Raw genomic sequence first — 122,388 nt, forward strand, 5'->3', positions numbered from 1 at the left:
TCTCACATGCCCCCTACTGGGGACCTGGCCTGCAACCCAGGCATGTGCCCTGACTGGGAATCAAACCAGCGACCCTTTGGCTCACAGGTGGGCACTTAATCCACTGAGCCACACCAACCATAGCTAAGGAGAGAATCTTAAAAGCAGCAAGAGAAAAGGAAACAGTTACCTAAAAAGGAGTTCCCAGAAGACTATCAGGTGATTCTCAAAAGAAACCTTGTAGGCAAGAAGGGGCTGGAAAGAAGTATTCAAAGTCATAAAAAGCAAGTCCCTACAACCTAGGTTACTCTATCCAGCAAAGCTATCATTTAGAATGGAAGGGCAGATAAAGTGCTTCCCAGATAAGGTCAAGTTAAAGGAGTACATCATCATCAAGCCCTTATTATATGAAATGTTAAAGGGACCTATCTAAGAAAAAGATAATTTAACATATGAATAGTGAAATGACAACAAACTCACAACTATCAACAACTGAACCTAAAAAACAAAAACAAACTAAGCAAACAACTAGAACAGGAACAGAATCACAGAAATGGAGATCACATAGAGGGTTATCAGCAGAGAGGGTGTGAGGGGAGAATAGGGAAAAAGATACAGGGAATAAGGGGTATAATTGGTAGGTACAAAATAGCCAGGGGTAGGTTAAGAATAGTATAGGAAATGGAGAAGCCAAAGAATTTATGTGATGACCCATGGACATGAACGAAGCGGGGAGGGAAGGCTGGAGGGAGTGAGGGTACAGGTTAGAGGGGGATAAAGGGGAGAAAAAAGTTGGACAACTTTAATAGCATAATCAATAAAATATACTTTAAAAGTTATCCTCCCACTATAAATAAATAAATAATAAATATTGTATAATTTCACTTATATGTGAAATCAAAAGAACGAAATAACAAAGTGGAGCCAGACTCATGGATACAGAGAACAGACTGACAGCTGTCAGAGGGGAGGGGGTTAGGGGCTGGGTGAGAAGGGTGAAGAGATGAAGCAAAGAAAAAAAGATTAAGACTCATGGACACAGACCACAGACAGCAGTATGGCGATAACCAGAGTAAAGGGGAATGGGGGGAGAAGGTAGAAGAAAGTAAAGAGGGATAAATTGTGATGGAAGAAGACTTGACTTGGGGTGGTGAATACACAATACAGTATACAGATGATGTATTGTAGAATTGTATACATCTATTAACTGATATCACCCCAATAAATTAAATTAAAATTAAATGAAACAAAATAAATAATAAGTGAAAAACAGGCATAAGTATGGGAAAGAAAGTCCAACATGGCCAGGAATAAGCTTAGAATTGAAATGCATCCATGAAAATCTTATGCATGTTTAGAAGTGAGTGAAAGTTTGAGACTGTGCTCTCTAGCAGCCCGTGTGGAGGAGATACTCTGTTACATGATGTACAATCAGGGCCACCAGGTGAAAGCACAGAGCAGTTTCTCAGGAGGAGCAAAGACCAGGGAATTCCTCTCTGGGAGCTTCAGACAGATCATAAGTATAATACAGAAAGTGACCTTTCTGAAAAACAGCCTCCTGGTAAGTTTTGGAAAGAGTTTTATAGGGCCCAATATCACAATAGAGTGGGGGAGAGGCTCCGTGCAGAGCCCCCGTGACATGGTCCAGGCAGACAGACACCACAGCTTTTAGTCTGGCACGTACGGGCCAAACACATCTTGTTCATCTTCGAGACACTGCGTGTGCCGCCTGTCTTAACTAGAGTCTGGGTAATTGTTAACAGGAATGAGTTTAAATTCTATTCCCAGGTCTTTGAAGTTTATCTATACTGTGTTACCAGTTAAGTATAGTCATAAAATTTAATAATCAATCTAGTATAAAAAAGAAAACATATTCACAATAGGAACAAAAATTATAAAATACCTAAAAGTAGATTTGACAAAAATCTACACATTTAAAAAAAACAAAATTTTTATAACTTTTTAAATGAAATATATTTCATAATACATCCCAGCCCTAACTCCCTTAGTTGATGCTCTTTAGGTCATCATTTGTTATTACATGGAAGTGAAACAGTAAAAAGTAGTTATAAAATATATCTGCGTCTTTTAAAAAAATTTATTTATTTATTTTTATTCAGTTACAATTATCTGCATTTTCTCCCCATCCCTCCACCCCACCCCAGCCAGTCCCACCTCCCTCCCCCACCTCTACCCTCCCCCTTGATTTTGTCCTTGTGTCCTTTTAATGAGATCCGAATAAATGAAGATTCCATTTTCTTCATCAAAATATATTTAGTATATTTAGTATAATTTCATATAGAATCCTAACACATTTTCTTTCCTGGAACTTGACAAATTGTAAAACTCATCTGGAAGAATGAATGTTTATGAGTGCCAATAATATTTTGAAATAGAAAAACAAAGAGGAGCTGGCTCCATCATATATAAGAATGTATATTAAAAAGCAATAATAAATACATTAATGTGGAACAGGCATAGACATAGAAAATTACTAAGTCCAGGCATAGCTTCTTTTACCCTCTGGGGAAGTGATAGCCTATTCGGTAAATGATAATTGGAAAATTGTAATCTTGGCAAGTGGAGCTCCTTTCTATTTATGATTTAAAAAAAAAACAAACTAGAAGTCATAGAACATAGTTGACAACTTTGGCTACATAAAACTTTTAAATTCCTGTTCAGAAAATACAGGATAAGCAAAATTATGTCTGTTCAGCAAAAGAAAATGTGAGCAAGATTATAAGCAGGGAGAAAAATTGGCAGCATATGTAACAAACAAAATGTTCAAATCCTTAATAAAGAAAGAGTTTCTACAAACCAATGCGTTGATCCAAGGGGTTCATCTTCTCCAAGACGGATCAGGATGGAGAAGATGATTCTCTTGGAGAAGAGGCAAAGACAGTTGTATTTGAATAGAACATCTATACAGTGGTAATAGTCCTTGAACCTCAGTAGCTCAGCACAGACGTCTTTTATCACCTTACATGTCAAACACAGGCCCGTAGAGAGCGTTCGGCTCCACACAGCCACTCAAGGACCCAGGCTGACAGCAGCCCCTCGATCTGTGCTGCCCCATCTGAAACGCACGGCCTCCATCGCCGCAGTGGGAGGAGAAAGTGCTAAGGATCTCCTTGTGGAATAACATGCTATTTGGTCAGCACTAGATCCAGGAAATGTGGGGCAACGTCTAGAGCTATGGAGAGCTGAGTTAGAGTCCTGTCGCTTAAAAACTGCGGACACTGAAAACTGTTGTGGTTGTGAGATTTCAAAACAATTTATACAAAAGCTACTTGTGAGTTTGTCAGAATCAAAAGCTACAGTTTCTCTTCTGGAGATTAAATCATTTCATTAAAATTAATATCTAATTTTCAAAAATTGCTATTATTTAAATGGAGAAATAAACAATTCTTTTCAAAGCCTCCAGCCTTTGAGCAGGTGTCCTAAGTGAGGATTCCAGTTTGCACTGTGCTTTTAGTGGGTATATTTCAGATTTCCAAAGTATTATTTCCTTGTCAAAGAAAGAGCATTGTCATCTATGAAAAATACTTCTCTAGAAGCTCAAAACCTTATGTTAAATCAAATGGTACTGCCTCTTTTTATTGACATAGAATTCTTTAAGTGGTAACTTTTTTCTTTAACAAGATATTACTAGAGTATTCCTCTGCCAAGGGGAGAGGAATACTAGAGTAATACTATAGTAATCTAGAGGTAAGATGCAGGCATTTCAGGTGATGGTGCCTTTTCCCCTAGAGCTATTCACAAGAAGGCTGTAGTCCACACACTGATGGGACTTATTTGCTTTAACCGGCTGAATACTAAGGGTAGGATAAACTGACTCTAGGAAAACTAAACGGAAAACTTCACTTTGCTATATTCTTAGAGGAATACAATAGCATCAAATCCTTTACCTGGAGCTTAGTATTTAAAAGTATTATTCTTTATTTAAAATTACTTGAATATTATTATATAGATTACTAACAAAAGCTTTGCTTTTAAAGCTATGAATATAGTTATTTTAATAATAAAAGTGGTTGTGACTTCAAAGAACAGCTATCAAAGCATTAGGTGTGAATGTATTAAATAGTGAATTCAATTAAGGCTCTTTCAGAACTCACCCAGCATGGAGACCCGTAGGATCTGCCAATAACAACCACGAATCATAATTTAAAAAATAAAAAGAATTTTTGGAAAAAGTGAAAAAACTTTACTGTGGTGATTTTACTTACAAGTTCAATAAGCCTATATTATTGAGAAGCAATATCACAACAGTGGTGAAAAGCCCAGGTGTGGAGTTAGAGCTGAGATTAAGTTCTGCATCGACCTTTCTCTACTGTGTGACCTTGACAAAATCACTACACCTCTCTGTTCCTCAGTCTGCTCTTCTGGAGAGGAGTGGGGGTAAAGAGTAACAACTATTTACCTGTTGCTCACTGTGTGTCAGAGGCTAGTCTACGCCTTCATTTAATCCTTCCAGGACCCTGTGAAATATAAGGTAGCATTACTCATGCTTAGCAAGTGAAGCACAGAGAAGTTAAGTAATAACTTACCCCCAAATCACTCAGCTAGGACGTGGCAACACTTGAAATTTGAACCAGTCAATATGCCTAATAAAGCCGCTGTGAGGATGAATAAGACTATGCATGTAAATGACCGATGTGTGTGTGCAAGGGGGTGGGGAAGGTACCCGTGCACGTTAGTGTGTGCATGTGTGTGTGTGTTTATAGCTTTCTGTTTGATTCTCACATAATGTTCTGTTCACACCACTGCCTTTAGTGTGCTTTGGGGGAATATTTTATTCTTCATGTATCTGTCTCTTTTTCTAGATCTGAAGTCAGCAAATATTTTCCTTAAAGGGCCAGATAGTCAGTATTTTAGGCTTTGCTGGCTGTACCATCTCTATTGCATCCACTCAACTCTGCTATTGTAGCACAAAAGCAGCCATAGATACTGAACTTTGTTTAGTATCACAGAGGTGAGCCAGATTTGGCTCATGGGCCACCTTGTCAACCCTCGCTTTGGATGCTGAGCACTTTGAGGGTATGGACATGGAAAGGGCTGCCCTTGACTTAACCTGGTCCCTGGACACCCTGTCTGAGCATTCAGGGGAGACTCCCACACAGGCATTTTATCTTCCTTGGCTTCTCTGAGCTCTAAGGTGGATCTACTTGATATCCATCCAATGGATGCCAAAGCAGATGCCTTATTTTTCAGTAAGGAGGAGGACAGAATCGACCTACCTAGAAAATAAATAAATTTTCCTGTCTGTGAAGTGTGAAGGGTCTGAGGTTTTACCCTACTCGTAATTAGCTGCCACAGTTTCACGGCTGCTGCCAGAGACATGAGACTCCTGGGTCAGAGACAAAGGACTTTATTATTCGGGGCACAGCAAGCAGCAAGTGACCGCTCATTGTGTCAGTTCTCCTCGCCCCCAAGTCCCATGGGGCAATGGGAGCAGGCCAAGATAGATGCCTACAAGTGCAGCGGGTTGTGATACAGAGGAGGGACCCTGATTGGTTTAGAGAACCCAGTCTTTTATGGTAGAGAGTAAGCCTGCCTGCCCTTTCCACCAGAGGGGAGACATTACATCCTCTGAGGCTGTTTGCTAACAAACTTGAAGACAGTCCAGAAAAGGAGCCGCTAGGAAGCCTGCGTTTGTAAGACATGCAGAAACAAGTAGACCCATGCAGAATTCTCTCCCAATACCTTCATCAAGTCTTACAGTATGCAAGGCTTTATGAAGTTTATCCTCTATAATGGAGATGACTGACACATGGTTATGTGAACTTGCCTTAACCAGTGCTCCTATAAATGTATATACATGTATATACTTAAAATATATATTTATAGAAACTTCAATAAAATTTTGTATACACATAAAAATTATATAATTATATAAGAATGGTCACAGTAAATCAGCTTAATGACTCATAAGCCAATTTTCTTTATTTCTCTGACAGCACCACGGCAGCACTTGTGAGAAGGGATGGTAGGTATCCTCAACATCGTCCTACTAATCTTTTGTCTGCGAGTTCCAATCTGAATTTAAATCAAGCCTCATCTCTCTAAGCTTCTCCAGGTGCCTTTTGCTCTTTTGATGACCTTCTGTAACAGTGTCTTTGTCACTCATTTTGGCATTTTCCCATAGGCTTACTGCCTGACATTGCCGTGTTCCTAACGCACATGTATGGCATAGCATGTAGTGGTTAAGAGCATGTGTGATCTTTGGATCAGTCCTGCTTCTGTTGTTCTTAACTGTGGGACGTCAAAAAAATGCCTTGGTTTCCTTGTCCCTAAAATGGGGTGATAGTAATAGTGGCCACCTCATAAGGTTGCTCTGAGGAATCAGAAAGATAGTGCGTATGATGTGCTCAGTACAGGGCTAAACAGAGTAAGTAGTTGACAATCACTAGCTGTTCTGTCCTGATCTCCTCCAACGGGACAGAACGCTATTTCAGCTCTGGTACAGGATAACTCGAGCAGTATTTGCTGACTGTCTTTATGCCTTAAATTACTGACCTTAAAGGCGACAATGCGATTTTTCTTAGTTTTCATTTTTATTTGGATACTTTTGAAAGTAGTTTTGTGGTAAAGAAAATCACTTTCATCCACTGCACAGCTACTTTTGAACTTGTACAACAGGAAGTAAAAATGCAGAAATGTGCACTATCTTTGGAGCTTATGTCTGAAATCATCCCCCATATGCATTTGTTCATTTCCCCGTCACCAACACCTTGTCGACCCACAGAGTGTAACCTGTGGTAGCTGCTTCATGTGAAAGGACATATCGTTACTCCCATGGTTTGGTGATTTTGTACTGCTGCTTGGCCCAACTTGTCTGTGATCTGAATGACTCATCTTGCATTTTTACCTTATAAAGTACTATTAGTGTGTGTGGTTAAGACTACTTAGGTTCTTGTTAACTTGCTAACAATGTATAAGGCAGGCTCCACATTGGCTAAGGTATTTCCACCAACCAAAACCTGCAAAGGAGCAGGCTCTTGTTTTCACAAGTCCCAGTAATCATCATCTACTTTAGATGACTTCACTGTACTAGTCAGTGGGGGCAGTAGATGCTGTTGAGTGAGCATGTGTACTGTGTGGCTGTGGCATTCAAAATGACTGAACAAGTAGAGCAACAAATCTGCATCAAATTTTGCATTAAGCTTGAACATTCCTCCATGGAAACTATTCAGATGATTCCGAAGGCCACAGCTATGAGCAACAGGTAACTGGCAGCTTCATCACAACAATATGCTTGCTCACGTATCACGTCTAGTGCAGAGTTGTTGGCAAAACATCAAATCACCCAGGTGACTCACTCCCCCCTACAGCCCAGAATTACTGCCCTGCGATTTCTGGCTTTTCCCAAAACTAAAATCACCTTTAAAAAGGAAGAGATTTCAGACCATTGATGAGATTCAGGAAAATATGACGGGGCAACTGAGGGCAATTGGGAGAACTGTGTGAGGTCACAAGGTGCCTACTTGGAAGGGGACTGAAGCATCATTGTCCTGTGTACAATGTTTCTTGTATCTTCTTCAGTAAATGTGTCTATATTTCATATTACATGGCTGGATACCTTCTGGATGGACTTCGGCATAGTTGACCCTTGGACAACACAGGGATTCGGGACATCAACCTCTTGTGCAGTTGAAAATCTTCACATAACTTTTGACTCTTTAAAAACTTAATATTAACAGCCTACTGTTGACTGGGAGTCTTATAGAAACATAAGCATAAACATAAACAGTCAACACACATTTTGTGTGGTATATGTATTATATAATGTGTTCTCAAAATAAAGTTAGCTAGAGAAAAGAAAATGTTAAGAAAATCATAAGGAAGAGAAAATACATTTACAATATTTATTGAAAAACATTCACATAAAAATGAACCCATGCAGTTCAGACCCATGTTGTTCAAGGCCTACTGTATTTCAGTCACAAGTGTGGTCTGGTCTCAGACCAATGAGCTCAAAGCCATCAAAATCTTTTCCCAGCTCAGAGGTATCAGCCCCCACATCCTGCACACAGTCCAACTCCAATTGTCTCGAGACAGTCCCCATTTGTTTTACCCCCAAACAGCTGGCATACAAATGGAATCAAGCACTTTTAAGTAGTCATTAATCATACTGATGAGAATAGCTCAAACAAACAGTGTTCTAAGTACTTACATATCTGACATACAAATCAAGTGATAGTCCAATTAGTTTATTTATAGTTTCCTTTCTCTGAAAAATCTGTGAGTGTCTATCTTTTCATTCCATAGTCTTTACTGTTAGAGAAACTTTGAAAAGTCCAGATGAATGCATTCCTGTCCCTATTATCAAGTCATTTATCTGCAAAATCATTGATAGTCATTGTCCTGTATATACAATTTTCTAGCTGTGTGATTTCATTTATTTAGCTTTACAGAAAAAAAAATTTTAATCTCATTTTATTAATACAAATAGAGAGACAGACAGACAGATAAATATGCTGGCTCCTTAGACTCTTACAAAATAGAAAGCTTGATTTGTATCTTTTGTCTGCAATTATTTACTCCTTTGAGAATTACGATGATAGGGAAAAATTCACTGCTGAATGAGATGAGGAGATTTCCCTTATGCAGTTATTATATTCCCTTGCTAATAAGACAATAAAGATAAAAATAAAAAGCCAGCTAAGAATGGTCAGAAATGAACTTCAGATCTCCACTCAGAGATCATGACATGGAAGCCATCCTGGCTGGCTTTAAGGAGTCGCACAAAATTTAGCAACAGGAAAGCCCTCTCCATGCGCAGAGCCATGCTTGCTAGCCACATAAATGTTACTGTGAGTTAAAAACATTGACAGAATGACTCCAAAGCTCTCCCTCGCCATGTTCTTTACAAAACGAGCACTGTGAGAACCAGGACTGCTGTGTCTGCCAGGGCTACACCATTGCAATCAGAAACTATGGCCACAAATACGAAAATTCCGCAGAAAGGAAATGAAGAAATGAGGAAGGCCTTGGTCAATCTCTTAATAGCAACCATCTGATTCCTTTCAGGCTTAATTTTAAGGTCACCATCACATTACTGGCACAGTCCCGAAGGCCTGGGCTAGGCAAGGGAGGAGGATGGCATCTGCCTGGGAACCTGGCCCAGAAGCTTAATGTGAATCACTCTAGGAGAGAAGCCCGGCCTCGACTTCATCCTGTCCGTAGACAAGCTCCAGAGCCCTCCCAGGCAGCGGTCTCCAGGAGGACATCAGGAGAGTGGCTCCCCTCAGGACACATTCTGTTACCATTTTTCACATGCAGTTGTCATCCCTGTCAAAGATGCTATGGAGAAAAAATGAAAAACCCACAGAGTTCAGCTGTGAGTTAGACATTTTCAGAGAGAGGGTCAGAGTGGATTTCTGGCAAGTGCTGGGAAGTGTTCCCTCAGCTCAGGTTTCCATGTCCACGGTGAAGGGCCGATATTAAGGCACTGATCCATGTAAGGGTTCGTTCTTTGAAGTTCAAAAAAATTGGAACCAGACTTTTTAAAACGAGTGCATTCGTTTCTATAAAAAGACAAAAATTACACGAGATAGGCTGTCCAGGAAAGTGGAGACCCGTGTCGTACCGAACATCTTGGCTGTAAGACGCCAGCACTTTGCAGTGTTGTTGTTTGCGATGAGGGGTTGAAAACGTGACCTCCCAAATGTGGCCACTTGGCATATTGGCTACTTTAGCTGAAGGAACTGGAGGAATGGCAGATACAGAAAGGTCTCCCTTACCCCCTCCATCTCCCCTGAAGCAGATCATGGGATCCTCCTGTGGGAGGTGGCCTCCTTACACCCAGAGAAAAGGAGCATCCTCGTCTCTCAAGACTGAGGGACCGGGCAGAGGGATCTGAGCGCACGGCCTTGCTGGCTTCCCCAGCTCACTACAGTTAGCGCATACCCTTTTGTCCTATCATCTTTTTCTACAACTTCCCACTCTTCATCAAACCTAGTGTAAAAACCCTCAGGTTTCAACTTTCTTGGGGTCTGCATTTTCTTATGATGGGTCCGATGTCACATAATGCTCATATTAAATAAATTTGTATGATTTTCTCTTGTTAATCTGAATTTTGCCAGTCCAATTTTCAGGGGCCCAGCCAGAGAACCTAAGAGGGTAGAAGGAAAGACTTCTTTCTCTTCTTCACTGAAGGTTGAGGGGCAGACTTGAGTTGTTTTGCCCACCTTCTTGTCTTATAATTCATGCCATGGGGACATGTAATTACTAGAATCCTTGGGTCTTGAAAACATGTAGACGATGCGCTTCCACTGGGCACCGGTGCCTGTTGGTATGCTGTTTTTACTCTTGGAACGTGAGTGTGTGGTTTCCTCAAAGACAAATATTGGTACTCTCGCTTTTCAAGCAACAGAAACACTCATCCCCAGTTTTCTAATTACAGCCGGGAACTGTGTAGCACATTATAATTAGCATAATGCCTGAAAAGGTATTTCATTATCATTACTTTGTAAAACTTCCATGCATAGACGTAAGCAAAATTTAAAATAACCACCTGCAAACAGACAACCTGTGTCGTGTCTTCAGGTGAAGGCAGACTCCATACCCTGTCTTTGCTCCTCCCTGGGGGGTCTTAGGCAAGTGACTCTCTGGCCCTCCGTTTCTTTGTCCAGAAAATGGCAATGACGACAGCTCCCCTCTCACAGGGTTGTGAGCTTTAAACGGATGCATTAACATAAAGCAGTTAAAATACCGCCTGGCACAGAGAAAGCCCCCAATGAGTGTGAGCTCTCCGCAAGCCACTCATGCCACGCTCCTGCCCCGTGTCCCAGGTTTTCAGACATAATCAGCATAAAGGGGAATCTGCGGGTAGAAACCATTCACAGCCCCTTCCCTGCCATGGGGGCCTCCCTGGGCAGAACAGAACAGTCCTCAGACCCGCTTCCGACCCCGGACCACACAGGAAACCTCCCCTCTCTCTCCTCTCCTCGGTTGGGGGGTGGTGGGACTGGGTGAGGCCAGGTATGTCCTCCCACTTTTGCTGGTAAAAACAAGATGAGGAAAACCTGCCCAAATGGTTCCTGACAGACCTAGGAGCATGATAAAGTCTTTTTTCTTAAAAGAAAAATCACTGTGGATCGCTCAGAGTCAGCAGCTGGGACTTACTGTGGTGAAACCCCCAGATACTCAGGTTTCCTCTTCTCCCCCCACAGAGCGATGGCCTCTGGACAGAGCCCTTGAAACAGAAGGGCGAGGGAAGGGCCTGGAAAGGTCAGTGGTTCCTGATCCCCAGAGCTCAGAGCCATGTCGGGCTTTCCAGGCACTCAGCACTGTGAGGTGGGGAGGGTCCTCCGTCTCCACTGAGACTCGCAGTGTGCAGAGCCACCAGGAACACCCCTGGCAAACCTCATGGTGGGTGAAGCTGGTTTCCCAGCCCACTTGCCACCCTTTCTTTCAGCCCTGCCCCACCCATGTGTCACACACCCTCAGGCTCATCAGAGCCGATCTCTGGGATCCCATCAACTCTAAAACCTCCTTTCTAGAAGATGATCTTCTCACCTGGAGGCTGTAAAAGACACCTTCCAAAAGATTCTGCATTTTTAAAGCATGAAAAACTGGAAGCTGAACAAATGACTCTAATTGTGAAATTTTAAGTATCAGTAAACACAGACATGTATTATTTTTTAAAAACATATGTGTTTATTAGAGACAATTTGAAAAATATAGTAAAGAAGAAAGAAGTTTTCTATCAGGCACTGAGAATTTATGTTTTCATATATTTCTTTCCAGTCTATTAATTTGGACATTAAAAAAAAACTTAATGACTCACTGAATATGTAAATTTTTTGTTCCTACCTCCAACACATTTACTGTATTTTGCTGTGCATAATGCACACTTTTTTTGCCAAAGTTTTGAGAGAAAAATAAGGATGCACCCTATATGTGGGCAGCACCTGAAACACCTTGTATCTGTTCTTGTGTTTTGTAATTATTTGTTACATAAAATTTCTTGTACCATAATATGTTAAAAATAAGTGTTATTAGAAAATTCTTTTATAATACAAAAACCAAGTATCTAAATATAAATAAATAAAAATGGAATTAAAAAATTAAAATGAAAGATTTATTTTCCTGAAAGTTTAAGTCAAAAATGTGGGTGCCCTACTTATGGTACTTAGGAAGAGTGTCGGGGGCTAGGGCAGGGGGGCCTTCCTGGCTTCCAGAAGCCCTGCTGCAGCTCCCTGCCTTGGACACAGGGCTTGTCCTTCCCCTTGTTCATGGGAAGGCCCAGCAGTAAGAAGAAAATTAGGAGAAAAGAACTTGGAGACATTACATTTCTTACACTCTTCTTCTGTGTTTTGAGTCACTGGCTCTTTCTCAAAAGCCTTGGCTTTGTGGAATAGCAGCCACAATCCGTGACAAGCTGGGTGATAAATAGGATATTGATGGGCAATTACTTGGCACCAAATAGCTCCATAAATCAACATGCTACAGTCAAGGGCAGCGCTAAGGGAATGCAGGCCCCACAGTCTTGAGAGGTGAGGATGGGAAGCAGAGGTGGCCTTCTGAGCACCTTGCAGAGAATGGTAGATTTCCCTCATGGGGCGCAGACACTCCACCCTGGTCATGATGCAGCTGGTGCCCTCACCCCCTAACAACAGGAAGGCCTCCTGCTGACATTAGGGTTTGAGGAGCCTTGGGTGGGGTTCCAGACCAAATGGGGCTGTGCTCCTGCCTCAGTAGTGCCTTCTGGTGATTACCAGCCCCATGATGCTTCCCGATCTCGTCCATTAGGATTCTACAAGTAATGCAGCCTCATTGTAGAGCATTTTTAAAATGTAGACAAATATATAAAGAAGGAACTAGTCCCATGACAGAGATGACTAACCACTGTTAACATTTGTCCTCCTATAGACTTTTAAAAAGACATGGTACCCATAACCCTGGATCCTATGAAGTGGTGCATTTCACCTTCTGCCCCCATCACCCCCTATTCAAAGACAAAGCTCCACTCTCTTCCCCTCACCACAGGGCCAGTTCAGCTTTCCCTGGCTCAAAAGGCAGGGAGCTCAAATTTGAGGCAACCAGTTCTGGCCAAAAATGGTCCCAGAAGCTTCTAGCTGCTTTGATGTCCAAAATGCTAACTTCTCCCTGCTCAGTTTATTCAAATACTGTAAGATGAGTCATCCCAGACACAAAACATCAACTCAGGCAGGAAAAATATATTAACACCAAAGCACCAAAAATACCTCCCCCCCCAAAATAAAAAGACAACCAACTCCCAGGAAATCTAGTCTTAAAGATATGCATTTTAGGCAGTTCAAGCAGAACTATTAACAAGAGAGAAGGAAGCCTTCTTTCTGAATATCACCAGAGAAAACCTTGACAGACCTCATTTCTAGTGAGCCTTCTTCTCAGAAGGGGAAAAGGATCCAATGAAGGCCCTAGTTCCTCATTCCTATGGGAGTCACACTTAGAAATAGTAAATGAACTGAGATGGTGTGACTTAATGCAGTCTTCTAATAGTTATTTTGCAAATTATCACTGAAGCTCTTTAAACAATTCCTTCATGACCACATTTTAAACACATAAAAGCAGGAATTGATCAAAATGAACATTCCTTGAGACACTCTCATCTTTCCGCCACACAGGGCACAGATAAGTTTCCGGGCTGTGGGGTAGGTCTCATTTCTCATAGGCTCCTTATCAATTACTGCCTGGACGGAATTCACCCTCCGTGCTCAGTCACACAAGCTTGTCTAAATGACAAACATAACTTTTCTCGAGCCCCTAACAAAATAAATCTCTCAGCAGGGGAGTGGAGCTCGTCTATACTCCTGCACTGAAATGCTCATTTGCATGCTAATTACCCAGGAAGTCCTTCCAGTTGAAGAAAGTGGGACAGAAATGCCAGGTCTGGACTCAGGAGCCCAGTGCTTTGCTGTCCAGGTGGATGAATGGGAACTAAGGACGGCTTAGGTGGAAGCAATTGGGACACAACTTACTTTAGTTATATCTAAAGCCACTCTGGCTGAGTCAGTCAGGTCCAGATTAACCAGACAACCCACGCTCTCCTGCAGTCGCTCCGACTGTGGAGTGGAGCAAAGAGATTTTGTTTTTGTTTTGTTTCTTGCCTGTCATTTATGAATAAGGAGGCCTTTTCACTCAGGTTCTGCATATAGGCACCTGAACAAAAGAAAAGACAGACTTCAAGTTCTATTAAGTGCCTCAAAGAACCTCCTAATCACAGCTCCGAAAGTTCTGTTCAAATAACTGAAAATAATTATTTTCCGATTGAATGAATTGAAGCTACAGCTATTCGGCAAAGTCAATGTATGAATATAATTTGAAAATTGCTTTCCTCCACTAAAATCAACAGGAAAAGAGGGAGGACCTACTTTTGTTTATGCATATAAATGGACAGTAAGAGCACTTCAGTTTTCTTAATTTCTGTATTCTTTACATTTGAAGGTGAGTGGGCAACATTTTTCCTTTTTCCCTGTTTTAGAAAGGTACTGTTTCTTTTATTTTGCCATTTTTCTGTTTTGCTTCTGGAAGGTTTTGAGAGTCTGAGGAAGCCAAGTGGAAATGGACTTTTTCTTTCTGTCGTTTCAGACTGGGGGTCGCTTGTGCTCTGACTTCTTCTTCCCTGTGTGCCGACCTTCCTTCTGTGCTGAATGTTCTCCCACACCTGTGGCCCCAGGGTGCTCAGGGCACTGTCCCCATGTTAACCAGAAGCTCCTAGAAGGCAGGGCCAGTGGACCTGCCTTCTCATTCTTAAATCTAAACTAGCCCTTCCTGAGTCCCTGCAGCCAGAGGCCTGGATGGTACTGACAGATGTCTACTTTGTTGTCCTCTTAGTTCAAAATCTCTCTCTCAAGACTGTTTGTACTTTCAAATCTTGAATTAAAATAACAAGAAAAAAGCAAACAAAATATAACCAGAGACACTGAAGTTAAGAACAATCTAACAATAGCCAGAGGGGAGTGGGGGGGGGACATCGGGGAGAGGGGTTTTCCGGAACTACTATAAAGGACACACGGACAAAACCAAGGGGGAAGGTGGAAGCGGGGGAGGGAGGTGGGTTTGGTTGGGGTGGGGTGGAGGGATGGGGAGAAAATGCAGACAACTGTAATTGAACAACAATAAAATAATTTAAAAATTGAGAAAAAATAGTGTACTAGGGCTCAAGAAAATGTGTTCCCCCTTTTGAATTGCTCTATGGACAGTATTGTTGAAGTTCCAGAACCAGGATCCTCAGCGTGCATGGGGAGGGAGAGGTAATGAAGAGGGCACGGTATAGAAGCATGCTGTGTAGACGATGTGATATGTGTCTACACTGTGACATTTACTTAGTACATTCTGAACACGAGTTAATAGTAGAAGCATTTTTAAAACTTTTTCGTGTTACAAACTGGTGGGTCTGTGAGCAATATGAGAAACATTCTAGCAGTTACCTCTTCACAGGAAACATTGTGTCATGGCAACTATTTTCTGTAGAAGCACAGAGTCCAGCCTGGTCTAGGTAGCTGACTCAGGTGTGTCTTACCTCATATCATGCAGTCCAAGATTCCAAGCTCCCCACTCCCAAGTGGATGAGCTGAGGATTGTGTCTCATTAACCAAAGTGGAACTTGGCCTTCCACTTCACCCCCTCTCTTCCTCCATCCTTTATTTGTAAAACAACTATGAAGAACTAATTATCCAATGATTACCAAAAATTCACCTCAAAAAGATAACATTGTCCCAGAAAGTAGATTATTTCCCCTCACTGACAAGAATTCTTTCCTTGACCAAGCTTTAGACAGCCTTCTTTTCACCCAGGTCTTGTCCTTGGGTTTGTCCTTGGTCTGCCTCGTCCAGTGGTAGCAAAAATCTTACTAATGAGTTTAGTGAGACCCCACTCCCTCACTGCTATCTGATCACTCTCAATTCAGATCAAATTCCTTGCCCTCTATCATTGCTTTCTGATCACCCTGGCCTCCCTCCCACAAGAATCCTATTAAATGGGTTTAACAAGAATACTCCTACCCTTGATGTTTCCTCTCATGATTTTCCACCCAGTGACCCCCTCATTCTGCTCTTCTGCTCCAAATCCCCAGCTGCTGTTTCTGTATTTGGTGTTAAGCCCAATCTCTCTTTTCTATTGCAATAGTCCTGAATTAAGTCTTCCTTACCATTTTAACAAATGTAGAATAATTTTCCCTAGCATTTCCCAAGCAACTACTGCTTAAGCTTATTTAGAGCCTAGCTATATGAATTATCCATTGATATTTTGTTTTTACTTTTTCAGAAAGAACTTTATGTATTATTGTCATTATTGCAAATATAAAATCATTAAAGGTGATTTATAAAAAATCATAAAAGGTGATATATTAAAGTCATAATATATTTAAAGCAACCAAAGGATCCCAGAGAAAATGAGTGTTTCAAATCTACAGTTAATAAAACAAAAGTTGATGCCTCATTACATTGAAAAATATTATAATAGTGAAGTTTTTAAATTATATTTTATTGTTTATGCTATTACAGTTGTCCCAGGTTTTTCCCCTTTGCTCCCCTCTGCCCAGTTTCCTCCCCCACTCCTTCAGGCAATCTCCACACCATTGTACATGTCCATGGGTCATGCATATATGTTCTTTGGCTACTACATTTTCCATGCTGTACTTTACTCATGACTATTCTGTAACTACCAATTTGTACTTCTTCATCCCTTCACCTGTTTTACCTATTCTCCTAATTTTCCTCCTCTCTGGCAACCATCAAAACATTGTCTATCTATGAATCTGTTTCTTTTCTGCTTGTTTGTGTATTTTTAGAATCAGTTATTGATAGATATTTATTTATTGCCATTTTATTGTTCATACTTTTGATCTTCTTAGAGAAGACCTTTCAACATTTCACGTAATATTGGTTTGGTGGTGATGAACTCCTTTAGCTTTTTCTTATCTGAGAAGCTCTTTATATGTCCTTCGATTTTAACTGATAGCTTTGCCGAGTAGAGTAATCTTGGTTGTACATCCTTGCTTTTCATCACTCTGAATATTTCTTGCCAACCCCTTATAGCATGCAAAGTTTCATTTAAGAAATCAGCTGACAGTCTTATGAGAATTCTCTTGTAGGTAACTAACTGCTTTTCTCTTGCTTCTTTTAAGATTCTCTCTTTGTATTTAATCTTTAGCCTTTTAATTATGATGTCTCTTAAAGTGAGTGGGCTTCTTCGGGTTCATCTTATTTGGGACTCTGCACTTCCTGGGCTTGTATGTCTATTTCTTCACCAGATAGGAAAGTTTTCTGTCATTATTTTTTCAAATAGGTTTACAATTTCTTGCTGTCTCTCTTCTCCTTCCAGCACCCCCATGATGAGAATGTTTGTATGCTTGAAGTTGTCCCAGAGGCTTCTTATTCTATACTCATTTTTTTGATACTTTTTTCTTCTTGCTGTTCTTTTTAAATCTTTTTTTAACATTTTATTGTTATTCTATTACAGTTGTCCTAATTCCCTGCCCCCCCATTTTTCTCCTCTGGGGGTGCCTATTCCACCCTCAGCTCCCAGAGTCAGTCCCCATGAACAAACCATTGTTCATGTCCATGGGTCATTCATACATGTTCTTTGACTAGTCCCTTCCCCTTCTTTCCACCATTATCCTCCTCTCCCCACCCCTCTAGCAACTGTCAGGCTGTTCCATGTTTCCATGCCTCTGGTTCTGTTTTTCTCATTAGTTAATTTTGTTCATTAGATTTCTCTTATAAGTGAGATCATATGGTATTTTTCTTTCACCAACTGGCTTATTTCACTTAGCATAATATTCTCCAGTTCCACTCATGCTGTCACAAAAGGTAGGAGTTCCTTCTTTTTTCCCGCTGTGTATTATTCCATTGTGTAAATGTACCAGTTTTTTGATCCATTCATCTACTGATGGGCACTGCACTGCTATGAACAAAGGGGTGCATAAGTTCTTTTGAATTGGTGTTTCACAATTCTTAGGGTATATTCCCAGCAGTGGTATCACTGAGTCAAAAGGCAGTTCCATTTTTAATTTTTTTAGGAAATTCCATACTGTTTTCCACAGTGGCTGCACCAGTCCGCATTCCCACCAATAGTGCACTGGGGTTCCCTTTTCTCCACACCCTTGCTAGCACTTGTTGTTTGTCTATTTATTAATGACAGTCATTCTGACAGGTGTGAGGTGGTATCTCATCGTGGTTTTAATTTGCACTGTCTCTGATGGTTAGTGATGTTGACCATCTTTTCATATGTCCAAGGGCCATCTGTGTGTCCTCCTTGGAGAAGTGTCTATTCATGTCCTTTGCCCATTTTTAAGTTAGATTGATTGTCTTCCTGGTGTTGAGTCATGTGCATTGTTTATGTATTTTCTAGATGAAACCCTTGTCTGATGTATCATTAGCAAACGTATTCTCCCATATGGTTAGTTACCTTTTCATTTTGATGATGGTTTCTTTAGCCATGCATCAGCTTTTTATTTTGATGCAGTCCCATTTGTTTATTTCCCCCATATTTTCCTTGCTTTAGGAGATATATTGACAAAAAATATTGTTACATGGGATATCTGAAATTTTACTGCCTATGTTTTCCTCTAGGACTTTTATGGTACCAGGACTTATAGTTAAGTTTTTTATCCATTTTGAGTTTATTCTGGTGTGTGGTATAAGTTGGTGGTCTGGTTTCTTTTTTTTTTTTTTTTTGCATGTACCAGTATAGTTCTCCCAATACCATTTATCAAAGAGCCTATTTTTACTCTATTGTATGCTTGTGCCCCCTTTGTCAAATATTATTTGACCAGAGAGACATGGGTTTATTTCTGGGCTCTCTGTTCTGTTCCATTGATCTCTGTGTCTGTTTTTATGCCAGTACCAGGCTGTTTTGATTACAGTGACCTTGCAGTATAGTTTGATATCAGGTATTGTGATCCCTCCTACTTTGTTCTTGTTTCTCAGGATTGCTGAGGCTATTTGGGGTCTTTTTGCTTCCACATAAATATTTTGGAGTATTTGTTATAGATCTGTGAAATATGACATTGGTATTTTAATAGGAATGGCATTGAATCTTTAGATAGTATAGACATTTTAATGATGTTAATTCTTCCAATCCAAGAACAGGGCAAATACTTCCATTTATTTGTATCTTCCTCAATTTCTTTCTTCACTGTTCTATAGTTTTGTGAGTACAGGTCTTTTATCTCCTTGGTTAAATTTATTCCTAGGTACTTTATTTTTCTTGTTGCTATATCAAATGAGACTTTTTCCTAGTTTCTTTATGATAGTTCATTACTGGTGTACAAAAATGCCATCAATTTCTGAATATTGACTTTGTATCCTGCTATTTTGCCAAATTCACTTATTAGATCAAGTAGTGAATTTTTTGGTGGAGACTATAGGGTTTGTTATGTACACTATCATGTAATCTGCAAATAATAATAGTTTTACTTCTCCCTTTCCAATTTAGATGCCTTTTATTTCTTTTTCTTGTCTGATCACTGTGGATAGAACTTCCAGTACTGTGTTGAATACGAGCGTTGAAAGTGGACACTCTCGTCTTGTTCTTCATCTTAAGGGGGAAACTCTCGCTTTTTACCTATTGAGTATGATGTTGACTGAGATTTCTCATATACGGCCTTTATTAGGTTGAGGTGTGCTCCCTCTATTTCCACTTTGTTGAGTGTTTTTATTATTAATGGGTGCTGGATTTTATCAAATGCTTTCTCGGCATCTGTTGATATGATCATGTGATTTTTGTCCTTCATTTTCTTTGTGTGGTATATTACATTTATTGATTTGCAAATATTGTACCATCCTTGCATCCTAGGGATGAATCCCATTTGATCATGGTGTATGATCTTTTTAATGTACTGCTGGATCTGGATTGCCAACATTTTATCGAGGATTTTAGCATCTATGTTCATCAGAGATATTAGCATGTAGTTTTCTTTCTTTTTTGTGTCTCTTCTTGCTGTTCTGATCAGTTGTTTTTTATTTCTTTATATTCCAAATCACTGATTTGATTCTCCAATTTATCCACTCCACTGCTGATTCCCTGAAAAATTTTTTTATTTCAATTATTGTATCTGTTATTTCTGACTGAACATTTTTTATGTTACTGAGGTCCTCACTAAGTTCCTTGAGCATCCCTATAATCAGTGTTTTGAACTCTGCATCTACTAGGTTGCTTATCTCTATTTTGTTTAGTTGTTTTGCTGGAGTTCTGTTCTGTTCTTTCATTTGGGCCATGTTTCTTTTTCTCCTCATTTTGGCAGCCTCCCTGTGTTTGTTTCTAAATATTAGGTAGAGCTGTTACATCTCCCAGGCTTGGTAGGGTGACCTAATGTAGTAGGTGTCCTTATAGAGTCCAGAGGCACAGCCTCCTTTATTATCCAGCTTGGGTAATAAAGGAGGCTGTGCCTCAAGGAACGTTGACCATGTGGGCTGTATATACCCTCCTGTTGTAGTTGAGCATTGATTACTATTGTCATGTCCAAGTTCAGCCACCAACTCTGTTCCATCTGAGTCATACAGCATAAATTATAAAGCAATCTGCAGATTGCTGTTACTTGTGCTGGGCTTGGAGGTGCCCAGGTGAGTCCAAGCTGTGAACCAAGCCTGGCTGCTGCTAGTGCCAGGCCTGGGGCAACTTAATAAGAGGTATTGGGCTTGCTGAAGCCAGATGCTGCTTATTTGAGAGTATTTAGGAAAATCTGAAGCATGAGCTGAGAGAAGCCATTTGTATGGAAAAGTTACTGGAAACAGCTCAGGTGTGATTAAAAGTTGGGTGGGGCAGGGCCTCAGGGAATCACCAGGGTGGTGCAAACAGTGTGAGCCAGATTAATGGAGACTCAGACGTGGTGCCCACCTTCCAACTCTGTGGCTCTGCAGCTGTGTGGAGAGGGCTCCAAAAGGAACAATGACCTCAACCAGCACTTCTGTCTGGGAGAAAGCTGCCCCCCACCTCTCACCCTGATGTCACACAATTCAGTTCCTCCCCGTATGTCTCTGATTCCTTTCAATCTGCTGCCCCTATGCTGGAGGTCTGAGTGAGTCCAAGTAAATTTGTGGGTGGACCCTTTAAGAGGAACTGCCTGAGACTCCAGCAATTTCTATCTTCCACAGCCTCAATCCCTGATGGTTTTTACAGCCAGAACTTATGATGATATCTTTTCCTGGCACTAGAGCCCTGGGCTGAGGGGTCTCATGTGGGACTGGGACCCTTGCTCCTCAGATATCCCTCCTGATTTTTATCTCCCACATGTGGGTGTGGGACCAGCCTGTTCTGTGTCCACCCCTCCTGCCAGTCTCAATATGGTTTCTTCTTTAATTTAATAATTGTAGGACCTCCATTCAGCTTGATTTCTGACAGTTCTGAGTGATGGTTGTTCTATAGCTTAGTTGTCATTTTGATGTGGTTTTGCAAGGTGAGCCACGTGTACCTGTGCCTCCTTCTTGCCCAGAAGTCAATAATGGAGTTTTAGAGATTAAAGAATTTCTAGGGGTTTCTTGTTTAAACTTCTTATTTTACAGCTGGAAAAGGCTGAGGCCCAGGGAAGCACAGTGATTTGCCCAAAGTTTTTAATAAGTTCCTGGCAATGTTGATTTTGAGTACAGGTCTCTGAACTTTCACAGAAGTTGTCTTTCCACTTCTTAGATAGGTGTGAGGCCCGACCAACAAGGTCCTCAAGAACAAAGAACGTTGTCTTCTTTTTTGTTGTGTGTCTTCCACTAGAGCTTCTGCCATCACTTGATCCTTTCCCCAGGAACCAGCATAGTGTAGGTGCCATAAAAGTGTCTAATACATCCTGAGTGAGGAGTAAGTGCTGGGACCAAGTGCAAGGGTGAGGCTCTCATCTGAGCATTACAGGGGCCTTGTTTTCTCAGCTAGGAAATGAAAGGACTGGATCAGACAGCACACATTCCCACAAGTGCTTTCTAGTTTACTAAGCACTGTCCCATCAGAATCCACGTGATGGTTACACAGACCTGGGAAACACAGCAGGTGCCTCTCATCTCCACCCACACCTAAGAGAAGTAAGGCTTGGAGAGCTTGTCACCTTCCCTGTTTGTACATAACTACTGGGTGCCAAGAGCATGACAGGAATCTAGAGGGAGCCCCTGACTGCAAACTGTTTGCTCTTTCCTCAATTCTAGGCTGCTGCCACTCCAGGTGAGTCCCAAGGTCTTCCACATGGAAAGACAGAAGACAGAGGAGGATGAAGGACAAGGGAAGGAGGAGAAGGTAAAGAAGAGGAATTCAAACCTATGGCTTTGTGTATGTACATACTTTTCTACCTCTTCTTACTAAGATGATTCATGATAAACCCTCCTTATTTCATCACTGGCAGTTAAAAAGAAAATAACTTACAGTGATCATAGCTAGACTCACAGTACTATGTGTACATTATCTATATCTATATCTATATATCTATATATCTATATCTATCTATCTATCTATATATCCCAGAGAAATTTGAATAATCCAGAAATCATGGCAGACTACTGGCCTTGAGCAGTGATCCCAGTGGCTGGCCCCCTCTCCTGGGCAGAATCACATGGGCAGGGATCTGTCCTCGGGGCTAGCTCCTCCACCTTTGCAACCTCATAGAAATTCTCCCATGGTCCTGCCAAATCAGAAACTGGCTAATGTGAGGGAACTCTCTTACCACAGGGAGAGAGCAACTTCTCTCTGCCAGGATGGACTGTGTACCACATGAACAATACAGCACACAGCAGCTCTTAAATCACTCATACTTATTTCTTTTTATGATGCCATTGCAAATTAGCTATTTTTTGCATTTGTAATTAGAGGCAAGAACAGGTGGGGGTCTATAGTTCAGGGAGATAAATTTGCAAGTGTGCCATGGCTGCTCAGTATCCCCGCTGTAAGTCAACTAAATGCCTCCCAGGAAGCTAAGGCACCAGGACCTAGGCCCTGGCCACCCCCATTAATTTTTCCCATTTGGGGAGCTCCTGCTTGCCTATTAGAACTCTTTTCCAATGACTGAGGGGAAGTCTCAAAAGTAGAAACTACATTTCTCACAAGTCCCTTCAGTCCTCAACTTTATTTGGAACATATTACAAGAATTCTACCCATCACACAAACCCTGGGCATGTGTGGGAAAGTTACAGGCATTTGAAACAAGAAGCACTGCACAGGGAAGTAAGGATTGCTAATCATCTGCATCTCATTTTGCCTGGAAAACAAATTCCTAGGAAATAATGGCAGATGGATCCTTAGTACTGAGCATGGTGTCTGCCACATGGGAGGTGCTTAATAAACACTTGAGAAAGGATGTTTGGCTGAAAAGATAAAATGCATAGAGGCTGAAAGGTAATTTTGTTGTACAAGGTTTTTCCCATAGAATCCAATCAGCCCAGGGTTCTTCCATCTTTGGGCTTTGAGAGCTGCCTCCAGATCTGGGAGCCAGGTCCCACTGTCCCCAGCTGGGCTATATGACAGGGCATCTCTTTGCTTTCCCAGGATATCTCCTCTTCTCTGAGAGCACGTCCAGCTGCAACCAAGAAATTGGAAGGCCTCAGAAAATGAAAGGTAAATTTTCCAAAGGGCTCAGCTCCTTTTCCAACCCTGCAGGAAGTGGTTTATGTGGGGGATATTAGATAGCAGTTTGGGCCCAGTTAACACATCTCTCCCACCACAAATCACCCCGTTGCATTCTCCAATGACATTGGCCAAACAAACTCTGGGATTGCAAGGCGCTGCCTTTTGCTGAAATGTAAAACGAGAGTGGGGAAACTGGATATGGGACATCGGCCTGAGAATCAGGAACTGATCTGAAATCCACTTGGAGTCCTGCTTCTGTTCTCTCTGCCGTGAAAATACAATTTTGGTTACATAGCATGTGGATAATACTACATAGCCCTCCCTTACAGTCATCCCTGGCCAACTGGAGTGAGCCTGCAAAGAGCTGCTGACAGCCAACAGCTGAAGATAGACATTCTCACTGCCAGTGGGGAGCAGATGTGTGCTGAAGTCTTAGATGGGTTATGGCACCTTAGGCTCTCTTCGCAAACTAAAACTGGATATTTGTTATCACTTGGAGAAAACAGAAAGAATATTACACAAAATGAAGAAAGAAGGTTCTAAGAAAGAAGAAACCAGGCCCAGGAATTGGTTTAAACTTCTTAAGAGCGTGTGCCAAGATAACCAGAGTAGCAACGATGAAGCTTAGAGGTACCACTTGTCGTTTAATATTTCTTTTGGGATGCCCCAGCTTCTTTCAGGTAATGCTCGATGCGGTAGATTCCCCTCCCCCACATTGCCTCCCACCCTCCCTCTCCCCAAGACGGCATCTCAGAGGTCACTGATCTGTAGAGGCCCTGGACCCCATGAGGAGGCCAATGACGAAGAACTGTGGGCATCTGGCCTTTTCTGTATGGAGTGAGGTCATACTATGCTGGCACCCTGGCCCAGCCATTTGTCTCTGGTCACAGATTCCATGTGTTCTCTGGCTTTCTGTTCTAACCCCAGTTAGTCAGTCCACTAACCCTTGTATCAGAAACTCTCAGTACAGAAATGAAACCGCAAATGATAATATTCAGGATGGACATCATGATCTTCTGCGAGTGAACACTGTACCAAAATGGGTTTTATCTCCGTTTCCAGAATTGCCTGATTACTTAAGATTAAACATGCCAACATCTGATAGATAGTAAAGCCAAAGGGGGCATATGGCCCTGATGGGTGTGGCTCAGTTGGTTGGGTGTCATCCCACAAAATGAAGAGTCACAGGTTTGATTCTTAGTCCGGGCGCATGCCTATGTTGCGGGTTGAACCCGTGGTCAGGGCACATACAAGAGACAACCGATGGATGATCGATGTTTCTCTCTCACATCCATGTTTCTCTCCCTCTCTTTCTCTCACCCTTTCCCCCTCTCTCCCTCCTTTCTCCTCTCTCTAAAAATAAATAAAGACGTTTTTAAAGGTGCTTATAATTTATAGAGAGTGTAAAGGGTGCCTAGAATCATTGTATATGCTCACAATACTAACATCTTGAACACTTACATTCCAGGGACTGTTCTAAGCATTGGCGTACATCATTCACTTAATTATCTCTGTAATCTGTGAGGGCGTGATGATTACCTCCCCTTTAGAGATGAAACCTGCGACTGGAAAGTTGGATAACTTGCCAAGCCCAGGGTCACCAGGATAATCGACAGCAGGGCCTTGATTCCAGCCCATAGGAGTGTGTGGTCAGGAGTCGCCCGCTGTCCCCTCCAGGGGCAGAGAGAACTCACAGAGGTGCGGGGTGACCAGGGCCTGGGAGGAGTAGGGGAGACCTCGGCCCACAGGATGGCTGAGACTTTCTAGACCCAGGACACATCCCAGTCTCCTAACTAAGCGGACACCTGTCTCCGTCCTTGTCCCCCTGCCATGCCACACCATATGGTCCAGAAAAGCACCATATTCCCTTGTCTCCGGAGCCCCTGCCTCCACAAAAGCAGAGTCCCTTCCCTCCCCTTCACCTGTTCCCTCCTCCAGTCCTCCCCATCCTCCCTCCTGTGACCAGTTTTCTCAATTCCTTACCACTCTCTTGAACCTCCTCACCCTCCCTTTTGGGGGCGGGCAGGCTCTTCTCCGTCAGGGCCATTAATCGACAGACGGAGGTTCCCCTAGGACCAGTTCCAGGGCCTCCTCCTCCCTAACCCCCAGAGCCTCTAGCAGCGGAGCCGGCAGCTTGCTCGCGGCTCAGAGGCGAGCGAGGCTGAGGTGCTGGCGCCCCCTAGTGGGAAAAGTCCCACAGACACAATCATCTTACCCACAGGGCAAGAGAAATATCTTTAGTTAGGAGGAAAAAGGTTGAAAAAATCATGATTGTGTTCTAATAATACAAAAAACAAACAAATAAAAAAACACCCCAGAAACCTGTTCTCCCTCACTTCTGAAAATATTTTTCTAAGAAGCTAGACAGAGGAAAAAAAGTTGTTAAGCAAAGAGCCACTGTACATTGCCTATGGCACTGTGAGCTTGCTGGTTTACACTTGAATGTAAGTTCAAGTATATGTAAGCTCAGAAGCAATGAGTGTTAAGTTCAAGAGCATTAATAATGCTCTTTGGGAGGATATGCAAGTCAGACGGTCAGTATTTGCTGTATACACTGCTTCTCAACAGTCACCCTCCCCAGGCAGTAAAACTACAGACCCTAAACTTGGAAAGAAAATTTCTGTTGTGAGCATAACACCCTCCTTCTGGACGACCTCAGTGTGTCAGGCTACACAGCTGCCCTCGGCCCTGAAGGAGTCCCAGCCACAGATCAGGCTCCCTCCACGGCCGAAGACCCCGTTCTCTTTAAAAGGCTGAGTGTTCTAAATGAAAACCTCTCCTGTACAGCCTCCTGGAATGAAAGCAGATTGCTTTAACTTGTAACTTTGAAAGTCAGGTCGTCATAACCTAGAACTCTGGAAAGCATCATCATGAAGTCTTAAATGCTTGTACGTGGCCCAAGCGATATGTTCCTGCATCAATCTTTCATGCAGTCCTGTACAAACTCAGTTTTAACAGATGTTAGTACATACCCGAGCTGGGAGGGCATCTCCATTAATAACCGTCTGCTTGTTCTGGGAGACTGGGGAGGCCTTGCTTCAGCTCCAGGCTCAAGTTCAGGCTAGGTGGGGAATACTATTTCCATTTAGACATTTTTTAAGGTAACATTAGTAGAGGCTTAAAAATTCCTGACAAATGGCAGGACATAAATATGTAACCAGTGTGACTGTGTCTTAATGGGCTCACATAGGCAGTAATTATTCTTTGGTCTGATTTGATAAATGCTAATTCCTACCTTGCTCAAATTGGTTTGATTTGAGGTTTCTGGGTCTCATGGTGACAAGAGAGAAATTAAGAGGAATGGTGACATTTCCCAAGAAAGAACAACAATTCCCGCACATGGCCGAGAGGAAGAAGAGGCCACGCTGGGGCATGGCGGTGGCAGCTGCTCCGGGCACAGGGAGAGACTGGGGGCAGGAAGCAGGGGCTGCAGTATCCCGGCACCACCTTTTTCTCCACAGTTGCTCATCTCATTGACAGAAGGAAGCTCAAGAAGGGGGAAAGACTCTTCCTGGTCAGTTTGGGTAACATACTACCATGGCTATTCCCAGAAAGATCCATTAAGAATGTTGATGCCAGCACTTATTTTTATATAAAGTTCTTGTCACAATTTTATAGAAATTCAGACACTGGAAAATTCAGACATGGACACATATTTATAATGAGGGCCATGGAGGCTCTTTTTCAAGCACATGGGAAAACAGAGAAGAGAGAGGGATTGGATGATCCAAGGGCTAAAATACTTCTCTCTGCAGTATTGAGTCTATTGCTGTTCAAGAAGTAGTGTGCCCTCCTAGGTCTGGTTGTTTGTCTGTGATGAGCCCTTGGCTGTGGCATGGTAATCAGCTGTGGGCTGTGCCCATGTTCAGGCAACTCTCCAGAAGACTGGCTACTAGCCACCTAAATGTGCTGGTGTCATTGTCTAGTTTTATAAACAGTTCAGTGATTACTGACACCATTAACTCCCCAGTTATGCTCCCCAAACCATAAGCCACTTTTTTAAAAAAGTAATTCCTAATGTTCCATCCATTATCTACTACCTTGCATTAGCTGAACCTGGATATATTCTGGTACAAGAAGCTAAAGTGCTCTCATAGCTCGGTGTAAGGCAAGGCACTTGTCATCACACCAGACTGGCAGAGCAGGGGTTCTCCAACCTTGGTGGGTACCAGAGGCACCCGTACTCTGGTGATAGCTGGGCACTACTCCCAGAGTTCCTGGTTCAGTACAGCTGGGGTGAGACCTGAGCATCTGCATTTGTAATAAGTTCCCAGGTTGTCCTGACTCTGCTGACTGGGGCCACCCTTCGAGAACTGCTAACCTAGAACCTGAAGAAATTGCCCACGTAGTCTAGCTGGACTCTTTCTTTCCCAACATTCATGTACCAAGAAACATAGCAGATACTAATCACCCCTGAAAAGTTAACTACCATCTTGACTTATAAATGAAGAAGATATGCAGTTTTGATAATTTCTAAATTAAAATCTCTTCATTAATAACCCATGGAATTTCCATTTTAGCTTTCTTCATGCCATAGAGATATTATCACTAGAAACCAGAAAAACACTAAAACAATGGCAGCCCTCACCACAATGAGGGCATTTGAGCCAAATCAAGCTACATTCAACTATTTTTTTTCTCTTATTCTGTACACTAAATATATTCAAAGTCAGCAGATCTCTAAGACGTCTGGGACAAAGAATGAAAGTAAAGAGTTATGATCCAAATGCCACAATTCAAAAGCAAGTAAAAAGATTCAAAAGCATACAATAGCTTTATTATACTAAATTGCCCATTTTAGCACAGGATATTTAAATTAAAAAAGAGATAGAATTTCTACCTATTTCTGTATCAGAACCACTCTCCATTCACTCACTGGCCACCAGATTTATAGGCCGACAATACAAATGGGCTGATATGTAATTATATGTGTAATTAATGTGCAGTTATACATGCAGGGTGCAGCTTGAGCTGAGTCCTTTGTATCAGGAAGAGGCCCTTAACCATGAGCTCTGCAGCCAAGGTTTTGAAGATTTGACACCCTCAGCAAAGAACTTAGACGCAATCCATGTTCATTCAATGATTACTTTCTATCATTATAGTTAATGATGACAACAATATACCAAGAACCACCTCTATAACTGCCTGGGTGGGATTCTTAATGATTGGGTTGTTTTGTTTTGTTTTGTTTTTAAATGTCAGAATAAGCATATCCAAATTCAGTTGTGGGCATACGTTCTTGTGTGTTCTAAAAATTCTGTCACAGTATCTCACAGTCAAATTTCATGTTGTTCAACATACTTAACATACATCATGTGCTTTATACATTGTGGTGGGGCTGGGCTTTTACTGAGTAATGGCCATGTTTTCCCTGAGTTTCAAGACTGCATATGCTGTGGTCTAATAAGATTGTGAACTATGGGGTCCCAGCACTTCAGAACTGAGAGGAGGAAGGGAAAAGAAGAAATCTGAGGATCCAAGAGAGGAACAAATGGAGCTAGGCATTCTCACTGAGTGCAGACTGGGCAGGAACTAGGAGCAGAAGTATGGGAGAGCATGAGACCCTACAGAAGAAACAACTGTAGGACAAGAGCGTTCCTTCCCGACATGGACTGATTATTTGGAAAGTCCAGACTTATACCTCTTCCCAGTGGGAATTTCCTCAGTGTGAACCCGAAGAACGTGAGCCCATCGTTCAGCCACTGCAGCACTGTGCTTGCAGCACTTGATAAAAAGCAGTTGTTACAATGAGATGTTTGTCAGGCACTGGCACTTGAATGATTCGCAACATCACTATTTATAGCCGGTTAGTCATTCAAACGCAGGTAGAAAGATGGATAGTTAGGTGTTGTTCGTAGGACTCAGAATGATAGCTCTGCTTCCAGAAACCTAAAGCTGTCAAATGTCACATATTTCCTTTTTCTATTTATATATTTATATCCTACTTTGTTCCACAAATAATTTGAAGAGGCTTTTTAACATGCATGCCACTTTAAAATAAGAAAATGTGAATGAAATTCAGGATGAGGGATAATATGGGTGGAATGGGAAGATATGACCAGAAGATCTTATGTAATTTCCCAAGGAGACTAAGCCAGAAATTGGGCTCTGAGCTTGTCAACAAAGAAAAACAGGAGAAATGCAAAATTTATATTATTCATGGGGGAAAAAGCCACAATTCTTGTGAAGAAAAGCTTTTCCCAATTCTTGGGTTGAAAGAACTTTCCTGCACGTATCTGCATATGGGAGACGCCCCAGCCATGTTGGATTAACCTCATCTTTCCAGCGAGCCCATCAGGGAAAGACACTGGAGCTGGAGCCCAAAGACCTGCGTAGGGGTGGTGGTTCCAGTTAGATGATCTCCAGTTAGTCACTTGCCTCTGACAAGTAGTAAAACTGACTCCACAGCCAGGGCATGAGAATGAAGATGAGGTAAACAAAGATTACAAAGTGCTGTTCAAAGGTACGGCAATTTAAAACTCTGTTTTCATGGTTTCAACCTTCCTTGCCATGAAGGCCATGCCTGCCCTTCTTGCTCACCCTCCTGGGTGTCAGCAGTCCGCAGGCACACTCCCCATCTCTGCATTCAAAACCAGCCCAGAGCTGACTCCTTTGGGGGGCTTGTGCTCAGTAATCAGTGAGTGTGAGCAGTTCCTGATTTATTACAGCCTTTCTCAAGTTCAATCTCTTGATCAGCAAATCAGAGATTAATCTGAAAACCCCATTCATGTGTTCATTTGTCACTATTTCTACTTTTTTGCCCAGCTCACTGCATCTGTCTTTTCTCACCATCCTTTCTTTATGGTGCAGATGGTAGAGCCCATCTCCAAGGCTCTGCACGCACAGCAACGTTTGAAGCAGAGCCCTGACAATGAGTACAATTTTATTTCATGTACTCATTTAAAAAAATAAAATTGTATTCATTTGTTCCTAAAGCCACACAACGGTGAAGTCAATTGCTTACTTCAAAAGGTTCAATATAAGGAAAATTTGTTTTTAATTCTAAATGCTCAAATACCAAAGATAAAAGTGCAAATTATGAAAAAAGTGTTACAAAACCAAGGCTTTACCAAATCCCCGTCAAGAACAGAGAGGCTCAGGCTTGTAACTAATATGCAAATGTCATGGGAAGTTGTCTACTTTTACTTTGGTATCAGTGGTGATGACTGGGTTGCTTAAGATGATCAAATCTCTTCACTCAAACTCATGTGAGACAAACAAGAATGGGTCATCCATTTCTTGTTCTATCATTTTTCATCAGCTCTACTTCCTCTTCTCATGGAACGTGGGGACAGGGCCTCCAAGCGAGAGGGGCTCAATGGCTCAAGTTCATAAGATACATGAGTGCATTTTATCCCTGAGGTTAAGAACAGAGTGGTTGTCTGGTGTCTGTTCTGGCGTCTAGAACAGAGTGCTGCCCAAGGCGCCAACCATAAGTGACTGACTGCATGTGCCCTTTTCTTCATGCACAGAGAGACAAGGTATCTCTCATGTAAGAAATTCCCTCTATATATGACACTATTCATCCCAGACTCCAGTAAGTTTTCTCTGTTTTTGAAGACAAGAGATTAAACAGGAAGTAGTATACTAATACTTCACATATCTGAAAAAATGTTGGTAACTCATAAATTAATTTCCTAGCTAAAAAAACCTCGCTTCTTTAAAATCCCACTTAGAAAAAAATCAGCCACCTCAGATGGCAATCTTTCTAAAATGAATTATACATGTAAATTATTTATCAGAGAATTTCAATTATTTGAGGAGATAAAGGTATTATTTTCCCCTCAACCACAACTTTCAGTGGTACTGTGTCAAATGAATTTTTCCCTTCTCCTAATGATATCTGAGGCAGAATCAATAATTTCCAATTAATTTCAGTCATAAGTACATAGTCAGCTAAATTCAAAGCTTTTTCTGTCCCCAGTACAGGCTAGGTTTGTGGGCCAAAGGCCTGGGGTCTAGGGTATGGTTTGCTTGTTCATTCTTCCTCCCATCCTAGTGTGTTGGATGTGGCGGAAGGATGGAAGGGACTGCTGGCCCCACTCCTGGGTCTAGCTGCTGTTGGTGGGGAGGTTGAGGAAGGGTAGGGAAGTACCACCACAGCACTGTGCTCACAGCACTTAGGATAGTAGCAGGTAGGATAATGAAGTGTTTTTCAGGAACTGATGTTTGAATATCTTGCAATAACATAGCTGGATATTCATCCAAGTGCAAGTGGTTTGGTCTAAAACTGGTCACCTAGTCTGATGTGATAGATGCCATGTGGGTGGTTTAAGTCCTTTCATTGGATGGTGTTTAGTTTCATCCAAGTCCTCTTGGTCACTGAAGACTCCTCTGAACAATAATCTCCCTTGAGCTGCTCCAGAAGTCACAGTTCTGACCCTTTCTCAGGATGGAGCACCCCATCATTTGGCTCAGTGGCCTCTTGGGAAGTCCCCAGCTGCTACCCTTTCTCTAGATTCCATACTCCTTCATGTGGGTAGGATACCTTTTTCTTCTCTTATGTGGCACAGAGAAGTTGGTTGGGGTAGAGCTGTACCCCACCCGGGTGGCTACCATGGTTCAAGACTTAACTAGTGCCGAGTACAGCACTAAACCTTCCTCCTTCAGAATGCTCTAGACCAAAACTGGCAACAGCTCCCATGTGCTTGTGTGCACCAAACTCCAGAGAATTCTCTCATCACTCATTGCTCCAACTTGTTAAGCCTTCAGCCAGGGATCAGAGACCAGTCTACCCTTCTTGCGAGCATTCCTATTTCTGATTATCTTAGAGAAAAGGAGAGAATTAAGTTTAAGAAAAGGAAGACAGAGTTTGCTTAAGTCCTACTGTGGAACGCATTTGATTTAATCAGTGCTTGGACTAAAATAGAAGTTGTCAGGAAAAGAACTAGGATGTTGTTTCGCTCTTCTCAGAAGGTTGACTGTGAAGAAGAAAAAGAAACACATGGGTACGTGGGACCTTCCAGGTTCCCATTGTTTATCACTGTGTGAGCCATGGTTTGCTCTCTCGTTGTTTGTGAGCCACACTGTCTCTTAGCCGAACAGGAGACAGCTCCTTATGCATCCTGCCTCACAACACAGGAAAATACTACCTTATGGCCCCAAAAGAACCTCAGCTGGCTTGATTTGTCAGGCATTAGTATGTTAGGATTGATGGAGCATTCCTCAGGGAGAAATTAATTAACATGCAGCCTGACTGAAGCTTTTCATTAGTGGTGTGCGTGTGTACATGTGTGTGCGTGTGTATGTGGTGTATCAAAGACTTTGATTTACATAGTTTGGTCAATGACTAAAATCTAGTTAGAAAACTGAATAACAAAATTTTCCTTGGAAGGGATGGCTTAACAAACCAGAGTTAATGAAAGTATTTATGGCAACTATTAAATATAAATACCTGTCTCAGCAGAGCGTGGCACTCAAAGAATGTTGCTGACTTATTATTTAACCACATGGATACTTTAACTGAAAAGGATGTTTTATGCTTGCATATAGTAAGCGCTAGAAAAATGTTGGTTCCATGAGTAAATATCCACAGTACTGGTGAGTTGAAGTGTTAACCAATTGATTGCCTTTAAAGACTAAATACTGGTTACCCTGGCAACATTTTTCTTTGGGAATCTTATTGGCCTCAGATATCTCACCTGAATGTTCAGTGTTCTTTGTTTATATTTAATGTGACACACCTGCAAAAGATAGGTAGCAATTCAGATGTGATCACATCTCAGGTTTTATTCTTTATCAGAACCGAACAAACAGAACAGTAGGGTTCTGCTAAAGCCACATTAAACTTGGACTGTGAGGAGATCGACCACCTAACCATCACGTATTAACCTAAATGTAAATCTGTACAATGAACAGTAATTTTAAGTCAGTAAAAGCATTCTTCATGCAGCAAATCCAACGCCCAGGGCTTGAGGAGGCTTTTCCTTCCTGCTCGTTCACTCCTTCAACGTGACTTCTCCAAGACCTGTTTCAACTCTCACCTCCTCTAGGAAATGGAAGTAAGAAATTCACAATTAGAAGTTATAATAATCATGGTAATGAAAACATTTATTCACAACTAAATAATAATCTCAAAGCAATGTAGGTCAGGGTCCAGACTTAAAGCTAGAACCTGGGGAGAGGCTGAATTTAAGAAACTTCACACTGAATAGAAACTGAAGTGTAATATTACATCAGTATAAGTCTTTGCAGCCTGGTTTACAAGGCAGGTGAATGTATACCATGTTAGCGCTGTTTGCAAAACCTTAGATAGGAATCAGTCGCATAGGCTCCACAGTTAACAAAAATAGATAAAATATCATATTTGATCCCCTTGTCAAAGCAATATCAGAGCAGAGTGGTTAAGAGTATATGAAATGGCCCTTACTGGTGTGACTCACATGGTTGGAGTGTCATCCCATAAACTGAAAGGTCACAGGTTCGATTCACCGTCAGGGCACATGCCTAGGTTGTGGGTTTGGTGCCCTGTTGGGGGACATATAAGAAGCCAGCAATGGATGTTTCTCTTTCACATCAATGTTTCTCTCCCTTTCTCTCCCTCTCCCTTCCTCTTTCTCTCAAACCAATAAGCATATCCTCCAGTGAGGATTTTTTTAAAAAGTGAAATGGAACCAGGCCTCTGGAATATCAAATTCTAACCACTACCACCACCATCACTATTGTCTATGGAAACTGTGCCAAATCACTTCCCTCTGTGAACTTGAATTGATTCACCTGTGAAAGAGGGACAGGAATAATATCCATTTCCTACTGAAGTCATATAACAAGCACTGCCTCATCACTGGGCAGTTAAATAAGGGCAAGTATGTACAGGGATGGGTACTATGGCTGGAATTCATGGACTATTAGATATCATTGGTTCTTATTTATTTTCTTACCTAAAGTAGTCCCCACAACTAACCTGTTTGCGCTCTCTGCTTGCTCTGCTTCTCTTTCTGTGGCTTCTTTCCTTCCAGCTTCACAAATACTCTCTCCATGCCTACTTTCAATCTCACTTCTGTAAAACTATCCCTGACTTTCCAGCTTATCCGAATCTGAAATCAGGCTTTCATTCATCAGGATTTGCATCTTGACTGCCCACCTCGTGAGAGACATGAAATCCTGTCCGTGATTTTATAACCATTCCAAGCGTTTACTAAATACTTGTTTACTTACAATTACATCCTTAAATGAGGTAACAGTTATAGTATTGATAATTTTCATATGATGCCTCTTTAACTCATTATTTAAACATATAAAGTTCTATAAAATTATAAATAATAAGTAATCAAGAAGCAAGTGATTTTTTATTCAAGTGAACATTATTTATTTACTGAGGTATAGAAATAGATGATACCCCATGTGGGTAATTACTAGATCTACATAAACTTGACTTCCAGAGAAATGGTGTGTGATGTTTTCTACTCTTTAGTTTGCAATTCAGTCATCCAAAAGCCCAGGCAGATCTGGGTAAATAAAGAGAAATGACGTAAAATGGAATCAAAATAGGCTGTAATGACCTGCTTATTCAGCTAAGATATGCAGTAAAATGGATACTTTTAAATAAAATGTCTGCAAATGTCATTATAACAAAAATGAATATGTTCAATTAAAACACAGGCCTTTGGAGCAATAAACCAAGAATTAAGAAAGTTGGAATGCATCAACGTATTCAAGACAAAATAGATATGATCATTTTAGTCATTTCTATTCCACCATGCCCTCCTACCAGGTTGAACTTATTGAAAAACAGATCTGCCCCTAATAAAATAAGGGAACAAGAATGAGTGAATCTTTCATTTGCATAGTGAAGCATAAAGAATCTACACTAAAGTTCAGAAAACACAAGCTGTCACTCTGCTTCTGATCCTTTAGGCATGTCACACTGGGGAAAGCATCAGCCTTTCTGGACTCATTTGATTGAAATCAAAATGAAGAGTTTGAATCTGATGATTTCTAAGGACCCTCCTACTCTAATATTCAACACAATACTTGCATAGTCTTGGAAGGATAAACCCCTGTTGTACTATGTGTTCTAGTTCTTTATTAAACATTATTTCGTGAACCTGCAATGGATTGACTACCGTCTAGCTTGGTGATGGTGCGTAAAGCTTTGAAGGTGGGGTTTCACTTTAACAGTGATCAAGTTCAGAGTATAAACCACAAAAATCCTGCCATTCACTTGGGATCAAGATGCTTTCCTAGACTAGAAAATGTACTGAACAGCTCAGGGAATTGAGGAAGCTCAAATTGGTGTCCCTTAGTCTTATCTGAGCAAAAGACATGGTTTTGAGACCAATCTTGAACAGTGAGAAATAACATTGTTTATATGAACTTGAACATGGAACTGGGACGAAAATAAGATAAGCAATTTTCTGCAAGCTATGCTTACCTGTAATGTCTAAATTTAGCTGTTTATATGCTTCATATACATAAATCCCTCTCTTATTCCCCTTAAGTAAAATTCTAGTATAGGCAAATTTACTACTGTAGATAATTTTTCCTTTATTTCCAAAAATTCCAGTTTGCATATAAGCAAACCTTGGACACTCCTATTAAGGAGAGTTTTAAAAAGAAGGAACTAGACATAAGGAAGAGGAAAGGAGAGAAAAATGAAAGAGCAGAAAGTTTTTAGTGTCACCTTAGGAAAACAAATGAACAAATGAAAGTATAGTATTCATTCCCCTAAACGTGAAGGTTTACACTTTTTAAAACTCCTGAGCTGACTCTTGTTTCTGGTCATGATGAAGTAACAAGAATCAGATTCACCCTCCCAACATAAAAACGACACGACTGGGCAAATATATGAAGCAACTAGTTTCAGGCAGTAGACAACAGCCAGCACAGGGCTGTGATCTTTGGGAAAAAAGGAAACAGCACGTTCACCCTGGGATCTTCCTGGGCGCGCCTTCCAAACTATGGCACAGGAAAATGGAGCCCGGTCAGACAGCAGTGGTCTCACTGGGCTGAGGAGACAGAGAATGGGCTCAGGGTTGTTAAAGTGGCTAGAATTGGGGGAGAAAACACTAACAGCGAAAGAGCTCCAGAAACCTTGGATTCTCAGAGGGTCCTCTGGAGTCTTTGACACAAACTAAGCTGTGTAGGTGCAAGATAAGACCCTGGCGGGCAGAGGACAGCCACTGGAGGGTCTAAGCCGGACAGAATCTGCAGAAGCCAAGCAGAGCTGGACGATGTTGGAGTTCCAACTAGCCAGAGTGGAGAGAGCTTGCTGAAGGCCTCAGATATCCAGCAGAGGGTCTAGAAAGGCCACATCTAAAGCAAGGACCACCCAACACCCACCGTAGCAAAGCCTAAAGTAAGTCTCAGCGGGATCAAACTGATCCATCGGTAAATCAGTGGAACACTGAAAGTAAACCCAACATTCTTTAAGGAAAAACCTCAAAATTTAGCACTAAGTACATTTCAAAGCATATATATTTTTAAAAAATTACTATATATGATACAAAGCAGGAATAAGTGACCCATAAACAGGAGAAATGTTAACAGGAACTGCCCCAAAGATGACACACATTGGCATTATTAGACAGGACTTTAAGACATATTATAAATTTGTTCAAGGATTTAATGAAGAAATGAACTTGAAGAGTTAACAGATATGGATTTCAGCCTGGAAAGAAAAACTATAAAAAAGGAGCCAACTGGAAACTATAGATCTGAAAAATAAAATATAAATTACACTGTATTGGTTTAACCTTGGATTGCACACGGCCCAAGAACCTGAAGACAAAATAATAGAAACTTCAAAAGAGAAGCACAGAGAGGGAGAAAGAAAAGGACTTTGTAAGTTAACAGCAACAGAGCCTCAGTGCCCTGTGGGACTGCGTCAGTGATCTATATACACATAATGAGTCACAGAGGAAGAGGAAAGGGAAACAATGAGGCAGAAAAAAAATTGAAGATGATGACCATAATATGTCTGATCTTGTGGAAAAATTTTAACCCAAAGATTCATTCAAGAACCTCAACTAACTTCAAGTAGAATAAACAGTGATAACCACATCTAGGCACATCATAGTCACAATGCTGGAAATCAAGCCTTAAAATTAGCAGGTGGGGGTAGTGGGAGGATCACATTACGTGTAAGAGAATAGAAATGATCATTGACTTTTCATAAGACACAATACAAGCCAGAAGTCAGTAAGATGACATTTTTAATGTGCTGGTGTGTGCACGTGTGTGGGGGGGGAGAGGTGGAATTGTCATCCTGGAATTCTATAACTTGGAGAAATACCTCTCTCAAAAATGAAGGTGAAAAGGGAGATTTTTCCAAAACAATAGTTGAGAGACCATTGCCAGCAGTTCTGAGCTACAATAAATATTAAAGAATGTCCTTTACGTGGAAGGGAAATACTATCAGTTAGAAATTCATAGTGATCAAAAGAATGAAGAATGCCCGAAAAGGTAAATATAAAAAACTTTTTTTTGGTTTAAATTTTTTTTACTCTTAAATTGACTGTTTAAAGAAAAAAATAAAACACTGTGTTATACGCAAGGGTGGGCAAGAGTAGGTTTGTAGTTGTTTGTATGGGAAATAATACAATGATTAATAAATAATAATACAAGAATAAACTCATGTACTCAGAACTGTAAAGCTATGTTTGCCCACCCCTGAGGTGTCTGTTTAAGATACATAACAACAATAGCACAAAGTGAGAGGGTGGTAACTGGAAGGATGTGGTTTAATATTTTATATGGGAACTGGTATAGTAGACTGTGATAAATGGAGGCTATATGTGGTAATCTCTAGAGCAACCATTAAAAAAAAAATAAAGTGGTGCAACTTCAAAAGCCAACAGTGGGGCCTCACTGACGGCCATTAAGGTGGCGAACAGTCCTCTACATGAACCCGAGGTCACCCAGCAGTTGGGCTGGAAGGAAAGACGATGAGCCAGGTGCAAATGTCCTCAATGAATGTGGGAGAGTGACCTGAAGGTTGACAGATGGCAGGACTGAGGAACAGATCATCGGTATTGTGGACATAAGTAACCCGAGCCTCAAAGTGGGAGTTTGTTTACAGTAGAGAGAGTTGCAGAGGGCACCCTGGCAGAGCTTGTGTGGGAAGGAAGCCAGGGAGGAAGGGAATCTGGGCTTAGTGAGATCAGATTATGGGAGAGGATAGGTGAATGAAGGAACTTTCATTCTCTGTTTGTTTCCTTTGATGTGACTTTTGCATTACGTTCTTTAAAAACTGCCATTCTGCCCAGGCTGTGCTAAGAGGAGCCCCGTGTATTCTTTTGCTGTTGTTTACAGGAGAACAGGAGGAGGATACTGCAGAGCTTCAAAAGGGTGGAGGACATCCGGCGGGACAGCATTGAGACCCATGTGTGGACTCTCCCTCCCCTTCCCACAGCTCTTCTCTGCCAAAACACTTGGAGGTCTCTGGTCTTCACACGTCAAGGCAAATTCTTCCTTTAATTTTTCCATCTCTGCTGTTGTAACATGAACACCAGTGACATAACCTCCACATGCTTTGTTATGTCTGTGTATAAACTGTGGAATGGAAGATTTACCATGTACCTCACCTGTGGGGAGTCTCATGAAACACAGTCATTACAAAGATTTTTATGCCGTAAGTGATAACATAGAATTAAGATTGCATTTCTCCAGCTTTTAAGAACAATGTGTAGCCCTGACCAGTGTGGCTCAGTTGGTTTGGCAGTCATACTACAGAGGGAATGGTCGCTGGTTTGATTCCTGGTTGGGGGCACATACCTGGCTTGAGAGTTCAGTCCCTGGTCACGTTGCCTACGAGAGGAAACCAATGGATGTTTCTTGCATTGATGCTTCTCTCCCTCCCTTCCCCTCTCTCTAGAAGTAAATGAATAAAATCTTAAAGAAACAATGTGTAATGAAGTCAACACACCATTTTATGATGACTAGTAAAATCTAATTTAAATACAAACTTTAGTAATTTATAAAATTGAGAGAAATGTCAAGGACTTATTAGGTTTTTTTTTACCCTAGTCAAAATAAATTAAAACTATTTCTTGTTCTCTCATGAGTTCTTGAGAGTCATAAAAACCAAGATATTACCTATATCAAGAATGTTGTAAATCTATGATAGTTTATGGTGGTGATTCTTTACTCGTCATTTTGGTAGTATTTCTAAAGTGGCATTACATACAAGAGCTGCTCTCCCCTACATCTGCTTTGTAACACCCATTTCCTTGTTTTTCTGCTGGAATTTCGAAAGCTTCACTTTTTTAACCTCACAATAGCATCACACTTATTTTTTCTGAGCGAGCACTTCCTTTTCAATTCTGGAGTATAAATCGGGTTTTCATGACTTGCTGAAATGAAGGTAGTGTCAAAGGGTCACAGTTTCCAATGTAGACTTGTCCCTGTAATGAGCTCTGGAAACATCTTGCTTCAGATTGCCTTGGACCAGAAGCTAATCAAACAGGCAAAGGGGAGTCCAGTTATGTGATTATTTCCCAACTCCAATGTTTGGATGCTTTTGTTTTACTTTTAAATGTGGCCAATTCCAAATGCCTCTGAGGAGCAAAATTAGAACAAATACACTCATCGATGCAGAGCAGCAAATGCACGTGCAGATGTGCCACAACTCAGCTGGACTCAGCTGCCTGCACGGCAAAGGCCCCAATAAAGGCTTTGCACAAAGCTTTTGAGGTCGAGAACCCCTGGGCTGTGTAGAATGATTTTCTCTTACTTTCCTTTCCCCACGGTTCTAATTTTTAAGTGTAGGGGATCATTCATTGTCTATAGCTCATTAATCATGGTAGCTTTTGATTATGAAAAGTGCAATCAAGGGATAATACAGTGAGGACTTGGCAGAAAGGTTCTATGCCCGTCCCTTAAATGTGCCAGCACACCCCACACTCTTGGCATTCATTGAAGATGCTGAGAGCTATAAGCCATCCCGAGTTTAGCCACCTGGAGCAGATTAAAATCTGGGCCCTGCTGGTGAGGAGGTCTGAGGGATTGGGAATACAAGGCTGTTTTAATCTTTTCCCAGTCAGGCTGTTTAGAAATATCCATACATCAAATGTCCATGGATCTCATGCAATTTCCTTCTCAGGGGAGAATTCAATTACCAGTAACATGAAGTGGGATTAGCTTGTGGTGGCAAGCCATCTGGAGAGAGAAGATTCACCAACCCCTGTAAATATGTTCAGAGATTTGCCATCATGATTTTGAAGGAAGTGCTGAAGGTGCTCAAAGGCACAAATGATGTTTCCTTAGAAAGCCTTGTACAGTTGACGCAATGAAATTCAAATGCAACTGAAGAGAAACCTAGACCTCCTTCTGTGTTGAAATATTCCTCAGTCCCAGGAGGGTGATATTTGGGTTCTAAGGATTGGCTTAAGTAGCTGTAAAGAAGAAACAAAAAGCCAGTGGAAACTGTCCTGAAACTGTATTGTGTAGACAAACAGAAAGGCTCCTGAAAAGGAAAGTGAGTGGAGAGAGGGACTGAGAGGGAAATTACCATACATCAGAATTCAGCTCTCTGGGTCATTCTTGAGTGTCAAATAAGGGCTGACTCCCTCGAAGAACATAGGAACAAATTTAGATTAGTCTCAGAAAGCAGAAGACTCAGAGGAGCACAGAAGGCAGAGAAAGCTTTAACATTTTAATGGAAGAAAATAAATTAGCAGAGTCTGGGGAGAGAGAAAAGATGGCCCAGGAGATCAAAGGCCAATCCAAAATTCCCTGGGCCAACCCATGACACCCGAAATGATGCCAGTCTTCAGAACAGTAAGCATGTCAGTCCTCTGGAGGGGGAATTAAACCTCTGTGAAAAAATAAGTGCCAGCCGTACCTATTTGGCCAGGAAACATCTGTGATACGGAGACAGAACCAGATAGATCAGAAAATAACATATTATTTTTAAATTGGTTTTATTTACCATCTTCACAAGTAAAATTACTAATAAACTAGACATAAAGTATCTTCTTCAATTTGTAAGTAAATTATTACACTCAACCAATAATGAAGCCATTAAAATTATGAAGCAAAATTATTAATATATCAATTGATGTTGAAAAATATACATAAGGCTTCTAAACTCATTGGTGAGGCTAGCATAAGTTTGATATTAAGAAGGCAATGGCACGAGAAAGGAAAATTGCAAAGTAAACTCAATTTTGAATATAACTGTAAAACTCCTCAATAAAATATTGCATAGTGTCTAAAAATGTGTAAAAATATATATCATGACCAAGTTGAGTTGATCTCAAGATTTCAATGATGGCTTAACATCAGTAGTAAATCTGTTCATGTAAGACAATGTGAGATACCACATTACATAGTAAAAGGGAAAAGTCATATGATCATCTCACTGGATACCGGAAAGCCAACAAATAAAATTTGGTACTCATTCATGACAAAAGCTTTTAGTGACTAGGAATAGAAGGGAACATCTACAGCCTAGCAAAGATTACTAAAAACCTACAACAAACATCAGTTGTATTGGGAGAAATGTTAGCAGCATTTCCTTTACAGTCAGGAACAGAATAGATGCCTATTATTACTATATCTATTTAATAATTTTTGGAGGTCCAAGCCAGCACAATAAGAAACTAAAGATAAAAAGATTGGAAAGAAAGAAAGATGAGGTAACAATAAGATTATTTTCATCAAAAATTTGAGAAACTCTTCAAGACAAACTGTTGAATATAAGAAGAGAGTTCAGCAAGATTACTGGATAAAATATCAATATACTAAAACTGCACTGAAATAGACATTGAACAAAATAATTAGAAATTAGAATATGTGAGCATACAGTAGCAACACAAGTTAAAGGTTTCTATGAATACATTTAACAAGAGATGGGCAGCTCCTTTATTGATGACATAAAACTAAAACCTAAATAAACTGAATGCTGTTACTCTGTGTGTCTGTGTCTGGAGAATCCGCATATTTTATTGTTGGTGTGTATGTATCTTAATTTTCATGTACCTGGACCAGTCCACCTTAGCATCAGTTCATTGGCAATTCCTCTTATTACTTCCATTGTCTGAAATGCTCTCTCTTCCAAAATGGGTAAGTGCAACAACATTGTTTATTTTGACGTGTATGCACACACATATGTGTGTGTACATAGCTATATTTAACTCAAAAAATTAATTATTTTGGTTGAAGTGAGTTACCAATCTAAACACTAGACTCTAAGGTTATTTTTCTCATACTAATAGTCACTTCCCCCCCAAGCATATATATTGAATAATTTTATATTTCTTTGTTTATAATAGATTAAATTCAACTTAGAGAATCCTTGCTTTATCTCCTTGTCCTAATTTTTGTTTAGACCATTTTGATAACTACTGTTTCTTAATAAGGCATTTTCATGTGTGGCAAGGCCACTTCTCCAGTATTACCTTCATTACAAAAGAATACTTCTGGTCTCCGGTCAGGGCACATACAAGAGGCAACCAGTGAATGTATAAATGGGCAGAACAGCAAATCGATGTTTTGTCTCTCTCTCTGCCCCTCTCCAAAACCAGTAATTCATATATTTTTTTCCACATTTATTTTAGTTCTTACTTTGTCATACTTTTTAAAGTGACCCATTGGGACTATTAATGATGTTGCTTAAATCTAGTAATTAACTTGAACATTATTTTAATCTTTACTACTCCAACTTGCTGGTCAATAGGAGAGCATATATTTCCATTTTTCACCAAAAGTCATAGGATTACAGACTTTAAAGAGTTCAGATATCATTCAAGTTTCAGTCCTGGGCCACCCTGCACACATGCATTTTACCGATGATCAACCCGAGGCCCAGAGACAGATGGTCCAACCCAGGTGCCCAAACCTGTATCTGGTTAGAGGAGTAGCTGAAAACAAAACCCAGGCCTGATCTCATTATACACTTTTTCTATCACACCATTTATTCAAGTCTTCATTCACTGCCTTTTACAATTTAAAACTGCTTTTACAGATGTCAGATATATCCCAGTTGGCTTATTTCTAGGAATTTTTCAGATTGTAGTAGGAAAAAAATGATCATTGATATTGAACTTTGGGCATATGGTTTCTTCAGTGGAGAGAAAATGTGCAAAGCTTATTCCATTACATCATACTTTCCTGAATGCTTTTTTTTTTTCTTGTAAGGAAAAGCAAATTGGCTTTTGAACCAATCTTATTTTCTGGGTCAGTCTATCTTATGTATTAAAGGATTTTATTATGAACAACTGTTTCTTGTTCACTTTTAGTCCACAGGGAAGTATGTTAGATATACAAAGAGATAAAATTACAGAATCTTTCCTTTTCAGGAGAGTCTTGATATCATATTCAAGACACCAGAAATAAAGTGCAACAGAAAATCCAAATAACGGTGGTTTAAAGAAAATATGGATTTGTCTTTTATGTGACGGGAATTCTGAAGGTAGGCTGTCCAGGGCCATCATGTTGGTTCCACAGTATCATCAGGCACCCAGGCCCCTTCCTGACATCTCCTGTTTTAGTATCAGAGTGTGGGTCCCCTTATCACACATATCAGAAGATTGCTAGTACTCTCGCCATCACGACTTCCAGGCATAAAGAAAAAGAAGAGGCCTGGCCAGGGGGCTCAGTCGGTTAGAGAGTCGTCCTGAAGCACCATGGCTATGGCACCAGGAAAAATCAATCCATGAATGCATAAATAAGTGGAAGAAAAAACTGATGTCTCTCTTGCCCCCCTCCCTTCCTCTTTCTCTAAAAATCAATACATTAAAAAATAATTTTAAAAAAAGAAAGGAAAAGAAGAGCAAAAGGCTGGTGCTAATTGAGTCAGGTCCTCTCTAATTTCCCTGGAAACCTGGTGACATCAGCTTCTATCATTGCCCAGACTGTGTGAAATGACCAGCACTAACTACAAGGGAGCTCGGCGGTGGGTGCTAACATTTTAGCTAGGCACACTGCTACCCTCAGTAAAATAAAATATTTGCTTGTAAATAAAGAGAGGAGAATGGATTCTGGGCAGGCAACCAGCACTGTCTCCTCCACTCAGTGTATGAGGTGGAAGGTATAACATAAAACCGTGTTTTGTTCAGGCTGAGATGATACAATTCATTAGAGATTAGTGCATGGTCTTGATGGATAAATTGGACTTGGACAAACGGTGGTGGGCAGAGGGGGCATTTAAAAACCAGGAAGATGAGGCAAGAGTTCTCATAGCAGTTTCAAGGAAGAACAGCAATAGGGAGGGAGGTACTTCCTCCATATTTAGAATGCCCTAGGAGTGTGGGATGCAGAGAAATGCAGGCATGGGTTGGTTATCAATCCTGCTTACCCATCACTATCGTTCTAACTACCTCTTCATGACAATAACTAACACTTATTAAAACCAACTATGTGCCTGAGGGATTGCTAGGTTTTTTTAATACATGCCATCACTTATCCTTGTAAAAACCGAATTTTAGGGATAAGGAAACTGAAGCTCAGACAGGTTGAATGCTTGACCAAGGTCAAGTGCATCTTTTAAATGGGAGATATCCTGAGCTGGGTCTTAGAACAATGTCACATGTTAAATTCCTTTCTTAACTTGGTGATTGGGGAGTTAAGATGGCTAGGTTAAACTTCTGCTATTCCTTTGCAGTTTCTAAATTTTAAACATTAGAGTACTTCACAAACTCTTGCACTAATTAGCAGTGTGACCATGGACATGCTACTTAATTTCCCTGGATCAGAATCAGTTTCTTTATTACTCAGACATCAGATCAGACAGACGTTACAAGGAAGTTTAAAAAAATAAAAGAAAAACACTGCAGATAGTATCCCTCATGATCATAGAAGCAAAAACTCTAAGCAAAATCTTAATCCAGGAAATACAACAACATATAAAATGGATAATAAAACAGATAAAGTAGGGTTTATGACAGGAATACTAAACTGGTTTAACATTTGAAAATCAATCAAAATGAAAAGAGAAAACTGTGATTATCTTAACTGCTGCAGGAAAAAGCATTTTTCTTTATGTTGAATTTATTGGGGTGACATTGGTTAATAAAATTATATAGCTTTCAGGTACACAATTATATAATACATCATCTGTATGTTGTAGGGTGTATTTACCACCCCAAATCAAGTCTCTTTCCAATATCTTTATTCCCCTTTTAGTAGAAAAAAGCATAAAAACTCAACATCTCCTCCTGATAAAAACCTCTCAGCAGACTACAAATAGATGGAAATCTCCTTGATCTGAAAGAGTATCTATGAAAAAACCTACAGCCAACATCATACTGAATGGGAAAGACTGATGACTCTCCCTTTAAGATCAGGATGTTCATTCTCACCACTTATTCTCAACATTATATAGTTTCTAGCCAGTGTAACAAGGAGGAAAAAAAAAAAGAAATCAAAGACATCTGTATTGGAAAGGAAAACAAAAACTCTCTCTTCACAGATGACATGGTTTCTATGTAGAAAATCTAGTAAAATCTATAAAAATGTTACTAGAACATACAAATCTAGATACGAGAAATAAGCCATCACTTGATCGTAGCCAAAAGGCCGAGAAACGATCTATATACAAGAAATAAACCATCAAAAACTGAAAATACAAAAGATGTGTAAAACCTATAAACTGAAAACTATAAAATGCTGCGGAGAAAAATTGAAGACGACCTAAATAAATGGAGAGGCATATTTTATAAATGGGTCAGAAGGTTCAATATTATTATGATATCAATCCTCCCCAAATTTATGGATACAGCCAATGCAATTCCAATCAAAATTGTAGAAATTAAACTGGATCTGAAGTTTATGTTCAAGTACAAAAGATCTAAAACAGCCAAAGCAACCTTGGAAAGTAGCAGAAAAATTCAGCACTGACGCTAGCTGATTCCAAGGGTGGTCATCAGAACATTATGGTACTGATGGGAAGACAGACAAATCGATTTGTAGAACGGAACAGAACATCCAGAAATAGACCCCCACGTTGTTGGAAAAGTTATTTTTGACAAATATTCAAAAACAGTTGAGTGGGGAAAGGGGAGTCTTTTAAATGAATGGTTCTGGAACAATTGGGTGTTCACATGCAAAAGTGAAAAACAAGAATAAAAACAAAATAAACAAAAATGTTCGGCTTATCCAAAATTAACTCCAAATTACCTAAATGTAAAACAAAGAAACCCCTATAAAACTTAGAATAAAACATAGGAAAAAACTGGAACTCCCATACCAGCTGGTGGGAATGTGAAGGGAAACAACCATTTTGGAAAACATTTTTGTAGTCACTTAAAATGTTACACCTACCTTATGACCTAGCCATTCCATTTCCAGGTTTACCCAACAGAAAAGAAAACACATGTCCGCACATAGATGTGTACAGGAATGTTCGCAGCAGCTTTATTTCCAATCAGGAAAAATTGGAAACAATATAAATATGTCTATCAACAGGTGACTAGGTAAATACATTGTGGCATACCCACTAACCAGGGATGAACTGTTACACTCAAAAACATAAATATGCCAAAATAATTATGCCGAGTGACAGAAGTTAGACAAAATTAAGTACATATTGTATGATTTCATGTATATTCAACTCAAGAAAATGTGAACTGATTTACAGTTCCCTTTACATATAATTTCAGAAATGCAAACAAACTGGGACAGACCAGGGTTTGGCCTGGGGAAGAGTGGAGTGGGCCTGAGTGGCGTGGGGCAGGGCCAGGGGCAGAGCAGGAAGGGGCAAGGGGGGTAGGGCGGGGCAAGGGCAGGAGTGGGTGGGAGGAGGGATCCGGGAGGGGTAGGCGTGCGTGGGTGGCGGGGGCAGGGCCGCAGAGCTGGGGGGGGGGCCCCCCGCAGGGGCCCCGAGGAGGAGGGGGCGGGGCGGGGCGGGGCGGGCTCAGCGGCATGGAGGGGCGGGGACTGCGGACGTTTTTTGTGGAGTCATGGCGCGTCTCCTCCACGTCCTTTGGAGCCTCCGCTTCCAAGAGGCGCTTCCGCGGGCTGTGCGGAGCCTAGCAGTTAGCGGTGTCCTCGGCACCAGGGCCAGACACGAGGACGCAGGTAGGATGCGGCCTCGCAGGCCCCGCCGCTGCCTCCCGTTTTTCAGTTCTTCCGGTTTCGGTGGCCGCGACTTGGGTGCCTGAATGCTGGTCTGAACCCGGCCAGGACACTGGGTTGTAAACTTGGAGGGGCAGAAGGGGAGTCACTGAGAACTGGAGGAGAGGTATAGATCCTCTCCTAGAATGTGCCCAGATTTTTTTTTTTTTTTTTTTGCATAAAATTCTGGGCTCAGGAGGCTCTGACGCTTATCCTGGGACTCTAGCTGAAGACCCGCGGTGGGGGATCAACAATGCAACCCCGCGCGCTCTCCCGGGGTGGCCCTTCGTCTTGTTCGTCCAATACACTGTCCCCGCGCCCTTCGAGTAGCGTCTGGAAGCCGACAGTTCAGACCTGGAGCTCCTGTGGATTGGCTTCCTGCCCTGCTCTATTTCTGTGATGTTTCCAGGATCCAGGGAAACACGGGCTAATAACCCGTCCCCCTTAAACTGATAATCATTGCTTGTCAGTCGCTGAGACCGGCCAGGGGAAAGTGTGTGTACGTTTTGTGCAAAATGCCTCTGGCATCTCTGCTTTACATTTCACTCTTTCTATGTAATCCCCTGTATTTCAGATGTGTTTCAGGGTAATTTAGTGGCCCCAGTGGATTGGCTTCTAGACCATCTCTGAATCCAGTTCTGTTTTGTGTTCATTGACTACATTTAGAGATACCTAATGCTGCTGAAAATGTACCCAGTCACTTGGAACTATTTATTCCTGGAAGTTTTCAAAATGTAGTGTTAAATAGAAGCATTGTGGAGTGATAGCTGATCCAACATGACTTCCCGTCATGGCCTTCAGAACCCCTTGGTGTCTCTAATTAGCCAATCTGGTGATATTTGTTGCCTGCCTGCTATGTGCCAAGCACTGGTTTGCTGAGAACGTCACAATTGTTAGCTAGAGTTCTCTTTCCCCTTTTATAGGCTAGTGGTTTCAGTAGAAACCTGTCCTTTATGAACAGAATTGGTGCTGCTGGAAACAGCCTAATGAATTGTCCTCGAATCTGAAATTTTTCAGCAACATTAAACTTTGGCCAGGCACTGGGACAAAACTAGGGTTGTGTAACTTATCAGACACCTCCTCCTGGGCATTGATCCTAAGGAAGTAATTCAAAGCAACAAATCTATACGTGCAAAGATGTTTTTAAGAGCGCTACTTTTAAGAACTGGCTATTATCCAATGTCCATCAGTTAAGAAATGCTTGCACAAACCATGAAAGTTCAGTTCGACAAACTATTAGGTATCCATTAAAAATGATTAAAAGGTAATTAAAGGCTTTGGTGTGGATGATGTTACTTAGTGGCTGTGTTTTGGGCACATCTTGAACTTGGTAAGTTTAAACCTGTTTTTTTTTCTATAAAATATGGATAATGACAATAGTAGTCTTGTACAGAATAAATAGGGAAAATAATTTAAAATACTTTATCACAATGATTGGCACTTAATAAGCACACAATAAATATTAGTTATACTTACATTAAAAAATGGAAAGGACAAAAGTGTAGTCCACATTTAACCCATGTGGTGGACTTTGGGAAGGTTGGAGAGAAAGAAATTAGAAGACGTTGAAAGTGACAGAGGGCTGTTCTCCAGCACTGAGACTTGTGATATACAAGGGCAAGGCCCCTATAATTTTGTCATCTAAAACTGACAAGGAGCAGATTGAAAAGGAAAGTTAGAAGTATTTGGAAAAAGTAATCTGTTATTTCAGCAAAACTTTCTTTGTAGAGATACTCTGCTTGGAGTATCTCCATCTGAGCTGAAGTTGAAAACAGTCCAGTCACTGTGGTGGCAGGGAAGGCTAATTCTACAGTTGGAGTAGGCGGGGAATCATTTTACTCCAGTTCCTAATAGGTTCTTTTAGTTTCAACAAGTAGTTATTGAAATGAGACTGGCTCATGTGTATAGCCACTCATGTGTGACCAGAAAGGTTAGCAAAACCAGGAGGTCAGTGACCATATGACCAAGAATGTTTTATAAATATGAGAAAATTAAGGCCCACCTCGTGGAACAGATGAACAACAGGAAATAGAACCTGAGCAAATCACACACGATAAAGCGAGAAAGGAACCCAAATGAATCTGAGTTTATCAAAGCGTAGTTCAGGGTAGAGCTGTGTAGCCATCAAACACAATGGCGGCGGCAGCCCAGACTTGGTAGTGAAGGTAGCAAGAGAATGCAGAGGGAATCTGAAAGACATGTGGTTGAAGGACCCACACATGGTGCAGGTGATAGGGACTGAGGACAGAAAACATCTGCATGCACACACACGCACACTAGATGAGACCAACCTGAATCCTGCTCTCCAGCCACTGGTGGCCTAAAGACTCAACTCATTCCCAAGTGAGAGCTTCCTCTGTGTTGTATGTACATAGACCTAAATTGCTGTTTGGTAAAACTGTACAGAATTTACTCATAATGCAATTTTCATTCAAACTTTAGTCATTTCCTAAAGCACATTGTATTACTCTGCTCAGGCTGCCATGACAAAATACCTTGGGCTGGGTGGCTGAGAAAGCAAATATATTTCCTCACAGTTCTACAGGCTGCAGGTCCATGATCAAAGTGTTGGGCAGGGTTGGTTTCCCCCCGAGGGTTGTCTCCTTTCCTTGCAAATGGCTTTTTCTTTGTGCTTTCACATCCCTAGTGTCTCTTCCTCTTCATACAGGGACACTAGTCAGGTTGGGTTAGGGCCCATCCTCATGACCTCATTTTGACATAATCACCTCTCTAAAGGTCCTATCTCCAAATATGGTTACATTATGAGGTACTGAGGATTAGGACTTTCAACATATGAATGGGGGGGCGTTGAGTTCAGCTCATAATACCCAGTTTAAACCTCTTCAAGTGATGCAGATCACATATATCCCGACCTGAGAGCACCAACTGACCGTTTGTCATTTGGCTGTCAAGGCAGAGTCTGTCTCCCCTTGACACAGTCATCTAGGCTGGCAGATTGGCAACAACACGTCTGTAATCGGTGCTTGAATTGGTACTTCATCAACTAGTTTTAACACTGATGCCCACCCATGAAACCTTTCACACACAATAGTAGTGTAAAAGGTACATATAGGTAAGGGTTAGAAGAACCATGACAAATGTATTTCTTGTTGTATTTAGATGAAGGAGTAATTATTTTGTTTAACAATTTAAACAGATTTTTAACTAAAAACAATTGCAGCAGAGGGAGAAGGTGGGTGCCTGCAAACAGGTTGTCACTCTCTAATAGGTGTAGTAAAATTGAAAGCCAGGGAAGAGGGAGCTGGGATGCATGCCTTGGGTTCAGAGCTAAAGCATGGGAGTCCCACGGAAGGTAGCCCTTCATGAATTCCCCTTTCTTGTGTCAGCTATTATACTGTACTGCATGTGAAAGACACTGAGGGCAATACTTTCAGGAGACAATAGATTTTGGTTTTTTTTCTCTACTCCCATCTCACTTCCTCCCCAAAAGGAGATAGGAAGATAATGGCAGCTTTATGAACTATAAATCCCAACCTTAACACCAAAAGTCGATCCTCCTCTTAGCTGTTCATAGAAATAATGCAATAATGCAAGGTCTTTGCTAAAGCCAGGAATACATGTGGAATGACATGGCAGGACAGATATCTGAAGGGTACAGAGAGCTTTTTATCACGGTGCTCCTTTCTAATGCTCCTTTCTTTGTTAGATGTCCGTAATACCCAGGATTCAGATTTCACAAATGCCCCTCAAGGACAAAGTTTAGGTTCTGGGAGGAGGAATCAAGGACAGTTCATTCTAACTAGCAAAGCCTGTTTTTACTCTTCTGATTTTTCACCTTTTGGAGTAACCTTTGTGTGACTACTGGCTTAGATCACATTCTGACACATTGACACTGGCCAGCTCTTAGCATTTTGCCCTTGGTTGAGGGCTTACAAAATGTAGTTATATCTATGCACCCACCAGTCTTTTACCCTGCCTAAAGTGGAATGCCTTCCACTTCCCTTAGGCTTAAACAAATAGTTCACACCCATTAAAACTAGCTCTGATCCTACTTGCTCTTAAAATAAAAACAATTCTACCTGATAACCTAGCCTAAAATGACTTTAAAAATGTTTCCATCATTCTGTTGGTAGTTTAGCTTGCATTGCTTTATAAAGCTCCCTTATTGTTATCTCAAATAGTTATCTAAAGCTTATGTGGTCATTAAACTTTTCTCAGTTTAATTGGTTTCCATATTTGGTGTGCTGGAGGTCAAGCATAGCTCCATAGCTTTCCCCTTTCTTTCCTAAGTCATCAGTTTATCCTTTCCACAGGATCAGTCCCATCAACACATTAGGGTACTATGATTTTTCTCATGTTAAAAAGTGCTTTTGACCTCACTTGCCTTACTAGCTACCTCCAGAACTCCTCAAAAGATGGATCCGCAGGTATGTCTGACTTTCCTCCTTTTCTCTTATTAAATCTATTCTGATCAGATTCACCCCCAATCCTCTACCTAAACTGCTGTTTTTCAGGCCTGTCAGTCCTCTCTTTCTTGATTTTTCAGCACAGTAGATTATTCCATTTTCCTTAAAATACTTAGCTCCAGGACAGCATATTCTTGGTTTCCTTCCCTTCTGTATCTGTGGCTCCCCATAGCATCAGCCTGTATGTTTAGAGTGTCTCAAAGTCAAGCCCTTGGGCCTCTGTTTGTCTACACTTACCGACTTGGGGGTTGTCCAGTCTCATGGCTTTAAATACATCTTAATGCTGAGGAGTCCCAAATTTACATCTCTCCGGGGGGCCTCTCCCTGAACTCTAAGTCCATATTTCCAACTGCCTGTCTGACCTCTCCATTTGAGTATCTAATTGACATTGTTAAACTTACATCCAACACCAAGTTTCCAAACCTACTCTTCCTGTCCTCTTTCCCATTGTCCAGTGCACGACCAGAGCCTTGGAATAGTGACCGTTGACCCTTTTCCTCCTCTCATACTCCACAGCTGATCCATCAGCACATCCTCTGGCTCTGCCGCCAGAATGTGTCTAGTGCCTGACCACTTCCAAGCACCTCTACTGCATCTGCTCTGACCCCCGTCTCTTCCATCTCTCGGCCAGATTATTTGTCGCCATCATGTTGATTTCCTGGCTTTAGCCTTTGCCCTGCTTCAATGGTTTTTAAATGAATAGCAGCCACTGATCCTTTTTAAATGTTAGGTCAGGCCATGCCTCTGCTAACTTTCCGGGGACTTCCAAACTTACTCAGAATAAAAGCCAATGTCTTCACAATAGCCTTCAAGGTCCTAAATGATCTGGCTTCCATTACATTTCTGTTCTTACTTCACCAACCTTCCCCTCCTCCTCCACCCCAGTGGCTCTGTTCTCTTTGCTGTTCATCAGGTACGCTAGGCCCACTGCACCTGGTTTTCTTCGTGCCTACAGTGCTCTTCTCCTGGATATTCACATGGCATGATTGTTGATTTTCTTCAAGTATTTGCTGATATGTCACCTTTTTAAAGTTATTTTTAAATTTTTATTGTTGACATTATTACAAGTGTCCTCCACTTACCTTACCTTCCCCTTTACCCCACTCCACCCAGCCCCTGCACCTCCCCCAAATGCACCACATTGTCTGTGTCCACTGGCTACGCATATATGTTCTTTAGCGAATCTCTTCCAGTCCTCCCCTCCGACTCCCTCCTCTCTGAGATCTGTCAGTCTGTGCCGTGTGCCCATGCCTCTGGTTTTGTTTTGTCTGTCAGTTTATTTTGTTCTTTAGATTCCTCATATGAGTGAGGTCATACGATATTTATCTTTCTCTGACTGGCTTATTTCGCCGAGCATAATAATTTCCAGCACATCCGTGCTGTCACAAGGCTTCTTTCTATTTCACTGCTGCAGTAGTGGTCCATTGTGTAAAGGTCCCACTGCTTTTTGATCTGCTCCTCTTGATGGGCACCTGAGCTGTTTCCAGATCTCGGCTATTGTAAATAACGCTGTTATGAACATAGGGGTGTGTGTATTCTTTTGCATTGGTAGGCCTTCTGTGACTACTCTGTTGAAAATTGTGTGTGTCTACATGTGCGCATACAATACACAGACATGAGTACATATGTACACACATCCTCACTTTCTAATCGCCTTTGTGATTTTTAAAAAAGTCACCTAAAGATCTATCTATATTCTTTACTTACTTAGTCAATTTTACTTCTATTCCCTAAGGGCAGTGATTCTTTGTGTGTTTTCTTTACCCCTGTATCCCTAACATTTAGGATATTATCTGGCACACAGTAGGTGCTCTGTAAATATTTGTCTAACTGAATGAAAAAAATGAATATTAAATACCAAAGCACTGTAATATGTACTAGTGATACATTGAACAAAGACAATTATTTCAGACTTCCAGCTTCTAGTCTAATGAGACATCCAGACAAATTACCCTGCTGTCATTGTGATTAAATAGTCTATCAAGGAAATACTGCGGGGCATGAACACAGAGGAGGATCTTGCAGCTCAGACTTGGGGAAGGGGGATGGTGGTCAGGGAAGGTCTCTTGGAGAATATAACATGTAAACTGAGATCAGAGGTTGGAGACCTCTGGTTTCTGGTCCAGAATGTAGGGAACTTGGAAGTCTTCACTCCATCTTAACAAGTAAAAGCTGAGCAAAACATGACATGTTCTGGGGGAACTCAGAGGATTGCAGTTCCAAGGACTGGGGCCTAGTGGGAGGGAGGAGTTGAAAGTGGTAACCAGAGTCAAATCACACAGGGCCGTGCAAGTCACATCGAGGAGTTTGGAATTTAACTTGAGTATATTATGTTGTATTGAACAGTTTGGGGCAGTGAGAAAAAGGAAGTGATCAGGATAGGCAAAGACTTAAAAAAGAGGAGACTTTTGTAATCTGTGCTGGAGATAATGGTGGCCTAATGCAAGGTGATAGCAGAGAAATGAGAATGAACAGATCTGAGTCATTTAGGAAGTAGAACCAACAGGGCTTGGTGCAAGGAAAATGGAAGAATCACAGACAATGGCCCGGCTTTCTGGTTTGAAACGTGGGATGGATGAGCTAGAACATATGAGAAGAGGAGCAGATTTGGGTCCAGGTGGGCAGACACAAGAAGGCTTTTTGTGCGTGTAGTTTGAGATGGGACATCCTAGGGGAGATATCCCAGTGTCCATTGTACAGGGTGGGCAAATGTATGGTTCAAAGTTGTTCACATGGAAAAAGACATGCAGGTTATTATTACAATAGCTTTATTAACTCAAAAAAATGTCACTCACAACTGTAAGCCTACTTTTGCCCACCCCTGTATATTGATCTGGAATTCAGCAGAGAGATCTAGGATGGAGAGAAAAGTAGATTTGGGAGTCTCATCATGTAGATGGTACTTGAAGCTACCAAATGGATAAAACCCCAGGGGGCGCATGTGGAGTGATGGCAGAAGAAAGCCTAGGATGGGTAGATTCCTCTGAAGCACACCAAGATTCCAGGGTGGCTAGAGGAAGGGAAACTGAGGAGGAGACTGATAGGGAGTAACTGGATGCTCAAGTGAATTTGGTGTCATGGAAGCCAAGGGAAAGAATATCCCCCCAAAGAGAGAATATAGAGTGTTAATACTGCCGAGAAGTAAGTAAGGATGAAGTGTTCCTACGTTCTACTAAGAAGTCCTCAGTGAGCCCTCTGAGAAGAGACTCAGTGCACTGATTGCGGGGCTGGGGGGTGGGGTGACGCATGCTCAGTGTGCCACACCCCGTGATGCATTGTGTCAGCTGGCCCCACTGTTGCCGATGGTAACTTTGCTTACTTGGATGAAGTGGTAATTTCTGCGTTTTTCCATTGTAAAGGAATATTTTCCTCATTGTAATTAATAATCTTTGGCATCATATTTTAAAAAGGTTTGACTATTTCATTTTTCAACAGCCTTCACCCAGGGGGGTTAGAATCCCCCGATGACTCTTGATTGAATCAGTTATTATTTTATTGATTGCAAAAATGGTGATTTTTTAAAATTTTATCATTCTTTCTCCATTTATTAGTTGGCATTCTGCCTGATAACTCTGGAAGCTACTGAGTAGTAAAAATTGTCACATAAATACATTTTGCTTTACTCCCCAAGAGATGAGTTCCCGAAAAATTGTGTGTAATTGAGCTATATTTCCATAGGAAAACTTCAGAGATATATTTCCATAGTAAAAAAAAAATTCCTGTAGCCTTATAAAAACTGTTTAAGAAAGGCCAACATTTAAGATACGTAACAGGTAAAAACCCTTTAGTAAAATGTAAACAGCCATAAGTGATCAGCAGTATGCGATACAGAAATAACATATTGTACATTATTATGGCCTGATGATGAAGATATGTGTCTTTTCTTGCTGAAAGTGTTTAGGAATCTTTTGGAACCGAAATGAATTTCCAGTATGAGTTTCTGACATGTTTGATTCTTGATAGTGAGATCACAGGTGTTTAACATTTCATCTTCGATGCAATGGCCAGGCTACTCACCGTTTGGACCTCTGTTTTCTCATTGAGGTGGACAAATTATAACATCCCTTCAAATTCTTTATGTTGGATGATTAAAACATTTATTATATATATTGGCTTTCTATCCCCATTTGGCTAAAGAGAGTAGAGTTGGCCCTTGAACAACAAGGGGCCTAAGGGTGCAGTTGAAAATCTGCACATAACTCTCGTTGGCCCTCTGCATATGCAGATTCCCAGCTTTGGATCAAATACACTGTCTGGCCCTAGTTATTTTGTTTACATTCACTGGAATAGAAGTAGTAAGATAGGGGCCAGAGAAAGTAGAAGAAAGGAAACAAATTGTGAATAAAAACTATGAAGCATTAGAATAGGTTCTGGTGGGTCTCAGTTTCCCTTTCAGGAGTATATGCTATAGGGATCTCCTTTTTTTCCCCACACAAGAAGGATTTTTAATAAAGACCTTCCTTGACAAACAAAATCAGAGATATCTTTATAAACCCGCAAGGGAGAGGAATTTAATAACCCACTAGCTCAACCTTCTTTTCTTTCCAATCACTCAACTACTCCCAGCTGTATCCTGACAGGAACTAGTGCTTTGAACATAGTAATGGAAGAAGGATCAATTTTTTCCCTTAGGTACCTGAGGAGAATTTATTCTGCATTGTTTCATATTTCAGCTGCCTCTTTAGCTTCTATGCCCCAGGGGGACTAGGAAACTGGCTCTCTACTTATTACTCATTTCTTATTAAACTAATGACTCAATTAAAGCATTTTATACCGGAGCTTTCTGGTTTCTGTGACGAATGAAGGAGTGGGGGAGAGGGGAGGGAATGACTTATTCTGCTGGGTAATAGTGTACTTTAGGAGAAAGGCTGAGGATCAAAAGGTCATTGTGCCTTTTTGTTTTAATTTCAAAAGTCTTATTTAACAGGGTCTCTTACAAAGCATGAGCCATCTCTTACCAAGAGTGAGTGGCGAGAGAAGCTGACTCCAGAGCAATTCTATGTCACCAGAGAAAAAGGAACTGAACCGGTAAGCTAAACTGACTTTACAGTTTTCTGAGTAGAGGCATAAGAGAGTGGGATTGGGATAGATCTAGTTACAAAACCTAACTGATCATCCTCTTCTCAGACCACCGTTATCCACCTAGCTGTGGAAACCAAAGCCTTCCCCTGAACATGCCACTCTCTGCCCTCCATCACCTCACCATCTATTCTGTCTCCTAAGTTACCTCCCAATCACTCTACTTCTCTCCAGTGCTCTTGCTGCCGTGCTGGTCCAGGTTCCCACCATCTCTCACTGATTGGACTGCAGTGGCCTCCACTCTTCTACTCACAGCCATTCGTGCTCCTCATCTAGACATTCTCCACACGGCCTCCAAAGAGATCTTTCCAAAACACAAATCTGACCACATCACTCCCCTGCTTAAAATCCTTCAGTGGCTTCCCACTGCTTTCACAGTAAAGAGAAAAGTGTTTAAATAGCTAATAAGGCCCTAACAGCCCTGGCCCCTACCTCCCACCCCCATCCTCAAATCCTGCCATTTTACCTCTTAATCTCTGAACTTTGGCCACAGTGTCCTTTCATCTCTCAAACACCTGGGCTTCCTTCTCCCTAGGGCCCTTGGACCCTGTGTTCTCCTTTCTCATCACCGTCCCTCCATGTCCACTAATTCATTCAGACCTATATTTCAGCTCTCAGCCCAAACCTCACTTCCTCAGGGAAGCCTTTCTTCAGCTCCAGTGTGGGTTTGCTTTACTGGTCCTTTTCCTTCATTGCACTTGCTGTTGTTGGTACATCCCTAGCACATAACATGGCATCTGGCACTCAGAAAATAAATTTGCTGAATGTTAAGTGACTAAAGACTAAGAGGTGGAAACATTATTTAGACTACATTGAAGAATCTCACCTTTATTCATTTCCTGAAAGAACAGTCCTCAGTGGTTCCTCATTATAGTAACACTTTTATCGCACTACATTTCTTAACAAGTGTCCTGTCTTAGACCCTAATTGGCCACTGGAATATAGCTATTGAACTTGGCTATTAGGTGCTTTAATTTGTGAAGCAGACCCCACGGACTGGACCACGGCACAGTGGTTTTGCAAAGTTGTAAAGTATTTATATCTTTACTTTAGCAGTTTCTACAAAGTTCAAGTCGCTGTCCGTGTGCATGTGGCCTTATAATCATGGCCTCGCCCTCTACTTCTATGCTGAAGTCATAAGACAGACCAGCAGATCCCAACAGATTTTTGTGAAAGACTGGTATTTTTGAAAACTTCCTGTGGGTGGGATTTTAATAAAGCCTTTACTGGGAAAGAGGCTGTATTTGCCATTATTGCATATGGCACAAGGGAGCCATACGTGGTACTCGGTGCAGTTGTGTGCATTCCCAGACTATTCTAGGCCAGACCTGTTCTCAGGCAGAGCTTGGTATATATACAGAGCCTGGAGATGAGCTGCCTGATGTTTAGAAGAAAACTGTGGGATTCTCAAACAGATGGTGCATTATACTCTCTGCTTTTGGCCGTTTTACAAAATGAGCCTCATCCGTTTTGACTAGTGTTATACATACCTTTCACTTGATCCATTTCCACATTTAACTTGTTAAAATATTGCAGAACTATAAGCCATTGTTAGCTTCATAAGGCCAAGGAAAAAGAAGTAAAACATTTAAACTTTTTGATCAGTGACTCCAAATTAAAATTGAGTTCCGTATGTTTTTATTGGGCATCAGTAATGTGCTGGCCCTCTGCTAGGCATGGTGAAGGGGTTTATATCCTGGCTGAGCAATAACTAAAAGTCAAATATCAGGAGAAGGTAGGCTTTATGCTGGCCATCCTCTGTCTGCCCTCCAGATGTGCCTGCCTCTTCTTTACCCCACTCTGAGCTCGGGAAGAGTAATCATCTCCCTTACCCTCTGACTACTGATTGAGTTTGACCAGTGGGAGATGCCAGAGAGATCAGATGGATCAGATGGCAGGATAGAGAATTGGGGTCCAGGGTCCTCTCTGGAGCTCTGTCCTTCCAGTGCAGATTGAAGCTGCAGCAGGCAGCCCTCACCTACAGTTGCAGTGTCACAGGTTCTGGTAACTGCCCCTTTCTTGGGCCACAGGCCTAGCAGAGGATGTGTGTTCTGTGGTCACTGGCCAGGGGTGCTTCACCCTCCCTTGTTGGTTTCCATTGGCTCTGTCCACCACTACTTTTGAGAGAGAGGAGGGAGGGAGAAGGAGAGAGAAACATCAATGTGTAGTTGCCTCTTGTGTGCCCCCTACTGGGGACCTGGCTTGCAACCCAGGCATGTGCCCTAGCTGATGCCCTGGCTGGGAATCGAACTAGCAACCTTTTGGTTCGCAGGCCAGTGCTCAATCCACTGAGCCATACCAGCCAGGGCTCCCTACCTTTGTAAATGGCTCTGTATTTAATTATCTGCAAATTATCCCTTTTCAGGGTGTCATCTGTTTCCATCAGGTTTGTTGTGTTAATAAGATCATAGAAGGGAGAACTCCCATTAGTCCAGACTGTCTTAGTCATTTCGGGCTGCTGTGACAGAATACTATAGACTGCAGGGCTTAGGCAGCAAACATTTATTCTCACTGTTCTGCAGGCTAGAAAGTCCAAGGCCAAGGTGCTGGCAGTTTGATGACTGCAGAGAGCTTTCTTCCTGGTTTGCAGATGGCTACCTTCTTGCTGTGTCCTTACATACTGGAGGAAGAGAGCAGCTTCTCTCTCATGACTCTTCTTATAAGGGCACCAGTCCCATTCATCAGGGCTTTACCCTCATGACCTTGTCACCTTCCAAAGGTCCCACCTCTAAGTACCATCACATCAGGGATTAGGCTTCAATGAACCTTCAGTCCATAGCACAGACATTGAAAACCCAATGGGTATCTTGAGTGACATTCTGTCTCTGACCTCTCCCCCTCCCCATACAGTCATTTCAGTTCTGTCTTCTAAGTAATTCTTTAACTCACCCTCTTCTTTGTATTACCACTCCTCCTGCCACAGCTGAATCCAGCCCTGTAATGGCCCTTTGGTGGTTCTTTGCTTCCAGTGTCTTCTTGCCCCTGCTCCAGCCCATTCTTCACGTGGACGTCGTGTGCACACCCAGTTTAAGTTTCCACTGGACACATACCAGGTTTGCAAGTAAACACTAGTATGAACAATTGTGATGGAACCTGACTTTAGCCCTAAATAAGAGCTAGGACATATAAAGTTGGAGGGGGGAGAGGAAGACATCGGGAAATCAGGCAAAGAGGCAGTTCATAGATGTCATTTCATCAAACATGTCAGCTAGCATTTCCTTTTCATTTCAATATTTTAAAATTATAATACCAGTTCCTTGTCACTTCCTCTGTCCAGCTGCCCCCTACAATAACAAAATTATATTTTCAATCTTATCAGGTTGTCTGGATCCTATGACTGGGCTTTTCTAGATCAACTTCAGAACTGGGAGCCCTTGGGCATATGTGTCTCATCAGCCCAGGTGGGAGGGATGTGAAACTTCCTTCCCCTGATAAATGCTCATTCCCAATACTGGGAACGAGCATTCTAGGGGATGGGCCGAAAAACAACCAGCTCACTACTGTTCAGATTTGTCCATCTAAGTTTAAGGTCTTTAAAGAGGAAAACATCCAAGTGGGCCCAGATGGTAGGCTCAGAAGGTTATTGAAATTGTCCATTATTTAGCTCACTGGAAATGTGCCGTTAATACCACCACAGGGCACTTGAATATTTGACCTGTGAATTTGCTGAGTTGGGAAATCTAGAGTGGCTGGAAGAGTCCAGCGTATGCCCTGATCAACTCTGTGACTCAGTCAGCCTTTCTGTACTTCTGCTTCTCTTCCATCCCACAAAATGGGACAATGGTTCATAGTTGGCTAGTGCAAGGGTTTCTTTTTCTTTAATTTTCTTTGACAAAAGAAAGAATTGGACAAAAATGGTCTCTTTTTAGCCAATGACATCCAGTTTGCAAAATAACATTAAAAAAAACCCATTGCCTCAGCTTACTCATTGCCTCAGGTTTCCTCGTGTTCCTCTCAAGAAGACCTTTACACCTGCAGACTCTGAAGCCCCAATTAACGTGGTAATTTCATCTGTGCCATCACTGAGGCACTGGGAGAATCTACCTCATTATTTAACGTTTATTAAGTCCGCAGTGTCCTCAACACTGTGTGGAGCGTAGTAAAGGCACAACCCTGATCTCACCGAGCTCTACTTCTTATGTATTCATACTCTGTCTTTAATTGGAGATTTCAAAGTGTTTTCGACAGGGGACTGGATTCCTGTTGCATTGACTCTATTGAAATGGAGACTGAAATCGTACACAATCCAGGGGACTGTTCTCTCCCCTTTTCACGGACTTTGATGTTCCTGGATGAAAGGTGCTATGTAAATATAGGACATTATTAATGTGGTAATTTGAATATTTGGCACAATAATGGATGGGTTATAAATAAGTCTGCAGGCTGCTTCATTGGGTGTGTGGTAATTTTCTCTGTGGTGATATTTGCATTTTGTCAAATTAGTACAAAAGTTCCTCTCTTTGGGTACTTCATCTTGGATTAAATCTACTGTATCATTTCCTGCTAGAGTTCTGAGAAACCTGAACATGATGTATCTAATTGACTTTCAGCCTTTCAGTGGGATCTACCTGAATAACAAGGAATCAGGAATGTATCACTGCGTGTGCTGTGACAGCCCGCTCTTCAGGTGAGATAAAAGATCAAGAGATTCTGAAGGAGAACAGACCTCTGAGGTCCTTCAGATCTGCCTCATTTGATGCCTTGGGTAAAAACATACCCATGTTGTCCTTCTCATCTGGCATGGTTGCTATAAGGAGAGCTATTTATATAAGATACTTACTTGTCTTAATTAATTCTAATATTTACAACAATTAAAACTTCTGAGCCTGTATTCTTTCTTTGTGTATCCTCAAGAAATAGCAAAATAATAAAACTTGGTGGGCACCTTAAAGAAAAGCTATTAGAATTTTTGCCCTGGGAAAGTATTTAAAGAAATCTAAACCATAATAGTATTTGCTTGGCCATGTGATTAAAACTATATCTCTCCCAGGGAAAATGGATTTATAATTAAATTTAGGAAATGTAGAATTTTATGAGGACAGATTCCCCACAATGCTTGACAGAAGTGAATACCATGCTTCTTCTATGTAGCTGAAAGTAAATTTAATTGTCCCTTGATTTCAAAGCCTCTTTTAAGTCAATCAGGATCTGAAATCTCTCAACAAAGGCCTTTTTGTTTAGACATGCGGGAAACAGTCTAAAAAAAAGTAGATTCAGTGGAGAAGAAAGGAAAACATCTTTGAAGTCTTGTTTTTCAGAACTTCAAAGATGTTGTTTTTTTCTTTTGCATCAACCCTAAATTGGTTTAGAATAAAATATAAATCAAGCCAGCTCTGTGAGTCTTCCATTAGGCGGTGCTTCATTATGTCCTTTGGGCTTTGGGCAAACTGGGCTTTCCTGCTAATGTGGGCTGAATTTGGAAAGCCAGATCCCTCCTTCAAGGTTGAGGAATGATTAGGATTGATTTTCCTTCATGCTCACGGAAGGGCTGGACTTTGTCCAGATTCATTCATTCTGTCAGTGGCCAGTGAGGAGACATCTAAGATGACAGTCAGCCTAGAATGGCCTGGGGACAACTAGGAGACAAACGTTAATTTTGACACAGTAAAATGTGGGATGCATATTTTTGAGACAGTTGTGCCGTGACTTTTGGTTCTATTAAAGAGGAGAAGTAGGATCTTGAGATGGCCAACCTGCTTTAAGCCAAAGGACCATGTTGTAACAGTATCAAGGACTGCGTTGTTACTGTGTGGTAACCAGGCAGATGTTCCGTTTCCGTCTTTGGACTGTGAAGACAAATGATTAGAAGCCATCCTTGTAAGAGCATTCTCCTACATTTTGTTTTTTGGGGTTTTTTTCCTTCAATGGTGTTCCAGTTTATGCAATAGTAAAGTTGAGACCTTCTTCCTACCCAGGCCCACCACCCTTTCACCGCATAGGTCAGGCATGAATTCACAGAGTGCTGGAGCAGGGGGCACCCCAGAGGCCAGGGCAGAGAACTCTGTCTGGTAGAGCTCTCTGCCATGTTGGAATGTCCTATATCTGCTCTGTCCACCGTGGGCCACTGATCTCATGTGGCTATTAAGCACTTGGAATGTGGCTAATGCCACTGAAAAACTGAGTATTTTATCTTATTTAATTTTAACTAATTTAACTGATAAGGCTATGTGTGGCCTGGCCACTGTCGTAGCACAGCGGTAGTCCAAATTAAGGAAGTCAACTGACCAGCCCCAGGTCCCTAAGGTGGTGAAGCAGCTACTACTAACAGGAAAGCCAGCTGATTCTCCAAAAGCCTGTGTACCAAGTGGCCGGTTTACCGAACTGCCAGTTCACCAACCTTATTTGTTTCTTTTTAGTCACTTAGTTTTAGTTGAATAGTTTTCACTTTCTTTTTTAAAGGACTTTTGAGTTTGTTTCTGTTCTATTTTGCTGCTGCTGGTGCAGCCAAGAATAAGAGAAATAAGAATATATTCATAAGAATCATTTAGGTCCCAGAATATTCTCTTTTTAAAGATATTTGTTTATTGTGTAACAGTGGTTAAGGCTGCCTAGAAGTACACCCTCGCTCCATGGCCGTGTGATCTTTGGCAAGTTTCTTAATCTCTGTGCCTCAACTGGGTCGCCTGGAAAATGAGCATGACAGTGGTACTGAATTTATCAGGTTGTTGACAGGATTAACCTAGTTAGGAGTTAGCACATATAAGAGCACCAGAGAAATGCTTGGCACAGGCCAAGCACTCAATGCTAGCAGTGTTAGCAATGATAGAGATAGATCTTTCTCGGAGCTAAATACATGAATGTATCTTTGATAATGAGGAATTCTTGAGTATACATTCTAATTAATGAGAGTTTATAAATGAAGGCTATATTACTGAGCATGCTTCTCATTCAAGAGGCTAGTCTTGGGAATATATTCTTGTTTTGCCTCTCATTTTCCCCCTCACTCTGTCCCCAGTTTCCAGCCTTAATTATAGGGGGCAGGGATAGAGAAAAATAAACATTTCTTCAAACGCTTGTATGAAGTCAAAAGGAGGTGAAAAGTCAGTCAACCAAGACTACATCGCTAAAGAGTCGAGTGGATGTGGGACCACTGCCTCTTAGCAGACAGGCTCGCTGCTGCCCGCAGAGTGGCCTTCACACGGAACCACTGTGGTGCATGTTCAGGGACAGCGGCCTACTCTCCAAATCAGAGACCTTTAAGTCAGGGTTTCCAGGGTCAAGGACACTCAGGATGCTATTGATCCCCTGAGGACTCCAGGCTGTCAGTTTGTGACTTTGCCCCCTTTCTGCTTCCTCTCTTCACCATCCTTCTCCCTCCCTTCAGATACTAATTCTGGAAATGTTTATGAAAATCTGGGTCACATATTTCCTGGTCATAAATCTTAGAAGAAAACAGAGAGTCTGATATTAGTTCCCTTTTTGTGTAACATCTGATGTCCTACATGTTACTGATAACTAACATTGTTTAAGACCCTTTTTTGAGCTGCAATTCCTTCAAATGAACAGAAATTCTTCTAAGATACTATGGTTGCGAGTTATCACCAGGTACCTGAGCTGTCGGTTTGGGGGGCTGTAGAATTTCCAGAAATGAATCATAAACCAGAGGGTACATGAGAAGAGATGATCCAGAATGGTTGTAGTTTTTCCAGGTGGGCCTTATAATCTGTTAATCATTTCAATATGTATGTTGAAATTTCTAATTGGCCTTAATATTTAGGTTCCCAGTCTTGAATGATGTATGATGGCCCTCTCATATTACTTGGCAAACTCTCCAGTTTCTGTTAATTGCATCAATAAAGGTTTATTATTTCCCATAAAATGTTTTAAATGACTTTTTGTAAGTCTTAGATTCATTCATTAAAAAATTTATTATATTCATAATTCTCCATTGAATCTCCTTTAATGATCACTAGTTTATATACAATGCTGAGGGTGGAAAGGATATGATTAGATGATACTTCAGGTGTTTGTTCCTGGGCCAAAGTGGCACAGATGAATGTTTCTGAACCCTTGGAAAAGGATCGCAAAAAATCCAACCTGAATGTGCAGACACTTCTAATTGGATCCACAGCTGTACAAATTTCATGGATATCTGTTATTAATAATAATATTAAAAATAATAGCTACTGACTTATGTACCAAGTGTGGGATACTAAGCTATACAGAAAGTATTTCGGTTAATCCTCTCAGCAACCCTGTGAAGCAATGATGCCATTACTAATCTATTGATTAGGATGCTGAGGCTTTAAAAGATTAAATAACTTTCCGAGGTCACGTAGAAGTAATAGGCAGAGCCTGGATTCACACCCAAGTCTTTCAGAAGTCAAAGCCCTTGCTCCTCAAAGTCCTACCTGTGGTTCTCAAACCTGGTCTGAGGATCCCGAGAGTTCCTGGGACCCTTTAGGGGATCTGTGAGGTCCTCTCTTTTTTAACTGCATACTTGCAAGGCCACATCTCCTTCCATGGGAACAACACCACAGCAGATTGAATGCAGAAGCACATATGAAGACTCAGTAGTCCTTACTTAAGCTAGACATTAAAGAGATTTGCAAACTTGTAAAACAGTGCAACTCTTCTCAATAAATGTTTGCTTCATTTTGGAAAGTATAACCATCTAACGAAGTGTCATTTATTTTTTGTCTTTTTGTTTTTACTTTTTTTTCTTAAAAATGTTATTTATATTATGTAATAACTTTATTGCTTTTAAAAATAAGTGACTCTAAAAAATTAAAAATAGTATCTACATATTTTTTACATTCTCAGTTTTAGTTTATAGTTTGTTAAATATTGATATACATAACTCATGTAAACACAAACTCTCAGCAATCCTTAATATGTTCTTAGTATTAAGGGATCCTGAAACCAGAATGTTGGAGAATCGCTGCATCGCATTAGATGTTTCTACTGAGGTTTGTGCTCTAAACTGAGCTGCTTTCCCCGTTCATAGTCTAGGGAAATGATTATTTGCCAGATTTTTTTTTTTTTTACTTCGTTAAGCTTTTTTGCAAGGTTTATAATTCATTCCTTCTCATTTTTCCTTGGAGCCATCTCACTGCCATTTAAAATGGAAAAATCTTTTTTCCTAGTGCTGTTTAAGAGAGGCTTCTTTTAAAGCACTTACTGGGTCTTTGGTGGGCAGATTGCTTGTTGCCCTTCTCTTCCTTTGGCCCTCCCAGCCTTCAGCATCACTGGTCCCTGTGAGCCTTCCCCAGGAAGCTTCACTGCAGTGACTGACCAGGCTTATTTATTAATAATAACAACTATAGTGAACGTTCACTCATAAGAACTTATTATGTGCTCTTCAAATTCTCAAAACATATCCATAAGGTAGGTATTATCCCCATTTTACAGATGAGAAAACTGAGGCTTAGAGAGGTGAAGCAGCTTGCCCAATTTCACACAGCTGCGAAGTGGCAGGGGTAGCTCTTGGATTCCCACAGGCAGTCAGACATCTGTGTTTAGATAAACTGAAGTTTCTGTTGCTGCAAGTGGCTGTTTCATCAGATCTCACACTTCTCTTGACACTTCCCGCTCACGATGCCCTCCTTCGACCACTGTTTTTTCATTGTAATGTCCCCCTTTTCTACATTTAGGACACATGGATCCAATCTGTGTTTCTTCATACGCAACACAGTTCACAAAGCTCCTAGTGTTTTTAGGTCCTTGTCGAACTTTGAGAGGGAAGCCTTTAGAATCAAAGGAACAAGAAATCCTTTCACTGCAATGGGACTATGTTTTTAATAGTGAAGGTGCAGTGGGCAAAATTCCTGCAGAATTGATTGTCACATAACTGGCCCTGGGATGTGGCAGAGGAGGGAGGGAATCAGATCTGCTGGGTAGAAAAATTGGTTGGGGCAGAAATGCTACTTGTGTGTTAATAATGGTCTCAGCAGCTGTAGCTTGGGGATGTCTTCCGTAGTTCTGAGAAAAAGTATTGCTCCGGCACTGGATGGCCCTCGTTTTCTGAGGCGCATGGAATGTCCGGCTCTGATGAAAGTAACACAGGAATCCTGAGACGTGTGGACACCTCGTTAGGATCAGTTCGCACAGAGGTTGTCTGCAAGCAAGTGAGTTTCTATGTTTTGTCTGTTCGGTTCTCCCTGATGCTCCCCTAAGCGTCACAAAGAACTCTCTGTCCTTGGCACATCTAGTTGTCACCGAAGCCCATCGGGTTTCTGCTCATGCTGCTTCGATCTGTCCCCCATCATTCTGGGTAGGTTAGAGAAAGAACCTTCCTGAGCCACTCTCTCTGAGTAGCCTGTCCTGCTTCTAGCCTTCCGGAGCTGGGCACTGAGTGAGAATATGAAAGAAAGAGTTGGCCCTTCACATTCTTTTTTTTACTTATTGGGGTGACATTGGTTCACAAAATCATACAATTTTCAACTGTACAACTCACTGAAACATCATCTGCACACTGCATCATAACCCATTGCCCAAAGCAAAGTCTCTTTCTGTCCCCATTTATCCCCCCTTTGCCCACTTCCACCTCCCCTACCCTCATTTCCCTCTGGCTATCACCACACTGGTATCTGTTGTTTTTAAATACGTATTTGTTTCAGGTGTACAGCATAGAGGTTAGACAATTCTGTAGCTTATGAAGTGATCTCCCTGATAATTCTAGTACCCACCTGTACTTTACATTCCTGTGACTGCTTTGTAACTTTTTAATCCCTTCACCTTTAAAAATAAATTTACTGTTGAAACTATTACAGATGATCTCCATCCTCGCCCCCTCCTTTGCCTACCTCCACCCAGCCCCCACTCTCCCTTCCCCTAGCCTTCATGCCATTGTCTCCGTCCATGGGCTAAGCCCATATATTCTTTAGCTAATCTCTTTACCTTCCTTTATTCCCTCCCTTCCATCCCCACCCCCTGACATTTGTCAGTCTATTCCATGTACCCATGTCTCCGTTTCTATTTTGTCAGTTTCTTTGTTTTTTTAATTAGATTCCACATATAAGTGAGATCGTATAGTATTTATCTTTCTCTGACTGGCTTATTTCACTTAGCATAATAATCTCCAGGTCCATCCATGCTGTCAGAAAAGATAAGATTTTTTCTTTTTTATGGTCAAGTAATATTCCGTTGTGTAAATGTTCCACACATTTTTATGTACTCATTTACTGATGAGCACTTAGGCTGTTTCCAGATCTTGGCTATTATAAATAACACTGCAGTGAACATGGGGACGCATATATGAAGGCTGTCCAGAAGGTATCCAGTCATATAATATGAAAAATAGAGACATTTATTGAAGAAGATACAAGATACCAGAAACATTGTACAGAGGACAATGGCACCTCAGTCCCCTTTAAAGTAGACTCCTTGGGACCTCACACAGTTCTCCCAATTGCTATCAGCTGCCCCTGAATCTCACTGATGGTCTGAAATCTCTCCCCTTTCAAAGATGATTTTAGTTTTGGGAAAAGCCAGAAATTGCAGGGTGGCGAATCTGGGCTGGGTAGGGGCTGAGACACCTGGGTGATTTGATGGTTTCGCAAAAGGACTCTGCATGAGACATGATGCATGAGTGGGTACATTGTCATGATGAAGCTGCCAATCACCAGTTGCCCATGGCTGTGGCCTTCTGAATCACGTGAATAGTTTCTGCAGAGGAACGTTCAAGCTTAATGCAAAATTTGATGCAGATTCATTGCTCTACATACTCAGTCATTTTGCATGCCAGAGCCACATAGTACACATGCTCACTCAGTGGTGTCTACTGCCCCCACTGACTAGTGCAGTGCAGCTGTCACTGTTCACACATGCACATTCCAGTCCACTCTCCTTGGCTGCCAGATTACATCAATGTGCGCAAACTATTCTCATTGTATTAACAATAGCTGGATTTTTTCCGGACAGACCTCGTATTCTTTTGAATTAGTGTTCAGGGCCTCTTTGGATATCTTCCCAGAAGTGGAATTGCTAGGTCAAAAAGCAATTCCATTTTTAATTTTTTGAGGTGTCTCCATTACTGCTTTCCACAGTGGCTGCACCAGTCTGCACTCCCAGCAACAGTGCACAAGGGTTCCCTTTCCTCCACATCCTCCCCAGCACTTGTTTGTGGACTCGTTGATGATGGCCATTCTGACAGGTGTGAGGTGATATCTCATGGCCCTTCACACTCTTTTGAACAGGGACAGGCAGCAAAGGCCTAGTGTGGTTGGCATCTCTCCATCTTCTTCCCCAGTCTGCAGCGTGTCAGTGACAGAGCGACACTGCAGGTGACAGCAGTATACAGTTCCCTCTGTGAGCTAGGTAGAGGAGAGCGCTTAAACCCAGACAACAGACACCCTGCGTGCTCAAATGCTCTGGTTTTGCAAACACCAAGGCAAGCAGATAAACAGAGCGTAGTCTTATCTTCAATTAAAAAATAGTGATACACTGGCTACAACAACATTATTGAGTAATTACCCAGGAATTGGGTAAATGCTTTATATGCATTATATCAATTTATCATCACTACAGCTCTATTAAATAGCTAAAATTATTATTATTCCTATTTTATGGATGAGTTAATCAAGGCCTAATTTAATAACATGCTTGCATTCTCGATGACAAAACAGAGAGCTATATACCACTGCTGATCTTTGCAGTCTTTCATTTCTTAAACAAATTCCATAGACTTTTTCCCCACACTGATGTCAAACACTGGGTGGCCACATAGGCCTAGTTTGTCCGTCTACTTTTACAATATAAAGAGCTTTTTTCTCATTGGAGAAATGACAGAGGCCTCTCTCCTTTGCAGTGTGGAGCTCACCTTGGCCATGTGTTTCCTGATGGACCTGGGCCTTCTGGTCAGAGGTTCTGCATCAACAGTGTGGCGCTGAAGTTCAAACCAGGGAAACCTTGATACTCTCCAAGAGTCCCCTTCCCTTGCCACTCCTTCATTTACACCCTCAATTTTCAAAATTCACCTGACTGACTTGTTTATTTAATCTCGAACTGGGCTAAGTTTGCTGCTGGAATGAAGCAAGTCACAGCATCTCTAACTTATCTGGAATGAACTTGACCCTGACTCCTGCTCTTAACTGTGGAATGTCACCGAATGTCAGAGGGACAGCCGTTTCCAGCCAATTGGCTCCTGTAGGCTCTGCCTGGGACCCGAGGGCATGGCTCTCTGGGGACATCATGAGGCTAATGAACTATAAGCCACAAAATTTCTATAAAACTACCCTGAAGTTTCCATTGTGGTTAAGTCTTTGTGGACATATATAGACGAGGGGTCAAGTGCAAAAGAGGAAGGGAAATAGGGGGTTAATCAACAATCCAGCATTGAAGCACCGAGGAGTAGGATTATGGAAGAGCTGTGCTTTGGGAGACACATATGGTGATGGATGGGATGCGTGATTCTTTTTCAAAATTTTAGAATGTCTTTGAGCATTGTAGGTCCAACCTTGTGGCCCTCAAATAAGTTCCAACGGGAGCATGTTAGATTTCAGCGATAATGAATAAAAATGTCTACAAAGTTAAACTTCAAAATGTTCAAATAAAATATTTACTAAAATTTATGTTTCCTTTTTATCTAAGTCTATGAATTTGCTCTTTTATAAAAAAAGACTAAATCAAATGCCAAAAATAAATAGATCACATGGTTGTAGGCATTTGTTTATACTAATACTAATGGCAACTGAAGTGGGTTATAAATTGAGAGTCTTGAATAATTTGCTGTTGAAAGTGTTTAAATCATTTTATTTGGGACTGACAGGCAGAAAGAAAATTTAATGACTCCATTTTTCTCTATTCACTTGTAATACATGATTTAATTTTTCTTTTAGTGGCTACCTTGGAAATCACAGCATGCATTCTTAACTTATTATGGCCATATGAAAATTATTACTTTTTATTTCTGCAAGAATGCTAATGTTCGAACACTTTAAATTCCATTACCACCCTCCCATGTTTCGTGTTACTGTTGTTGTGTTTAATTTTGCCCACATTTGAAACCCCACATGTTGTTAATGTACATGCCAATGTCATGTGTATTTACCTGAACATTTGCAACTTTCTGTTGCTCTTCATCTCTTCCTGAATTCCCATGTTTTCCTGTGTGATTATTTTTCTTCTGCCTCAAGGACTCCTTTTACTGTTTCTTTTAGTTCATGATTCTTAGTGGTAAATCTTCTTGGTTTTTGTTGGTGAGAAATGTATTTATTCTCCTTTCACTTTTAAAGGTTTATTAAGGAAAAATGTATATACAAAAATTGCACATATTTAGTAAATTTTTGTGAGTTTGGTCTCCTTTCATTTTTAAGGAGTTATTTTCCCTGGATATTGAATTCTAATTTGGAGAAATTTTATTCTGGTATTTTAAAGTTTTAATGTTCCATTGTCTTATGGCTTCCATTGTTCCTTCTGAGAAATCATTAGTAGTTGTTATTGTTGCTCCTTTGAGAGTAATGTGTTTCCCTCCCTCCCCAGCTGTTTTTATGAATTTCTTCTTTTATTTGGTTTTCAGCAGTTTTTGATGTACCTTGTTGTGGTTATCTTTGTATTTATTGCATGTAAGACTCGTAGAACTCTGTGAATCTTAGATTGATACTTTTGTTAGTTTTGGAAAATTCTGTTACTATGTCTTCTCTATTGCTTTTCCCCTACTCTCTTTCCTTTCCTTCTGGAACTTCAATCACACAAATTTTAGACCATTTATTATTGCATTCCATATATCTCTCAGACTTTTTTTCTGTATTTTCTCATTCTTTTACATTTTTGTACTTCAGTTTGGAAGTTTTCTGTCAATGTGCTCTCTAATTTACCAGTCTCTTCCTTTTGCATGTCTAGTCTGCTCTTAGACACATCTTATGAGTTCTTAATTTAATTATTGTACTTCTTTCAGTCCTAAAAATAATTATTTGATTCTCTTGTGGATTCCAGTTCTCTGTTGAAGTTTTCCATAGGTGTATTTTTCCTTTGCATTTTTGATTTTTTTTCCCCTTGAACATATTAAGCATAGTTTTAAAAGCCTTTGCTAGCTAAACTTTGCTGTCTGGATCACCTATGGGTATATTTTATCACTTGATTTTAATCATGTATTCTTGCCATTTGGAATGTCCAGGAGTTTTTTAATTGAATTTCAGATATTATGTCTTCTTAAAATATTACACTCTCAGCCCTGGCCTGTGTGGCTCAGTTGGTTGGAGCATTGTGCTGTAAACCGCAAGGTTGTGGGTTCAACTTCCAGTCAGGGCACATACTTAGGTCTCGTGTTCGGTCCCTGGTTGGGGTATGTGGGAAAGGCAACAGTTGATGGATGTTGCTCTCTCACATCCATATTCCTCTCCCTCTCCCTCCCTTCCCCGCTCCTAAAATCAATGAGCATGTCCTCCGGTGGGGATAAAATATACATATATTGCAATCTTCTCTGATATTACCTTTCTCTAGAGAGGATATGCTTTTCTCTGTGATGGGTAGATAAGAGTGGTGGCCACTATTTTAATTCAATCAGAGACTGTGTTAAATTGCATATCCAGAAGCTGGTTGTACACCTGATAAAGCTCAGTCTACCTTTGTTTTACCCCTGACCTTCTAGCCTGACGGTCAACTGACAGCCTGTGTATTCTATGAGGCCCTTCATCCTAAAGCAGTTTGAACTTTTAATCTCTGCTCACAAAACTGATGAAAAACAATGCTCCGCATTTCAGAGGCTTTCCACTTAAGGTTTTAGCCTCCTAACCCACACAGGCTCCACATTCAGCAAATGTGTTTGGAGGAAAACTAGCCATTTTCTTAGGGGCTCCAAGTCTGCTTAATGCTCTGCTTATCTCTGTATCCCTGGGCCTTTTGTGGGCACAAAGCCCAGACTTTTGTCAGAGGTCATGACTGGCTAATGATCCCAGGATATGAGTGGTCTCTGGGGTTCTTCTCTCCCTGGAGTTGTGCTGGGAAGAACAATTGTTCCCCAAAGACATCCAAATCCTAGTCCTCAAACCTGTAAAAAGATCTCTGCAGATGTGAATAGGTTAAGGACCTTGACACAGGGAGACAGATTGTCCTGGATTATCTAGGTGGGTCTGTTCTAATCACATGAATCCTTAAAGTGGAGAACTGTCAGGGCTGAGGATGGAGAAAGATGTGCTGGTGGAAGAATGGTCAAAGAGGTGCGATATTGCTGCCTTTGGTGATGGAGGAAGAGAGCCACAAACCAAGAGACATCAATAGCCTCTAGGAGCCAGAAAAGGCAAAAATGTGGATTCTCCCCTAGAGCCTCCAGAAATCTATTTTACCCCAGTGAGACTCTATTCGCACAGTTACATGAGATAAGGCTGTTTTTTAAGCCACCACATTGTGGTTATTTGTTACAACAGCAATAGAAAACGAATATAGGAATCTTTACTGCAGAAGATTTCTGCTGCCTACAAAGAGATAATTTCGATATTTCCTCTAGCTCTGGTAGCTTTTCTGGATGAGAGTGCTGGTATGCTGCTAACTACTCATTGCTCCTGAGTAATAGCCTACAATTTTTTGTCTCCAGTTTTAACTTTGCCTTCACAAATGTCCATGTGAGGGAGACAAAGACAGTATGTTTATTTCTATTTTATATTTGAAATGGAAGTTCAGGAAGCTTAAATAAATTACCCAAAATCAGATAAGGGATAAGAAGCCAAGTCAGGACTGCAACACAGGTCTTGAGACCCCACGTCCAGTCCTCTTCTCATTGTTGTAGCTCCTATGGCCTGCAATCAGAATCAAGGACTCCTCTTTTTCAAATTACTTACATATAGCAAAATGCTATACTTATGTACACTTATTTTAAGTGTACAATTTGCTGAATGTTAATAATTTTATGCAATCATATAACCTCTCCCACAGTTTTTCTAATCCTTTCCTCCTTGTGCTTCAGGCTTGATATGCTTAATGCAAACATTAATTCTCTTGACAAGAACCTTGCCCTTAACCTTGTTTGTTTACCCAGCACCCTAAGGTTAGGCATGCTGGGTAACATTATAGACTCTTCTGGTTTTGCCATTGTAACTCTGGTGGGACATTCCGTTGATGTCTACAATATCACTTTTCTTGTACATTCACATGCATGTGGCCAAAGGAACAGCTCCATGCTTCCTAATAGGCCTAGAGAACTTGTAATGGGTTCTTCTCCTCCTTCCCTTTGTTTTTGTCATTTTGGTGAACTATTGGAAGGTGGTGGTTCTGGCTGAAGCCCTAATAGCCTTCTTGGACTCATCCTGTGGTACTTGGTAAATCAAGATGTTTTGTGCTGGAGGCTGGCTGTGAATACAAATTATCTGTTGTATTCTGGCTCCCAAACTTTAGTGGGTTTTAAAGTATATTCATTATATTATAGCCAGTTGAGATATTGTTACAAAAATATAAATCACCATTAACAGCTGGTTATCATCATATTATAAAAAATATAAATCCTTATTAAAGACCACATATTCCGTTTGCTAGCTATTATACTATTGGTTAAAAAGAAATCCCTGGTGCCAAATTCATTTTGCCAGTCTGTTGGATTCTACTACTTCATTCTTTATTGCTGTATAATTGAGGAAATGCACTTATTCTAGAAGGAAAGGAATTCCAGGAAGAACACTTGTATATTTATATGGTGGCCATTTTTCTTTGATATGAAATGTTGATTTCCATTTTTGTGACTTTCTGTTTCTTTCTAGAAGGCAAACTCTGTTTGGCTTCGCTTCCTTCCTTCTTGTCTGCATCTCACCCACTTGAAACAAAGAAATTGAAGGCAACCTAACTGTCAGAGACCATGCAATTCAGACTCTTGGGATCTCTTAGAATCTCAAATATAGTTCCCTGGACCAAGAGGTTAGAAAGAAGAAAATTCAGAAAGTACTAACTAATCAGATAGCTTCCTTTGACCCATTCTGTGTCCACCTCTGCAGCACTTTTCCCCAAGGATTTCCTGATTGCAGGAGTGTTTGCCACAGCTTTCACCCCTATCACATTTTCATTTAAGGACTTTTCCCCAAAAAAGCAACAGTTACTGCTGCCCCAGTCTACCTAACTTTCTGGAGGCCTCCGTCCTGTGAACCGAGTACTAACAATGCCTCTCTCACACTGAAGTGCCGAGTAATGCAGGTGGAAGAATTAAGCAGTTTAGTAGACTGTCATTTTTCTCTCTCCAGGTATGGTTTTCTCCGGCCACAGAAGAGAATCTTAATCATTTTTTATGGGTTAATGACTTTGAGATTAACCTCATATTCAGGAACTTCATGCCTATCTCTTCATCATCAAATTAGTACACATATACACAGTGTAAAAAGTGTGTATGTATATATGTGTGTATGTATATACATATATGTGTGTATGTATATATATTAAGAGTATGAAGCCAGTGACTTGTTTGAATAACTACTGAGAGTTATGGCTAAAGAAATGATCACTGGATTATGTGTTGGTGGTTGGTTACACATCCACTCTTCTTTGTTAACAAAAAACCCAAAACACCCCATAAGTGACTGTTTTAACTTATATCTTCAGATCTGTAAGGAATATCAAAATGCGGGAGCATTTTGGGCAGAGGATATGAATAGATATTTCTCCAACATGATATTCTGTGGCACACAAATCCATGAAAAGAAGGTGAACAAATGGATTATCAGGAAAGTGCAATCAAAACCACAATGAGAAAGCACCTCACACATGTCAAAATGACCCCCATCAATACATCAGTGAACAAGTGTTGGCGATTATGTGGGAAAAATGGAGCCCTCATGCACTGTTGGTGGAATTGTAAATTAACATAGCCACTATGGAAAACATTATGGAGGTTCCTAAAAAAATTAAAAATAGAAATATCATATGACCCAGCAATCCCACATCCAGGTATTAATCTAAAGAAATCCAAACCACTAATTTGAAATGATATGTGCCCCAGTACGTTCACTGCAGCATTATCTACAATAGCCAAGGTACGGAAACAGCCCAGGTGTCCATCGATCGATAAAGCGATACAGATGCACTGCACGTACAGGGTGGGGCAAAGTAGCTTTACCACTGTAAAGAAAACAATGTGGAAAACAATGTTCATGTGGAAAACAATACAATAATTAACAAATGATAACACAGGAATAAACTCTGTGTTTTGCATACTGACAACTGTAAGCCTGCTTTTGCCCCATCCTGTATACAATGGAATATTACTCAGCCATTTAAAAGAAGGAAATCTTGCCCCGGCCAGTGTGGCTCAGTTGGTTGCACCATCGTCCTGTACACCAAGAGGTTGCAGGGCTGGCCCCCAGTCAGAGAGTCTACCAGAGGCAACTGATTGGTGTTTCTGTGTTACATTGCTGTTCCTCTCCCCCGCCCCACACTTCCTTTCTCTCTAAAAGCAATGAAAAAATATCCTCAGGTGAGGATTGAAATAAAAAAGGAATAAAGTCTTGCCATTTGAAACAACAGGGACAGACCTAGAGGATTTGTGCTAAGTGAAATAAGTCAGACAAAGAAAGACAAACACCATATGACTTCATTTACTTGTGGAATCTAAACAACCAAAGTAAATGAACAAACAAAACAGAAACAAACTCAGATTCAGAGAACAAACTGATGGTTGCCAGATGGGAGAGGGTTTGAGGGGTGGGTGAAAGAGGGTGAAGGGATTACGAAGTACAGATTTGCAGTCACAGAATAGTCATGGGGATGCCGAGTACAGAATGTGGAATATAGCCAATAATACCGTAATAACCATGTACGGGGTCAGATGGGCACTAGACTTATCAGGGTGCTCACTTCATAGTTACATAAATGTCTACTCACTATGCTGTACACCTGAAACTAATGTAATATTGTATGTCAACTGTAATTAGTAAATAAATTAAGTTTTAATTATTTTAAAGTGAACAAAATCTTAATATTATCACATAATATTAAATATTAACGTTAAACAGCACAAATAAAATAGTAAATAAGTATGGACTGCGATGCTGCGATGCAGTTCAGATGCCAGCTCCCAGTCAGCACCCACTCCACAGGTTTGGGGCACAGTCCCCAATACCACTGCCCTCATTCAGAGGCCAGCTGCAAGTTTGGGAGACCCTAGGCTACCCGCACTTCTGACCAACAGCCTTCAAATTCAAGCATGCTCCTACCATTCCTCTTAGGTGCAATAATTCTCTAGAATGACTCACGGAACTCAGGAAAATACCGTGCTTATTATTACAGTTTTTTTCTAAAGGGTACAAATCGAGACCAGTGAGTGAAGAGACACATCGGCTGAGGTCCCAAAGCAGAGAGTCTGAGCTCTCTCCCTGTGACTCAGGATGCCTCACCCTCCCAGCACGTGGACGTGTTCACCACCCAGTGGGCTCACCCAAACCCCAGCACAGTTTCCTCACGTAGACCGCAAAGACTGGACCACTGGCCCGGGACTGGAGTCCATCTCCGTTTCCCCTTCCTTACCCAGCGGTCCGGAGGTCGGGCTGCCATTGTGTGGGTCACAGCACCTGAACCTGGGTCTGAGTCTGGGATGGAAGGGAGGAAACCCTTTCAGGCAACCATGTCCACCTAGGACATGGGACATTCCTAGTCCCTGGACCCTAGGCCACATTCTTCAAAGAATCGGTAGTCCACACACTTGCTTTCTACATCTGTCCGATTTCCTCTTCTCATACTCTCTGACCTTTCTTCCATAATAACAACGCGCAAATTGAGCCCCGTTCCCCCATCCAGTCTAGTTGTGGGGAGCAGGGCTCGGAGGCTGGCCTCCAGGGCAGGCCCACACTGAGCTGCTTCTGCTCATTTCTTCTGAATGGGAGCCTCTCACAAGGCTGCCTCCTTGCCTGTGTCAGAGAGGAAGGTTTTTGTCTGTAAAGTTGTCCAAGATGAGGTCCTGCAGTCCCAGAGCATGGATGCCCTTCCATCTGACCCTTTTTCTCCTTCCCCCAGAGTTACGAACAAAAGAATAATTCCTCCTACATTGAGATGCTGATTATGGGGGAGCGGTGGTAAGAGATGAGAGTGGAGGAAATATTCTTCGTAATCGGAGTATTTGGCTGATTGGTAACTGTTTACAGCTTATTTCTTTCCAGCACATACCCCTTGAAATCATTTTCCTTGTAAATGTTAAAAGCCATATTAAAAAAACCAACCTTGATTACTCTTCTTTGTACTTCAATCAGCAGCACGTCAGCCTCTGAATAAACTGTAATTCCTCCACCATGCCTATCAAGAACATTTAGGCCACATTTAAAACAAATATCTTGGTAGGGGTCTCGAGAACAATTAGCAATTAAAATCATCTATTTTCTACACTTTACAACATAAACATGGCTGCTTGATTGATCTCACAGTCGCAGGCACAGCTTTGCTCTGCGCGCCGTCTTCACCGGTCCTGCAGCCCTTGGAATCACGAGGCATCTCAAGTGTTGGAAGGCAGCTCTCAGGGCTGGTGCATCTATTAACCTTAGCACTGAACTTGGTACCTTGTCCTAAGGACATGCCCCTGGGAGTCACCAGGACTGCCCTGGAGTCTCCATTGCTTGGGACTAATGTCTTCATAAATAAGCACCTGGCCGGGCAGGTGCTGGCCGAAGACCTGCTGCGTCTGTGCTCTCCCCGGCACCCAGCCACAGCCCACAAGGCGCTTTGCCAAAAGGTACCATCCTGTCAGCGCTATTCCCAGAGCAACAGACTCCTAGAACCATAAAATGCCGGCGACAGAAAGAAGAGAATGAGAAGTCATTGGATGCAACCCTGTGGATTTTCCAGGGGAACAAACAGAACCTCAGAGAGACTCCACTAGCCAGTGATGGCCAGGACCATACCCACCGTTCCCGAATCCCTAGGTCAGTCCCTCCACTAGATGGTCTTCATGAGTGGAAATTATGTGAAATGGTTTCTCTTTTGCAAAAACAAGGCGATCAATTTGCATAGCAGTTCAGGTATGATCCTGATTTCAGGCAGAAGAATGGACTAGAGGAGTCTCTGAGAGTTGCAGAAACTGTGGCGGTCCTCTGTGTGAGTGAGTGGCTGTCCTGCATCACCTCATCCCCGTTGACTGTCCTCGAGCAGAACATGGAGAACTAGGGGTGTGGACTCCAGCAGGGCCAGGGCTGGTCTGAAGTGGGAGAGGCTCTTGCCTGCTCAGTGGGCTCTCACTCTCAGACCCCCAGAGGCAGCTATGCTGACGTTTTACATCCGAGATGCCTCTTTTGCCGCACTCTTCTTCCCAGGGATACCTCAAAGGGTGTGAGCACAGGGGATAAAAATGGCAAGGGGCAGACTGATCTGGACAGGGTATCAACGCCTGGACGAGTCAACATACGAGGTACAACAGAGAAGAAATATCCCCAGCAGAAATAACCCAAGCTTACCACCCCTGGGTCCTGGGTTTGAGTCAGGAGTGGAAGGATCTGCTACTAGAGGCCCTCGGTGGTCATTTCCCCCTTGTCTAAGACATGTGCCCCCCCCGTACTATCATGCGAGAGTTGGAACAATGAGTGCAGAGGGGGGTCCTCAGGCAATCCCAAAGCAGGGCACACTGGGAAGAAGAGCCGAGGTATGGTTACTGCACAACCCCCTGCAAAATGTCGTCAGTCGCTGGTGAAACCTTAACTAAAGCTGGAAATTAAGCGGCGCTCTCAATGTCAGAGGTAATGTTTTAGGTATTGTTTTGCCTTGGATAGTAAGCCACTGGGGACCCCAGAGACCCCCCAATGAGCAGTCTGCCCTTAACAAATAGGTTGATAGCTTATGACAGTGAATAATCACTGGTGAAATGATAGTAAAAAATGAAGTAATAAATCGTAAAAAAGAAATTTTGTGAAAAAAGGCAGGTGGTGAAAGACAAATACCATATGATCTCACCTATAAGTGGAACCTAATCAACAAAACAAAGAAGCAAGCAAAATAGAACCAGAAACATTGGAATAAAGAACACACTGACAGTGACCAGAGGAGGGGGAGGGAATACTTGGGGGGAGAGGAAGGGTCATCAAGGAACATGTATAAAGGACACATGGACAAAGCCAAAAAGGGGTAGGATTGAGGGTGGGGGGTGGGGATATCTTGGGGTTAGGGGGAGCGGTGGGGGGAAATGGAGACAACCGTACTTGAACAACAATAAAAAAAGAAAAAAATAAACTTATTAAGCCTCCCCACCCAAAAAAAGAAATTCTGCAACTTTTATATGCCTTTAAGCATTTTGTTCACTTACCATATTTTTTTTAATGTGTTTTGGCAAGAATGGTGACATTTATGAGTCATAGGGCTTTTTATGAATTTTATGTATTTTTTAAAATGTTGTTTCCAAATTGGGACATATTTTCCTGATTCATTTAGATCAGTATGGTTACTCCGTTTGCTTAACAATGTTTTCCATGAATTTAAAATTTTCTGCCCTGGCTGGTGTGACTCAGTGGATTGAGTGCTGGCCTGTGAACCAAAGGGTTGCTGATTTGATTCCCAGTCAGGGTATGTGCCTGGGGTACGGGCATGGTCCCCAGTCGGGGGCACACGAGAGGCAACCACACATTGATGTTTCTCTCCCTCTCTTTCTCCCTCCCTTCCCCTCTAAAACTAAATAAATTAAAATAATTTTTTCTTATTGGTTCTAATAAATCTCTGAAAGAATATTAATCCAAAAATTAATTTTTCGAGTTACTATTGTTAATGATTGTGCACTCTATGGTGATAGGTATTGTAATGTGTTTTCAAGTAACTTTGTCTACCTTCTCACTTATTTTGCCTTTTAACCTGATTCAGGCTGACTTTCAGTTAGCAATTCCGGCTTTGCTATTACAAATCAGAGCCAGCCCGCCGTGCATCGTGCCTGTGTGCTGGAGAGATGCGTGGTGACGCCCACGAGATGGGGCCCTTGGGGCTCGCCCGGTGCTCTCAGGGTAGATGACGTTCCTGTACCTGCTCGCGTTCACCCATGTACACAGAACGTTTGTTTTGTAGAGAGGCAGGCAGGCCTCAGTTCTCCCGGCCCCTGGGTGGGGTTTGAACTATCCCAGTAAGGAACCCTCCCCGTGCAAGTCTCTAAGGAATTATGGAAAAAGATCAGAGGCCAGAAGCAGACTGAGCCCTTCTGAAGACAGTTTAGAGCAGGCTCAGGTTTGGGGGAGAAGTGAGGAGGTGATACAGTAGAGTGTGGCAGCCATTCTCCCAGCCCCGTCAGGTACCCTAGCACTGTCCTGTCCCCTCCAAAGGCCGTGGCAGCAGTGTGTGTGTGTGTGTGTGTGCGCGCGCCCCCCACTGGTGCATCACTGCAGCCAGGGACCAGCACCAGCCAGAGCTGCACAGCCTGTAGGAGAGCGGGGCAGCAGCCAGCTGTGGTGGCCACAGCTCATGGACTGCCTGGTGGCTGCATTTGAGGTCCCCTTTAGAGACTCTTCAAAATGACTGGGAGACATCAGCATAGCTATGTCCTTTTTAAAGTATGTTTAGGGAACCTCAAACTATTTGAGGCAATAAGAAATTGCTAATGTGCTTTGAATGTTAAAAAACCTCAATGACCACCTCTTTTAATTTTTATTTTACATTGCATCTTACTAACTTGCATGGGATTAGGAAGTTTTATTCTTGATTTTGTCATTTGGAAGTTCTCATCTAACCAGACAGTAGGGGCACAGGTGGTCTGAAATGAAAAGCCATATTAATTTGAGGTTTGAGGAGGACCGACTTCCAAACATTCTCCAATCAGTTTTAAAAGCCCATGGATAACAATGGGCAGAGTCCGAAAGCCTTTACAATGCTTAACAATGTACCTTGTGCAGCCCATGACCCAGGGCTGACCCTCTTCTAACTGTATTTTTATTGTCCACAGTATTACAGATCTCCCCATATTTTCCCCCTTTCACTGCCGCCTCCCAGCCCTCGACGCCCCCCTTCCCTCAGTCCATCCCCACGCCATTGTCTAAGTCCATGGGTCACGGACATATGTTCTTTGGCTAATAACCCCTTCCCCTTTTTACACCGAGTCTCCGCCTCCTACAGCTGTCTGTCTGTTCCTTGTATCTATCTATGTCTATGATTCTATTTTGCTCATTCGTTTATTTTGTTCATTAGACTCCACATATAAATGAGATCATATGATATTTGTCTTTCTCTGACAGGCTTATTTCACTTAATATAAGTCTCCAGGTCCATCCATGCTGTCACAAAAGATGAGTTCCCTCTTTTTGTACTGCTGAGTAGTGTTTCATTGTGTACATGTACCACAGCTTTTCTATCTGCTCATCTACTGATGGGCATTTGGGCTGTTTCCAGATCTTGGCTATTGTAAATGACACTGCAGTGAACATAGGGATGCTTATATTCAGTCTTCAGAGTCCCTGGCCCAGCCTGCAGAGCAGATGAGCTCCAGCAAGGGGAATAAGGGAGGAAAAAAGTATTTCCTCCCTGGTTCAGATGGTGACTGAGAACACACCATGGGTCCGGAACTGTGCTAAATGTTTGACTAACATCATCTCATGTAGCCCCTGCAACAGCCCTGTGAACCGGGTATCCATATTCCCATTTAAGGAGTTAAAGTGGCAAAGTCGGGATTCAAACCCAGATCTTTCTGATTCCAAAATCCGTGGATTTTAGCACTGTACTGTAAATGTCATAATTTCCCCCCCTGGAAGCTAGAGAGAGAGAATCAGAGAAAGAGCCTGTGGGCGTTGGGCAGCGTGTCCACCCTGTGCGCTGCCCTCGTGCTGTGTGGAACCCTGGCTGGTACGAGCTCGTCCCTGTGCCCTGCGGCACCCGGAGCTGTGGGCGTCTGTGCGCTGCCCCACGCTGGGGGCCCGGCTCCAGGAGCTGGGCAGTGCTGCCTGCTAGTGGGCTCACACAGTCCTTAGCACAAACCTGCTCATCGCTCTGATGTGCTCTCTGCCCCCACCAAGTTACGTGTCACGGAGGACACACCCTAATGGACCTTCCAGTGATGACGCTAGTAGAGAAAGTCCTACCCCAGAAAACGTGGCAGGGCCAGCAGCCCTGCGGAGGCAAGAAGGCTGTTTCCGTCCAGCCAGATTTTCCCCATCCTACTGATCAGTTGGGCAGGACCCTCTCTCCTTGACTGTGCTTGACATAGGATTTCTAGTTCCCCTGAAAGATAAAACCTGAACACAGGGAGCAGCAAGAGGGAGTTTGGGACGTCAAAACCAACCAGCTCATCAACACGCATGGAGGGGCCCTGACAGAGCTCAGCTGCTGGCTCAGCTGCTGTCTCAGCCCAGCAGCACACGTCACAGAGACACTGGCCTTGCAGAGCTGGAGCAGAGTTGGTTTGTCCCCGGCCGGCCTTACAAAGGGCTTGCTCCTCCCTGGCTGTCGTCCACGGCCGCCCTGCCGATGGAGCTGCTGTGCACGTCCCAGGAAACGGAGCTTGTCGGCAGGCCGCTTTACTCAGAACCTCCAGAAAGCCTCTCATTGCTGTCAAATGCTCACAGTGACATGTGGCTTTCAAGGATGTGGTTTTTCTTTTTAAAAAAAATTTTTATTGTTATTCAATTACAGTTGTGATTTTTCTTTTTAAAAAAAGAATTAGGAAAATAAACCAACCATATGGACATCCTTTCTTTATGCTCCAGCCACATTGGCGCCATTTGGATCCCTGAATGTGCCAGGTGCTCCTCACTTTTAAACCTACAGGACCCTGCATGGAACCCCCTTCCCTCCCTATTACTAGATGGAGCCCTATGTCTCTCTTAGGCCTCAGCCTACTGTCGCTTCCTTGGGGAAACCTGTGAGCTCCTAAACCAGGTCAGATCCTCCTGCTATACACCCTGGACTTAAGTCACTTGTTACACTTGCAATTCATAAATCATGTTATAAACTAACATTCTTTCTCTCTTGATGGTGGGCTGCAATTACCCCAATACTTAGCTGCAGTCCCGTCCCTGTCCTCGCTCCACCCCCCAACCACCCCCACCACGGAGGAATCAATGCAGGCTTAAATATGCAAGTCTCCTGGGTGGCTTAGAAGCCAGAGTCCCACGCCTACCACATCAGAGCAGAGGGCCCTGGAGTCATGCCCAGAGGCAGGGCTGGTGCCCTCAGTGGAGGGGATGAGCCCAGAGGGGGCCCCCAAGTCTGTCATGGTCACCGCTGTTTTTCCAGGACGTACCCAGTGCCAGGGTCCCAGAAGGTGCTCAGTAAACACTCCCCGTGATACTGAATGCACGCTGGAGGCCCGGCAGCCTGCGTCATGGGCTGCACAAGGTACTTCCAGGGGGCGTAGTTGGATGACCCGTGTCCTGTGTGTCAGAGCGCGCTGATATTCCCCAGTTGCCCTTGCCCTCCCGAGAATGGGTGACAGTGTACTTGGACACCCCACCGGGAGTATCAGTCAATACAAATTCTTCTGTTCAAATAAAACATCTTGATAAAGAAATCAAAATCATGTCAAGGGTTCATATTTTAAGAGCAACTTTTACACAGTTCAGCCGCGCGTCTCTTAGACACGTGCTCCGAGCTGGCCTAGCAACGGAGGTGGAAGTTGTTCTTCTCTTGTCTACAGAAAGGTCTGCCACCCTCCTGCCCTTGCCCCCTGCGTTTTACAAAGTTCAATACGGACCCTAAACCCCTCTTTTGGAAGAGGCAGGGGAGAGTCCGTCTTAATTCTATTTTTTTTTTCACAGCTAACCCTCAAGTGCTGGGTGGACAAACTGACCACCAGAGGGAGGGGGTGCAAGTGTCTCACTCAGGGTTCTAAGTTCCTTTCTCACGTGGATTCTGGGTTCATGTGAGGTTCTAGATTTACGTGTATTTCACTTTTTCCCTAACTATGAAAGTGATAAATATTCCATTTTGATAATTTAGAAAATACAGACATACAAAAAGGAGAAAATTTAAATCACCATAATGCCAACACCAAGAGATAACCACTATGAATATTTTGAGGTCATTTTCCCTCCGTGAAAATACATACTTATATTTTATAATAAAAGTATAAAAGCACACTTGGGGAGGGGGTAGTGAAAACCATTTTAATACAGCAAGTGTAGAGTAACCGGGTTATGGGACAGACAGCCCACACTGTCCACCGGCAGCACGGCCAGATGAGAACCTCTGGTAACGATGGGTGGGTGTGTTTGCGTTCCTGCGTGTGTCTGTAGGAAGGAAGTGCTCCAGGTAAAGGGGCATCCCTTCGCTTCTCTCTGCGGCTCCCTTCCCCGTTCTCCTCTTCGAAGGGTAACCGGTAGCAGGAACCCTGCCCAGGCCACAGCGGCGCGGTGCGTAGGCAGCACTGCCCCCTGCCCGTGCTTTCACTTTCTGCAGTTTCAGTTACCTGCGGTCTGAAAATACTAAGAAGAAAATTCCAGAAATAAGCAATTTATACATTTTAAATTGCACGCCCTTTTGATTATTGTGATGAAATCTCGCGCCATCTGCTCCTTCTCACCTGGGATGTGAATGCCCCCTTTGTCCAGCATCTTCACCATAGATGCCACCCCCGCCCCCGTCCTGGCACCTGGTGGTGACTTAGTACACACCTTGGTTATCAAAAAGACCACATTCACATAACTTTTTGTAGTGTATTGTTATAGTTTTTCTATTTTATTGTTCTTGCTGTTAAACTCTTTCTGTGCCTAATTTATCCACTAAACTTTATCATAGGCATGAATGTACAGAAAAAACAGCGTGTGCAGGGGTCAGTACTGTCTGCGTTTTCAGGCATCTACTGGGGATTTTGGAATGTGTCTCCGAGGATATGGAGGGACTATTATATGTACATGTATATATATGTGTATGTGTCTAGTGTATGTGTTTATATAACTCACATAAAAGGTAATTACTGTGCATAATGATCTGAAACCCATTACTTCCACTCTACAGTTTTTAGGTGTCTCCATGCTGATACAGGTAATGGTAACTGATTTATTTAAACAGCTGTGTGTACTCTGTTGTACGAATATGTCACTTTTATTTATTCCTCTATTGTTAAAATGTAAGTTGTAGCTAATATTTTACTGTTACAACCACTGCGGCAAGGAAACCCCAGTACAGGTTGCCCTGTGCATGTCCTCACGGGTTCTGGGGATGTGTGTTTAGAACCGGAACTGCTAGGGCGAAGGGTATAAATATTGCAAGGTGCCAAGCTGACTTCCAAAGTGCTTTTGCCAACGTGCACTCCCTCCAGCAGTTTATAAAAGCCCCCGCTTCCACATCTCCTCATCGCACTTGGTATCGTCGGTCATTCACGCTGGCCCACCTGATACGCTGGAATTGTATTTCCCTCTCTTTTCCATTGCTCTTCCCATGACTGCAGGTGAATTTGAGCCACTCGCTGTTTTATAACTGCTTTCTGCACTTAATGCATTTGAACACCTGCCCGTATACACACACATTCTCCCCTGTAATTTAAGGCATGCTGTTTAGTGTGGCTGCGCCACTGTTTATGTAACGAATGCCCTGACACTGGGACTGACACTCACATTTCCAAGGCTTGGCCATTATTAAGGGCACATGGGAGCTGTGGCCGCAGAGTGGTGAACATGGACTTTAGATTCAGACAAAGCCTGGCTTTCAGTCTGGGGCCACCACCTGCCACTGCGCAGCCCTGGGACAGCCCTCAGGGATGATGACTACACTGACCCTCCAGGACCTCGTGGTGCAGCAAGAGATCAGCCCCTGCAGCCAGCTACCCTTGGAATCCTGGTTCTGCCACTTCCCAGCTGTGCGGCCTTAGGGAAGTCCTTTAAGTTCTCTGCGCCTCCATCTCCTCGTGTGTAAAATTGGAGTTGATATAACAGGGCCTGCACGGAGGGTTGTTGGAGGAAGGGTACAAGGCAATGGATATATAGTCTGGTTGTAACAGTAAAATATTAGCTACAACTTAAATTTTAACGATAGAGGAGTAAATAAAATGTGACATATTCATACAACAGATTACACACAGCTGTTTAAATAAATCAGTTGCCGTTACCTGTATCAGCATGGAGACATCTAAAAACTATAGAGTGGAAGTAATAGGTTTCAGATCATTATGCACAGTAATTACCTTTTATGTGAATTATATAAACAGTCTGGCATATAATAACATGTGGCATTCATTATATGCCTACTATTCAAGTCTCATTGAAATAAAATAGAATGTTTGTACCAAAAAGGGTCTTCACAGTCCAGTCCGATTTGTCCACATGGAGAAAGTGAAGTTCAGAAGAATGGGTGACTGGCCCCAGTCACGCAGCCAGTCGCTGCCAGTACATCTGTGGAAACAGAACAAGAACAGCCATCTTTGGGGTTTTTCTGGCACTTTAAGCCATGTTGTGACAGGAAAAGCTGTAATTCCACAAATTTGTCACCCAGACGTCCAGTCCCTTCAGCACACTCGTTCCCTGGGGTCCAGCTGCCATTATTCCAAGTGGATGGCCTTGCAGCGTGTGCTGGCTCACAGCCACTCCCGATGCAGATTTTCTGCAGGCACGACCAGGTAGGTTCCAAGCCCTTGGTCACCAAACCTGGATGCCAGCGCGTGGGAGGTGCGAAGCCCTGTGTGTCCTGCTCACTGCTAGGAAACAGAGGAGAGCCTGGTCCCGACTGTGGCCACTAACAAATCATAAGCTCTAACTGTCTGTCAGAGAAGCCTCAGGGGCCCGAGGGTGGGCACAGCCACAATGTGCAGGTGGCTCAGCAGCATGTGACCTTCACGACCCCAAACATCCTGTTGCTGTTGCTCAGATCTGCTATCTCACCTGGAGCAGGCTGAGGCACACCTACCTTCCGTGCCGGCTCAGCCTGGGCCACACCTGACACCGGGCACGGGCACAGACGGTTGCGAGGCGGGTCCCCTGCAGAGCTCTGCCACCAGCCGGGAACACAGGCTTTTCTTCTATCCTGTACTTCCTCTGTTCTATTTCAGAGTAACTCCTGGGTTTCTGTCACTAAGATGGACAACCGGGATGTTTCCAAAAGGCAATAAATATAGTTTTCCTCTGAGAGTCAACCACTTGGGTACCCAGAAGATTCTCCAGACACAGGAATATGATCAATGGACTTTCTGGAGAGCCTTTCACCCTATGTCCGTATGGTAGGATATCGAGGAAAGCGTCCTGGAACATGTAGCTTAATCGCTGTCAGCCCTCCTCTTTGTGGTTTCGATAATGAGAGGTCCTGGAACTCACATTGCATAAATAGAAAAACGTGTCTCCTTTTCAAGACCCTTCTAGAAGAAAATGGAAAATATAGTCTACTTTGTTTTTAGATTCTATTACATATGTGTATATGTATGTGTAGGTTTATGTATGTAAGTATGTATATAAATTGTTTAATTATAAGTCTCTCATATCCCCTTCCTTCTTCACAGGTCTTTCTCTTTTGGAATTGAGATCAACTTTATAATTCAGAGTCGGTCACTAAAAATACATTAAAAAACCCAAAATGCTTAATATGTGCACTTCAAGTTTTCAAAACTTTTTAAGATAGTCCAGTTGAGAGCTTTGTCTGAGAGGAAAGAGGCAGCAGAGTTGGGGGAATTGAAGACTGAGGAAAGATGGGGCAAGTCGTGGTTGGGGAGACAGGCTGGCCCTGGTGAGGAGGGAGAGAGGGAACCAAGCGACACTTTGTCACATGGGGATAAGAAGCTAAGACAATTGCCTCAAAATTTTCCCTGTAGAGATTAAGGCAGAATCTTTGGGAGCAGTGAAAACCACTCTGCCCTATAGCTGGCGAGGGGAAAAAGAAGGAAGCTTCCATACTCATGTGAACAGGCGTCCTTCACCACCACAAAAGTTAGTACTAGAAATCTCACAACGGCAGTCCATGAACTGCTGGTGGGGGCGGAAATCAGTGCAACCACTCTGGAATAGTATTGGGCAGTGTGATAAATTACAATGGCCACAGCGCTCTGTCCCTGTCCCCGTGCAGAGGTGGGGTCTCATGCACCCCTCAGTGACTTGTGGGACCAGTGGCACATGGCAGAGGTGATGCCGCCTAACTTCCGAGGCTCATCATGGCCAGCCTCGCAGATCCTCCTTGGGTCTGGCTCTGGGGGAGCCGCCTGCCATGTAAGACATCCCGGCCCCCTCTGAGTGCCACACCAGAGAGGCCTCATTGAGGACCCTGACAGTTGCAGCCTTGCCTGGCCTTGCAGATGTCCCCGCTGAGGCACCAGATATGTGGGTGCTGTCATCTGGGACCCTCCAGACCACGTGGTGGCCAAACCTCAATGACCTGGTCAATGCCATAGGGAGAGATGAACCACCCTGCCAAGGCTACCTGAATTCATGGCCCAAGAAATAGATGCAACGTGGTGGTTGTTTCAAACCACTGAATTTGAAGTAACTTGGTAAGTGGCCATGGACCAGCAGAACAAGTGCCATCCACTGGAGCCGAGCACACTCGCATCCTAGAGCTGCCAGTCCCACTCCCGCGTAAACACCCAACTCGGTGTCTGCTTGTTTGCCCGAAAGAAGTATACAAGGAAGGTCGTGGCAGCTCCACACTCCCGACAGCCCCAAACTGGAAACCACTCCAAAAAGGCGGAGAACTATCCACCTGCTAGATGGGGCTGGATGGGACCAGAAGGGAGAGGAGAGAAGGGTGGTAGAGAAGCCTGGTGGGCAGTGTAGGACCTAATGAGGGGAGTTCCCAGGGAGATGGATGCATGGAGCTGAGGATGGCACCCACTGTCGCAGCTAAATACCCACTGGAAGGGGTGGCACCAGTGAGTGGCCACTCCCTCCAGCTCCTGTCTCCCCCTGCGAGCCGGGCCCCTCTGCCCCACCGCACTTGGTGCTAGCCATTGCAGGCGCACTGCTTGCCTGGCTTGTGCCTGATGGTAAGGGGGAAGCAGGGAGGGAGGGAGGGGAAAAGGAACAACCGTGTCTCTTGTGTGAGAAACAGGTATGTAAGCCCTGACTGGTGTGGCTCGGTCAGTTGGAGAGTCGTCCTGTACACCAAAAGGTGGCGGGTTTGGTCCCTGGTCAGGGCACATTCCTGGGTTGCAGGTTTGGTCCCAGTTGGGGTGCATAGGACAGGCAACCGATTGATGTTTCTCTCTCATGTTGATGTTTCTCTCCCTCTCTTCCTCCCTCCCTCCCCCCTCTCTAAAAGTAAATAAATAAAATCTTTATTAAAAAAAGAAACAGGTATGTAAACAAGCAATTGTAATACAGTGTGCTGGGTTCCAGGTTTGCACACTGCTTTTGTGTGAGTCACTCCATTTTACACACCTGTCCTCTGTTCCTCTAAAGAAGGAAATTCCTTGAGGGCAGGAACTGTGTGTTTATCGACTCCACAGCATACAGCACAGGGTATTGTGCATGGAAAATACTTCAAACCTATTAAAAAAAAAACTGAATAGCTGAGTTAAGCCAGAGCTCATTGGGTTTATGGAATCACCGGAGAGATGACTTTGACCTGACGTGAGCCCTCCTCTATCTGCAGTCAGATTACAAGTGATATGCTTGGGGCTGAGGATAGGAGTGTTTATGAGATACTACCTGCATCCAAGAACAAATGTCACTTCCCTAGTGTCCCAAGACTGGGCCATCACGATAAGCTCCAGGCATGAGGGTCCTGTCTAAAGATGCAGCGTCATAAAATGGGGGCCAGAAACCAGCTCTGGTCAAGGCGGACAAGCCCACTCTCCAGGTACAAGGAACACCGGGAGGTGCAGGGTATCTCACCAGACTTGCTCGAGTCCTCCAGGGGGCAGGCTCCCGCACCCCAGGGAGCCACGTCACACAGCAGAGCTGGGAAGCCTTTCAGTCTCCTTCCACAGTGAAGGCAGGTAAACTTCTCTGATCCGTGTCCCACCGACCAGCTGCAGTTTAGAAACTGTGTGTGGTTTAGAAAGTGTGTCTGTCTACACACCACACACACACACGCATGCACACACACGGTTCATAGAGTGCCAGTTGTGCACTAACTTCATTGACTTTTTAAAAAAATTAATCCTCACCTGAAGACATGTTTGCATTGATTTTTAGAGAGAGACGAAGGGAGGGAGAAGGAGGGAAACAGAGAGAGGGGGGGAGAGAGAGAGAGAGAGAGAGAGAGAGAGATTGATTGTTTGGCTGCCCCCATACACACTTCAACTGGGGATCAAACCTGAAAACTAGGTATGTGCCCTGACCAGGAATTGAACCTGCAACCTTTCAGTGCATGTAACGATGCTCCAACCAAATGAGCCATGTGGCTTCATTCACTTTTTAATTAAATATATTTTATCAGCCAATTAGAACTAATATTGTGTGGGTGTGGGTGGGGAGTGGATGTCATGGAACTCAAAAGGCTCAGCAACATTGCTCTAGTGTATGGTGGGCCAAGAGGCTGAGGTATATTAAATGGGCTTTTTGTTGTAAGCTAAGGCACTATGGTGGGGGTGTGGGTAGGGGGACTGGTAGCTAGAAAATTAATATGAATAATGTCTCACATCCCTCCTTTTGCATGGAGAGTAGAATTTAATACATTTTATCTCCTCAGTTAAGTTTACCTGAAGTCCTTAGCCAATTCCCCCAGCCTTGGTATACAGCTGAGAGTCTGGATTGACAGGCAGACTGTTTCGTTGCATTTTCCACTTTCCAAACAAGAGTGATGTTTTAAGTGTGACAGAGTGTACCAGGGAGAATGAGTAATTCTGCAAAAGTCCACCAGAGGGAGCCAAATGACTGCTTTAGAACTGTTCACTGCAGCTTTGGGTTTTTTCTTTGGGAGGCTGCCTGATAATAGCCCTTGAGCTCCCCTCTGCGTCGATTTTCCCTCCTCTGCTCCTCCCCACAAGACTTCTTTTTTTTTTTTAAATTCAGAAGTCGTCATAGCACCAGAAATGCATATTCTGTATTTTCTTACTTAACAACCTACAGACTTTAAACAAATACTGCTGTAGCATCAATGTGAAGATTCTCCACTCTCTTAATAGAGAATAGAATCATTTTTAAAAAATCTTGTCTTAGGAAAAAAATAACATTTTGGATGCATAATGAGGAATAAATCCAGTCAAGCATATTGGTGGGCTGAGGGGTGGGCTGGGGGGTGGGAGGATCCTTTTAATTGTAAATAATTTACCCAAAAGTGAATTATCTTCTTATACTGCCATATGGATTAGCTCTACATTACGAATCACCTAGACGAACACATGTTTCCTGCTTCTCTCTAGCTTCAGAGCTACGAGACTGTCCCAGGACAGCAGCGTTCTCCTGCTGGCATTGGCTGTGGCCGGGCATTCTGCAGGCCAGGAGAGCTGGGAGAAGGTGTGCTTGAATTTCAGCCAAGCTCTTAATACCCTCCCTTGCCTTTTCAACCCACAGCCGGGGCCAGTGGGTCCTTCTTCTGAGTTCCCGCCCATTTTGTTTGTATTATATTATAGCTCCAATTCCATTATGTAATTTTTAAATCTGATTTCCTTATTAAACTGTCAGCTCCTTGAAGAAAAGATTTTGTCTTCATTTTCTACATAGCCCCAGAACCCAGCGAAATGCATACTAAGAGTTACTCAGTGTTTATGAAATAAATAATAGCTTTATAAAAAAGGTGCACAATAAGAAGAACGAAGAGCATGCATTTACCATCAGCCTCATCTAAGCAGCAGTAGGGGTGTCGCACCTGCAGCCTATGGGCCTCATATAGCCCAAGATGGCTATGAATGTGGCCCAACACAAAATCATAAATTCCTTTAAAATATGAGATTATTTTGTTCATTAGTGTTTGCGCATTTAATGTAAGGCCCAAGACAACTCTTCTTTTTCCAGTGTGTCTCAGAGACACCAAAAGTTGGACACCCCTGCAAAATGGTATTAACACTTAATCTTCAGAAATGCCCAATAAAATCAGTAATAGGTAAGACCGTTATCTACATTTTCAAGGTGGGAAAACCGAGGGGATTGAGGAGGAGGACTAAGCGGCATTCCCAGGGTCCTGTGTTGGGTAGACTGAGACCTGGGTTTAAGCCCTAGGGCAGTGATGTGAGGGCCGGCACGCTCAGCCGTGGGTCCATAAAGCTGCACGCTCAGGAATTAGAGGGAACGGCTTCACAGACCTGCACCTGCTCATGACTGTGCTAAGGATGCCAGCTGCTTCACACCTGAGAAAACCATGGCTGGAGTAACATATAGCTCACCTCGGGTCTTAGGTATGTCAAGAGGCTAAGCTATGGTAACAAGACATCCCCAACCCCAAATACAGTGGCTTAAAGGTAAGAAGACCATTTATTTCTGACTCATATAATATTCTGGTGTGAATGTTCTGAGCCCGTGAGCTGCTCTGCTCCATGGAGCCATCCAGGGACCTGGACTCTTCTATTCTGGGCCCTGCCATTCCCAAGAGCGTTGTCCTCTTTGTGGTTGGGGCTGGACCATGCTATGTCCGGGTGACAACCAGAAGGAAACTAGAAGCAAGCATGTGGGAGGCATACTTGCATCTTTAAAAATTTTTTAAAAACATGTTTATTGCTTTTAGAGAGAGAGGAAAGAGAGAGAGAGAGAGAAACATTGATGTGAGAAACATTGATTGGTTGCCTCCCATACACGCCCTGACTGGGAATCGAACCCCCAACATTTGGGTGTACAGATGACACTCCCCAGATAAACCACCATGGTCAGGGCCAGTGTGCCTTTGCAGAGAACCTGGTCACACAGCCACATGTAATTCCTGGGAAATCGGTTCTCACTGGGTGGCTGTGCACACAGTCACACGTCCTTTGCCAGGAAAAAAGCAAAAGGAGATTTTGGTGGAAGGTGAGCTGTCTCCACCACACTTTGTACTGAAGCCTCTGCCAGCCAACACTCTATTAATCACTTCCCTAATGACAGGAACTAGTTACCTGCTCATTAAATTAGGGAATGTGAAAACAACCCAAATGTCAATCAACTGACGTGATATAGCTGTATAACAGAATACTATTTGGGGAAGAAAAAGACTAAAGTACTAATACCTCTAATATGAATGAGCCTTGAAAACAATGAGCTAAGTGAAAGAAACCAGTCACATAAGACCACATACTTCACGATTCTAACTATACAGGATGTCCAGAATAGACAAGTCCATAGAAGCAGAAAGCAGACTAGTGGTTGCCCAGAGCTGGGCTGACGGCTGATGGGTGTGGGGTTGCTTTGGGAGATAATGAAAGTGGCCTAAAATTGATTATGGTGATGGGTATAGTGTACAGTGAGCATACCAAATATACCAAAAGCCATTGAATTGCACATTTTAAATAAGTGACTGTATATGGAATGTTAATTAACCCTCAATGAAACTATTAAAAATCACAAGCAGCCAGAACAAAGGACTCACACTAACAGGATGGAATGTGTCAGAGCTCCAGGTAACATCCAGCTTGTTAGACTTTGAAGACCTGCTGCCCGAGTGCAGGATGGGGGCAGCGCGGCTTGACGGAATGCCAGGGGAGGGGTATGGATTTCAGCACCTCCTAAGTTCATTACGAACAAACAGCAGGACAGGGCTGCCAGACCTGTGAAATATGCCGAGCGAAGGTTGTCCTCTCCTAGTGGAACTCCCCGGGATTGCCATGAGCGTTCAGGGGCTCTGGAAAACAGAGCCAACTAAACAATGCTCACAGCTCTAAACTCACTCTTGGGAAAATAAACAGGAAGAATGGAAATCTTAAAGGCAGTTATTGCTAAGGCTTCCATGTCAGAGGAGTCTTCTGGCCTCAGGTGGCCAGACTCACTGGTGTGACTCACGTCCCTGCTGGGGCCCCCACCAGGGTCTGAGTGAGGGGGTGCTGCCCAGAATGGAGCGCAAAATCCCCTCAGTGGAGGGCTGTTGGTGGTGGCGGGTGGCGGTCAGCCTCCCAGCCCTGTTGCCGTCTCCCTGTGGACACCAGTGAAAAAAGAAGTGGGGTAGTTGGGAATCAAATGGGTTTGAAAAGAAGAAAATCAAAATCATAGCAGGTGAGATATTTTAAAAATGTCTCCCAATTATGCTTCTTATCAGTAAGCCAGTCTTACTTCCTAAAATGTCAGCTGTACTTTCTTCACTGGCCCTCCGCCCCTCACCAGAACTGATGTGCGCACAGAATGGGAAGTCTGAGTTGCCGGAAGGACTGGTTGTCGTTGCTCTGACTAGGTCATGAGTTTGCCTTAGAGCTCCCAGACGGAAAGAAAACAGAATTGCTTAAATAATTCTCATTTTCAGGAAGGAGAAAACATACTATGTTTTCAAAATGTAGAAGATTTACCGATACAACAGCTCATCAAATTTGCCGACATAAATCTTTGTTCCAGAGGGTAAAATCTAGGTAGTGTAAAATCGTTTTTTCATAAAGCAGAAAAGGCATTGTATTTCATATTTATGGGCATTGCTCAGAGGTAGCTGATCTTTTTATCATTTCTACCCCACATATGTCAGAGATGAGTTTAAACAGCTTAACCTCTGCTGTAACTCAGCCGCACACACAAACCCAGCCCCCAGCACTTGTTGACGTACCTCTTACATCGCAGCACTAGGGTGAATGAGAGAAACAAGAGAATGAAAAGGGTATTTGTCTTCTAGAAACTTCACTGGAAGCTAATGATACAGGAAATCATGTGAAATTTGAAGCAGTAGAAACTTGGATACTAGGGTGGGTGGCAGGCAGGCTCCTTAGCTTGTTGTGTGGGCGCTCCAGAGGGAGAGGTCAGCGAGAACCAGTGGTAAATAAAGAAGATCAGCATGAAGGTCTGGAAACACACTTCCCAGAGCGCTGACCAGCCTCTTCCATGAAGAGGGCAGGGGGCTGGCACCCAGCAAGAAAGGCTGGTCCTGTGCCAACGAGGCAGGGAGCAGAAGCGCCATGCCACAGGCCTCATTACTGGACAGTCGCCCCCCACAGCAGATGTGACCCCATCCAAACAAGGGAGTTTGGGGACAAAGGAGACCTAAATCCTTTGGTTAGCCCCAATCCCCGCCCCTCTCAGCATGGCATCGTGGGCAAGTCTACCATGCACTCCTGGGAACTGGGATTTTTAATCTGCACAATTACAAATGTAACAACTTCTGGTCTCCATTAGCCAGGGTGGCAGGGAGAAGGCATAGACAGCCATACGTGGTGGCATTACTAGCAAAAGCTGAGAAAGTACAACCCAAAAGCAACCTCCTTCAGAATGACAGGCATTCATGAGAAAAGACCTGGATGTGCCCAGCTCTTCCTGGACTTCCCTGCTTGGGCATGACTGTGGGATTGTAATGGCCAAGGGCACGGGTCGTGTGTCTCTTTTCTTCATCTCCATATTCATGTAATTATAATCATATCTACTTTGCAAAGATTAAGATGATGCATAGAAAGTGTTTACACCTGATATCTGGCACATAAAAATTTCTTTGTTGATTTTTAGTATGTTTAGTCTTTTCATCTGGTATTTCTAGTCTCTCCACCCTCCTGGCAACATTGAGAATATATGTCTTTCAAAATGCAAGGGAAGAAGGGATGAACTGTACCACTAGCGAATCAGTGTATTAGCAGTAAGTCAGTAGGTGGCCTGAACATACCTGGAAAGTTGACACATCCTTCAATAAACCCAAGGATGTCAATTCCAGGATTACAATGCAGGCACATCATTTACAAGGCCTGCTCACCCTCCAGTGCACTGTGCCTCACCACGAGGAAGCAGGAGGGGGCCGTTTCAAACTTCCCCACTCAGCCTCCCACACTTTCCCACTTCCACCCAGGGCCTCCTCCCTTTGCAGCCCCATACCACAACTATGGACCACTTGTTACAAAGGGTCTGTGGGAGGCCGAATATTGGCCCTCTGAATATGCCTGCACCTTAAAATCTGGAGCATGTGACCGTGCTAGGTTCTGTGGCAAAGGGGAATTAAGGTTGCTGATGGAATGAGGGTTGTTAATCTGATTTTAAGAAAGATTATCCTGGATGATATTGGTGATCCATAAGATCACAACGTTCTTATAAATAGAAGCAGGAGGCAGAAGAAGATGGAAGGAGGTGTCACTAAGGAAAAAAGGCAGAGAGATGTAGTACTGCTGGCTTTGAGGATGGAGGAAGAGGCCATACGCCAAGACATGTGGGCATCCTCCAGAAGATGGAAAAGCAAGGAAGCAGATTCTCCCTAGAGCCTCCAGAAAGGGAGGAGCCCTGCTGACACCTCGGTTTTAGTCCAGGGGACCCGTACCTGTCTTTCAATCTCCAGACTGTGAGACAATAAATTGGTATTATTTTAGGCATCAAGTCTGTGGTCATTTGCTATGGCAGCTGCAGAAAACGAATACAGGATCTTTCTGTTCATAATCTGGTGACTTCATTCTGCCCCTCAAGACGTATCTCTCACAGAGGTAGCACACATGATGTTTCATGTACCCTGATGGAACAGGCTAAGCCCCTGTGCCCTGCAAACATGGGTACAAGTCATCATCACACATGAAACCCTCAATAACAGCCTGCACTCGGAAGGTGAAGTAACCAAGGAGGGAGTGGAGCGGGCAGTTGTGGGAATGTTCAGCAGTTCTCCAGAGCACGCATACTCTGCCTCATAAGCCCTTCTGTGCTTCCCAACCTCGTAGTCACCACGGACCCGTGGCCCCAAGGCTTAAGAGATTATGCATGTGTTCATTTTTTTTTTTAGCCAATTTCCTTATTTTTGTTCATCAGAGCTTGTGATTTGCCTGAAGTAGCCAGAGCTCTTATAACGAGTTCATAGAATTCCAGGCAAAAACAAAGCCAGGAAGCTTTAGCAGTCCCTCTCAGTCCAGTCTTCAGCAAATGCTTGACTTCTCTAAGTTTTTATTTAATTTTCAAAATACTTGGTGAAGCCCCATTACCACCTGTATGGCTTCGTAAAGGCCCTGGATTGAGAAACACTAAAAATTATTTCATTTGTATGATCATTTTGATCCAGAACTTTATTCCTCGGTACCTAATTCCTTTCACCTAAGTGTTATTTCTGGGTGCCTTTCAGCTCTGCGAGTGGCGCACTTTTCTCACTGTATCAGGAGATTCACTTCAAGGTTATCTTGGAGTCTGGTCTGTTCAGCAATGGTGACGTCCATTGTAAGCCTTGGAGACCCCGTAATCTGATACAGAAATTTGCCCCAGCCTGTCCCTGGGAAGGAAGGGCTAAAAACAAATTCCCTGGAATCTCTTTCCATGCACCATAGGCTTCCACTCCAAAAAGGGTTAAAGTACATGCCTCCTGCTCCCAGGAGTGTATACTGTTAGAAACAATATGGAAGAAAGTTTGGTATTATCAACTGAGGTTTAAGAAATACATATCTTATGACCCAGAAATTCCACTTCTAGGTTTATACTCAAAGAAATGTCTTCACAGGTACACTAAGAGACCCGTACGAGACTGCTCAATACAGCATTATTCATAACAGCCCAAAAGGGAAATACTATGACTGAATGTTTTAAAGTGGTGTGTTCATACACTATAATGAATGAATGTTGCTACATGCGACAGCATGGATATGCCTCATATTTATAGTGTTGAATAAGAGAAAGCAGACACAAAGGGATGTTCTGATTCCATTTGCATAATATTCCAAAAGCATATGAAATCATAGGGTTTAAGGATTCAGACTTAGGAGACAACATTCTAAAGAAAAGGAAGGAAAGAGTTACCACAGAAGTTGAAGAGTCATTACTCCTGGGGACAGGAAAAGGAAGGTGGGGGGAGGTGCGCGTGAGAGGGACTGCTGGGCCTTGGCCATGCTCCGTTTCTGCACAGCGGTGGTGCAAATCCCTGCATTGTGTGTTGACACATTTTTCTGTCTGTGTGCTGTAGTTCATACTTTCTAAAAGAAAGTTTGAAATTTTTATTCTTAACTATTTCCCTAAAAACAAATTTCTTATATTTGAAGTGTTTTTATTTTTGATTTTCCATTATAATACATATTCACAAGCCTAAGAGAACATTGGGAGAAAATCAGAAAAGTGGGGAAAAACATCATCCCTAAGTTTTTCTCCCAAAGACAAACACTGGTAACATTTTGATATATTTCCTTTTAATCTTTTTCTATGACTAGCTTTGACATTTTTACTTTTGATTGTAGATGACCATATGCATTCAAATCTATATTTTAGTATTTTTCACTTAACATTATACTGTAAACATTTTCAAAGTAATTACACTCTGCATGATTATTTTAATGACCACTTATTTCACTTAATGATGCATCATTAAATGACACACCAACTTGGAAAGCATTTACCTTGTTTCCTCTTTTTTTATTTATAAATAGTGTTATGGCAGAACTTTGAGTTCAGCTTTTTACATATTTCAAAATATTTCCTTAGAATTCATCCCTAGAAATGGAGTATCTAGAACCCAAAATAGTACCTTTCTAAGGCTCTTTATACCAAGCATGTCCCTTTTCTAGAGTTAGAGTTCAAGGAGCTTCACAAGTCTGAACAGGTTCATCTTAGGTCATGTAGAATAGCTCCTCCCAGAGCATGGTATTGGACTTATGGCAGGCCCTTTTCTGTGGCCCTTGTCTCAGAGTGGACCCATGCAAGAATAGATTGCAGCCTCAAACCGCCACTGAGCCTCCTTACCTGTGAGCTGTGAGCACTGAAGGAGGTTGTACAGTGTGGAAAAAAGAAAAAGAGTAGCTCCTCCCAGAATAGGGTCAATTGGTCTACTGCTGTCCCCAGACTGCTACTCCAGTTCAATGACGCCCCTCAAATTGAGTTCATGTCTCTTTCTCTACCTTCCCATGGAATTGCATAGCTTGAGTATACTTAGGTCACTTAATAAGATTCCTTAAAGGAGCAGAGCTATATGCTCAACAGTAAGTCTCTAAATGCTTAATGCAGCAATTCTGACAAAGGTTTAGAGTCCTCATTAGAAAAAGAGAATATTAATGCCTATTTTGAAAAAATATATGTGACTTTACACAATATAATGCATAAAAAGTATAGTGTCTGTCACATAAAACCTTGTCTACAGACATGTGGGCCCTTCTCTCCTTTCCTCTTGGGACTCATCTTTCCCCCAGTGGTGACAAGATCAAGGAAGGAAGTGAAGGAGGAGGTAAATACTCAGGGAACAAAGGAGTGCTACAGAAGCCATGGCTTCCAAAATGTATTTTATGAGGCAGCTACATTTATAGGATATAATTAGAGAGGCATTTATCCCAAATCTTGCATTCACCTGGATTGCCACTACGCCTGGGAATCTTACTGTTTGAGTCATTCTTGAAAGCTAAAGAATTGTCACCAGAAGTCTGAATCATTTACTTCTTTATAGTTTTGTCTAGGGTAGTGTTTTTCCAGATATGGTCACTGGACCATTTTGGAATCACCTGGTATATTAGGGCAAGTAAAGCTAGATGCTGTGACAAATAATCCTCAAATCTCAGTGGCTTAGCAGCATGAAGATGTAGTTATTGCTTATTTCATAGTTCCTTGTGCATTAGCAGGTTGTAAAGGGTGATCTTTCCATCCAGGTGCACAGGTTCTTTCCACCTACTGCCTCTGCCATCACCCAGGGCCTCAGAGTCTGCTGGATCCTCTAGCAGATAACAGGAGGAGAAAAAGCCAATGAATGCTTTTAGGAACCAATGCTGGAAGTGATGTATGTCACTTTTGCCTACACTCTGTGGGTCAGACCTCAAAGACACAGTCCCACACAGCTGCTCTATCCAAAAGGAAAAGCAAACAATTTCAGTGATCTCATTGCATACCCGGGGTGCTTGTTAATATATAGATGTCAGTGCATATATTTGTAACAAACTTATAAGTCTATATTCAGCAGGTCTGGCTATATCATAAGATAGAATTACATATCTATATATAATATATATCTAATTAATATATAGAATATATATAGAATATATATAATTAGAATATATCTATATATAGAGAGAATATATTATATAGAGTCTCCTCAGAGGCCTCAGAATAGATTCATTAAAAGCAGATGTACCTTTACAAGATTACTCTGTCCCAGTCCTTATCTTTTTTCCTGAGATAGAATCACCCTGTTATGAAATAGTACAGGAGCTAAATACATTAAGAAGCAGAGTTTTGGGTGAATAGCTCTTGGCTCTGATAAATCTTGCTCTGTCCAAATTTTTCCAAAATAATGTTAAAATCAAATGGTGGAAAGAAATCTGGGAAGAATTTGAGTACCTTTAAGACATTATAAGACAATTAGTAAAATTTACCTTCATTGACTTTAATAAGTAAGTTATGGAGATTGAGAGAAAGGCACACAAATATCCATTCAATTAACTAAAATTTATTTAGCAACTTTTAAAAATATTTTATTTTAGATTTATTTTAGGGAGAGGGGGAGAGAGGGAGAAAGAGAGGGAGAGAAACATCGATGTGAGAGAGAAACATCAGCTGGTGGCCTCTCCCACGAGCCCCGGACCTGGGACTGAGCCCGAGTCCAAAGCGTGTGCCCTGACCGGGAATCCAACTGGTGGCCTTTCTTTTTACTGGATGACGCCAAACCAACTCAGTCACACTGGTCAGGGCTATTGAGTGAGTCTTTATGTTCCAGGTACTGTGTTAGTGGCTTTCACATGTTATTCCAATTTCACACACACACACACTCTGGGTGGGAGGTATTAACAGGCTGCGATCGCATTTCTTTTATCGGCCTCTGATAATGGCCATAGATTTGAGGGAGGATGCCTCCAGAGCCACGGCCTTTACCTTCAGCACCAAGGCCAGCGCACCTGGCTTGTCAAGGGTCCTGGAACCTTACCCCTTCAAACTTTCACTCCTGTAACTGCAATAAAGAATAGTTCTTTGTCGATGAAACGCACCTTCCTAATTCTTAAAATGTATTTTATAAGTTGCTTTTCATAGAGTGATCTCTGGTGCCAGCAAGAAGAGTTTTTGACACCGAGGGATAAAAATGGTCAATTTATCGCAGACATGCTCTCTTACACAGGCGCGCGCGCGCGCACACACACACACACACACACTGCCAGATGGGCTGTATGTTGGTTGAGTTCCGCTTTTGTCGCTCCCAGCGCCTGTTTGCGCGAGGAAGCTGTTAGGAAGAGCATTCCTTGCTCCTGTCCCAACAAGCAGAGACTACTGGGCAAGGACGGGGCGGGAAAGGGAGGCGGGGCAGGTGCTCAAGTGCTGAAGCCTCAGGTTTTCCAGCTCTTGTCCTTTAAGAGCTTTTTAATCCCTGGGTTTTGTGTATAGCTCTTGATTTAACGGCTAGCAGTCAAACAATATCAATCTACCAACGACATTTCCGTTCCCAACTAAAGTAATAAGAATTAGGGTAAAAAATGGATGAAGAAATGGAGCCAGAGAGGTTAAGCTGTTTGCACAAGATAAAACGTAAGTCCGTGACAAAGGAGAACCCCAAACCCAAATTTGCAGCCTTCCTGTCTGCTGGTCTTTCCTCAGCAAGAGGCAGTACTTATGTTTGCCAACTGTCTCTAGGAGCCACAATTCTGTGCCCCTCCCTCAGGCCCAATTATCTGAAAATCAAACGAGTAGGGAATCGAAAATGAGATGGAGGTCGGCAGGGACGTGAGGCAGCGGATTGCTGCCGCTTCCTTGCTTCCTTTTCTAGAAGCTAAAATCGACGCCGCTCTTCCTGGGTGACAGCCCCTTGCCTGCGGCGCGGTTCCTGGCCTCGGCAGGGTTCCGCGCAATCTGGGCGACTCCAGCTGCCCCTTCTCCTGGAGTCGCCAGCCGCGGAGCGCGGCGCCAACCTGGGGCGGAAGGAGGGATGCCCGAGTGGATGCTGCTGCCGGCGCTGCCCCCTGAGCCCACTGCTCTGGGCGCTGCTTCCTCTCACTGAGTCAGAGCGCTGCGCGTCCCAGAGCGCGGCGGGCAGCGGGGAGGCCGATGGGCAGCCAGAGAGCCGTGCGGTGTCCCGGTCCCAGCGCCTGGACTGTGCGCAGCACGGAGCAATGGCTTCCCCCAGCCGGTAGCGTCAGTGCCAGGGAGAAGCGCGGGTCTCTCCCCAACCCCTCCCCAAGCCCACCCGGGCCAGCTTCCATCTGATTAGAATGTTTGTTCCATCTGATTAGAATGACAGTAGCTCTGAAGTCATTCATTATGAGAAGAATTTTAGGCTTAAAAGAAAAAAGGGTCCCACTGTAATTGTGAATTGTAATAAATGCAAACTTCTGGTGCCTTCCACTGCAGTATGTAAGACAGTAAAAAATGTGTCTCGTCCAAACGCACCCCTCCCCAAGCCCATTGTGAAGTCAATCTCTAACAAAGGGGACGTGTGAATATTCAACACTGAGTCTTTCAGTTGTATTTTCCGGAATCCCTGAGTCGCACCCCTCCCTTTTTCAAATCGGCGAATACCTGTTTAAGTTTTAAAAGCACATGGAAATCGCCCGCGAGCGACCATATAATTTGATTTGCCAGGCAATCTGCAGAGCGATCGCACATCATTTATAATGTTCATTGAGCATTTTGCCTAATTGTGTCTGTCTCTGAAAGGGCAGCGCACCCCCTCCCGACAGCGAGCAGCACAAGTGGCGACATTCCCATGGAGCGGCTGCGCCGCAGCTTGTCGCATTCAGCTCGGGAGGCCCGGCCGCGCGCTTCCCCGCCCCGGCGACCGGGCGCGCCTGACACTAATAGCTCGCGGCTCAGGTACGAGCGGGCGCCGCATTTGACTCCATTCAATTCACAACCGGCCGAGCTTGCAGGTGTCGCCTTTTGAAACCGCCATTCAGGAGGCCGCTGTTCACTTCTCGCTGCGCGGCGGGTTTTGTAGACGCGCAAGAATGGGGTTGATTATTCGGTGCCCACATGCCGCCCCCACACGCCCCACCCCCGGCGAACGCTAGGCTTCCCTCCTCCAAAAGAGGCGTTTAATTAGTTCTGGGACCGCAGAGAGCCAGCGTGGCCGACAAAGCCCCGCTCCCCAGGTAACCTCGGTTCCCCGCGGCCCCGGGAGGGAGCGCGAGGCGCCACAGCACTGGCCTCGGGCCTCGCGTTTCCTCCAGCGCCGCCCCCCCTCCCCGCCCCTCCTGCCGGCTGTCCAACGTGCCGGTGGCTCATCCGCGGGGTCTGGGAGACCTCGGCCAGTGGCGCCCGCTGTGCCGGGACACGGCCACCTCTGGGAGGCTGCGTCCCCTTTTCCTCTCTCTTTCTCCATTGCCAGACTAGCCGGGCAGATGGAAGCGTAGCTGGCAAAAGACAGTGGCCGTAGCTGTCTGGTTGGTGGATGTTCTGTCCCTTACAAGACATCCTGCTATTCCCCTATGTCAGGGACACGTTGGACAATGTTTAGGGGAAACACCATGGACACCTTTTCTCTTTATCCGCCTCTCCGTCTTAGAACCGCGTGCGCTGAGCTCGCGGCCAAACCTGGGCCTTGGAGAGGGCCAGTGACAATCCCTTCGTGGCAGCAACGCTGGCGCCCGCCGTGACCATCTGCTGATAGCACCGGCTCGGTCTCATTCACTGGGCCACCTGCGCCACAGGTACAACTCCCCTCCCCAAACCTATCATCTCTACGGGCGGTGAGCGCTGAGCTGGAGCCTCCCTGGAAACCGGATCGCACTGCAGCAAGCGGGGCCTTCGGTTTCGAGCAGCCCAAGCCCCAGGATAGAGGAGGGGGGCGCGGCGCTGTCCCCGCAGGTGCCAGCATTCTGCTTTCGGGAGCCGAGGGGGCGTCGACTATGAGGAGGAGGTCGGGGTCCCTCACGCGTTATCATTTGATTTCCGCGAGCATCTGAGGACGCCGGCACCCATTCGTTCCACTCTCTGCGCTCCGTGAGCTGGCGGGGGCGCGCGCAGGCGGCGGGGCTAGGGGAGGGCCGGGTGGTCTCACTCCCCGCTACCCCGCCCGCGGGTCCCGCTGGAGCACAAGTGTTAGGATTCCCACGGACTGGCGTGCTCCGCGGCTGGAGGCCCGGGCACCCGGGGCCGGGAGACGTGGCGGACACAGAGGGGTTTGTAGACACGGTGACCTCCGCGCTCCAGATCTGAAAGGGCCTGAAAGGAGCTGTTTATGGTGCATTACCAGTCAAGGGCTCAGGTACCAGCGCCTTGTGTCGGGAAAGGCCGGCGGCCGCCCGTGCTGCAGGTGTCAACTATCCAGTCGCCCCGGGACTGGGGGTGGGGGCGGGGGCGCGGGCGGAGCCGCGGGGACTGGGGAGGGGACAGAGGAGGGGTGTGGTCGCCGCCGCTGCCACTCGCACGGTGTCGCTTTCTCCTCTGCTTCAGAGCAGCCAGCCTGGGGTGCAGTCCCGGGTCCTATGGTGGGTGGCAGAGAAAGTAGGGGTGGGGGGAACAGCGGTGCGGGGGACTGCAGAATATTATTTGGCTTCATTTGGTGGAGGAGGAAGTCTGGAGAGGCTCCGGGCCTCTGCACAGCGGGACCCAGTTTTAAGGGTGAGGGCAGAGGGAGGTCACAGGAGGCTAGGACTTCCTGGTGGAGGCCAGTGCCTTGCGGGGGCGGGGGGGGGGAGTGGCATTTTGCCCACGCGTTGGGCTGCTTAGGCTCCCAGGGGCTTGCCTGGATTTAATTTGAACTTTCCTCCCTAGGGCCATCTTCTCCTTGTCCACCTTCCTGTACAAAGATTGGCCTGAGCCTGTGTGCAAGTTTAATAGATGTTCTTGGTTAAAGTACTGGCCCTCTCCTCACTGGCGGGTGTCACTCCCTACCCAGAAGAAATGAAGGAAGGCTCCATCCCCTCAATGGGTCACTTCCGTGGGCCCCTATGCCCCCAAAGGCCTGGCAAGCCTCTCCAGTTTACTTCTATAAAGTAAAACCTCAAAATGCTTTTTCCCTTGGGAGTCAGGGGTGGAGCTTGTTACTGGAGTTTACTTCCCAGTTTGGCCCTCAAAAGCCTTCCAAAACACTGAAAAAGAAAAATAGCACCACAAAGCACTGCATGACAGTAAGACAGTTTTTTTTTAAAGGGGTGTGTAATGATGCTCAGGGCCAACCTAAAAGAGGTGGAGGCAGACAGAAATCTTCCATATCTCTAAAAGAAACATCTAAGTACTGCTGAAGGTTTCAGAGGCTGCCTGCCTTGTTTCCATATCTGATGTTACCTGGAAACTTCCTTTCCTCTCTTGCAGGTGTGCCACCATCATTACTTTTATATGTGTCATCTGTTACGAGCATTAGCTTTTGACTGAGTGATTTTCTTAAAGTAACAGGGAAGTTGGGGAAACAATGGTGAATAGGATGAAGAAGATAGGTATTTGTCTAAAAAGAATAGTTTGAAAGGAGAATGAAAGGGAGAGAATAGATTCCTTACAAGGTGAAAGATAGCCATTCCCATCTTTAAAAAAAGTAAAAAAGACAGAATCACCCCTGCTCTATCATCACACACAAGTAAGCTGACCAAAATAGGTGTCTCAATTTCCTCACTTTTATTCAGTCTTCAGCACACTTCATTCTGGCCCACACTTACACACTGATATTCTCTTCAGTCATTGTCACCTTTAACTCATATGTCCCCAAATTGAAGGACAGTTTCTAGGACTTATCTTGCCTAAACCTGCAGTAAATAGGCCCACCATTCATCCTGACACCAAGAGCAGAAACCTTGATATCATATGTTTCTCTCTCTTCTCCAAGCCTCACGTTTGGTAAGTCATCAAGTCCTAGGAATTCTCTCTCCGAAATCTCTCTCCAATCTGCCCAGCCGCCACCCAGTTCAGGCCTTTATAATCTCTCAGCTGTCCTCCTGCTGCAGCCTTCTGACTGGTCTCCCTGCCTGTAATCTTGCTGTGCTCCAATCCACTCTCCATACTGCTGCTGCAGTCCTTCCTGAACGGCAAACTTGATCGTGCTACGCCCGTGACTGAGTGTGCCCGTCAATGGCTCTCCACTTCATGATTAATCATTTATAAATTATAAGCATGTGCTATGGTAGTGCTACTGTACTAAGCAATTACATACATTATAAAAATGTACAAGACATACACATTTTTAAAGAATAAGATAAAATGTAGATGAGAGCAAATATTTTCTTCTCATACCCCCATGGCTCTTATCCATTCTGGAAATGTCTCGTTATATAATATGCCAAACTCCTTAACACAGTTCATAAGGTCTTTCTTAATCTAGACCCTTCCTACATTTCCACTCTGATCATTTCTCTTCACCTTATCCTTCATAAAGTTTTTTTATTTCTTGAAATGCCATAACAATCATTCTATTTGTCCATTTCACATTTACTTCAATCTCTACTCTCCATTATCACTTGTCTGTAAATTCCATGTGGCTTGTCCTACAGCAGTCACAACATGGGCGCTGACCTATGGTAGAAGCTTTTAGGTTAATTCTTTTTCTTTTCTTTCAGTTTTAACAAATTAATGTATAATTGAGATACAATATCTTAGTAGTTTCGGGTGTACATCATAATGATTTGATATTTATAGACACAAAATGACCCCCGCAATAAGTCTAATTACCACCTATCACCATACAAACTTATTATAGTATCATTGGCTACATTCCCTATGCTGTACATTATATCCCCACAACTTTTATTTATTTTACAACGGGAAGTTTGTACCTCTTATGTCCCTTCACCTCTTTCATGCCCCTACCCCTCCCTTCTCTGGTAACCACCAGTTTGTTTCCTGTATCTGGGAGTCTGTTTCTGTTTTGTTCATTTTTCTGTTCTGTTCATTTGTTTTGTGTTTTAGATTCCACATATAAGTGAAATCATATGGTACTTGTCTTTCTTTTTCTGACATTTCACTTAACATAATATCTCTTAGGTCCACCCACCTTGTTGCGCATGGCAAGATTTCCTTCTTTTTTGTGGCTGAGTAATATTCCATTGCATGTTCTTAATCCATTCATCTATCAATGGACAATTAGGTTGCTATCATTCTTGGCTATTATAAATAACACTGCAATTAACATAGGGGTGCACATGAGTCTTCAAATTAATGTTTTTGTTTTCTTAAGATAAGTCCCAGAAGTGGAATTTCTGAACCATGGGAAGTTTTATTTTTAATTTTTAAAGAAAGCTCCATAGTGGCCACACCAGTTTGCATCCCCATCGGCAGTGCATGAGAGTTCCCTTTTCTTCGTACTGTCATTAATACTTGTTATTTTTTGTCTTTTTGATAATAGCCAGACTTGAATGTAAGACCTGAAACCACAAAACTGGAAGAAAACATAAGCCGTAAGCTCTTTGACATCAGTCTTAGCAATAGTTTTTGGGACCAGTCTCCTCAGGCAAGAGCGACAAAATCAAAAATAAATTAATGGGATTGTATGAAACTAAAAAGCTTTTGCATGGCAAAGGAAACCAACACTAAAATGAAGAGGCAATCTACTTAATGGGAGGAGATATTTTCAAATCACATAATTGATAAGGGGTTAATATTCAAAATATATTAAAAAAACTTCCAGAACTTAATGTCAAAAAACAAAAACAAGATGATTAAAAATGGGCAGAGGACTTGAACAGACATTTTCTAAGGGAGACACACAGGTAGACAGCAGGCATATGAAAAGATGCTCAACATCAATAATAATCAAGGAAGTGTAAAACAAACCACAGGTTAGTTCTTATTTGTAAAGCACCCAGAAAGCATAATCCGGTCCTTCTGCACCTTCCCTTCTGCCCTGCTCAAACCTATCCAGTCACTCAAGTGTCCCTTAAGTACTGGGGACTCCTAAGGCCAATGACAACAAAAATCCCTCATATCATTTTAATCAGAATAAGGAAATGTCATAAAGTGGATGATGTGTTCGCAGCTTTGGCTCTACCTGGTATATCCCTTAACATTCTCAGGAGTCTCTGCACATATTTCTGGCTCCATACTGAATTTTCACATGGGGTTTGTACTCAGGCCTTGTAGTTCCAGGCTTCTGGGGGGAAAAAAGATACTAGAATCAGGAGCATGTGAGAAAACAAGATGTCCTACCAGGAGATGTGTGTGAGATACCTGCCCCTGAGTCAGCTCTGGCTCCTGGCCACTCTGTGGATGGGTGGCGGCCACAGTGCCCTGTCCTCAACAGCCCTGCTCAGCTCCTGTGGACACATGCCTGTGGCTTGTTGTATGCAGTCAGCTCATCTCGTAGTTGGTCTTCCTCCTGTCCTGCTGCCTCTGTTTTCCAGCATTATTGTCTTTTTCAAAGAACTCTGCCTTCCCGTGATGTGCCTGAAGCAGAACAGCTACAGTTTTGTCATTTTTGTCTCCAGCAGTGTTTCAGGCTTAATTTGACCTAGGAGCCACTTGTTTGTATTTCTGGTGGTTCAGGATATCCATAGAGCTCTCCTCCAACACTGTATTTTACATTAATCTTTTTTTTCCTATCAGCCTTCTTCACTGTCCAGTTTTCACACTTGTACATAGTAATTGGGAATACCAGGGTGTGGATGATCTTCGCCTTGGTCTCTAATGACACATCCTTGCTCTTAGTGATCTTCCCGAATTCTCCCATTGCTGCCCTTCTGAGTCTCAGCCTTCTCTTGATTTCTTGGCTTCAGTCTTCATGTGAATTGATGACTGAAACAAGGTAAACAAAATCTTCAATAATTTCAGTGCCTTCATTGTCTATGTTAAAGTTGTGGATTTCTTCTGCAGCAATAATTTAGGTCTTCATTATGTTCAGATGCAGTTTTTCTTTGACACTTTCTTCCTTTGATTTCATCAGAAGTTGTTTCACATATTTGCTCCTTTCTGCCAGTAAGATGGTGTCATCTGCATATCTTAAGTTACTGATATTTCTTCCACATGAGGTAAATACAGGACAACAGGCTTCCAAGGCTGGCAATGGCCCAATAAAGGTGATTCAAGGGGCATAAGGAAATCTCCGATTATGCTCAAAATACTTTCAAAAGACTGCAATAAGGCCACAAACGCCACATTTAAAAAATTCATTCCTGTGGTTTATGGCAGTACCTTTCAAGGGCACTAATAAAATGCCAAAGAGCGAACAATTTGGTTGCTATGTGTTGCTCACACCTTAGCAGAGCAGATGTTTTCCTTTATGGCCTCTTGCTGAGACCAATGACCCTGAAACAATTGGCTTTTAAAGAGGGCAAAAGGATAATTTGGAGCACTGGGCACTCTTTGAGGACACGGGTCTTGGCGGGGCATATATGTGGTCACCGTGCGGCCACAGCATGGCTAGGATGGGGAAGGGGAGTGGGGGCAGATGTTTGAATTTGAAGCCAGACTTCTCTGAGTCAAATGGCCATGTTTTCTGTTCTCCACTCTTTCACATTTCAAAATGTTCTTCTTGCTCACTGTCAAAACTTCCTCTTGATTTTTCCCTCTCTCGTTTTACTTCATCTCCTTTTTCTATTGGTTCCCTGTCCTTTTTCCTCTCTGCCTTCTAATCACTTCCCCTGAAGCCAAACATATATTTTGATAATCATCTGGAAGTGTTTCTCAAACTTGACTTTTAATATATGTATGTATTTATAGGTGGGTACATTATTTATAAATATACATATACATATGTATATTTACACGTAAAATTTTTACCCTTTTTATAGGAAAACAAAACAATAACCAATGAAAGCTTTTATGGGCTCTCCATCTCAGTTTAAATAATTATTAATATAAAATTAGTTAAATATTCACAAATATAAGGTTGGTATAAATTCTTTATGTATGTTCTTCTTAGATAACTACAGAACCAAAAAATAAAGATAAAACATTTTAAATCTATAAATCAGTGAAATTCAGATTAAGCTTAATTTAGTGTGAGAGATGATATGACCGTGGCACTGACCTTTACCAGTTGCAGAGCGGACATGGTGTTGGTCCCTCTCCTCAGTGCACTGTGTGGTATGTGACGATCATTTCTCCCCCAGGTTAACTAAACTATCACTATGGCCTTGATTTTCTAGCTTGTTTTGTGGTTATTTGGCCTTTTCTTGGCACAAGCACAGTATCTGTGTATTTTCTTTAGTGTGACTCAGTTAAAACAGCTTGTTTGGCACCACCACAATCTTTAACACAAATGTAAACTCAGATTCAGTCTCCAAGCTCAAAGATGGGCCGGTTTATAAGGTAGTCATCCAGGTGTGCCAGAACATACTCGTACTTTGTTGTCATAGTTTTTCAAGTTATCATGTAAAAAAGGTCACAAAATTGGGAAAAATGTCATAATTAACTTGTGGAGCCTTGATTTAAGAAATATGGATCCATCCCTGGCTGATGTAGCTCAGTGGATTGAGTGCAGGCCTGCGAACCAAAGCGGCTTGGTTTGATTCCCAGTCAGGGCACATGCCTGGGTTGCAGGCCAGGTCTCCAGTAGGGGGTGTGCTAGAGGCAACAACACATTGTTTCACTCCTCCTCTTTCTCCCTCCCTTCCCCTCTCTCTAAAAATAAATAAAATCTTAAAAAAAAAGAAAGAAAATTATTAGACACCCATGGACATAAGTGATCCAAGACAGGTCCTAATCAGGAAAACCACTCTCCCGGGCATGGAAACTCCCTCTGTGAGGAAGAGGGGAAAAGACCATACATACAGCCCACTGATTTCAGAAGCATGAGCAGATTGTATCATATAACAGGCCCAAATTGTTTTTCCTTCGGGTGAGGAAACACCTCTGGCTTCTCTGCAAGGCCAGGAAGAATGGAAGAGTGAGGGGCAGGAGGAAGCTAACTGCCGCCCAGCTCCTGGCACAGACAGATTAGGTAACTTGCCCAAACACGTGGTCGGTGGCAGAGCCACTAGGGCTCCAGGCCTTCAGGCTCCAGTGCCCACTCTCATGAGCTCTGTGCTAGCCAGCCTCTCTGATGCCTGGGGACTGCAGCAGAAAGTGGAGTGCTACTTCCCACATGACAAAAATAGGCTCAGCCCTCTAAGTTGGGTCATGTAGTGTGCAACCTGAGGCATGGTGGGGTACATGCAGGTGTACAGGCATGAAAAATATATTCCCAGGCAGCTTTCCCAAATAACTGATGTTCCTTGGCTAAAACGAGGCACTTCCCTGCTTGAACCAAGCACAGTCTGCCATCAGCCTCTTCAAGCACAGGTTAACCCAGCTGGAGATGTGGTTTGCTCTAAAAGCAACAGGATTTTAAGGGAACAACAATAAAAATGTCACTGCAGTGCACCAACATCTTCAGGACCCCTGATATGACTGAAAGCTACCATTACTGATACAAGGTAGAAAAGACTCTGAGGGAATCAAAATCATGGCCTGCCAAGCAAGGAATACAGTCAGACCACACACAAAATATGAAGGAGGCGCTCTCAGACATGCAGGAAGTCTGACCTGACCTGGGAGTTCCCAGGATTAAGTGGTACTCAAGTGAAAATAAGCTTATCCAATAGTGAAGTCGTATAATGAACATTATACCACCATCAAAGCTTGTCAGTAAGGATACGGGAAAACTGTGGTGATATTCAGTCAAAGAAAAAAGTGCAGGATACAAAACCAAACATGCATGGAAGGAAAATAGACCAAAATGTTAACAGTAGTCACTGATAGGCTGTGGGACGGTGGGCACTGCAGACAATGTGGTAGTTTTAATGGACATTTGATCATTTTAATTTTCTTTATTATGGTCGAATCCCTTTAAATTTTGTTTGATGCTGATTTCTTGCCTGGACTAACATCTCAGCCAATGCCATTCACTCCCACTGCAGGGCGTGCAGGACTTAGACAACCGCAGAAAGGGCCCTCTCAGGACCGGACCCCTGCCAGCCCTCGCCGGGCCCATCTGCCGGAGGTTCATGCTGACTTTGAAGATGACACAGCTACTGACCAGGCTCTGTGGAAGGCTCCTCCAGGACTCACATGAAGAGATCATAAATTCTAATTAAAAAAAATAAGTTCACTGATTTTTTAAAAATATTCTGCATGTATGTTCACCTACAGTATAGTCCTCCCTCCCTTATTTGTGGTTTTTGCTCTCCATGGTTTCAGTTACCCACGGTCAACCATAACTTACAAATATTAAATGGAAAATTCCCCAAATACATGATTCATAAGTTTGAATTGTGTTCTATTTGGAGTAACTTGATAAATCTGTGCCATCCCACTCTGTTTCTCCTGCCCAGGATGTGAATCACCCTTTTGTGCAGCGACTCCGCCCTGTATGTTACCCACCCATTGGTCACTTAGTAGCCATCTCCGTCCTCACATAGACTGCAGGGGCGCGGCAGTGCTCATGTTCAAGTCACCCTTATTTTACTTAATAATGGTCCGAAATCGTAAGGGCAGTGATGCTGGCAATTCTGATATGCCGAAGAGAAAACACAAAGTTCCATCTTTAAGAGAAAGGGAGAATATAATACAAGAAGATATTTCAAGAGAGAGAACCACGTTCACATAACTTTTATTGCAGTATATTTTGATAATTGTCCTGTTTTATTAGTAATTGTTAAGGTTTTACTATGCTTAGTTTATCAAATAAACTTTATCACAGGTATATAGTATAGGAAAAAACATAGTATATATAGGATTCAGTACCATCCCTGGTTTCAGGCATCCATGGGGGGTCTTGGAATTATATCTCCTGTGGATAAGGAGGGGCTACTGTATTTCAAAAATCAAAAGATTCAAAACAGTATATAATGAAAAGTTCCATCCATTAGTCACTCAATTCATTTCTCTGTTTCTTGTGTAGACATTTAGAAACATTTGACGCCTCCACAAACAAATGCGCTCACACATACCCATTGTCCTCTTTTCAAAAATGCAAGTGACAGTGTACTAGCCACTCTTTCTTCTTTCACTTAGTGATGTGTCTTGAAGATAATTTCATATCACCATATCAAAAGCTTTCTCCTTTTCTTTTTATCCTCACCCAAGGGCATGCTTATTGATTTTAGAGAAAGGGGGAGAGGGAGAGAAACATCTATCATGTCCCTACTAAGACCAAACCTAGCCATGTGCCCTGAGCAGGAATCCAACCACGACCTTTTGGGTTATGGGACGACACTCCAACCAGCACTCCAACCAACCGAGTCATACCAGCCATGGCTTTCCTGCTGAATATTCTAGTATATGGATGTGCCATAATTCATAAAAGGCCCCACAGATGGACTTGAAGCCAGAAAACATGTATAGCTTTGAAAAGAAACAGAAAAAAGCCCAAATTTCCTGTTTGTATTAAGCTCACTTTTTTTTTTCATTTCACTGCTCACTATGGAGGCCAAGATGAAGAAGTCTCGTAATAATGACTCGTGGTGTTTACATTACTAAAGGTCAAACACCTTTTGGAATAACAAGGTTGAAGGACAAAGCTCAGAAGCTTTGCTATTCACCAAATAACCTTGGCAGAAACCACTTATTTGGATAATTATATCAGCATTTCAGTGTTCCTCCCTCAAAAGATTAATATTTAACAACTGGAAATGTAAAGGCAAAAAGGAGGGCAGTGGGTATTCAACACTTGGATTTTCTGTTTCGCTGCAACCATGTGCCTCCTGCCCTGGTTCCCACATGGGACGTAGGCCAGTTTTGTGTTTTAGGCCGCGCAGCCTCAGAGTGGAGAGTGTCTAATGGGAATACCTGGAAAATGATGTTGACAGCCTTATCCCTTTGTGCTGGAAATGCACTTATTTCTGTTGGAGGCTCCATGGTGATGGCTGTGTCACTGTAGGAGAGTTACTTAGCCTTTCTGAATCTTATTACTTGCACATAATAAAAAGATCTGCCAGTTTATCTCACAATGCTGCATTAGGAGCAAATAAAGCCAATCCATGTGAAAATCCTATTTAATCAGCTATGTTAAATGTAGAGACAAAGGAGGGGCAGGCAGATGCTGTATAACACAAATACGGTGTTAAGCCAAAACCTGGTGTTAACTCTGACCCTTTGTCTTACTGGCCATGCAACCATAGATTTAAGGCTGAATCTCACTTATTCACTTCTTGAAATAGGAAAGATACCCTTCAGCCTGCAGAATTAGGAGGGTGAATGATAAACATGTCTGAAAATCCTCTCAAATGCTCATTCCCATCTCTTCGATGTTAGTCTTCTTCCTTTTACCTGTCTTATGATAGAATAAATATAAGATCTTCAAACCAAACCAAGGAGCTCAGACTAGTGGGAAGAAGAGTAGGAGGGAAACAAAGAAAACCAGAGAGGGATCAGCATGGCATCTGATGATATGAACAGTCAACTGATGGTGAAGCAAACACATAAGGAGAATGGAGGGGAGGCAGTTAAAGGAAGACCTTTTACACTGAGTCAAGGAATTTGGCATCTTCTATGCCAGTCACTTCTAAGGTGGAACAAAATGTCACATGGTCACAGTAGACCTTCTGAGTGGATAAAACATCCACACTCTATGTAGTATGACTTTGAGGACCAGTGTAAGTCCCATAATCCTCTATTCAATTTTGCATATTTTGTCTTATGCTGGGAATTGCACCATTCAGTGATTCCTTCTGCAGCACATCAGGAGTTGCAGCCAGGACTCTGGAGAGTCAAGGCTGGTGACCAAAAAGGTGGTACTTGATAATCTGGGACGGTTTACAACAGGGCCTGTACTGACTACATTGCACATCAATACAAATATACCTTTTATGAGTGAATGGAAGCAGAAGTGGAATCTTCTCTCAGCAGCCAGTGGAACCAGCACTGAGCTGAGGTGGATCAGGACTGACAGTAACCTGCTATGTGACCTTAGGGAAGTCACTAAACCTCCATGGACTTCAGAGATCTTTCAGCATTAACCCATGATTTTAGTTTTCAAACTCTTTCCTAAGGTTATAGGAATAAAGGGTAGGTTGATGAGGGCACTCAAGTGGGGAGAAGAAAGGTTTCACAGAACAGGGGAGAAAGACAGTGGCAAAGAAGGGAGGGAAAGACACAGAAGAGGACAAACCAGACACTGAGCATCACCCTGTGTTTAAGAATGAGGGAGGGGTAAATTTGGGTCAGGAGGAATTAATATGAACCCATTTTCAAGTGAGGAGATAGACCATGAGTCACATCCACAAGTACCTGCTTGTAAGCACTAAGTGGGAAGTGGAATACTCTGGGGACACCTGGTATCTATGGAGTTTAGACTCTGTCAGGGAAGACTCAGGCAAGTGGCATTGAGCACTATGGGAACATAGGAAGGGGAAGCTGAAGGATGGAGAGCCTGGATGCCATATTCTTCATTAGTGGGCTCTGCCCGAAATTCATCCTGGGAAGGAGCCAGAACGTGGGTTCCAAGACTTTGGTCATTGTTCCTAGAAGCTGGGGAGAGTTTTGAAATATATAATGAGAAAGAATGAACGAAGATTCAGATCCTTGAGACCCCTGGGAGGGAAGTAGGCAGGGAAGAAGAAAGAGGTACAACAAGGCTTCCTTAATGCCCAATAGCCCTTTCCAGAAGGTCTGAAACTGAGCACCTCCAAGATGGCAGAGGCCTCTAAGCATCCTTGAAGGTGTAGTGGGGTCTACCCACTACACCGAGCACTGAGTTCCTTCCGAAAGACTTGAAAATATGTCGAGGCCTCACCAGAATTTGGCACTAAAAAGAACCAAGTGTCCCTGCCACTGCCTGTGGGATGATGCAGCGGTTCTTAAGGTTAGAGGACATTTCTCCTGAGGACAGAGCATAGAGAGGCCTGAAGCAGTGTCCTGGATCTCCATGAAGTACCTGGAAACTTTTGATCTTGTCTCTCTCCATGTTCTCCAACTGCTCTGAGGATCCGGGCAGTGAGGAAGGTGAGGCTGGAGTGAGAGTTTGGATCTGTAACCTGGCAAGACAAGGTTCTGTCCCAGCCATCTTCTCACCCAACCTGTTGCTTCAAGAGACAAAGGGCCTCCATCTACACTGCTGTGACCTCCATGGTCCAGAGAAAATTTCCTTTACTAATGGTGAAGTCTTTCTTCTTTTTACTAGAGAAAAGAACAATCTTGACTTACTTAGGGACAGGATGTGTATGCGTGTGTGTGCATTCCCATGCATTAATGCCCACACCAGTATCCCAGTATCAGCATCCGCAGGCCCATCTCTCACTTCCCAGTGGTACCAGTCTGCAGATAGCCCGCAATCCTCAAAGGGAAAAAATGGTGGGGTATGGAGGGAGAAGATGAGGAGGGCTGTCTGGCACAGGTGAATATCTTTTCTTTTCTCCTACCCATGCTTTCCCATGCAGTCTAGGAGCTGCGTGTTCTAGACAGGGGTGTCCAACTCATTTTCACCGGAGGCCATGTCAGCCTCGCAGTTGCCTTCAAAGGGCCGAATGTAATTTCAACTATTTAATAGTTAAGGAATAGTCACATTTATACAGTCCTAAAATTATTTCGGCCCTTTGAAGGCAACCGCGAGGCTGATGTAGTCCCCAGTGAAAATGAGTTTGGACCCCTGCTCTAGAACACCCATGCCCTGCTCAGCGTCATAGGATAGTAAGGCTTTCTACCAGCAGCCTACTTAGCGTTAGCTCACCTGCGTGCCCTAAGTAAATTTCTGTACCCTTCCGCAAACTTATAAAGCACATGTAAGATGATTTTCATTGGAAACTGCTAAAATCACACTGGGTAAAAAGTTATCCATATATACACTCACTGACTCCTATGTCCCCAAGTCATGTCCCCACAAACATATCCATGACACAAACATACTTTCTCAAAAGCCACCTACATCTATCAGAGACAGATCCTAAAGGGAGCCTTTATAGGCTGGAATCCAGTCTTTTCTTCACTGAATGGTTACCTATTACTTGGGATAAGCATTGAAGTCTAGTCATTTGTTACCCTTCCAAGTCGTCAGGTTGACCCAAGGGCATGTTCTCACTAACCAAGTGAGGGAAGGGGAAGAAGGCCTTTCCAATGTAAAGAGAATTGGATGTATACCACCAGCTGGTTAGATGCCTGCCCTTGACCCCCCACCCTCAACAGTTTCCCTCTTTTTGAGGTGAGAAAGATAAGTCTAAATGAGGGACACTGACATTGGGGCTCTGACACAGGGAACCTGTCTACATTTGCATCATTTTAAGGACAACCACCTCACTAGGAAGGGCTAAGAAGCTAACACAGGACAGAGTATGATGAAAAACAGTAAGTCTTTGGCTTAAAATTGTCTGAGGTCCTTGACAACCATCCTTGCTCCACCCCAGGTTGAGTAATCTCTGATCTTCTAATCTTATAAATTTCTATTTGTCTCAGAATTCAGTTAAATACAGTGTAATGTCTAAAAACAAGAAGCTTGTTTAAATAGCAATTCTTAAAAGGCATAGCCTTGGATGTTGAGATGAGTATGAACACCCACTAGAAGCCTCTGGTGGGACGTGTCTAAAAAAGGAATCCACTGACCCAGGAAGACCATGCCTCCGTCCTCTATTGAGGCGACACCCGCCACCGGCTGCATTTCGTAACTCTCCAGGGGTGGAAGCGGGAACTCGGTTTTTAACAGGAATTGCCCGACCTTGAAAGTGTTTGTTACTCTTTAACTGAGGAATTCGTGTTACATCGCAGTCTGTTACAAAGCGTGGGTACAGCGCATACGTTGTGTGTTTTGGGGCGGGGGGTTTAAGTTTGAAAAAATAAAAAAAATCAAGGATGGTCTTGGTTATCAGAAAGGTGAGAGACTCCAGTTTGAAAACGGTCACACACTGTCCTTTAACGTCTCACCCTTCCTCCGGACTTCTCCGGAGCGGACAGTTCAGCTGACTCCTTTACCAGGTTTTATTGATTCGAACCCCTAGGTTTCGATCTGCTCTCCCACGAAACATGCCCAACTGAGTTGCCCTGCGAGACAGCCCCTCCAGTGTTCCCTTTTATTTTTCTAGGCCGCGTAAGGCAGAGGAGGCGAGGCCGACCTGGACCCTGCGTCGCTGAGGACTGACACCCGCACCAGAGTCAGGCTCCAGAGCCCTCAGCCTGAAGGCTCGTGCTCCTAGGCCGCTCAGCGTCAGTAACGCCTACGGAGGCTGGACTGCGATGCCTTCGAACCCCACTGGCGTAGACTGTGCCAAACTTTACAAGAGGTCTTCAAAGTTGCGAGGATGAAATAGAAGCCAGGCCAGCCGTAGGCCAGCGCGCCCAGGGTATGGGGATAGCGAAAAGCACCAACGTGGACCTCCCTGGCTGCAGGTATTTTCTGAGCCAACCCCGCAGAAGGAAGCAGCTTCCACCATCTGGGCCGTCAGAGCGCACCCCTAGGACCTTTTGTAGATCTGTGCGCTACTACCCTAGCTCAGAGATGCGGGGCAGTCTGCGCGGCGCGCGCAAACTGGCGGCGGGCGCCGCAGGCTACAGGTGTCCTTGGAGCGGTGCGCCCCGCAGGCACTCGCCGGAGGAACCGGCCGGGTGGAGCAGTAGGGGCCCCAAGCAGCGTAGACCCCGCCTCCTCCCCTTCCCCGGAGCTCCCAACCCGAAGAGAGCCTCTCCAGCCCTCTCGCCCGCCGCCGGGCCCCCTGCCCCTCCCCGCCCGCTCGGTGATTGGCTGGCGCCGCGGGTCCCTGGCACGCGCCTGTGGATGTAGTTATAAGAATCCTCGCGTGCCGGCCCTCAGCTGCAGCAAGTCGGCCACAACCCTCCCTAGCGTAGCGCGAGCGCCGCTAGAGCGCAGTCGACGTGGGCACTCCAGGGAGGCCAGGAGCGGGGAGCCGGCGGGCCGTCCCCACTGCCTCGAGTTCAAGGACCCGGGAAACGGGGAGAGAGGAGCCTGCCAGAGAAGCAAAAACTGCAACGTCAAACTTCCAGAGAACCACCTCAGGCTACCAGTCCCTCCTTCGAGCCCGTGGCGGCTCAGAGCATGGACGCGGTGCTGCTAGAGCACTTCCCCGGGGGCCTCGACGCCTTCCCGTCTCCTTACTTTGACGAGGAGGACTTCTTCACCGACCAGTCCTCTCGGGACCCTCTAGAGGATGGCGATGAGCTGCTGGCTGACGAGCAGGCCGAGGTGGAGTTCCTCAGCCACCAGCTGCACGAGTACTGCTACCGCGACGGGGCGTGCCTGCTGCTGCAGTCCGCGCCCTCCGCCGCCCCGCACGCACTTGCCCCGCTGACCACGGGGGGCCCGGGCGAGCTTGACGTCGGTGGCGGTGACTACTGCTGCGAGGCGGGGGCGCCCCCCGGCGGCTTCCCCTACTCGCCTGGCTCGCCGCCCTCGTGCCTGGCCTACCCCTGCGCTGGGGCCGCTGTGCTGTCCCCGGGGGGCCAGCTGCGGGGCTTGAGCGGGGCGGCGGCTGCGGCGCGGAGGAGGCGGCGGGTGCGCTCGGAGGCGGAGCTGCAGCAGCTGCGACAGGCGGCTAACGTGCGCGAACGGCGGCGCATGCAGTCCATCAACGACGCCTTTGAGGGGCTGCGCTCTCACATCCCCACGCTGCCCTACGAAAAGCGCCTTTCCAAGGTGGATACGCTGCGCCTGGCCATCGGCTACATCAACTTCCTCAGCGAGCTGGTGCAGGCCGACTTGCCACTGCGCGGCGGCGCGGGGGGCGGCCGGGGGTCCTGTGGTGGCGGACGCCTGGGCGGGGACAGCCCGGGGAGCCAGGCCCAGAAGGTCATCATCTGCCATCGGGGCACCCGTAAGTGTGTGCGTGTGTGCGCTTTCCAGCTCAGGGAGACGGGGATGGGTGCGGGAAGGTCTTGGAAGGACTGGCTCGACAAGTGAATAGGCTGACAAGCCGACCGACGGATGGACAGATGGTCCGTGGGCACCAGCGACCTTGAGCGCGAGTTGGCATTTCTCATGTTTTTTTCCCGCCACTTTAACCTCGGCTCAGAGGGCGCACGACCCGGATGAACATGTAGCTCGTGGGATTCTGGGGAAAGAGCGCTGCGGGCTTGCGGAGTGGAGGGAAAGGGTCATTGTAATGTAACCTAAGACGCCTGTTCTGTCGAGGCACCGGGGAGTGGACCCCACCGCACTGCGGGGATCTGCTGGGAATAGGGTGGGATATTCACCCTCCGTTTTCTCTTCTCATCCCCTTAGGGTCCCCCTCCCCGAGCGACCCGGATTACGGCCTCCCTCCCCTCGCGGGACACTCTCTCTCGTGGACTGATGAAAAACAACTCAAAGAACAAAATATTATCCGAACAGCCAAAGTGTGGACCCCAGAGGACCCTAGAAAACTCAACAGCAAATCTTCCTTCAACAACATAGAAAACGAACCGCCCTTTGAGTTTGTGTCCTGAGAAATCCCAGACTGGACTGAGGATCTGATTATATCTCTGTGCATATTGTACATGTACATATCTATAATGTAAATGTAATTTAAGAACCACATCTTTCTAATGGCAATCAACTGTTTGTTATTTATCTATTTATTGTGCTGTCAAGGTAATGAAATAGATTCTCTCTTTAAATATATAATTTATATAATTTATCCTGATTTTCTAAAAATATACAATAGTCTATGATTCCCCCCAGCACCTTTGGCAGAACGTTGTTGGAAGAACTCTGTCCAGGAAACTTCGTGCTAATTTATTGTGAGATATGATTTATTTCTAAGCGATGTTAATAAACGCTATTTACACCTTTTTCTAAAAGTTATTTGTTTAATATATGCTAGGGGTAGCTATATCTCTAAAAAGAATAATTAACTTACCCTGTAAAAGATAACTGAACCAGAGACTCAAAATGTAGCTATCTACTAAGAAACCACATTTGAATGAGATTTAGCTGAAAGAAGGTGGGTTGGAGGACTAGGCCCCAACTCTCTAAGGGTGCCATTCTTCCACAACATCTGCCCTGCAGAGAGACTTTTGCCAGTATTTGTATACTAACCATTCAGACGCTCTATGAGGCAAGTAGATCATGGGGTGTTTATTCCCATTTTTCAGAGGGAAATGCTGAACCTCAGAGACGATGTTTGACTTACCCAAGGTCACCTCTACCCTGCCTAATCCAATCACAGTGTATGAACTGAATTCGCTGTGTGCAGTGGGAACAGGGGGCTAATTTCGGGCCTGGCCATGAGAAAAGGTAGGGAATTTTATGTCTCTCTGCTTGTACGGGCTGGGGATAAAGGGTTCCTGTAGAGCTTCCCTGTGGCCTATCCTTTCTGCAGCGGCAGCGTCGGGTACATGGAATTTAGACGTATTCCTCTTAAGGGAGATGGGGCAGGTGACTGGGTGCTGAGGCTGGGGGGACTCTCGGATGCCTCCCAACAATATCCAGGTTCTTTTTCGTAAGGAGAGAAGGAGCATGCCCTCTTCCTCAGCCACTTCTGCAACTGGGTTATTTCAGATACTGAAATAAAGACTGCCTTTTGCCTCCAGCAGAATTTCAGTCTTCCTTGGCAACCTGCCTGGTGTGGGAGGAAGGCGAGCCTCACTAGGAGGGCGTAGGATCGCCCCCTAGCGACCGGGAGAGGCTTGAGAGTGCGGTCAGGGCCGCACAGACGGAAAGCCCTGGAAAGCCCTGGAAAGCCCTGGAAACCCCGAGCTGCAGTGAGTGTCGTTTGCGGTTACCCACGCCTACGGGGCCCTCTGAGCGCCTTCCTAGGTGGGCCTAAGCCTGGCCTTGGGGGGCTAACCTGGGGTGTGACGCTCGCTCGAACACTGCAGGCTCGAAGGGGAAGTGCAGTGTGAGGTCGCGCGCTGCAGGAGCGCACCTTCCTGCGGATCCGCTGCCCGCTTTCAGCAAAGGCCTGGCCCAGGAGAGTTGCTGCGCCACTGCCAGTACCGGCCTGGTCCTCCAGGCTACAATCAGGAATCTCCCCAGTACCAAAGGCCCTGCCGAAGGACAATATGTCGGCAGCAAGCTAATTGCTTTAACCTAGTTT

At 43.4% G+C, this 122,388-nt stretch overlaps 2 protein-coding genes, 1 long non-coding RNA gene and 1 other non-coding gene across 7 annotated transcripts; all 4 read left to right on the top strand.

Moving 5' to 3' along the window:
- The first annotated feature begins 47,317 nt into the window (after window positions 1-47,317).
- Window positions 47,318-77,470, top strand: MSRB2 (methionine sulfoxide reductase B2). 4 transcript variants are annotated; one of them, XM_053922668.2, is made up of 6 exons: window positions 47,318-47,466; window positions 56,857-56,957; window positions 59,978-60,061; window positions 61,559-61,635; window positions 66,928-67,075; window positions 77,161-77,470. In XM_053922668.2, exons 1-6 carry the CDS (start codon window positions 47,349-47,351, stop codon window positions 77,179-77,181), a joined length of 549 nt encoding a protein of 182 aa, XP_053778643.1. In that variant the 5' UTR covers window positions 47,318-47,348; the 3' UTR covers window positions 77,182-77,470. The 4 variants fall into 4 exon arrangements, with proteins under 4 accessions (XP_053778643.1, XP_045039850.2, XP_024432088.2 ...); XM_045183915.2 differs by lacking the exon at window positions 77,161-77,470 and adding an exon at window positions 69,757-69,968; XM_024576320.3 differs by lacking the exons at window positions 59,978-60,061; window positions 77,161-77,470 and adding an exon at window positions 69,757-69,968.
- A 21,796-nt stretch (window positions 77,471-99,266) lies between these two features.
- LOC112319639 (small nucleolar RNA SNORA42/SNORA80 family) lies at window positions 99,267-99,406 on the top strand. The gene has a single exon (XR_002976345.2). It is a non-coding gene; the product is annotated as a small nucleolar RNA SNORA42/SNORA80 family (small nucleolar RNA).
- A 4,013-nt stretch (window positions 99,407-103,419) lies between these two features.
- On the top strand, window positions 103,420-112,675 carry LOC123478213 (uncharacterized). Its single transcript, XR_006653363.2, has 3 exons — window positions 103,420-103,683; window positions 104,097-104,241; window positions 112,354-112,675. It is a non-coding gene; the product is annotated as an uncharacterized lncRNA (long non-coding RNA).
- Window positions 112,676-119,183: 6,508 nt separating this feature from the next.
- PTF1A (pancreas associated transcription factor 1a) lies at window positions 119,184-121,132 on the top strand. The gene is made up of 2 exons (XM_053923139.1): window positions 119,184-120,186; window positions 120,594-121,132. The coding sequence occupies exons 1-2, from the start codon at window positions 119,412-119,414 to the stop codon at window positions 120,794-120,796; spliced, it is 978 nt and encodes a 325-aa protein (XP_053779114.1). The 5' UTR covers window positions 119,184-119,411; the 3' UTR covers window positions 120,797-121,132.
- Window positions 121,133-122,388: the final 1,256 nt, after the last annotated feature.

This window comes from Desmodus rotundus, chromosome 4 (assembly GCF_022682495.2).
Source record: "Desmodus rotundus isolate HL8 chromosome 4, HLdesRot8A.1, whole genome shotgun sequence".
Taxonomy (NCBI): domain Eukaryota; kingdom Metazoa; phylum Chordata; class Mammalia; order Chiroptera; family Phyllostomidae; genus Desmodus; species Desmodus rotundus.

Coding starts and splice junctions, on each gene's coding strand:
- MSRB2 (XM_045183915.2), top strand. CDS start 47,349: ATGGCGCGTCTCCTCCACGTCCTTTGGAGCCTCCGCTTCCAAGAGGCG. Junction 47,467..56,856: donor GGCCAGACACGAGGACGCAG/GTAGGATGCGGC, acceptor CTTATTTAACAG/GGTCTCTTACAAAGCATGAG. Junction 61,636..66,927: donor TGTGACAGCCCGCTCTTCAG/GTGAGATAAAAG, acceptor TGTCTTCCGTAG/TTCTGAGAAAAAGTATTGCT.
- PTF1A (XM_053923139.1), top strand. CDS start 119,412: ATGGACGCGGTGCTGCTAGAGCACTTCCCCGGGGGCCTCGACGCCTTC. Junction 120,187..120,593: donor CATCTGCCATCGGGGCACCC/GTAAGTGTGTGC, acceptor TCATCCCCTTAG/GGTCCCCCTCCCCGAGCGAC.